The following is a 121,896-nucleotide window of genomic DNA, read 5'->3' as shown; positions in this document are numbered from 1 at the left end:
TTCGCTGGGATGTAAAACTATTTGTCGTGTTATTCCCGTACAACTTTATGATTGCGTTCTCCAAACGCGGCCAAGTGTAGAGTGTGTGGAGCCGCTCTCTAACCTAGTCTCGGCCCTCCCGTCTGCCTGTGAAGCGAGAACAAACAGAAAGTAATGGGAAACTCCCGGTGACATAATCAATTATAAACATTCCGGCTGGTGCGGCGGGATCTTCTGGGATTCCCTCGAGTTCCCCTACCTGCGCAGTTGGCGGCAGAGCGTCAGGCCATCTTGGTCCGCAGTCGGACGCATATGATAGAACATTTAGGTGGCATTAGAGAGCAGCACTTTGCCCAGCGCTTCCATCGCCGCGCCGGTTCGACGTGGTTGAGGTTGTTTCAGTTTATTTCGATGATTCGGATCTTACTTTTTAATTATGAGCGAAGCCCGGGTGAAACAGCTCACCTCAATGCCGTGAGGATTTGATAGTAATGGCGCTTCCCGTTCAACCGTTGCGTGCGATTTTTTACACGACTTCTTGCTGATAAGAGGAAAAAAGTGCTCCATCAGGCCATCAGGTGCACCCGACCTCGAATGACACCTTGCCGTTGCAATGCAGCTTCTGACACTACCCCGCACAGTCTGCCCATTGTCCTGTGACGATATGAAGGTCACTGGATCTCTCAGCCCGTCCAGACTCACATACCCACTGTTAGAGACTGTACGGCCCCAGCACACGAGCGGGGCTGTATGGTCGCGCCCGCCCCCGGCGCGGAAAGGCCTTGGTCGTCCACACGTCTGGGTAACCCGCGTCAGAGTGAGAGCGGCCCGTCGTCACTCCAGCGCGAGCACCATGGAGGCGCGGTGGTGGTCACTGGCTCTCGCCGCCGCTCTGGCGGCTCTGGCCCGCGTGGATGCCGCCAACCCGGTGCTGGCGATTCCCGAGGACTGCCCGCTGCCCGAGACCACCCGGAATAACATCCTGCGGTACAAGACCAAGGTGGACAAAATACTGCAGGTAAGCGTCGCAACTCAGGGCAAGTGGTGAAGGTGTGGTGCAATGGAGCGTTGTGGGAAGCTAAATCGACTTGCTGTTGCCGCGCTGTCGCATCACAAAGTGCAGGACTTTTTCAGAATGGTCCATGAACTTTGTGCTTCTTTTATGACCGCTTTATTTCACAGGATGTTGAAAGCTCTGAAGATGTGTTGGTGGGCATTATTTTTATTTTCTAATCTACGCGTACCCATATATGGAGTACTGCGTCGTTATCTGGAGAACGCATACCAACTAAATATTTAAAACGTTCCCCCCTTTTGGCGGCTTTTATATGTTTATATGCTATGGCTGGCTTTAACGGTAACCCATATCATATCATATCATATCAACATAGGGTGAATAGGTCAAAAACGCCCCCCTTAAGCGCGAAACCTTCTGACACTCAACCCAACACAGATTACTTAAACCTTTGGGCACCATCATGTAGCTCATTCTTTTTACTACCTTTTGAGACCAAGAAAAGACACCTGCGTGTGGTATTTAACCCCCCAAAAAGGTTTTCGCATACCCTTGCAAAAGGGCGTTTTGCCCCATACCCTGGGTAATACGCCCACACCCATGTGCAAAGCGCCCCCACCCCATCTATCAACAGAAAATGATGAACATGGCAGAACTTGACGTCGTTCTGACGTCATTTGTGGTCAACCTATCATAGCCTTTGGAATAAAATTTTGTTTCAATGTGTAAAATGGATGCCCGGAGGAGTCCTGAAAGTTTGGTGACGATATCTGCAGTCGTTTAGGATATATCAGCAAAAAAGGACAGGGAGAGGCCTTTTCGGCCCCGACCTACAGGGCGCTACCCTGCACTCTCACCACCGTGCAAAACGCCCCCCTTTCAGAAAACTGGGGGCGTCTTGCCCCATGCATCGAGTAGGCGTCTTGCCCCATCCACTCCATTTCCGGTCAACAAAATATTGACAAAAAACGCGCCACTAACGCCGCAGCATAATATAATCAACAGAATGACAATAAAACGCAGTTTTGAGTGATGTGCACAATAGCAAGGTTTGTGATATAGAGAGGGCATCAAAATATTAGGAATCTTCTGCAAAAACAACAAAAACAACATCCAAAACCAACATCAGCACCTACCCACGCTGCTCCTCAAGACTCAGAACCGGAAATAGAGACCTACGTAAACAAGCAGCTGACTGTTCTGAAAGACAGGATAAAACACCTATCCGTCGATAAGAAATACGATTTTTTTAGGGGAGGCGTTTAACCCAGGGGTGCGTTTTCCCCACAGTTACCCTACGTGTGTTTAGGTAAACCTTTTTTAATAATTATCTGCTTAGGATGATTATAATCCTGTAGACATTGGACATTAGAATATAAACCTAATGTCAAAATAAAAGAAACCTTAGATATAGAGTAGCTGCATTTAAAGCAATCGTAATTAGGTCAAACGTAATTAAATCATAATACCGGTATGGCATTCATGCTCAATGTTTAAATTATAAAACGTTTTCTATGACGAACATCCACAATTAACTAACTATATAGAGCCGTTTAAGTAACTTTCCCGCATCATCAAGACCCTCGGCTACCTATGAATGCTGAATAAACACATTTGAACCCTAAATGCACATGAATGATATATGAGAAAAGTTCAGTGGAAGGGCTCCACTAATAGCAGGCGGAAAATATAAAGCTCTGTTGCACCGCGATATGATGAAAAAGTCGTAGCGGTACGGAACAACATAACAGAAACAACTATTTAGTGGAAAACGTTGCAAGTCTCCGTTGTCCTCTTCATGTTCAAAAATACGATTTACTTATTGAGTTTGATTTCTCGATTTTGTTTTCATTCCTAATTGCCAATTCTGGTCAATGGTTGTTCCAAGAAACGCAGCTCACAACGGCTTTCATGACAGAATAATTCAGACGTGATGGTTACTGTCTCTGCTAAGTATAGCGGTTTAGTAAGTCGGGGTCACCTTGCACACGACCCTTTCAGCTTTCGACTATTGAGGTAGGTATCTAGTTATTTCACTTCACTCCTGCCTGTACTTCTCCTCCCCGCTCGAATAGTGGCATTGTCGTGCGAGGCATTTGGTCATGAATGTGATATTGCGCCTTCTGCACAGCGATCTCATCTCATCTCATATATTGTTTAACACATTCATTCGAAATAAACAATCAGTGTCACCTCGATTGGCGCAAAAGTGCCGGAGCACTTAAATCGGGGCGCCTCTCGAGTCCGCAAAATCACACTGGGTGCCGCCCACAGCCTCGCAGCCGCTGCCCGCCACCGCGCAGACCGCTCTCAATAGATGTAAAGGCGCCGCCGGCGCCGAGGGCAGCGCTCTGTGGCGACCGGTGTCAAAGGACTGGGCGTTGCATGGTAGACTTCGTCAAAGCACCGTTCCAAACCGCCTGCCAGCTAACCAAATCACTACCAGCGGGGCAAACTCCATGACAGCGCAAATTACGACTGGCGCAGTTTTCCACCCATTTGGTTGCGTTTTACGCCAAAACAGTTTCATAAAGGAATTGCGGGTGCAATCATAATTCATAATATTTTATTTGCTGTGATTTAAATAGTGAATGAAGTAAAACACAGTCCAAGACGAACGAAATCACACAACCGGCGCATAAAAACTACGCCCTCCGCTCCTATTAAAACCACCCATTTCTAGATGGTTCTTAGGGTGTATAAGAATACACCTGGATTTAAAACATGCTGCCAAGGTTTGTGAAGTCGGCAGCCGTTTTAATAACCGAATGCCGTGTTCGCTAATCCAACAAGCACTGCGAATAGGGCCGCTGAATCATATTCCATCAGCGCCCTTCCTCGGCTCATGTGCTGGAGCGGCTAAGCAGATGCGTCGACCGCGGTCTCTCGGCACTGACCTTGAGCGGACAGCATGCCCTGACGCGGCGGCCCGGCCCTGTATTGTCCTCCGGGTTCAGTGAGTGGGCGGACGGGGGTCGTGGGGAGCCGGCGGACCGGCCATGAGTGCGCGGAATCAGAGAGGACGAGACTGCTGATTCATACCTGAGCTGCAGTTCAACTCAGTGAAGGATGGTGCCTAATGCTGCCTGCGCTGCCTAATACAGCAGCGCAAAATAACCAATATTTAAAATTAGTGCGGCACGGAATGATGGGCTTCCCGCTTTATGCTTCAGAAGTGGTCAGATAATGCGTTTTTAGATTGAAACTTCTGACGGACATTTTACAACGTACCCATGCTGTCTCAGGTACGCACGGGTGCATTTATTGAGTCCGTTCAAACAAATCATAAAACTAAACATAAAGGTACATGACATACCTCTTTATATCCTACCGACGAATACGTTTATAGACAATGTGCAGTTCGCCGACGTACGGCCCTCCAGGTATTAAGTGGTTGGTTTCCAACATCACAATAATCGATCTGCATTGATGAATACGTCTAATGGCTGTTGAAAACCATTGCCGAAGTGTGTGCACAAACCCTCTACTCACTTCTATTGAGTCATTTTACAGGATCTCTGTGATCTGTCATTCAAAGTTATTACACCAAAAGCACATAGGCTAACCAACCACAATTGCTGGAGGGCCGTACACATGCCAACAGCCTGTCCTGTCCTGTCTCAGTTGATACAACACAGGCGATCACGTGATAAATCGCCCAGGTGACAGGCAGCGCTTCAACACTACCACGCTGACACAGCATTGAGAGATCACGTGATCCCGGCAGTGTGACACGATCCAGAGCAGCGGTGACGTCAGCTGATGGACATTTTCCGGTAATAAATCGGCGGTTTAAACCGACCAAAGCCGGGGATTTTGGGGTTTACGAAATAGCCTATTTCCCATGCAAAACAGTCGTTTGTGGTATCTAACCGTTCAAACGGTAATGGGTTACATTCGATAGTAAATTGTTCAGATGTTGACTGATGCCTTGCTTTGTTATTCATTGGCCGTTTATTTTTCTCACAGTCAATGACAATCCAAAAACAGTGTAATAAGACCAGACGTTTCGACAACAAAGTGCCTTCGTCAGTGGAAAAACAAGATATCTTGTTTTTCCACTGACGAAGGCACTTTGTTGTCGAAACGTCTGGTCTTATTACACTGTTTTTGGATTGTCATTGACTGTGAGAAAAACGAAATGTCTGACTCTTCTAATTGGCCGTTTACATTTTGCTAACCGTGTTGGTTGGCATTGACCAGAATAGCATCGCACTGGGCAGCACTTTGCAGCTTGCAGTGCATCATATACGACGCAACCGAAGGCTTGTGCTCAACAGCTTAAACACTATTCGTTAAGACTGTTTTTCTATTGAAAAACAAACCTGGGTTCTCCCACAATTTTGCAAAAGTTGCCTGAGATAAACGAAGTCCCATCTGTTATGCCGCCCACACACCCCACGGCCATGGATTACGAGAAGTCTTGCGGAGCAGATTCGATGTTCTCATCTGGCTTCCTGATATCGTCAATCGTCATGGGATTTCCCGACTCGACCAGCTTATGAAATTGACGAGCGAATGCCGACAGTTTAAACGTGACAAACATCCACAGAGGGATACCAAAAAAGTGCCCGTCTTTTTGTACGCCTCACCCTCAAAAGCTTCCATCCATCCCCCCCCAGCCTCCTCCCTAACCCACACCCCTTCCCCTCTCCTCCATCGCCAACACCACCATTCTTCGTTAGACGCGTGACTATCGGACCCCCGGTACTCCACGAACGTTGTCCGTTATACAATGGGGTTATTTGGAAGCCAGTATCTTTGGTAAGTGTGATCGTAATCGCCCAATATGGTAGCCAGTAGGTAAGTGCTGCACCGTTTCAGCTCGTATTCGGACTTGGGTTCGTTTTTTCCGACTACTCCATTTATGCGATGTGCAAATGTCCCACAAGTGTAGCGTGTGGACCGCAAATTGGGCATTTGTGTGTCTCTTAGCGAGGACGAACGCTCTACTTAAATACCGGGGAGCCTGAAGACAGGCTTTGTTCATAGCGCTTGGGGTTTTGTTCCTAGTATGAGGCATTTGTCACTGTCCTTTTCCCATGCCTTGTATTGATTGTTACATGGGTTGAATAAAAATAACCATTCTATTATAACCGCAGGAATTCGCCGCGGCCCTTCACACCGGCACAACGCACTCACATGACATGCTTCCACATAAGTACCTCCGTGTGCCGGATTCAGTCGGGAGTGAAAATCACCGCGCACACAATGGCTGTGAATCGTGACCGGAATATGGCCGTGCCCGGCCCTTTATGTATCTGCTGGCGCGCGGTGCTAACTGGTGTGTGCATGCCTCAGCGGCCCCCGTTTTCCGGCCTGTCCGCAAGCGCCGTTTCTGGGTGCAAGGGGCCCACCGTTTGAGACCGAAGCTAGAAGCTCATGATGACTTTCAACTTACTACTGATTAATTCATGGGATCGCGAAGGCTAGCTGAGGAGCTAAACGTCTTCCGCCAAACCAGTTCCACGCCTGTAAGCGGCTCTTTGACATTTCAACTGATATGAAGCGTCAGCGGCTGACCCTTCGACTCTTTAAATTGCTCGAGCGACTCTTTGGGGCGATAAACAGTCAGTATTTCGCTGGGAATTGCAGTGAGACATGTCAAAGTCGAAACTTTCGAGATCGTTTCGCAACATCATTCGATTCAGCGCTTGTTACTCTCGCTGAATTGAGTGACGGACCACCATGGTATCGTTCTGACTTGGATACGTGCAGTATGAGCCTTTCTGTCATGTGTGCCCAATAGCCAAGTTTACCAGCCTCCAATGCCTCTTGCCTTCCAGGCTGCGCTAGAGCAGAAGCAGTACCACCACGCCGCCTACGATGGCCTGGAGGACTTTGTGGAGCGCTTCGGAGCCAGGCCGTCCGGCTCTGACGAACTGGAGGACTCCATCGACTTCATGAAGAAAAAGGCGGAGGACGACGGCTTCAGGGTAAGAGAGGGTTTTATAATTACCTATTGCTGCTGACATGAGGAAATAGAGGCAACAAACAATTGGCATGGGGATATGAGGATATGAGTTGGCTTTTATTTTCCAAGGCCATAGAACTACGCACTCATCCTTGAACATCACGTCCACAACTGTTTAACTGCTTATGCATCAGACAGCAGGTGGGTAATGTACATGACGCCTGTCGTTAAGCGCTGTTAAACACTGTGCGGTCAGCCGAATGTAGAGAGTGGCTTTTCAGCCGACATAAAGTGCTGTTTCATTCAATTGCAGTATATGTAACGATTCTGAAGCACGTTCTTTACTTGATGAAACGAGGAAGTAGACGTTTGCCGATTTGTAAAGCTGGTGCTGTCATCTGTTGCGTGAGGTGGATACAGGTTTCACTTGATGCTGAATCATCGTCCGGGGCAGCGGTTGTATGTAGTGAAACCAGCGTTACCTCTTCCCTTCCGTGCAGAAGAATGCATGAATAGGTATAGTGGCAGACCTCAAAGGCTTCAACTGTTTGAATGTCTGGATAGAAAGCCATAAGACATAAACAAGTCATGGTCTGTCACTGTCTCTTTGGTAATAAGCCATCTTTTGTCGACAGGTGCACACGGAGGAAGTGATGGTGCCACGCTGGGTCCGCGGGGAGGAGACGCTCATGATGCTTAGTCCTCGGCAGAAGAGCATGTCTATCCTGGGTCTGGGCACCACCATCGGCACCCAGCAGTACCCGGGCGGCGTGCTCAGAGCCGAGGCCGTCGTCTGCGACAGCTTTGAGGAGATGGAGAAACTCGGAGAGGCGAAGGTAGATATACTTCCCGGTCCACCAACACCTTGCTGTGACAGCTGAGTACATGTTGCAAAAGCTCTCGAATGAGATAAGAAAAACATCAAAGAGTTTATTCTCCAAATTCATCCGCTCTTGATGGACAGACACCGTAGTATCACACATCCATCCGCGTTCACTGTTTTCGGGCATTTCAGATCAAGGGCAAGATCATGGTGTTCAACGCGCCGTTCGGAGACCCGGTGGACGAGCCGATGAAGCGGTACGGCGCGTCGTACAAGTACCGTACCTCGGGGGCGGACCGGGCCGCCCAGTACGGCGCCGTGGCCGTGCTGGTCCGCTCCCGCACAGACTACAGTCTGTACACGCCGCACGGCGGATCCCAGTACTACGGCAACAGCACGCAGATCCCCGCGGCGGCCATCACAGCCGAGGACGCGCGCATCATCGCCAGACATTATAAGAAAGGTAAACTGCTGCGTTATGGGGTCGGACGAGAGTGGTTTTTTTCTCGGTGGAAGGTATAAGTATGGTGGTAGCTAGCTCTGAGGGTAGGCCTTACGCTTCAGACTTTAGGAAGTCTGAACGGAGTAAATAAATACATTTGCCAGCCTTTTTCTGATATGAAAAGGGACAATAGGTAGGTATACTGCCGCTCATCTGTGTCCATGTGCGTGCTTTTTTAGTGATAAGAAGTACTGACGACGTGCTGTCAAGACAAGAACGTCAGTTTTCGGGTCCCTTTTTCAATGGGTCTCTCTGTGCGTTTCAGGAAAGACAGTAAAGCTCATGCTGAAGATGTCTGCAGCCAACCTCCCGATGCGGAAATCTCGTAACGTCATCATCGACTACGGTCCTTCGGATTCCACCGAGCTGGTAATGCTGAGCGCGCACATCGACAGCTGGGACGTCGGCGAGGGTGCCATGGACAACGGCGGAGGCGTCTTCGTCAACTACCATGCCGTGAAGTTGCTAAAGGAGCTTGGACTGATGCCGCGTCGCACGATCCGGGTAGTGTTTTGGACTGCTGAAGAGGAGGGCTACTTTGGCGGCAAGGAGTACGTCAAGATGCATGAATTCGACATCAGCAAGATGCAGATTGCCATCGAGAACGACCTGGGCACCTTCCGTCCGGTTGGCCTTCGTGCGAAGGGTTCTGACGAGGCGGCCTGCTTCGTGAAGCACACCGCCTCCTTGCTGGGCGCTATCAACGCCACAGGCGCCTCGGACAGCCCGTCACTGTCGGAGACCCACCTTCTGCACGACAAGGGCGTGCCGGCGGCGGCCATCGACGTGGACCAGAGCCGCTACTTCTGGTACCACCACACAGAGGCCGACACCATGGACGCGCTCGACCCGCACGAGCTGGACCTCTGCGTGGCCACCATGGCTGCGTCGGCGTTCGTCTTCGCCGATGTGCCAGACCGCGTGCCAAGGTAGACCGCTCTGTAAGTGTTCGCTTGTTTCTCTAGGTGATGGCCTGCTGCGCTGTGGAAAACGGAGTCGGCTTGGGTTTGTTCAGCATACCCCTCCTAAGTCGGGTTCACGCGGTATTGGTATTGGTATCTTTTATTTCCAGAGGCATTTGCTAGCATGATTCATAAAGTTCGATATCCCGATACCCGAGAGGAATTGGGCTGTCGATCGCATGTATAGTTGAACTAACTGCAAGTATTACCTAATCAAATTGTGATAAATAATTACTCTGCCTACATATCTAGCTCACATACTGGTTTGTTTCTTAGCATCGTTCTTACTAACTTCCTAGCTCACTTTGTGATGCCTAAAAGTGCTTACTAATCCGATTTTCTGCAATCTGCATCCCAATGACTTATTATTTGTTTTTTTTTTTGCGGACAGGTTTACGTGTTCTTTTTTTGCACTTCATGAGGAAGTTTAACATTATTAACGCCGTGATCTTGTCGACCATAAACAGATCCAACACGTCAACAATATTTAGCTTTTTTGTCGCTTATCATTATGAATTCGATCAAACTTAATTTGCTAGTTAAAACGGTTTTTTGCTCCTAATGTAGGTTTACGAAGTGATTTGCGTAAAGCTCTCTGCAGAGCCATGATCTGGGATTCATTCAACGTAATCTGCCTTGAAACATCAGATGTAAAGATCCATAACATACATATGTGTATGCCCAATGTGTATGTCATACACATTGGGTATCCCATATACCATACCCACCACACAATTCAGTGATAAAACATTTCTGTTTCCAGTCAGGTGCCCGCGGAGCCGCTGATGGAGCTAAACACAGTCGTTCCGGTCGAACAGTAAGTTCTCACTGAACCGCAGACCAATTTGTATCTTGCTATTGCATCATGCATTCGCGCACGATGACGGAATAGGTGCTATAGGTCCAGGCGACCTGTATCTTTGATGCGGTGAATACCCTTACCCTCGCCACAGCTCGGGCCGAGTGCACCCCTCCTCCCACCTAGCGCCACCCCCACTCGAGTTGTGGCGAGGGTGAGGGTACTCACCGCATCCGCACTTCAGGTCGCCTGGGCCCTTATGTATCTTGAGACCAATATTACCTATTTACTAAAAATGGCTGGGAACCAGAAGACTGGTGTAAGAAGAATACAAAGAACATGTACGAATCCTTGGGCGTATGCAAGGGCGTATGTATCTTTTCAATATAAAAATTAAACAAAAACGAGATATTTGCTCCTTATCCACATTTTCGCCACTTATCTTGTGGCGTTGCGCTAATTTTGTTCATCGGTCCAACTGGTCTTCGATGTCCCAGCTCGTCGAAGAGAATGCGCATACATAGGTATCGCAAACTAAACATTCATATTGCTCGTTAGTCTACTTACTTGATGTTTCAGTCTAAACATTTGGGTCGGACGATCTGTATTAACACCTAAAAATACATTTCGCTTGCTCTGAGGGTTCGCGTTTATTTTTGTGATATTTAGGTCAGTATATAACATTTCCATCCAAAGTCGGTCAATTCAGCCGGATGGGTGTCTGACAGAGCGCGTGTGTTCCAGGAATTCGCGTGCTCTGCGGGGCTCGTCGTCGTCTCTGCAGGTCTCTCTGTGGCTGCTGATGTCGCTCGCTGCTCTGGTGACCCCGTTCGCCGGTGGAGCTCCAGAGGCGTAGGGCGTGCGTCCGAGACCGACCGGGTGCTGTCTGTACCTACAGAGTGCCAGTCACGCTGAGTGAGTGTATCCGGGTGCCGCAGACAGCGCCCACAGCGTGGAAGCCCTCTCCGCCGTCGTTTTTTTTTTTAGGAGTGATGTTTTACCCGGTGACTGGACGGCTTCCGTCCCTCACATATGACACGTCTGGTGGTTGTCATAGCAGGAGAGAGGGAGCGGTTAGTTTTGGAACTGATCAAAGAGACAGAACGTCAGACTTAATGAATCTCTAGACCGCCCACTCGTGCTCATGTTTACTTCGACGCTGCCAGGGCATGGCGAGTATTAGACGCGAACCTTATACACGATGCCATACGACGTGGTAGTTACCTACATGTACTCTTCTGTTTACCCCCACATGCTAGTTAAACGCTAGTTTACAGTTTGGTACGATGGAAGCTTTTTCGTTATTTAGTTTTAGAAGAACGGCACACTGGCTACCCGGCTGGTTGGTTTTCCGAACGGAAAGTGTGCAGTTGCATTTTATTTTACACACATGCCATGTCATACGAATGTATACTTAAACTGTGGAAAATCTGCAATACAAATGCAACATCATGGTGCCACATTGTGACCTATTGTTCAACAGTGACTAGCATCCTTAGCAGCACGTCGGCAGTATTCCAAGCGTGAAGTGATGGATCGTTGCATGCCGTATTTAAAAAGCGACCACAGTTACTGAGGTATGAGGACGAGCGACGTGGAATTGAGAAATAAGCTTACTCACCTCTCAACGTTACGCGTCAAACGAAATGCCTTCTTATAAGAGCATGTGGGCCCGCCTACAGGCCATATGAGACAAAGCTACAAAGCCTACTCATAAGCATCGGACAAGTTAAAACGGACCCGAGCGTCAGCTAGCGCTTATCAGCGGATTCGGTCCCCATTTATAGATTGATGTATTAGATAGCAGATGACGAACATTTTGAACGGCTCACCGACACAGTATATAGCTCCAGGCGTTTATCACTATATCTAGTGCTATCATCAGATCTACTGCTAATATGTCTAGTGCTAAATTAGACTCGCATTCACCTGGTCTTTGACGTCACATTTTGAGCTGGATTTGCCAGTAAAAGGGTAGGGTAAAATTCAAAGTACGTATATGAAATGTTTATACTGTAGTGATGTTTGTAATGGATTGTTTTAATTTATAAAGGTATAACATGCACAGAACATGCACCTTAGGTCACGTGACCTAAGGTCAACTTTTGACCTTTCGACCTTTCGAGGTCACCATACATATGTTTCGATGCGGATCGACGAGAGGATCAGGATGGTGATATTAGTTTGTTCCAAGCTGGGATACCTTGAAAGTTATTCGAGAAAAACTTCATATATATGCAGTGCCGCAATTTTGACTTCCTTTTTGCTCCTGTGACGTCATCTTTAACCTGACCTGAAAATGACCTCAGTAAAAATTATAGACCTTATCCGTGTGTACCCTGCACCGTTTACCGCTATCTTGCTTCATTCTCGAGATCGTGTCGCTCCCGCTCGTAATAATGGACAGGTCATAAAAATGACCTGACCTGAGGTCAACGCAGGGCGATAGCCACTTTTCATTTTCGCATATGAATGACAATTGATAAGGCTTTAATCGTCATCAGACAAAATTGCAACTTTCAGTGGGGAAAATATCAAGGTCACTCTTCGAAAAATAGGTCAAAAGGTCACGTGATCAAAATTTTCAAAAATTGAAAATCCGAGATAGCCAAAATGTTTGCTGGTTGATTGTGAGTTGAACCATGTAAAGTTTTTATCTTAGAAAACCAATACCTAGTTTTTGAATTATAGGCCGCCGAACATAGGGCTGCAGCGTGACCTCCAGGAATTGCCCGAGTCTATATCTCGGAAACCGTTGTTCGAAGAAAAAAATCCTTGCCACAGCTGGCTTCCCCGCCCATCACAACCCATAAGACCAATTTTAAGCAAAAAATAAAATATGAGGGTGCAGGGCACTTGTCGATTTGTCGTGGAACTTAGTGGAAATTAGTGGATTGGTACTGGATAGTAACCTGTTCCCTTGTCCAGCTCCGGCTTCAGAAGTTACGTTCAACACAAAAGCAAATGATAGCGAAACACACGGTTGTGCGAGGAAACTAAATTAAATTGTGTACTCGTATTAGGCCGTTATTTTTTACCACGTTCAGCCAGATGCTACCTACGCCGGACTCTCCGTCGTTTAGTCCAAGCAATTTAAACAGAATGTGCCGTGAGTTTATTAAACAGGTCGGTCACAGCTCGTGGGTGACATTGCGGCAACAACCCCTTCAAAACCAGTTGGAGGTGTAGGCGATGAGTCGGACTCCGAAAAAAAAAAACATTTTCAGTGCTCATACATATACGTTTATTTACACGACGCACATGCATAGTCTCATACTTATTCACATGCGACAAAAATGCATGAGACAATGTGCTCATACGGTAAGCTTCATGTTATCCGAAATGCCTCATATTATCGATTCACACGGTAAGCTTTGCAATAAATGTCTCATGATACTGCTAATGCGTGGTTCTTGGTCCACCTTTACATGTGTATATTAGCATGGTATTATGGTAAATACGAAGCTCAGTATTGTCGTGGCGATGGACACTCGGAAAGTAATTCAGTCGTTCCATCGGGTGCTGGTCGATACGGGAGGTAGGAACCATTGGTGCAATCCTGTACATAAGCGTCGTGCGTGACGCATATAAGTTACAACCATACGCTGCCGCGAGTGATTTGCCAACATGTCACACTACACCTGCTGCGGCCTTGCGTCTAACAGCGGCTAGAGGAGCGAGTTTGATAGCAGTAAAACCAGCTTTATACGCCACGCCACAAGCCATCGCGCAACACAATAATGCTGATGCACAAACAAAATAAAGATGACAAATCATGCTGTTCTATGGGGATCTATGTATTCTGTAGAGGATTGAGTGCCTATGCGAATTCTCACCATCCGACCTTAGAAATCGAGTGTCGGGCTGCACAGAAGATGTGCCATACCTTCCCCAAATTACTGTAGGCTCAGCTTTAGAAAATGTGGCATTTACGCAATTCACTCGGGATCTAGGGGCGGTAGAAACTGTCACTTATCGGTGCTCTGAAAGAATAATTTGGAGGCAGGTCCCGAGGGGACTGCGGGTGGTCCCGCATTGTTCACTTCTGATCGGTTGAAGCCACTGTTTGACCGGTTTGAATAAACATGCCAGACAAATATATTTACATTTCTGACATGACAAATACCAGATGATTAAATATTACACACATTAACAACAGTTATGCATCTGAAAAAGGCAGCTGCAAGTTTGAAAGGACTTGGCCAATTTTCATTACTGATCCAAATTGAACATTTAAGAGAAGTACATATATTATATAGCCTACACGGCGCATAATTTGGGGCGACACTCTCGACTCCCTGATAAAACCTCTAGATATCTGGTGTTCATGCTAGCATTTGTTTTTTCATTATTTTTCGTTAAAGGAATTTCAAAGTGGATGTCATGTACCATGTTATCAAGAATACCGGTGTCACGCAATGCTGCAACCGCAATATATCTACCGTAGAAACGTATAAACACAGTTCACGATTCATCGCTATACTTGGCCTATGTCGCAAGGAATGCCTGACACACACACATATACATCCCCAGGTATGCATAATAGATAACAGTCGACCTACTGTTATCTGTGGAATCGTCATTACAGCTGTCACCCTGCGTCGTAGCTTCTTTTATCTACAGAAGCTACACCGTTACTAAATAATGCATTAAATAGCATTCCAAATCCCCGCCAATCGTCGTGACGGTCCACTAATATCGCGGTGGTTGGTAGCGGTCGAAGCTGGGAACGCCAGTTTCAAGCTACCTGTAAAAGTAAGACAGCGCACTCGCCGCATGACCCGGCCCGACCGGACTGTTGGAATGTGGGCCCGATTCAGGCAGGCGTTGTCGATACGACCTCGTCCACGCCCTTCTGGCTGGCGGTAACGGCCGACGCGGTGGTGGGTGCCTCCTGGCCGCAGCCGAGCCGGCGTCCCAGCGCCTGCCGGTACGCCGGATGGCTGATGGCGTACGCGAACGGGTCCAGGCAGGCGGCCGTCTTGCACGTGCACGCCGGAATCATGGAGACGAGCGGCGTGACGTAGGCCTTGCCGCCGAACGCCCCCAGGAAGGCCACGGCCGCATACGGCGTCCAGGCGAACAGGTAGAGCGCTGTCAGCATGACGCCCACCTTGGCGACGCGCAGTTCCTGACGCATGTCGCCGTCATCGCCGGCGCGCAGCGACTTGACGTTCATCTGCGCCGACTGGGCGCGCATGGTGCTCTCGTGCGCCGAAACGTGCTTAAAGATGCGGATATAGAAGATGGCGATGGACAGCACGGGCAGCACGTACATAGTGAGGAAGATGCCGGCGATGTAGGCGCGCGTGTCCCAAGCGTCAGACAGGTAGTCGATGCCGCACGACGTGAGGAAGCCCTCGGGGGTGAACCGGCTGAACAACTCCAGCAGAGGCAGCACCACCCACGGAGAGATGTACACCCACATGAGCGCGATCAGACAGAGCGCCCGGCGCGACGTCATGCGAAAGTCGACACCCATCGGGTCCGAGATCTTCTTGTAACGGTCGTAAGCGATGAGGGCGTTAGCGCACGACGAACCGGCGCCGGATATGGCACCGATAGTGGCAAACACGGCGCAGCCCACCCAGCCCAGCGCCGGGCCCTGGTGGAAGCTGTTATAGATCATGATGGGTGTCTTCAGCATCATCAGGAAGTCCATGGAGGCCAGGTTGATGATGAACAGGTTGGAAGGCGTGCGAAGTTCCTTGGTCGTGAGGAAGATCCAGAGCACGCTGCCGTTGCCGAGGACGGAGACAATGTGGAAGAGGATGTAGAGCATGCCGAGTACGTAGTGGGCCACCGGGTCTGGCGCGCGGAATGACAGCCAATGCTCGTTGACGTGCGTCAGGTAGTCGTCCGGCGTGTTCCATCCCAGCATCCGGACCTCCGAGCTGTGGCCAACGGGACTGGTCAGTCTCACCCCGTCCGGTCTGGGCCCGACTGGACATCGGACGGACAGGAATCAGAATAGGGCAGAAGGAACAATCCACGTTAACAAAAAGCATAGCTTACATATAGGGTGAACTCGGTGAAAATGCCTTTAACGCGTAATTTCATTAGGCCGTTGTTGTGCCTCCTCACAACGTAAAAAGGTGCTTGTCCCGATTACGGACACGATAATTGATAGAGTAAGATCATAACATGCCACGCAGCTTGGACTGAAGGGGAAAAGGGGCAGAGGTGGATAGTCACGTTTCACTTTCCAACTAGGTATGTGTTGTTTCGAGTTACCCATGTGCATAATTGGAAGCAAATGCCTAAAAACTGACGTAGCCCTTACTAGCATCGAGGTGTGAGGCTGTTTTATCTCAGTTCTGAAAGGATTTATCGTATACAAAAGTACTTTTAGGCGTGGCTGCGAATTCGGAGTAGGAATTGCTCGCAGTCGACAGTTCTAGCCGAAGTCGGAGTCAGCATTGCGAGAAAAGAAGGAACCGGCTGCAGCGCCAGACTTTATACTTTTAGCGTTGCATGCCATTTATAAAGCATAATTGCAATGTAAGACCTTGGAAAGTGGTACATGCAAGGGATTGTTTCAGGCAAGATGAAAAGATCTCCCACATGAACTTTATATCTAGCAGCTGGAGCCGCAGCTGGAGTCGGAATGGATTTCCGAAATCGGGAGTCTTTGTCAGAGTCGGAATCACCGAAAATGCATCGACTTTACAGCCCTGCTATTAGTTATACGGGGAATCTACTATTATAAATCTTAAAAAGTCCGCCGCCGCCCACGCCCACGCCGCCGTCGGGGTTACTCCCAAAAACGCTTATTGCGGCTCCGTCGATTGACGCAGGATGGTGAAATTTTTACCACTCATGGGTCACGTAAATGAACAGGTCGTATTAAATTTTGGGCACGATGCGGCCGGGGGTGCGCCCGTGGCGCGTGCTCATGTGCGCCATAGGGTTAGCATTAGAATCGGCAAAAACAGGCTATTGCTCGGGAACGGTAAGGGCTACGGGGGTGAAATTTTCGCTGTAAGTCGATCGCGTGCACTCATTTGTCATATTAAATTCTTGAGGGGGTGGGTTCAGCGGTGTGCACGTGATGGGGCCGCGACCGGCGCCGAGCAGAGGGCACGTGCTTTAGGCTCAGTTGTTCGCTTAAAAACTGACTGGAAATAATCAGAGCCGGAAGGTCATTGACCTTTGACAACGAATACCGGCGCCGGGCACCCCTCGCCAAGGGGATTCGCCAGTAAATACGATAAATTTGTGTTTGCAATATCTCAGCCGTTTCTGGGCCGATTTAGCTGAAACTTGGATTGTCGGTGGCAGTGTAGGGTAGGGTAGGGTAAGGTAAAGTAGGGTAGGGTAGGGTAGGGTAGGGTAGTGTAAAGGTAGGGTAGTGTAAAGGTAGGGTAGGGTAGGGTAGGGTAGTGTAGGAGTAGGGTAGGGTAGGGTAGGGTAGGGTAAGTGTAGGGTAGGGTAGGGTAGGGTAGGGTAGGGGATTGTAGGGTAGGGTAGGGTAAGATAGGGTAGGGTAGGGGATTATAGGCTAGCGTAGGGTAGGGTAGGGTAGGGTAGGGTAGGGGTAGGGTAGGGTAGGGTAGTGTAGGGGTAGGGTAGGGTAGTGTAGGGGTAGGGTAGGGTAGGGTAGGGTAGGGTAGGGGATTGTAGGGTAGTGTAGGGTAGGGTAGGGTAGGGTAGGGTAGGGGATTGTAGGGTAGGGGTAGGGTAGGGTAGGGTAGGGTAGGGTAGTGTAAGGGTAGGGTAGGGTAGGGTAGGGTAGGGTAGGGTAGGGTAGTGTAAGGGTAGGGTAGGGTAGGGTAGGGTAGGGTAGGGTAGTGTAAAGGTAGGGTAGGGTAGGGAAGGGTACGGTAGGGTAGTGTAGGAGTAGGGTAGGGTAGGGTAGGGTAGGGTAGTGTAGGGGTAGGGTAGGGTAGGGTAGGGTAGGGGTAGGGTAAGGTAGGGTAGGGTAGGGTAGGGTAGGGTAGGGTACTACCATACAAAACACTTGAACACCCCGCACCTATCACCAACCCCTACAGTTTAATTAAAAACAGCTATCCAAATCTATCCAAATAATACATCTTAAAATACAAGTCAATCACCCAAACTAATGCACCCGTAACATAATATAAATCAAAACATACAGTTATCGCGTAAACCTGTACCTCTAGTCTATATTATAAATCCTAAAAAGTACCCCGCCGCCGTGTGCGACGTAGTCACTTTGTAGCGCTTATTGCGGCGGCGTCCGTTGACCTACGGCCGTGAAATTTTACAGCGATGTGGGCCACCTTTACACGTAGGTCGTATTAAATTTTGGACATGATGCGGCCGGGGGTGCGCCCGCGGCGCGTGCTCGCGTGCCCATAGGGTTAACATAAGAATTGGGAAAAACACGTTATTGCTCGGGAACGGTAAGGGCTACGGGGGTGAAATTTTCACTGCAAGTCGGACGCGTGCACTCATTTGTCGTATTAAATTTTCGAGGGGGTTGGTTCAGCGGTGTGCACGTGGTGGGGCCGCGACCAGCGCCGAGCAGAGTGCACGTGCTTTGGGCTCAGTTGTTCGCTTAAAAAACTGAGTGGGCCGGCAGGTCATTGACCTTTGACAACGAAGGCCGACACAAGGCACCGCTGGCCAAGAGGATTCACCAGTAAATACAATTAATTTATTTTTGCAACATCTCAGCCGTTTCTGGGCCGATTTAGCTGAAACTTGGACTGTCGCTGGTAGTGTAGGGTAGGGTAGGGTAGGGTAGGGTAGGGTAGGGGATTGTAGGGTAGGGTTGGGTAGGGGATTGTAGGGTAGGGTAGGGTAGTGTAGGGTAGGGTAGAGTTAAGTAGGGTACAGTTAGGTAGGGTAGGGTAGGGTAGGGTAGGGTAGGGTAGGGTAAGGGTAGGGTAGGGTAGTGTAAGGGTAGGGTAGGGTAGGGTAGGGTAGGGTAGGGTAGTGTAAGGGTAGGGTAGGGTAGGAGTAGGGTAGGGTAGGGTAGGGTAGGAGTAGGGATAGGGTAGGGTAGGGTAGGGTAGGGTAGGGTAGGGTAGTGTAAGGGTAGGGTAGGGTAGGGTAGGGTAGGGTAGGGTAGTGTAAGGGTAGGGTAGGGTAGGGTAGTGTAGGGTAGGGTAGGGTAGGGTAGTGTAGGAGTAGGGTAGGGTAAGGGTAGGGTAGGGTAGGGTAGGGTGGGGTAGGGTAGGGTAGGAGTAGGGTAGGGTAGGGTAGGGTAGGTAGGGTAGGGTAGGGTAGTGGTAAGGTAGGGTAGGGTAGGGTAGTGTAGGGGTAGGGTAGGGTAGTGTAGGGGTAGGGTAGGGTAGGGTATGGTAGGGTAGGGTATGGTAGGGTATGGTAGGGTAGGGTAGTGTAGGGGTAGGGTAGGGTAGGGTAGGGTAGGGTAGGGTTGCGTTCAGTAACATCCTAACTTACAAAGGGCTCGAACAACTCGCATGCATCACCATCATACTTTACAGTTCAATTAAAAGCAGTTACCCAGTTCTACAAAAATCATACCAATAAAAATGCAAGTTTCTACACCCAAACTAATGCATCCGTTAATCATACATATCAAAACATACAGTTATCGCGTAAACCTGTACCTCTAGTATAAGATAAATTACAAATTTGTTCTTATGCTTTAATCGGTCTTAAACCTTCGCCCCAGTGCAGTGGGGGGGGGGGGGCATATGTTACCACCCTGTCGTGTTTTTTTGCGTGTGAATAAAAAACAGCGGCGTGTAGCGCCGCGCCGCCTGGGGTAGCTTTTTGTGCCTCAATTTTGGACAATATGTGAAATTTTTGACACCAGGTCATGTCAGGTCAGGTCACCAGGTCAAGTTATTGACCAAGCCTAAAAATGTTTGCAATCATGTCCAGCCTGCAGTGCTTGTCAGAGAGGTTTTAAACTTGATGGGTTGCATGATGTTATGGATGGGCGCCTATAATTTGTATGTCTCGGATTTTTTATATCCGTGACCTAAGGTCAGGTCAGCGGCGTGACCTTTCCCAAGTCAATGGAGAAAAACGAAAATGCCTCTAGATCCGTGTGTATGCATAGGAATAGTCCAAATATTTCAGAATCACAATAATTTGGACCACCCGTGATGAACATGGTGTCTTTTTTGCCGATAGCCTCTAGAAAGGTCACCCGAGGTCATTTGAGGCTACAAACAGATTTTTGCCAATAACTCTCGATTGAAAAGAGATAAAACGCTGGGGATGGCCTCATTGTGTTTGTCCTGCCGAGACGCATCGACTGATATGCAACATGACCTTTTCCGGTCAGGTCATGTCCTTAACCTGAGGTCAACTTTTCAAGTTGACCTTTCAAGGTCAAATCATAGTTCATTCAACGCGTCTTGGCGAGAGGAACACGATTCTAGCAATAGAAATGTCGTGGCTTTTTTAGTCGAAAGTTATTGTCGAAAAACACTTTTCGTAAAAACAGCTATTTTTCGAGCTTTTGCCCTCTGGAGGCTAAGCCGTTGACCTGAGGTCATTTTTGATAATGACCTTATCAAAAGAAGAGTTTAAAAGCTATCGATTGCTTTTCCATGCGCTTTTCTAGCTATCATAGCATTTGAGAGAACGGCATCTTTCTGAAAAATATAATGACAATTCGCAAATTTTGACCTTTGATGACCTCTGGTGACCCCAATATTGCTCTAAGATGAAAAATGACTGAAATACTTTCAAACGTACGCATTGAGAGCTATCGACTGCTTTTTACCGCGTCTTTCTAGACCTCTTAGTTTCTGAGTTAGAGGTGGGTGGTAACATATGCCCCCCCCCCCCCCACGAGGGCAAAGTTGAGACCGTCACTTGGGGCGCGGGTTAAATCCACTGACCGGTATATAATTAAAAGGCGGTAAAAGGAACATCGGCGGTAGCTATTCATATTGCATAAGCTTGCATTGTAGCTAACAACAATCGGTAGGCATACCTACTTAATTTGGTTAGATTTATGGTGGTGACGACATACGAACCAGCTTGATGTCGGAAATTTCATATAAGAATTAACTAGATGTCATTCAGAGAAGACGTTGCCAAGTTTGATTAACTCGGGCACATACATATTTATCTATGCTCACTGAAAGGCTTCTCTAGATGTGACTCAGGGATAAACCACTAATATCGCCACGCCATGTGCGGATCGCCCATGATCGTAAATACATACATACATACATACTAGTACATACATACAAATCAGTAACGAAATGCACGGATAAAGACATGTTCAGCCGAGAGGAAGATATCCACATACCTATTCAGATACCTATGTCCATCTATGTCCTATATATATACCCATTTATAATGTATTTCTATTTATACCTATATATAAGATATTCACATAATTCACATACCTGAGAGGAAGATGGGTGGGCAGCGTGCTCTCGTTGAGGCCGTCCATTGTCGGGCGGGAGGTCTAGCCGAGCGTTTCCGAGCAGAGCACAGGTGCGACTCATTGTGTGTGCTGCGAGTCTCTTACTTAAGTTCTTCCCGGCCGCTGTGGGTATAGGGCTTCATGCTTTGGTACGGCTTCGTGCTTGTCCACAGTGATACGCCGAAAGCCAATGCCGATTTAATGGAATCGGATTATTCCCACGATAAGTAGATACGAAGGAGCATAACAAGCTTAACGCGTTAAAATAAGACAAATTCTATGGAATGGTCTTAGGTTTGAGTTCAACACACACAGAAGAGGGAATCCGTCACACCTTAAACCGCGCGGGCCCGGGGGACAATGTTTACCCCCCCCCCCCCCGACAAATATTTGCGATAGCTCCTGAGCGCTTTGCGGAAGAGGCACCAAACTTTCAGTACCCTTTCCCCCATCAATTTCACATCTCCTGGAATAAAAAGTTTGGACCCAGCCCCATTGATGACGTCACAGGGCCGATTTTTCTAGACCCTTGCACGACAAATTTCGACGTCACAGACGTGAACTTCAAACAGCTGCCAAAAATCTTAGTCTTAGAGTCTTAGAGCTAGAGACAATTTTTTAGCACGGTTGTGCAGCATATGAGTTGGGTAAAAATATAAATGGTGATCTGAGGTCAGAGATCAGGTCAGCGACTCCGAGCTGGAATTTTACTTTTTCGACAATAACTTCAACAAAAATGGCCGTAGAGCTAAGGCAGTGGTACCAACTTATTCAATGAAATAGCCTTTAGCAAACACACTCTTGCCCGACCTTGACCTTTGGGCAGCCTTTTATCGTAACATAAACCACAAATAGGTGCATGATATCCTTCAGAATATTTCAAAACATTTTGGAAATTAGTGTACAAGATATACGAAAAAGTGCAAAGTTTGAGGTCAATTTTGAGCATGATCTTGACCTTGACCTGGGGGTTTGTGCACATCTCCATTTTCCTCAGATTCTCTTCTGTGAGTTCCAACCCGTTTTAACCTGTTTCATGCATTCTGCCGTCCTCTGGAGCACTTAGTTTAAGGTCACTACACATGTGCCGTTTTTTGCCTTTGACCTTGACCTCTGACCTTGAAATTTGACCTAAGGTCAAAAATTTTAGATGCTTTGGAACCGACTCATAGAGACCTTTCGTTTCGTACCATTTTTGTTTCCGTGGCTCCTATATTTACGGAGTTAGACAGGGGGTAAATATTGTCCCCCCGGGCTGAGGTGGTTGGGATTCCCCCGGGCCCGGCCGGGTTAACACTTTAAGTGGCGGATACTGGATACCCCTATTAGTGCCAGAGCGGGGGGCCGAGGGGGGGATCGTAATCGGCTCTCACCAGGGATCTCGAGATCTATCGAAGCGGCTTCTAAAATTCGATCGCCAATCAAAAACTCTCTTCTTAAACTACCAACTAAAAAAATCGCATGTGCCACTCATAGGTATGTACTTACATACGATCGATTACGAGTTGATCGGTAGGAACTCTTTATCCACCAGTCGGGTACGTAAGTAGGTACATACATACATACGCACTGACAGCAGCCGCCTGGTATACTGGTAGACTGTGCCGCTCGACTTCAGTGCTACGCGGAAGCCTATCCACGCTGCTACATAGACACCAGCCCGGGTCGCCAGATGTTTTTCATCCCCGGTTCCATGATCGCTTTCATTCCGAGAAAAGTTGGCAGGTTTTGGGTGCTGGTGAATTCGGATCATGACGAATCCCATGAAGAAGCTTGGCCGTCGGCCGACAACCCGCACCGGAGACAAACGCGAAACAGACAAACGCGACAAGCGTCAACAAACAAACGAGACAAACGCAAAACAAACGCTAGCACAAAGAGCATCAATCGCCGTGGCCATGAATAACGCTGTTTCTGCATGGCTAGGCCAGCAGCGGCCAGCAGACCGGGACCGTCGCCGCCGCCGTGTGCGGCGTTTTCCAGCGTCTAGCGTGTAGAGGGGGGGGGGTCGGTTGGACCCCCTCCGAGATAGTGCTTCGCAGAAAAAACGAGTGTGTTGCCCGTGAGGGGAGGAAGCCGATGATACCCAATTTTAAGGACCTAGGTCATTGGTTCACCTTCCAGATCAGGTCAATGACCCAAAAGCCGGGAAAATTGTGACCTGCTAAAGCTTCGTAAAGTGCAGCTGTATTTGTTTTTCGGGTTGCTGATCACTATTTCTTGTTAGTCGTGAATCGTGATCACTTCATGCATTTAGGCCACGTCGGGTCAAGTCAGGTCAGATCAATCAGTAGGCGTCCTGCCGCCTATCCATAGTAGGTGTCAGCTTCCAATGCGGCGGCGTAACATGTTACAAAGGCACTAAAACTAACTACTTTGTAAATGTTCAAATGGTTGCTAAATTCGAAATCAGCCCAAACAAACATCATAGAAACATGTAAAACTCGAAGAAGTGAGCTGAGGGATGAGGTCATGAAAGGTCAATGACCTGACCTGACCTTCAGGTGACCTTGACACCCACCGTAATGCATAGGACGAACATCATTCACATGTTTAGACGTTTCCAATCACAAAAAGACTGGAAACGCGCGGATAATGTGAGCTGACACGCTGAATCGCGATTCCGGGCAAAAATGGTCTCGAGAAATAGGTCACAGGTCAACGATCGTTCAGGGTAAGGGTCATGCAATTTTTAGGGTAGGTGTAAAATTGATTAACTCGAGAGTACTAAAAGTTTCGTCGCGATCGTCCGGTTTTGCCCGAGTTATTCGCGAAAAACCAAGGGGGGTCCAATCGACCCCCCTTACACATGTGAGGGGCATTGTGTAGTAATTAAGGGGCCAAGCAAGCTTGCTTCGCTACTCGGTTCAAGCGCAACGAGATGTACTTATTAGAGTTTGTGTATGCATGCTGTTCTACACCTTGTACCTACATATAGTCTAGTCTATATGTTGCGGGCCAAGTGCGAAGGCAAGTCCATTCGCGAATGGCCTAGTCCAAGTGCGATAACGCACTTGGACTAGGCCGTTTGCGAATGAACTAGTCCATGTGCGTTATTGCAGTTGGCCTAGGCCGTTTGCGAATGGACGGGCGTTTATGCTCCAAGTCCAAGTGCGAAGTCAGGCCAAGTGCGAAATATCCAGCAAAGTGACGTCAACTTGGCAAGTCAGCTTAACTTTTTAACTTAACTTAACTTAGTCAAATTTTTAACTTGACCTTTCCAGGTCATATTATACACCATTCGATGCGCCTTGACGAGCTAAGAACGATAGCGTTTGAATCGATCCTATATCTTCTCTGGATCAATCACTGATCGGATCAGTGAAATAAAGGATTAGTGCGATTACAGCCTGCTTTCCGTAATTTCCGATACTTTTTTATTCTCAGCCGATAAAACGGAGGCATTCGAACCCTAATCCACTTAAAAACATGGGTTCCGTGAGTACGGGTCGGAATTACAACCCTAATCCTCCCGTAATCCGCTATGTCTCAAAGTGCACATGGAAACCGGGTCAGTGTCACCCTTACTACATCCTGAAAGTTTCATATCGTTTGCTCAACAGCTGTAGCTTTGGTGCAAGTGCAAACTTTTTCGGAGGTGACGTCACTTAACCTGGCCTGGTGACCTGACCTTAGGTCAGCTGGAGTCAGCATTTTCACACAATGTGCGCAGAATATGGGAGAAAAGGTATAAAAAAAATTGGCTTTGCTGCGCGCCGCCGTTTTCTCGTGATCTGTGAAAACCACAGGGGGGTTGAAAGCAACCCCCCTGCAGTGCGCGTATTGTTAAATGCAATGCAACACAACAGTTTTTCGAACACTTACCGCACCGCACTCACCACACACAAGCCGCACCGTCCCGGTACACCACACCAGAGCAGAATGAATCGAGCGCCACAAACTCGATCAAGGTCAGGTCGGGTCATCAGCGGGGAGCCCAGAGCACGGTACTAATGGTCTCCGCACACCACGCGACTCTCCGCTGTTCGAAGGTCACGGGGATATTTGACCTCCCCAGATCCAGATCGGTGGCCGAAGCCTGGCCAGCGGCAACACGTTGCTATAATTTCCGCGTTGTGCAGGGTTCAGCGGAAAGTCGCATCCCGAATGGACCAGGTGTGTGTAGACCTTAACCCAGAGTTGCGCCAGCTCGCAGATCTGCTCCGGAGAACAAACTTAACATATAGACGCAGTGGAGTCGCCACGGATTTTCGACTAGGGGATCTGGTCGGACGGTCAGTCAAAGTAATCCCCACCAAATACTGAAAACTTCTCGGATTTAGACAATTTTATTTTGAGAATGCACCAAAATCGTTTTTAAATATTTTATTTTATTCTTGATCGATTTTCGTGGCCAAAAGTGTGTGTGTGGGGGGGAGGGGGGGGGGGGGCGTCGGACCGGCATATTTTCAAGAATGTGTGTGTGTGGGGGGGGGGGGGTCCGGACCCCTCCGACCCCCCCCCCCCCCATCCGTCGGTGACGCCCCTGCATCGACCAGCGGTCCCCCATTCATTCGGAATCGTACCCCAATCCGAGGATCCATGCTTCCGGCGGCTAAGTGCAACGCACAAACCCGTCCGTTCGCAAACAACCTACTATGCATTTCAGACCCCATGAGACCCTGTTTTTCGGCGATAATTTCTTCAATTTTTGTCCAATTTGCTTCAAATTTTCACAATGCACATTTCAGCTCAAGCGCCAATTTTCGTCAATATGGTCTCTTCACAAAATATCAAATTTTAGGGTACTTGTCGTTGCCTCGTAATGTTAAAATCGGCTCCGTAAATCCGTCAGTGGAGTAGAGGCTATCCGTGCGTAGGCTGACGTCACAGGCACGTGACCATTAAGCTCCGCCCTCCCGGCGGACGGGACGGTGACCTTGGCCGGTCAGTCGGCTGCGTGGAGCGGGTGGGGCAGTAGCTGTCGCACCGGGGCGGCTCGCATGGAACGTAGCTGCCGTGCAGTTGTCGTTGCAGCCGTAACTTCATCAAATGAGTTAAATAGGGCGCATAAGTAACGCACTAGCTGAAGCCCTTGACTTTATATTTATCATAAATGTACGTACACCCTGTTCAGTCACAAAAAATATATATATTTCTTCACAAGATTCGGGGCTTGTGAAAAAAGGCATGTAAAAGACGCTGTTGAATGTTGATTTCGAATGATTGCGTAAAATTATGTATCGCGTCAGACTACGTCCAAATTGCAAAATAGAATCATCATTAATAGGATGCAATTTATGTGTTTGATATTGAAATTTGATTAAAAATGTATGCCGGCGTTGATCGATTTATACCATCCCGGTGCAACACAAGCAGGGCTGCGGAGTCGATGGATTTTCGGCGACTCCGACTCCGACTCCGACTCCGGCTTTCAAAAACCAGCTCCGACTCCGACTCCGACTCCGGGCAGAATTGTCGACTCCGACCGACTCCAACTCCCGACTCCGACTCCGCAGACCTAGCAGGGCTGCGGAGTCGACAGATTTTCGGTGACTCCGACTCCGACTCCGGCTCGGGTTTCTAAAATCGACTCCGACTCCGACTCCGACTCCGGTCACAACTGTCGACTCCGACCGACTCCGACTCCGACTCCGACTCCGACTTCGCAGCCCTGAACACAAGCATTGAACACCTTCAGGACCAGGGTTGGCATTTTTGCCGGCAAAAACTAGTTTTTGCCATTTGCCGGTTTAAACCGGTTTTAACCGGCATAAAGTGGCAAAAACTGGCAAAAACTAAAACAGTCAAAACGCTATGCCTCTACATGCGTTTGAGCAGGACACGTTTAAAGTAGGATTCAGTCAATACAATATGCTTTCAAACAGAAGTGGTATCTTGACCATTTTAGTGTTAAATAGTTCCGTGAGTCCTCTATAATTAACCAATAAGGCGCCTTTTTGGTGAGACAAATGAGAAAGTGCGCCGGCGGGCGGCGAGTATTGAAGAAGTGGGAAAGGGCATCTGCCACTGACTTGTGCACCGGACCCTACGAACCGGTTCCTAACAGTGTCAGTGCCAAATTTGTGCTTAGTCGACGTAGCCGTTCTCCCAATCTGGAAGCGTCACCCCGCACGTGCGCACGTGCAAAATGGACCCCGACCGACTATGCACGACACCCTACTAATCAGTCCCTAACGGTGTCCCAATTTGAGCGCAATCGACCCAGCCATTCTCGAGGTCTGGTCGGAAACGACTCCTGCATATGCTCATGTGCAGAAGCACACCAACAGCGATGCATGAAAGTGCACTTCCCGGTGGACATCTATTGACTACCGACAGACATTTTAAGCAGCGGTAAACTAGCGAGACAATGCTTACTGGGTCCCAATGACAGACATGACTTTGTACATTTCAACCGATTGCTTTTTAGGCAAACAACGCAGTTTTGGCTACTTGAGTTTTTGCCAGTTTCTGCCAGTTTTTGCCACCATGGTTTCTGCCAGCCGGTTTAAACCGGTTAAAACCACTGGCAACAACCAGTTTTTGCCACCCTCTGCCAACCCTGTTCAGGACTAATCCATTTTATCATAGACTTAGGTTGAGGAGGTCGCCGAACTAATTTTACCTCCAGATCTTGTGTGTTGAAATGCAAACATGAAAAGTAAAAGCATAGAGATAGTTACATCACCATTGAGGACATACTTACTGTTACATAAGTTTTACAAAAAGATACGTGTTTCTTGATGATCGTTCTCGTGTAGTGCCCAACGTCCACCTTTTTTGTGCACGTCTAAACAATATAACACACACATAATACCGCGATAAAGGCCATTTCTACTAGAGATGCCACTTTTGAGCCCGCGAACCCGCTTTCTGCGGGTTTTCAAAACCCGCAGGGTTTTTGGCGGGTTCGAGAAGCAAAACTTGTCGTGTGGCGGGTATTTGGCGGTCAGACTTAAGAACCTTTAATTTTTTTTAGATGCAAAACACAATGCCAAGTGCATTTGCTCAGGTTAACAATACAATATTGATCCAAACAACTTTTAAAACAGAACCAAATATAAAAATATATCATGGCAGCACATTTCAAATGCAAAACTGAAAACAACCAGCAATAGCATCCACAGTCTAGCAATGACCAAACCAGGGTACAAGCAACAAACTACAAAGCATAAATAAATGCTGATGAAAGCATTCCATAAAACATAAAAGAACCTGAAAGCAAACTTATAGGAAGCTGAACTGAAGTCCATGTGCAGTGTGCACTAGATATACATTATGGAAGAACCCAGACTTAAATGAGATGTTGAAAATCAGAGCAAATACCACATGTTACTTTATTTGCGTCTGGTCGGCATAAAAAAGACCTATCAGCTAAACAAAATTTGATGCAAATTTATTGATTACCTATCCTACTCTATGTTCTGTCCCACCCTATATTACGAAAATAGCACACCAATTACCCTTACTGTTACAAAAAATCAAAATATTGACTGGCATGCGGCCCAAACACAGCGCAATACAATACTGGCGCACTTCCGACATTATGACAAGGGCCCTGATCGGCGGCCGGCTAGTACTCTTGCCCGCGCTCACATACGTGCACGTTACCCCGGCAACGGGCTATTGACCAATGAGAAGCGAGAAAAGTGTTACGTCACTGCGATTTTTCATATACCTGTGCCCCCCGGACGTGACGTAGTGTGCTCGCGCGCGTGCAGGGTCTCTGCGATCGAAAAAGAGCGCTAGCAGCGCGCCACTCAACGCCGCAATTGTCAAAAGCGGCGTGTTAGTATGCTTTATTATGAATGATGTGTGTAAAAGTGAATTTTTATGTTGTTTATTTGGAGGAAATGGTTGGAATAAATTAAGTCATTTTTATTTCTGTTGGTTGGAGTTTTTATTCAAAAGATTTCGCTCTATACCTACCATTGATATTTACTGAAAATACCTTCGCTTGAATAAATTGCAGATATTTGGCAACTGAAGTGTTAGGTAAGCCTAAATGATATGTAAAAAGGTAAGAGACACCCTGATTATCATTTGAGAAACGAAAATATATGAATTTTCCTTATAATACTCGCTCAATATGCTACTCCGCGGTTTATGCCCCGAGGGTGTCCGAGGGTTCCCGTTAGTTTGTCGTTGGCGCTCGGCTCGCGCGCGAGCCGACGTCACCGCCTGTGACGTCGGCTCGCGAAATACGTCATACCCTGCACACAAAATAGCCGGCTGCCGAACAGCGCTCCGGATTGGTATTCGACTGCGTCAATTTTGGTCTCTGAGGCGAAGGAAAGCTGTCATTGATGACGCAATAATAATTTTACAATCAATTTTTCTGTCTTGGTTTTTGAATGCCTCAAAACAGCAGTTATACATGTTACAAAACCACGTAGCTGGTCGCATTTATTTCTTTTGTCTTTTTACGTCCTTATTATTTGTATGCCGAGAGAGGACCAGGCGGAGAGCATTACCAAGACCATCTATAAAATTATTACATTTAATTTAGTATTTGCTGTCTCTTTATTTCTTAACCGTTGATTAATCTCTGAATTGTAAAACTTCAGCTGTTGTGTAAAATAATTTTATCAGAATGGCACATGAATATGCATTGTACAACGGTGTTTTCGCAACAAGTTCGCACTAACTACGGCTGCAATAATTTAGTCGCTGTAACATTCCGTGCAATCAGCTGTTGGTGACGCTTTTGACGCATGTTTTCAGAAATGCGTAGTTCATTGGTGGTTAGTTGGTTTTTGCTCGGATTTTGCATGATTTGTTTTATGTGTAGATCGACCGGATGCTCATTATTCACCGTGTCACTATTTATTTTTAACTGGAAATCGCATATCTTTTTATATCAACATTCATTTTGATAGCAATATCATTCCAGAAGCCTAACATTGAGAGGGAGCCAGAGTGAAATTTTGATCCTCAGCCAATGCTGAAGGGTAAGGTGAGAGAAATATTTTACTGAACTCTTTTCAGAAAGGAATTTCAAATGTATTGATGCATTATTCATTTTCCACTACAGTGTGCACTTCCTGAGGACTTAGCATAGCAATTTCAAGTCCTTACTATTTGATTGGCTGTCTTTTTCTGCACAGCAATGAAGCAGGTAAGGTTAATATAGCTCTAGCATTGACCCAGCTGTATTTTTTTTCTTGCAAAAGCAGGTTTTTGAACTTGCGGGTTTTTGGCGGGTTCGGCTCAGCCAAAATCAGCTTGCGGGTAGTTGTGGTTGGGCAAGGGGTAGCTGTATAGGGCGGGGCGGGTAATGAAATTGCAAATTTGTGGCATCTCTAATTTCTACCATACGACACATTACGCTTCTGTCCCACCCGGCGCCTCCCACCGCTTCACGAATCACGAATACGGTCGTCTCGCTGGAGCGATGCCCCAGGCAATCGGCCGTGCCCGAGGCTCTTCATCCTACTTTGTTGCTTTCTGCGCCTTCCTCAGAAACATTTATTGACGCTGCCTTGCCAAATATATCAATATTTTTGGGTCATGCAGAGGCTTACGCATGATCTTATAGGTAATCGGGTAGTGACCTGACCCAACCTGACGATGAGATAGGTGCAACTCCGGCTTAAATAAATGTTCAGAGTTCAAGAGTCCATCTATTTTTCCTTCTACGGCCGATTCCGTTCCAATAGATCCTACCTTGATTCTGATCATTCTGAATATTCTGAGCTGGTTCAACGTTTAAATACCAAAAAAAGGAGAAGAGGACACCAAATGCCCTCGAACGGATAATTTCTTGGCTTTCGTCCCGAAACAACTTTCCCAGCTTCACTTGTCTCCATTATGTGGTCCCGCTGCGACCTCTCCGCAGTGCTGACACCGACTGAAGCGGCATAGACCCATCGCGGTCACGGCCAGTGGGCGGAGTCAAGTTGAGCACGGCGTAACGTGATTGGCCAGCGCTCCTATCCAATCCGGTGCGGTAGCGAGCGAGCCTCTATCCGGGTGCAAAAACTGATTAACATTACGAGCCAACGACAAGTGCTCTAAATTTTGATATTTTGTTAAGAGACCATATTGACAAAAATTGGCGCTTGAGCTGAAATACTGTCTGCCAAAATTTCATGCTAATTGGACAAAAATTGAAGAAATTATCGCCGAAAAACAGGGTCTCATAGGGTCTGAAATGCATAGTAGGCCATTCGCAAATGGCCGGCCATTCGCAAACGGACTAGTCCGTTTGCAAACGGACCGCCATTCGCAAACGGCCTAGTCCATTCGCGAATGGACTAGTCCGTTCGCAAACGGACTAGCCTTCGCACTTGGCCCGTAACATATATATGGTCTATAAGTAAGCTAGTATAAGTGACCGCGGCCATGTCAATCCAGTGACATTTCCCGCGGGCTTCAACGGCTGCCCCACACAACAGCAGTCAGCAAAAACTGTTTTGCTTTCTGGAAGAACTCATCGATTCACCGAAGCAGAACGCTTGCATAACGGCAGTTACATAAAAAACAATCCCTTGATTTTCCAGCTCCGACGGTGTCAGTGCACGGCTTCTTAACCTCTTGTTCTCTTTGGGCGGGGCACCGACACGGCTTCCTCCACAGCATCTCCAAAAACCGCCACTAGGACGATCCGGAACCGTCACTGGGGCGACCCGGAACCGCCGCTGGAACCATTACAGGGAACCACAACTGGAATCGCTAGGACGAATCGGAACCGCCGCTGCAACCATCACCACTGGGACTAGGACGGGCCAGGACCACTGCAAGGACCGCCCTTTGCGACCCGTAGACATCGTTCCTGCGGACTCAAACATGTGTTTGTCTATGTGACCACCAACGGAAAGCCTAGACGTCGCTGTTTTATTTTTTTTGTAGGTAACATAAAACATAACGTAATAGGCAGGTAGCAGACATGCGCATGTATATCCTAGAAATGGATCTCAAAGCAAATGATAAGTTAGGATCCATGATCCTAATAGATCCCATGTAAAACATTTCGTGGATCTATGATCTCATAGAATCTGAAGAATAATCAAGTACAGTGATCAATGATCCGAGTGGATCCTACCATACACTGGCGGATCCTCCAGGCTTGCGTTTTTTTTTTTGGGGGGGGGGCAACTCATGCAGGAGCCAAACCTAGGGTACCCCAAATCCTGTTTTCTCATCGGATTTAGGCCACTTATTTTTCGTCACAGCCCTGACACTATGATTTTTTTTAACTAAAAAGAAAAATATATAAAGGGTAGCCCACCCGACCCATGCCTTTATATTACTTTGTAAACACTTACCATTGCTTTTGTCGACCAGTCAACCCGCTTCGAGTCAGTGCTTGGGTCCCTTTGCGGGCCGGGAGGTGGTAAAACACTCCCTGTCTAACTCGGCTCTTGGGCCACGCACTGATTGAACTATGTTTCATTATCGTTTGGGGAGGGGGCAAACGGGCCACTTTAGGCCTCTGGGAAGGGGGCATGGCCCTAAATGTCCCCTCCCTGGATCCGCCAGTGTAAGAGACCATTGGAGCTACAGTTGGTACCTCAGACGTCAGGGTACGCCCTGCAGATGTATAGGACACGCGTGGAGACCTCTTATGCTATAGTGGACTGAAAGGACCCAAAGGAGCCCGTCTAGGGCTCCCGGAGATAGGCGTGGGCCCTCAGGAGCCCGCCAGAGCCCCCAAATGAGGGATAAGTGAGGGATAGCTCAGTTGGTATCCCTGAGCTATCCCTCACTTGTCCCGTACCTCAGTTGGTAGAGCATCGGACTCCCGGTAGTGAGAGCCCGGGTTCGAGACGCTCCGGCACTCGATATTTGAGACTCCTACGGGGATGGCCTGCGGTTGGTGGGAGCAGCCGCAGCCAGTTGAAGTCAGTTGAGTGGGACAGGCCGTGTCCGGCATTGAAGGGCACGTTAAACTTTGGCATCTAAATTCTCCCGTTACCCGGAATTGCGCGATCGGACGGTAGGGGTCGGGGTCTACGCAACAAGCTCTGCTTAGCGTGGGCTGCGGCTCTGTCAATCCGTCCATTCAAACATTCCAGCCAAATTTATTTAAAAAAAAAGATACCAAGTGCTTGCAATTGCATATTGCATAAGCCATAACGCCTTTACAAATCAATATATTATGTATCAGTGGCAGATCCAAGGGGGGCCACATGGGTCATGACCCCCCTTGGTGCCCGGGGGCACCACAGGCCTGTCAGGGGCACCACCGGCCTAGCAGGGATACCACCAGCCCGCCAGGGGCACCACAGGCCTAGCAAGGGCACCACGGGCCTGTGAGGGGCCCCACAGGCTTGTCAGGGGCACCCCAGGTCTGTCAGAGACACCAGAGACCTGCAAAGGGCACCACCGGCCTCGCAGGGGCACCATGGGCCTGTCAGGGGCACCAGAGGCCTAGCAGGGGTACCACAGGCCTTACAGGGGCACCACCGGCCTTGCAGGGGCACCTTGGGCCTGTCAGGGGCACCATAGTCCTGTCAGGGCCCAGGGGCACCAGCGGCCTAGCAGGGGCACCACAGGCCTGCCAGGGGCACCACCGGTCTAGCAGGGGCACCACCGGCCTCGCAGGGGCACCATGGGCCTGTCAGGGGCCCCACCGGCCTCGCAGGGGCACCACCGGCCTCGCAGGCATCACGGCATCACGCAGGGGCACCTTGGGCCTGTCGGGGGCATCACGGGCCTGTTGGGGGCACTTTAGGCTTGTCAGGGGCACCACAGTCCTGTCAGGTCCCAGGGGCATCAGCAACCTAGCAGGGGCATCCTAGGCCCGCCAGAGGCACCACAGGCCTGCCAGGGTCCAGGGGCACCACAGGCCTAGCAAGGGCACCACGGACCTGTCAGGGGCACCTCAGGCTCCCGTGCCCCCCCCCCTGGATCTCCCGTGCCCCCCCCCCCCCGACACATCATACAACGCATTACCTACTTACCACTCTTATCTTTACAGCCCATAGCTAATGCATGTATTTGCGGTGGGCGGGCGCGCGGGCGGACGGCCACAGCGGGGGTTCGTTGGTGCATCCCTCTGCTGTTCCTAAATGAAGCGCCCTAGCGCCTCGCGACAAAAACCAGCGGATTGCTCTTGACAAGATCTCGCGAGAAAGCATATTACTTTTGACTTAAAGGGACCCTCCCACCTTAACATTAGATTTGAGTTGAGATAGCCAAAATGGGGTCCCTGGCTCACAATTACCGGTTTCGGCACTCACAACATCGAAAAATGCCTTGAATCGGAAATATTGAATTTCAAAATTGCAGCATTTTGATTCAGAGGGGCTAATGCATAGGAATACCCCTCTGAATGTGTGACGTCAGCGCAGATATCTAACGATTTTTAAATGTTTGACTAAAACGTTTTGTAGCACGCGGTGGTATATGCTGCTTTGCGCGCAACAAATGCCGCACTTTCAAATAAAGTCGCTGGGAACAGCGGTGATCCCAAAAAGTAAACAAAAGTAAAAGTCCAATATCTTGAAAACCGGTGAATATTTTTCGATGAAATTTGGTAGATATTTGTTTTTGCTCTTTCTGAACCGAGCGACATCACTTTCATGCCAATTCATTAACTTTTTTGCTGGGGGGGGTGTTTGAACACCCCCTTGTAACTCGGCTTCTGGGCCACGTAGCGATACGCGGAAGGCGGCGTTCGAAAGAGCGTCAAAAATAATGACGAAATCACTTCGGTCAATTTTTTGGTCAGGTCAAAGGTCAGGTCACCAGAGGTCATTGAAGGCAAAATTTCGCCGATTTCCAGGTCGAATGTCGAAAATTTCCAAGAAGCCAGCGCATAACTCGGGAACCAATAGAGCTACAGCGCCGCGGAAAAGCGCATTCGATAGCCCTATTAACGCCCTTTCTAAGTAATTCTCTCAGATTTGACCTAACGTCAACGGTTCTGCCTGCAGGGGGCAAAAACTGCAAAAATAGCCGATTTTTTTCGGAAACAGTTTTTCTGCAATAACTTTTGACCCAAGCCCTGTACGAGCTTACCTTTACCGGCATCATGTTCCTCTCGTCAAGACGCATCGAATGAACTATAACTTGACTTTTAAAGGTCAACTTGAAAATTTGACCTCAGGTCAAGGTCATGACCTGACCGGAAAGGGTCATGTTGCATATCAGTCGATCCGTATCGTCGAGCTGAACACATCTAAGGCGTTTTCATCGCTCTAGCATGCCTCTATCAAAAGTTATTTGCGAAAAACTGATAGATACCATTCGTGACCTAAGATGACCTCAGGGCATAAACAAGGGTCACGGTCACCATTTTCATGTTCAGTGTGTCTAAACCACTTGTAATTCGGTGTTTGGGAGTGTTTATAATGTCATTCGTCCAAAAGAGGCGCATTTCAATTTTCTCCCATTGACTTATAATGGGGGCATTCCACGTCAAGTGGGACAAAAAATGATCATTTTGAACCTAACCTCCTCCGATTTTTGCGAAACTTTGTGAAACTACTCATCTATATGTGATAAGAATGGAGACATATAGTGCGGAGTGGTGGGCAGTGCGCGGTAGGCGTAGCGCGCTTTTGACCGCCGAGGCTTGCCAGCCTTCGAGGCGAGCAATATCTCCAGAGCTTAAAAAACAGACCTCACATCCATAAATTAGAACAGGAGCGACAATCATCCGCCATAGAAATGCCTTATCAACAGCGGAGAGGTGCTGATTAAACATGCCGGCCGGCGTTAGGCCAAAGAACGCACCCCTGCTGCGCTGAATTCGGGCAGTCACCTGATCGGCACCGTGTAGCTGGGAGCGCAGCTCAACACCCAAGTGTGTGGTTTCCTGTCGGTGCTTCAGGATCTGTCCACATTGCTGCCACTGAGGCGTCCGAGAGAGGAACTCGGCACCGAATATAAAGCTGTGACTCTTGGTCAAGCTTTGGTTCACATGTACAAAATCTATCCTCCACAACACTGAGAAGGAGGAGACGATATGAAGCATTGATTGAAGATCGCGTGCGCTACTAGACATAATCAGAATATCATCAGCATATGCAACTGCTGGGATGTGGTGGCCATACAGCGTGGCGCCCAAGCGACAGTCATCGAGCTGTTGGATGAGCGGGTATAAAAACATATTGGTGAGGCACGGCGATAAAAGCGCACCCTGTCTCACTCCTCGGCGCACACAGAAGGCGTCTGACAGCTTCCCACCAAAACGTACTCGGGCTGACAGGTGAGAGTACTGTTCCCGCCCCAGCGGCTAACCGCTTTGTTTTTGACTGGCATTTGTCTTTCAGGTGTCGCATATGTGTGCCTTGCCTCTGATAGCTGACTACTGTGCTTGGTAGCCACATTGACTGCACGCACGACCACTCACAATCCCGGACGAAGTGAGTCTCACTTATATCTCTTCGATAGGCACTACTGGCACTGGTTAGACAGCGCGATACTGTGTGATTGGATTATTTAATCAGCCAGTCTGGTATATTTAAACGAGCGGTGCTTAGAGTTTGAGTTCAGTTTCTTAGTAACCAACATGATCTGTTCGCTCGTTCATGTGCTACCCCCTACTGCGGCGATTGGTTATGTGCCGGATGTATTACACCTTTCGTCCGTTGTCCCCACAGTTATAACGGTCATCACGGTCTGCGACTACTGTGGGCCCACCGACTACAAGCCCTGAACACAATAAATCTTGTAGAACTCTGCCCTGGTAGTTTTTTTTTCTTGTTGGCCGGATCAGTTATAATTCTTCCACCTGTTGTGAGGTGGTGGTGTTGCCCATCAGTAGAGTGGTGACACAGTAGATTGATGTTCACGGCCAGTAGAGATGATCCTCACATTTGATCCTAACCTGAGGGCTGTCTAGCCTGACATCGTGTCACTCATTCTTCATTATCTGGAGACCTATTTGTAGTTGGAAAGGCAGTTGTCTACTAACGATTCAGGTGCAGTGGAGTGCAGACCTCAGCTAACTCCCAGTCCCCCTGAACTATACGATTATGGACGGGGAAGAGAACCAGGAACAGACATCTGCAAGTAGACGACAGGTGCGCCTGACTGAGGCAGGAAGAGAACACCAGAAGGAGATGAAGACGAAGGTGTTCAAGAGGCAGCTCAAGGAGCTGAAAAGGCACACTGAGAAGATGGTGGAGGACGATGGCACTATCGTCCCAGACTTGGGAAAACCAGAACTGAAGGAGTGGACCCATTGCTATGTGAATCTTCTTCAGACTCTGTCAGACCTGAGAATCCTGCTGCCATCAGACGAGGTCGCCCTCCTTCAGAGAGACATTGAACAGTTTCAAGCACTCAACTTGCAGATGCAAGAAGCCCTGGAGAAACTGAGGAGCACAGAAGCCCGAGCTCCGTCGGTGACCGGTCGCAGTGGGAACTCTCGGACATCGACATCGGTCGCTTCTGTTCGAGCCTCCTTGAAGATCCTGCAAATGCAAGACGAACATCAGAAAGCAGCCCTGCGAGCGAGACAAGCGGCTGTGCTGAGAAGACGAGAAATCTAACAAGAGAAACAGGCCATCAAGTGGAAAGAGGAGGATCTTGAACTGGAAGTGGAGCTCAGCACTGTGGAAGAGCAGAGTAAGGCACTGCACAAATTTGAGATGGAGTTGGAAGACGGAAAGACCTACAGACTACCTGCGGAGAATGACGTGACAGCTCCAGCGGAGTCAATCCAAGTAGGACCTGTTCGAAGTGCAGGTGCTCCCGTGACAACCAGCGAAGTTCGCGGCGATATATCTTCCTCTCAGCGCGCCAACGTTTCGCTCAGCGTGGCAGATGCCGGAGCAGCGCCTCTGTCATCTGCGCAGGGCGGCAGCGCTCACATCAGCGTAGCTGACGGGCCTGAATCGACTACACTTCATCATGGGCTGAACCCTGGCGCACGTATCTTCAGGCCCAGCGCGATGATAGAGCCAGAGGAGCAGCTAAATGTAGAACGTAGCTCCGGGACGCTAGCTGCGGGACCCACTAACTTATCAGATCTGTTCGCAGAGCAGCGAAGAGGCCAGCTTCCAGCGCTGGAACCGGAGGTCTTCCAGGGAAGCGTCGAGAGGTTTCATCCCTGGGTGAAGGCCTTCGAGAGCTTCATCGAGAGCAGAACGTCATCGGCGACAGAACGACTGCACTACCTCTCCAGGTACACCGGAGGAGAAGCGAGAACAGTGATTGAAGGATTTCTTCTCCTTAGGTCAGCAGACGCGTACAATCAAGCGAAGAAGAAGCTGTACGACCGCTACGGAAATGACTTCATCGTCTCACGCACGTACCGCAAGAAGCTGAAGGAGTGGCCACCGGTGCGCGCTGGTGATGGGAGCGGTCTAAGACGATTGGCGGACTACCTGGATAGCTGCCTCGCGGTCTCACATCACGTATCGGGTCTCGAATCTCTTAACGACTGCAACCAGAACAACGAGATCCTGCGGAAACTGCCTAAACACATCGTGGACAAGTGGAGACGTGTCGTCGACAAGAGACTGTTCGAGCCTGACGCGGGGACTCAACCGGGCTACCCGCCGTTCGAAGAGTTTGTGAGTTTCCTGAACAGGGAGGCTAGGATCGCCTGTGGACCGGTCGACGGCACACCAGATGTATTTTCGACTTCGGGTCGAGACACACCAGCCAGAGGTCGTGTCAGCCGCAAGGAAAGCGCTCACACCTTCATTTCTTTGGCAGCATCAGATGAACCTGCTGACGCCCCGAAGCACCGAACTCCACCGTCAGCGAAGCCACGGCCTCCTTGGCCATGCAAGATCTGTGGACAGCAGCACTCTATCGAGACATGCAAGGACTTCAAGGCCATGACATCAGAAGAGAGGCACGAGGCGGTCAAGCGACATGGACTCTGTAGAGGCTGTCTCCGCCACGGTCACATTTGGAAGGAATGCCGAAGCAGGAGAAGATGTGAGAAGTGTGGTTACTCTCACCCAACGCTGTTGCACAGCGACTCAAGAGAGAAGTACACGGCGTCGACTCCGGTGAAGAGGCCAGCAGGCTCAAGCGACGGCACTCCGGAAACTCGTGCAACCACATTCAAGGTGGCGGTTGAGGGCGATTGTCAGAAATCAGCCTGTCTTCACACCATGATTGTTCCCGTCATTCTTCGAAGCGAGGACGACCCTAATCGACAGGCAATCGTCTACGCAGTTCTTGACCCGCAGTCAGATGCGTGTTTCATGACCGAAACAACGCTGCAGAAAGTTGGAGGCAGAGGAGAGAAGATTGCGCTTCAACTCAGCACCATGGCTGGAAAGGCAACGATGGACAGCCTCAGAGTGACGGGACTTTCGGTCCAAGGGCTCACGACCACCGACCGCATTAACCTTCCAGCCACCTACACACGGGTCGAGATACCAGCGGAGAGACACCTCATCCCTCGAACAACCACGCTGCAAAAGTGGAAGCATCTCGAGCATCTGATGGAAGATCTTCCTCCTCACCTACCGGACGCAGACATCGGACTACTTATCGGTATGAACTGCCCCCGCGCAGTGAAGCCGAGAGAGATTGTTCCAGGAAGCGGCGAAGACCCATGGGCAATCAGAACAGAACTGGGATGGAGCGTTGTGGGATTCGTTGAGGGATCCACATCTGCTCCAACATGCCACTGCGTACAGGCGGCAGAGTCGAAGACGTGTCACTTCGTACTCAAAACTCAGGCACGAGAAGTAAGTCCACTGGAAGTCGCACGCATGTTCGAGGCCGACTTTCGTGACGAACACACGGAGAAGAAGGTATCACAAGAAGACCGACGATTCTTGAGGATAATGGAGGAGAACTTCCATCAGAGAGCCGACAAACACTTCGAAGGACCACTTCCTCTGAAGGACCAGAATGTGAAGTTCCCAGACAACAAGAAGCTGGCATTGAAGCGGCTTTTCTGCCTGAAAAGAAGACTCGCTAACGACAAGAAGTTCAGCGATGACTACAACAAGTTCATGGCCGACTCGTTCAACAAGGGATATGCGGAGCGGGTGCCAGAAGACGAACTGGGAAACGACGATGGAAGGGTCTGGTTCGTCCCTCACCACGGTGTCTACCACGCAAAGAAAGGGAAAATCAGAGTCGTCTACGACTGCAGCGCTGAATACCAAGGATTCTCGCTGAATAACAGCCTTCTCCAAGGACCAGACTTCATCAACAATCTGCTGGGCGTAATCATCCGCTTCAGAAAAGATGAAGTGGCGATCAGCTGCGACATCCAGGAGATGTTTAATCAGGTGCTCGTGACTGAGCAGCACAGGGATCTGCTCAGATTCCTGTGGTGGGAAAACGGCGACTTATCCGGAGAGCCCGTCCAGTATCGGATGAAGACTCATCTCTTCGGCGCGGTCTCCTCCCCCGCATGCGCGATGTACGCCCTGAACGCTACGGCAGACACGTACGAGCAGAAGTACGGGAAAGAAGCGGCAGATTTTGTCAGACACAACTTCTACGTGGACGATGGGCTCATCAGCGTTCCGGATGCCGACACTGCTGCGCGTCTAGCCATGGACACGATCCACCTGTGCGCAGATGGAGGATTCAAACTCAACAAGTTTGTTTCCAACGACCCCTCTGTCGTCGCTAGCCTTCCCCCTGACAGTGTCTCTAGGGGAATGACATCAGTAGACGTCAGTCTGCACCACCCTACTTACGAGCAAGCACTCGGACTGAAGTGGAACACCGAAACAGACACACTGCACATCAACGTGGACCTTGCAGACAAGCCCATTACAAGACGGGGCATTCTGTCGACGGTGAGTTCACTGTACGATCCAGTCGGTCTGATATCTCCGGTAATCCTGAAAGGCAAGCAGTTCGTGAAGCTCCTCTGCTGTGACGGCTATGACTGGGACGAACCTGTGGCAGAAGACGTCGCCGTGCGCTGGCTGCAGTGGAGGGAAAGTATATGCTTGCTTTCCGACATCTCTGTCCCCAGACGCTACGTCTCCAACAAGGGCAAGATCAAGATTTACGAGTTGCATCACTTCTCCGATGCAAGTACATCTGGCTACGGTCAGGTTACCTACCTGCGAACCATCGATGAGCTTGGACACATCTGTTCGGGTCTCGTGATCAGCAAGGCGAAGGTGACGCCCAAGCGGGCAGTCACGATCCCGCGGCTCGAGCTGACCGCGGCGGTCCTCTCCGTGAAGGTCGCGAGCTTCTTGGACAAGAAGCTCAACATCCGGAACCTGCGCCACTTCTTCTGGACCGACAGCATGGTCGTGCTCGGTTATATCGGCAATGAGAGCAGAAGGTTTCAAGTTTTCGTTGCTAACCGAGTTCAACAGATACGGGAACACACTGTCCCGGACCAATGGAGATTCGTGAAATCTGAGGACAATCCAGCAGATCTGGCCTCCCGTGGCCTCGATGCAAGTGAGCTCAAGAACTGTGACCTCTGGTGGCACGGACCCAAGTTCTTGATGGATTCGGCAGAGCTCTCAGCAGAACCATGGTTCGTCGAGGTACAAGAAGACGATCCAGAGGTGAAGAAAACAAGAGTGTTGGTCACCAGCAGCCGACAAGACGACGCCAAGTTTGATCTGTCAAGCCGACTTGTTCCCTTTTCAAGCTGGTTCCGCGCCAAGAAGGCAGTAGCGATCTGCCTACGATACAGACGACGACTCCTGAACCGAATCAGGCAAAAGCGGACCTGCAGCACAACCACTGAAGGTATGGAGGAGAGCAAATCGCTGACAGACATGCCCATTGACACAGATGAGCTGAACGACGCAGAAGTAACCATTCTGAAGAACGTTCAGGAAGATGAATTCGAAGAGGAGTTGGTGAACCTGGCAACTCAAGAGGATCCGACGACAGATCGGAAACAAGTCAAGAAGCGGAGCAGCGTGCGCCGTCTGGACCCGTTTCTTGCCAGAGATGGACTCTTGCGAGTAGGCGGACGGCTGAGGAGAAGCGATCTGCCCCTGGAGACGGCACACCCTGTGATACTGCCAAAGGATCACCACGTCAGCCGCCTCATCATCGCGCACTTCCATGAAAAGACCAAGCACTCAGGCCGAACGATGACGCTGAGCGAGATTCGGCTGTCCGGATTTTGGATTCTTCACGGAAGAACGGCGGTATCTCGGTACATACAGAAGTGCGTCAAATGCATCAAGCTCAGAGGAACACCGTGCGGCCAGAAGATGGCAGACCTGCCGGAGGAGAGAGTGGGACAGATGGAACCGTTCACCTATTCCGGATGTGACTGTTTCGGACCCTTCATCATCAAAGAGCGTCGCAGCGAGCTGAAGAGATGGGGCATCGTGTTTACGTGCATGAGCTCGAGAGCCGTTCACCTCGAGACTCTGAACTCGCTGACTGCAGACGCTTTCATCAACGCCTACCGACGTTTTGTTAGTCGGAGGGGACCAGTCAGAAAGCTCTTCTGCGACAACGCCACGAATTTCATCGGTGGCGAGGGATACCTCATGGCAGCACTCAACGAGATGGACCGAGATCAGGTCAGGAGGACCATCCTGAAGGACAACTGCGACATCGTGGAATTCGACCACATCACCCCACGGGCTAGTCACATGGGCGGCGCCTGGGAGCGCCAGATACGGTCTGTTCGCGCCGCTCTCAACAGCCTGTTCCAAGATGTGGGACTCCAGATCGACGACGAACTTCTTCGAACGGTCATGACTGAAGCCGAAGCCGTAGTTAACAGCCGCCCCCTGTCCTATGCATGCATGACTGACTCAGATGTAGTAGAGCCTATCACCCCTAGTCAACTACTCACCTTGAAACAGAAGGTAGTTCTCCCTCTGCCGGGGAACTTCGACCGCCCGGACCTGTACGTCAGACAACGCTGGAGGAGGGTCCAGTATCTCTCCAACCAGTTCTGGCTCCGCTGGAGGCGGGAGTTTCTGCCAACTCTCCAAGAGCGTCGCAAGTGGAACCGGACGGAGCTGAATCTCGAGCCAGGCGACGTCGTGATCATCGTCGACGCTGACGCCCCGCGATGCAGCTGGCCTCTGGGCCGCGTGGTTTCCACGTACCCGAGCAGTGATGGACTGGTACGAAGTGTCCGAGTGCGTATCGGCCGTGCTGAATATGACAGACCGATACACAAAGTCATCCGCATGCTGAAGTCGTAGGATGATTCCCAGTCGAGGAGCCTTGTTTATTTTCCTTGCGTTCGTGTGCGCTGCGCAAGTTCCGGTGACAAAGTGTCATCGACACTATTGTGATAATGTGTCACAGTGACGCCGTGATCGATTTGTGACAGCGTGTTGTTGCTGCGAAATGTGAATCACGCGTGCCATTGTATAACAGACTGCGTTTTGTATATAGCAGACAACGTCTCTGCTATTCACGTTCTGTGTGGAAAAGTGATGGAAAATTAGGTGTAAGTACCGTAATTTTGGGGAGCCATGTTCCCGCCCCAGCGGCTAACCGCTTTGTTTTTGACTGGCATTTGTCTTTCAGGTGTCGCATATGTGTGCCTTGCCTCTGATAGCTGACTACTGTGCTTGGTAGCCACATTGACTGCACGCACGACCACTCACAATCCCGGACGAAGTGAGTCTCACTTATATCTCTTCGATAGGCACTACTGGCACTGGTTAGACAGCGCGATACTGTGTGATTGGATTATTTAATCAGCCAGTCTGGTATATTTAAACGAGCGGTGCTTAGAGTTTGAGTTCAGTTTCTTAGTAACCAACATGATCTGTTCGCTCGTTCATGTGCTACCCCCTACTGCGGCGATTGGTTATGTGCCGGATGTATTACACCTTTCGTCCGTTGTCCCCACAGTTATAACGGTCATCACGGTCTGCGACTACTGTGGGCCCACCGACTACAAGCCCTGAACACAATAAATCTTGTAGAACTCTGCCCTGGTAGTTTTTTTTTTCTTGTTGGCCGGATCAAGTACCAATAGGCCAGAAGCGCCCAGCTCCGGCGTGGGAGGTGCTCACTCGCTCGGAAGAGGACGCCATCATGCCACAAACGATCAAAACATTTCCTAGCATCGAGGTTAGCTGCAAACAGCGGGAGTTTATAGCATAGGTAATGTTGCGCGGTCTCGTGTACAAGCATAGACGCTTCGCTGGTGCCCCTATGCCCTAAGAACCCAAACTGAAGTTCAGAGGCCTCAAATGACGTGTCGATCTCTTCCTGAAGGATCAGTTCCAGAAGTTTGGAGATAGTCGACACGAGAGAGATGGGGCGGTAGCTATCGGCAGAGTCGGGTTCCAGTCCGGTCTTCTTCATGATAGGCACCACTGTGCTGCATGTGAAACTGACAGGGACACGCATTTCAGCGAGGCAGGCAGAGAGTAGAGAGGCGATAGCCTCGTGCAGTGGTCCTGAAGAGCCGTAGACTCAAGATGCTCAGCGGTGACGCCGTCCGGTCCTGGTGATGCGTTGCGGTTGATTTGCGGGATCAAGCGAGCTACATCTCCTGCAGTGACGCGCTTAGCGGGGCCAGGATCTTCTTTCGCCTGGGACAGCAGGGCTTCTACTCGGGTGCGCACATCATCTTGGGCTGCAGAGAGGGTGTCCTCGTCCGTATGAATGGGGCGGAAGTGGGCCTCGAGGCTGTCCGCCGTGAGCGAGGAGCGCAAGCCGCCCGAGCCACGTCGAGCCTGCTCTACACGGCGCCAGAACGAATTGATGTCCTTCTTCTGACGCAGCGATGACAGGAGATTTGCGCTGTTATCAACCTGGGCACGTGCTGCATCGACCCGGGCCTGCCTGTATGAACGACGCGCAACTTTGAAGCAGTTGTGCAGGACCGTATTCCGTGGTCGACCGGCGTGAGTCCAAATGCGATACCACAGGCGCGCCCGGTCCCGTGCTGCCGACACTGAAGGGCTCCACCAGGACTTTGGCGGTCTTCGGGGCCGGGAGCAGCCGGCCTCAGCTGCAGCTTGATGGATGGCTGACGTCAGGAGGCAGTCTATCTGATCGGCGCTGAGGTTTGGCTGGACCACTGTCTCCAGCTGCGTGGAGAGCAGTTCACAGTACCTTTGATTCCTGTCGGAATTGTTCCAATCCAGTACCGTGCGGTGAGAACTGGAGTGGTCTCGCGGCGCTGGTCTTTCCCTCTCTTCGCCGTTTATTTGGAGCAGAAGAGTACATGTTATAGGCAGATGGTGGCTGAGGTTGTCATAAGAAGGCGGGATGATAGAACATGACAGAAGCTGTTCATCTGCAAGTTTGCCAGGCACGATGATGTGGTCGATGTGGGACGTGTGACCGCCGCGTTCATACGTGAAATTCACTGGCTGAGAGAAGCGGAACCCAGCGACTGTAAGGCTTCTTTCATCCAGAAGTCGCTGGAATGCTTGGCTGAAGGGGGTGAATCCGCGCAGCTTTGCCCACTGGCGAGGACGGGTTGCCGGCGGGAGACACGGGAGAGGACAGTTGAAGTTTCCGACTAGCATGAGCGGCGCGGAAAACCTATGCGTGTCTATGAGGGCTTCAAGACTAGCGCACAGGTCCATATAAAGTTCTAGTTGATCCGGAGTCCCAGTGAAGTAGGGCATGTAGCAGCCAACTATGGTGAGACGCGGTGCTCCGCCACACATCATCTGCACTGCTAAAAGTCTATCGTTCTCACACTGTAGTTGGGAGAATGAGAATCGGCTGTCTCGGCGGCATATCATGGCCGTCCCTCCATGCCGGCGCCCCTCGCCAGCCCCGGGTGGCAGCTCCATTGCAAATGTCTGAAAAATGTCAACGTCACCCACGCCAAAGCTCCCAAGAACGCCACTCGGTAAAGTTTCTTCTGCACTACACATCCAAGTTTCAGATAGGAACAGCACGTTTAGACTCGTGAAGAGATCAGCAATGTAGGCGGCGGCACTCATGAATCCCTCGCAGTTGTAGCCCCCAATACGTAGCTGGCATTGTCCGCAGGAGGTTGGAGTCGCTCGTCCAGTCGCCTCAGAGCCGGCAGCCGAGGCAGCATCGGTTGCCGTAGCTGCAGAACGATGGGGGAGCTGAAGCTGCGCCGACTGACGGGACGGTTGGGCGCTGCTCTGGTTCCGGCTGACGCGGTAGGCTCGGCCACGTCTCAGAACGAAAGCGTGCCTGATCGCAATCTCCTTGCGACGGCTCGTTCCTTAGGTGCTGGGACTGCGGTGGTTGACGAAGAGCAGCAGGCTGCCGCTGCTGCGGAGCCGCCATTGGAGGCGGTTGCTGGCAGAACTGGGGCGGGGGTGCACCGATGGGAGTGGGAGGGGCCCACCAGGCCGGTGTTCTCTCCGGATACTGGGGCCGGAGCTGTTCGTGGATCGGCTGCTCCCAGTGGCCCGCAGGTCTGGTCAACTGCTGCGGCAGCTGTGGGTACATATGCTGAGAACCCTGTTGTGGCCAATGCCACTGCTGTTCCGGCAGCCAGGGAGGTCTTGATTGCGGGACGCCCGCAACTGTCGATGTATTCTGACGCGGCTGCCATGGCTGTTGGTGTGGCGGCTGGCGTCCCTGTAAAATTTACGAAATTTTATATTAAATCAAATTATAAAATTTGATGAAATGACCAGGGTAAAAGTTTTATTACTGGCGGTCAATTCAAAACGGCGCAAACATTTAAACAGTGAAGATAGTGAAGCACGATTCAAAGTGTAGTACACCTTTCGTACTTTGAGCGGCGATAACGGGATAACGGTGTGGAGCTTCGAGGATCGGTCTTCAGTTCCCGGACCAGAAAGGTGGGGCCTATGCAATGTCAAATTTCATCAAAATGGTGATACTGTCCCTTTAAAAAAAAGAGTTTGAATTGTAGGCGGGGAACCTTATCGTGTGCCAATTTCATGGTCCTAGATCAATATATGCAAGATCAAATGAGGTTAAACGTGATCAAATTTGCTATAGTGACTATTTTGCGTTTATACGCCCATAGCTCTAAGAGATACTGGCCGATTTTCCTATTTCTTCCTTTATACGACATTTGTAGTGTTATGAGAATCTCTAGTTAATCTTACCATAAATTTGGCAGTTAGTGGCTTGCTAAGAGTAAGATGTCGCCGGCAGAGGCGGGGATCGGCCGACGCGGGAAACGTCATAGTCACATATTGTGTTTGCACCCTAATAATTTAATTTTACGTACCTTCCTTCCGGTTTGGGTGCTCACAACATCGAGAACTGCCTTAAATCGGAAATATTTTATTTAATTTATTTCAAAGCCTGCAGCACTCGAATTCAGAGGTATTTGAATGCCCCATCTGACTTTGTGACATCAGCGCAGAGCTAGCGATTTTGACTCTTATACTAAAAACCTTGGTAAAGCGTGTTTCCTTTTTCCAACCAAAGAAAGGCACTACCCAGATATGCTTCTTTCTAACCAAACCAAAACAAAACAAACCTTTCTTATTGCCCCCCCCCCTTGCTGGCGGCTGCGATCACCATTGAGCGCATTTAGGTATTGAGTGATATTGAATTATCTGTCAGTGCTGGTTATATTGGAAAGCCCATCAATTATTTTTATATCTTCATCAAAAATGACTATTTTCTTTGTAAAATATCACTGGAGATCACCCTAAAACATTTTCGAAAAACGTAGCAAAGTCATACCGCTAGGTAGTCACCCCCGTTTACGGTATACCGAAGTTTCGTGCAACTTTGGCCACCAATGGCAACTTTAGCCAACTCCTGGAAAAATATTTGATTTGCTGTAGCTTTTTACACTTACCTAGAGCCAGAAATTCATTTTGCTGCCACACTATGTCGTCCACTTTAACTTCGCCTCAGTGGGGGGCAGGGGGGGGGGGGTATATGTTACCATCCGGCCGCGTTTTTGCGTGCGAGTAAAAATCCGCGACGCGTAGCGCCACGCCGCTTTGAGTAGGTATCTTTCTGTACCTACATCAATTTTGGACAATGTGTGAATTTTTTGACCACAGGTCATGTCAGGTCAGGTCACCAGGTCAAGTTAATTGACCAAGCCTAAAAAAGTTTGCAGTCATATCCAGCCTGCAGCGTTTGTAAGAGAGGTTTCAAACTCGGTGGATTGCATGATGTTATTATGGGCACCTATAATTTGTATATCTCGGATTTTTTATATCCGTGACCTAAGGCCAGGACAGTGGCGTGACCTTTCCATTATAGTCAATAGAGAAAAATGAAAATGCCTCTAGATCCGTGTGTACGCATAGGAATAGTCCAAATATTTCAGAATCACAATGATTTGGACCACCTGTGCCGACCAAGGTGTCTTTTTTGCTAATAGCCTCTAGAAAGATCATCCGAGGTCATTTAAGGCTACAAACAGATTTTTGCCAATAACTCTCGATTGGAAAGAGATAGAACGCTGGGGATGGCTTCATTGTGTTTGTCTTGTCGAGACGCATCGAATGATATGCAGCATGACCTATTTGGGTCTCCACATAACCTTGCCCTGAGGTCAAAATTTGACCTTGACCTTTCCAGGGAGTAACACGATAGTGCCATTGCCAATTCTTCATCTTTGCTGGTTCAAAAGTTATTCGTGAAAAAAGTTTTATCAAAAAGCAGCTGTTTTCACAATAGGTACTTGAACTATGGAGGCTTAGCCCACGCCCCGCTGGGGGGACAGAATCTGCCCCCTCCCGTTTTTCGCCAATAACTTCTAAACGCGTTACGCCAGCAACGTCAAACTTTCAGTACCTTATTGTACATCAATTTGACACGTTCCCCGAAAGTTTGAGCGAAATCCGTCGCAAATTTTTTGAGAAAATGACGTTTTAGTGACGTCATGTTCGCAATTTTCGCCTCAAGAACGGCAAAATTTCAAACGCCGCTAACAACTTCATTTTTAAAGGAATCAAGACGTAACAAAAAGGTTATACGCGATTCTTCTTTGTCTATCAAATGGGTATCTCGGTTTTTGAAAATTTTGGATTTTAGCCCAATTTTTTTTTCTTCAAAAAACTGACTTTTTGGGGAAAATAATTATTAAATCCAAAATTTTGAGAGTATCGAAAAAAACCGGAATATCTGTCAGAGAACTGGTCTATGTGCACCTACATACCAATTTTTAGAAGAATCGATTCAAAAATGTGGGAGTTATTCAAAATTGTATGACGTCACGACACAAAAAAATTCGAAAAATGATTTTTTTTGGAAGTTCTAGACCTCGTACGGAAACAAGAATAGCACCATTCGAATCGCCGTGAAAAACTGCATCAGATAAACACCTTTTAGGCCTTAAAGGGACCCTCCCACCTTCAAAAAAGTTAATGAATTGGCATGAAAGTGATGTCCCTTGGTTCAGAAAGAGCGAAAACGAATATCTACCAAATTTCACCGAAAAATATTCACTGGTTTTCAAGATATTAGGCTTTTACTTTTGTTTACTTTTTGGGATCTCCCCTGTTACTAGCGACTTTATTTGGAAGCAATAATTTGGCAGCCTTAAAGTGCGGCAGACGTTGCGCGCAAAGCAGCGTATACCACCACGTGTTAACGATGGTTTTAGTCTAAGATTTAAAAATCGTTAGATCTCCGCTGACGTCACAAATTCTAAGGGGGCATTCCAATGCATTAGCCCCTTAGAATCCGAAAACTGCAAGTTTGAAATTCCATATCTTCGAATTAAAGCATTTTTCGATGTTGTGAGTGCCCAAACCGGTATTTGCAGGCCATGGCCACCAATTTGGCTATCTCAACTCAAAACTAATGTTAAGGTGGGAGTGTCCCTTTAACAGCCAACTTCAAAATTTGACCTCACTTGACCTGACTTTGACCTGACCTCGACCTGAAATTCATCCAGATGTGGTCCATATCACTTATTGAGTGTGCCTATTGAATTCTATGAATAAAATGACTCATAAAACATGTGTCGCACATGCCCTTCTCTATATTTCGTTTTTGGTGACCTGACCTGACCTTGACCTTGACCTTTGCATGATATTGTATGCAACGAATATTGTCTTGGTAGCTTAAAAACACGTTTTGGGCAATCAGTCTCAGTCCATTCTTCGGCAACTACGGTGCAAGGCCGATACTGTAGAAACTTGCATTTTGTACCCTTGACCTGACCTTGACCTGACCTCTGACCTACTTAAGCAAAAAATGGGCTCATAAGATCCGCCTTGTTGAGAGCTTTCGATTGCCGTCCTCCCCGTCTTTCTATGACCATCGGTTCGGAAGTTAGACGGGGGGCAGAATCTGCCCCCCCCCCCTCCCCCCAGCAGGGCGCGTATGGCTGAATAGCCCAGCGGGGCGCGGGTTAACCGTTGACCTGAGGTCAATTTTGATGATGGCCCTATCAAAAGAAGAGCTCATAAGCTATCGATTGTCTTTCCATGCGTTTTTCTAGCTAGCATAGTTTCTGAGATAACTGCATGTTTTCTGAAAAAAAATAACATTTTGCCAGTTTTGACCTTTGATGACCTCCGGTGAGCCCAATATTGCTCTAAGATGAAAAATGACCGAAATACTTTCAAACGTAGGCATTGAGAGCTATCGACTGTTTTTACCGCGTCTTTCTAGCCCTCTTAGTTTTTGAGTTAGAGGTGGGTGGTACCACATGCCCCCCCCCCCCCCCACACACACACACTAGGGCGAAGTTGGCTGAGACCGCCACTGGGGCACGGGTTAAAATCTTTCTCTGATTTGATTTCCCATTGGGTACAACATGCAAAACGTAAGAAGTTTCGGATACGCGTATATAGGTAACAATATCGTTGATGCCATGAAGTTAACGCCTTTGACGAGTGTGATGGGCTGATGGCCTACTGAATGTGTCCGTACACTATGTATAGTTACTTTTCGGATTATTCTCTGGGATAATAATATCTAACTCACAAGTCCTCCAGAAGCTCTAAATGAAGGCTTAGAGGAAAACACTAAACAGATGCCAGATTCGTGATCAGCGGGTACAGATCCATCATGGGCGACCTTTCATGTGTCAATGTCAACCAAAGGTCATTCGAGGTCACATGAGGTCAACAAAAAACTTGACCTTTTCCAAATAAAATACATATCATTCGACGCGGCTTGACAAGACGAATGCGATCGTATCACTGCCGAAGCTCTAGGACCATTTTTATCGAAGTTATTTGCGAAAAACTAAAACCACATCTCGGGGTCGTTGACCTGACCTCTGACCTCAGGTCACCAAAACATTTTTCCTTTTTTTAGGTCAAACGCTACACAACCGTGCTCGTTATTTGTCTTTATCTCTAAAACTCTATTTTTAGCAGCTATTTGAAGTTTGCGTCTGTGACGCCGAAGTTTGCCGTGCAGGGGTCTAGAAAAATAGACCATGTGACGTCATCAAGGGGGCTATGCCCAAATTTTTTACTTCAGAAAATGTCAAATTGATTTGAGAAAAGGTACTGAAAGTTTCGCTTTCCTATCCCTAAGCGTTCGGGAGCTATCGCAAATATTCGCCAGGGGGGGGGGGCGAAAAACGCCCCCCGGGCCCGCGAGCGTTAACGGCATTCGAAAGAACGTCCAAGATAAGGGCGAAAATATGACATTTGATTTATAGGCTACGTCAAAGGTCAGGTCACCAAAGGTCATTAAATGAAATATGTTGCCTTTATATATATTTTTTTTTCAAACAACGGCGCACAACTCGGGAACCAATTATATAGAGCTATACAGCGCCGCGGAAAAGATTAGATAGCCCTTTTAACCCTTTCGGTGACCCTTCGACGGTGCAACTGGTCAACTTCCACTCACCTTTGAACAAAATGTGGTCAAGTTGATACACCTCAGTCGTGCAGAGCAGACGCCACGGACCCTGCGTGCGAATATTTATAATTCCGCTCCTTTTTGATAGCGCAGGGCGCTTAGCCGTCAGGCTCAATTGTCCGACGCTCCGAGTTCCAACTTCCTTGACCTCGGAAGTACTGAGCCACCATATCCTCGTGGGCCATGGCGTGCCCTCCCCTCGGCCTCATCAAAACATTACCGGCACTGACACGGTCCCACTCAAGATGTCCCGCCGCGGACCTACCCCCAGGCGCCACCGGGGTGGGTTTGACGTCACAAAAGGAGCCCCGGCGGATTGGAGGGGACGCTAACTGACCGCCGGCCGGGGGCGGCGCTGAAGGGTGCGGGCAGGGGCCGGCCGAGTCCTGGAATGTACTAGATTTGCCAGACACGTGTTGCCAGCGGACAACCACGGCGACCACTTGGTATGCCATTGGTCGTCTTTATGAGGGTCGCCGATCGGCCGTCCGAACGATGGTCGAACGACGCAGTATATACTAAATAGCTACGGGGAGTTGGAATATGTCTGTAGCTACCAGGAAATTTTTCCACTGGGATGCCGCCGCGTACGGGAGGTAACGAACTCGAGAACTGCGAGTCGATGTGATGGGGAGGGACAGAGAATGGTTTGCTTGGGCAGAGGCGATTGGGCTGCGTGGGCAGAGGCGGATGGATTGTGCGCTTCTAACCGCACTAAGCGGAAGGAGTTTATCAGTTCAGGCGCTGCGCGTGGTCGCCATAAGGTCGTCTTCTCGGTTGTCGTCGACAACGACAAAACGATACAATTTTTCACCCCTGGCCCTGCTGTATATTTGGCGCAGTTGAGACATACATTTTCCATTTATTTTCCTATGGTAAATCGGAGTGATTGGTCGTGTTTTCAGTGTCTCTTTATTTTGCGCTGGTATTGCGTGGCTAAGAAGTTTTATAAAGAATGACATATACTAAAATGTTCCTTTAATAATGGAGCTTCAATATCTGTGAGTTTTATTGGCAAGCGAAAACTGATTTCGCTGTTATTTTATCTGGAAATTACTCATTTTTTAGGTCAATATTCAAAATATTTTACGGTTACAAGTTGGCACTTCTCTTGATTTTTGCACTCAAATCGCGTGCGATTCAAATGTATTGGAACGTCTTGCAAAGAAGCTTGGTGATTAATTAACTGTGTTGTTTTGGCACTGTTTGCAAAGCATGGATAATGAAACTGTGCCAAAGACTTAGCTACATAGCAATATCTCAAGTAATACGCAGGAGGGACAGAATTCAGAGTCCGATCGAGAAGAATCGGTGCAAATGCTACGAGGACCAGGCAGCTCTGATACGATAGCTAGTCGTCTCACTCCATTAGACCAGCTGATTCCTGACAGCACCGACTCGGATGCAAAGATGAAGCTCATCTTCCAAGCCAGAAACCAGTTCTTTGATGGAAGATGTGATGCTGCCTCTGTCTCTGCTTTGTTGGCCACTTTGGACGGGGCGGAGCTCCGCTCCTTGCGTGAGCGGTTATTCGCCTGTCATCCAGAAATAGTTCCTTCGTTTGCTGGCCGTTCCCTGATTAGGTGCAATACGGGGAGCTGTAATCAGGGAAGTAACTTTCCATATGAAAGGGGTGCAGGTGCACCGCCGTCCCCCATCCACTAGAAGTGCACCCCCATAGGCTAAGCGGCGCCCCACACGCCGCCCCACACGATTAGCTCTAGAGCAGATGGCGAGGGTGATTTCTCGGCTACATTCCATCTCGGCGTCGTGATGCTTGTGGGCTTGGAAAGCGTCCAGTCGTATGTAGGGTAGTATAGGGGTAGGGTTGAGTTCAATAAGGTCCTTACATTTGAAAGGTTTGAACAACCCGCAATCAGCACAACATACCACAAGTTAAATAAAAAACTACCAAACTCCGCCCAACTAATATTAATAAACATTACAGCCAAACTAATGGCCTAAATAAAAATATGTCTCAAATCCTAACAGTTATCGCGGGTGATGGCGCCATGAGTTGCTATTATCCAAAACAGATGCAAATAAACATGTTTGTATGTCCTATGTATGTTTGTTTTAAAAACGTTGCAGCGGCGCTGGGAACTGCAGTCTTAGATCTGGGTATGTTTGGCATCTGCAACTCTTCATATACACATTAACCCTATTTCGGACGGGGAGGCCTTTCAGGATTTTCTTGTACAATTGTCAAACGCCCCGAGACATTCAGCTCATATTTGGTGACTTTTCCTAAATGCTCATTGCGCACATCTCAGAAAAAAAAATGCCGGATCAGGTCAGGTCAGGTAACCAGAGCGGGTTTGTTGACCCCACCTCAGAAAAGTTTGCAATCACGTCAGAGCTTGAGTTTTTCACGAAGTTATTTCCTCTTATCAAGTCTTCAAAACAGTACCTGCAGTATGTGTCGTTTGTATATCTCAGAATTTTTCATCTGTGACCTGAGGTTAGGTCAGAGTCGTGACCTTTACATTGCAAGCCTATGGAAAAATAATGAAATGCGACCTGCACCTCGAGTAAACGAGTCAAAATCACCCAATTCTTTAAGAATTATGACAAATTATCTTATCTGTAATGATCCAGGTGTCATTTACTGACAGGGACACCGGAGAGGGTTATCTGAGGGCGAGATCATGTGAGGTGATATCTACCATACATCAATGCTCACAATACTTACAATATTGACAATGCTTACAATACTGTTACAATACTTACGATGATACCAGCAAGCACTCTGCCGTTACAGTTCTAACTTCTGTTTCGAAAACCGACGTTACACACATTCGCTGCCAGCATAACATGTATTGTTTGACAATAACAAAATACAATTGACATCTGAACCCCAAACGGACCGCCATCCACCCAAATTTTATAACCCTGACCGGTCAGGGGGCGAATGGAGGTCATCTCCTGGGCATTACACTCAGCCCTTGCACAAAATATCTCACCTCACAGTGATCATTACAACAATATCTCCGACTTGATAGTGGATTTCAAAGTACTTGCATCAGCTCTTCCTGCTATTGCAGACGATCATCTCCTCAGGGTAATGTTGTTCGGGACATGAACGAAGATCGTTTTCGGAGTTTCATAAGTGCTACTGCAACAGCCTGGCACAAAACAGGACTTGTACGTTTTTCTCTGCACTTTGCCCTTCAGTATATCACAAAAGAATTGTTTAGAATCCATCTTACGCTTCTTTCAAAGTCTCCCTTGCCACCGTAGGGCGTAGATAGATTGCTGTTGCTGGTAAGTTAAGGCACGGTAGATAGAAATTACCTCGGTTCTCAACGCCTTAAGTTATTTTTATGAAAAAGAACACAAAAATTATTAATAAGATTAGAGAAATGTTAAAATTTTATGTGTAAATTAGGCCAAATGCGTATTGGAAAGGCTTTTGCCCTTCAGCATCTTCCGATTCATCATGTTTTTCATTTGAAAATTCGAGGTTCACAAAATGTTTACCACGCGCTCAATGTTAAATGGGAACAGTACACGGCAGACGCATCAATTTTTGACACTGAACCTTTCATCCGTGAATGCTTTAGCATAATTTAAAGCTAAAAACAGCGCGAATGGCAGAGTGAAACAAACAACCTCTTTCGCACATAGAAATAACATGTAATCGGTGGTGCGCCAGATGCGCCATTATTTGTCAACCGCAGAAGGTGACATCTGACGTAACAGCATCAAGAGCGTCTTTTTCAAGAACGTTAAAAAACATGTTTTCTATCTGTCTTCCCCCATTTCTCTCAGCATAATGACTTTATGAGGAAATTGTATGCACCAGAAATTCTGCGAAAATAGTTTAATCATTTCTAGACATTCTTAAAAAATCGAGTTCCCAACCCCATTGTTTCTTTTTTATTTTGTCCAGTGACCAAGGGTGAGCAACATCATCCGAAATATATGGACTTGTGAGTTAGATATTATTATCCCAGATAATAATCCGAAAAGTAACTATACATAGCTAATTTCCTGGGAAAAAATGACTTTAAAACAACATATGTGTCCGTACACGTTTAGTGACTGCGGCGCGCTCCTATATAGTAGGGCTAGTAACCGCAATCATCGCCTTATTTCGTTACTCTTAAAGAACACCATCACCAAGTGGCGGCGATGGTTTCAGTAGCGCCGGAACACCTTCAATTATAAAGGGGGGGGGGGGCACTGTCGACTTTTGGTCCTATTCTTTCCATGCAACACCCATAGGGCTAATGTTAAAATGTCAAAATCAAGGGGGCACGGTGTCCCGGTGCCTTCCCCCCCGTTCCACCGCCTATGGATGGTTTGCTTCTTTTAGTGAACAATATTTGTAGTTTTCCATAAGATGGTGTTACACGCTGACAAGTATTTGGCCAGTTGACGGTATCTAGGGAGTCGGATCTAGCCCCGGCATTGGTTGGCAGCTACGGGCATTGGGGCGTGGCTCCGCCCACAACGCTAGCCTACTGACACCCCCAACCACTACCGTCCAGTAATGCGTGCATAGTCCTCCGACGACAGGGCCTGGGGAGACCAGTTCGGCGCTCGCATCAGCCATGTCTTCAGCGGTTCGTGGAAATATTCCGGTCCTGCTTCTCCTCATGCTGGGGATGGCTTTCGCGAGCATTGAGACCAGGTACGGTAGCGGCGCGCGTCGGTCAGGTCTCAAGCTGTTGATAGAACCTCTGGAGGAGCATCAGGCGGCCTCTGTCACACAGTGTCTGGTGCTGTGCGGCGCACTGGCTGGCTGTGTGGCGCTCAACTCAGGCACCATCTCCGATGAGATCAACTGCCAGCTGCTCGGTCAGCGCGCCTGCGATGGCCTGCCGCTGGTCGCTGACGCCGCCGTCAACTACTACGACGTGTACGACGAGCGTCGGAACCTGACCGCCGAGACCCAAACGCCGTTCTGGGACGACCCCGGCTGTGTGCATGACGGATACTGTGCGGCAGAGTGCGCAGCGGAGGCGGCCGGCGAGTTCTGCGCTGCGGACGCGCACTGCAGCGTCCATCTGAAGCCTACAGGCGTTTACCGGTGCTTGAACAGCACCTGCCAGCAATCCGAGTCGGCAGAGTTCTGGGAGGTGCGACCTGGACTGATGCTGCCCCGCTGGCAGCTCTGGAGGATAGACTCGTTCGCGTGGACCTGGAAAAAGCTGAAGCCGGGTACTTGCTCTTTAGATGTCACAGTAAAGATCGGTAGCAATGCAACGGTCAACATCGTACCCTCATGGAGTGATGACCCTGAAGCCACTGGGACACGGCTGCTCTTTAAGTTTACCAGCGAAAGCACGAATCTCACCTACCAGGACAGTAATGGAAACGGACACCAGCTTTCGATGGGAGTCGACACGATCGGTATGGTGAACAGCGACAGCTACAGCCCTCTGAAGATCTCCTGGTGCGGTGGGAACATGGCCATCGGTCCCGCCAGCAACCCTACGCTGGTCACAGGCTCCGCGATCCTTACCCAGCCGCTCAACTTCGTCGCAGTGCACAGCGGGAAGAATGCTGCTGACTCGTGGATGAAGGTGGACTCTGGTGTTGCCGATTCGTGGCTGTTCGAGGAGACTGGCGTCGACACCGATGTCGCCATGCCCATACCCAATCACAGCTATGTATACCGCCGGATCAACGCCACCAATAACGTCACCGTCAAGTACGACTGCAAAGCGCGGTCAGACTGTGTGGTCAGACTGCGCGGCGACCCTCGCCAGGTATTAAATATCGTCAGCGGCGCACGAGATAACACCGGATTTTTGCTCAAATACCGTGCGGTGACTTCTGAAGACATAGAATTCGTGAACACCGGCCCAGTTACCAGCGAAACGGAGTTCAACACGTTCACTGTGCACTACAACAGTGGCTCCGTCACCGTGCACCGCAACGATGCCCCAAGTCCGATCTACACTGCCACGACTCCGTACTCGATGCCGGAAATTACGTTGATCGGCCTCGGCGGCTGCTGCGGCAACAAGACCATCCGCGCCGCCCGCTACGACCCGGCCTGGAGGACCGACACTTGGCTGACCGAGGGACGCGGCTACAGCAACGGTGACGAGCCACCGCCGGAGCCTTAGGTAGCAAGGCTGCTGGATACATTCAAAGTAATTAGGTAAAAGGAGACATTCAAAATCTTAGCCCGCGCTGGGCCGGGGGGGGGGGGGTGTTTGAACACCCCCCCCCCCTCCCCCTGCGGTTTTTCGCAGATATATCAAAAACGTGGCGGCGCGGAGCGCAGTTTTTCGCTAATAACTTCTGATAGAGGCGCGCTAGAGCGCTGAAAACACCTTAGACGTGTTCGGCTCGACGTTGCAGATCGACTGATATGCAACATGACCTTTTCCGGGCAGGTCATGAGATTAACCTGAGGTCAAATTTTCAAGTTGACCTTTCAAGGTCAAATTATAGTTCTTTTCAACGGGTCTCCACGAGAGGAACACGATGCTGGCAAAAATAGGTAATGCCATGGCTCTTTTGAGTCAAAAGTTCCTGCCGAAAAAACGCTTTTCGTAAAAACGGCTATTTTTGGAGTTTTTGCCCTCTGGAGGCTAAACCGTTGACCTGAGGTCAAATCTGAGAACACTGCTCAGAAAGGTCTGTAAAAGGGCTATCGAATACGCTTTTCCGCGGCGCTGTAGCTCTATCGGTTCCCGAGATAGTCGTCGGCAGTTTCCAAAATTTTGAAATAGTCAACATTGTTGTATTATGGTCCAACCCCCGCACGGCTGCTGGCCGCGCCTGCGCGCGCCCCTGCCGCCGCCACCGCTGGCCGCCCCGGCTCTGTGCCTGTGAGCGCCTCTGCCGCCGCCAGCTGACTGTGCGCGCCGAGCGGCAGAGCTGGCGCGGGCGACTAGGCGCGGCGCTCGCCATACTTGTTATCTTTTTGGACACTCTTTCGGCCTGAACGTATCGCAGTATAATAAATCGCGTTTCTCATTGATTGTGTGCTCTTTCACTCAAACGAACCAAAACATAACATGGCGCGGACGGTTTTGTAATTACGTGACTGAGCAGCTTACAGCGCGATGAAGAAAATTTTGATTCAGGAACTGACGGCGCTGCTGGAGAGGCAGGCGGAGAGAGCCGCCGAGGCCGACAAGCGCCTGGAGCGTTTGGAGAGGCTGCTGTACAGAGAGCCCTCCGCGGGGACCGGGACGGGCACGACGGCCGGAGTGTCAGAGTCGGGGGCTGAGCGAGGCGCTGAGGGATCCGTTGGACCAGCTGCCGCCGCCCGCCGGACTGTCTGCCTGCCGGCGTCGGCGACCCCGGCCCCGCACCTGAAGTCGGCCTCGACGTGCAAAGCCCGTGTCGAGTGCAGTGTGCGCGACAGTGAGACAGGAGCGGTGAGCAGGCTGGAGGACTCTGAGCCGACGCTCAGACACGCCGTGACAGTGGGGGAAAGGTGGAGTGCCCATGTCACGTGCCAAGACCTCTGCGGCACCAAGGGACATTTCGTGGCCCACCTGTCGCCCTACAAGAGGGACCACAGTCGGCCGAGTGTCGCCCATGCCGCCGCCGCCACCAATCGTCAGTTTCTTGAGCGCTGCCCTACCTGTGGCCGTCGCCAGCACGCCGGCGGAGACACGTGTCGCGCCGCTGGCGCCATCTGTCGTGCGTGTGGCGAACCAGGACATTTTGAGGTGGTGTGCCACCAGAGGGCCAGCACCACAGCGGTGGCGCCATCTGCAGTGACGAGAGTACGAGACTCTCCGGGGGTGGCGCTAGTAGCGGTAGCCGCCGGCACCGCCGTGTCACCGCCGCCGGCGGACACGGGCCAAGCCGGGCACACTGCGCTGCAGCCCACGGAGCTGAGTGACGCTGCTGACGCCTACGGAGCCTCGCCGCCGCCGGCGGGAGGTATCCCAACTTGGAGCACGGACCGAGGGTACGGAGCCTCGCCGCCGCCGGCGGGAGGCCCATCGGCAGCCACCGGCGCCGCCGTGTCGTTGCCGCCGGCAGACACGGGCCGAGGAGCCGGCCGTACCGCGGCGCAGCCCACCGAGCCGGCTGGCGCGCGCGGAACCTGCCCGCCGCCGGCGGGAGGCTGGCCAGCACAGACCATGGAGGCAGCCCCCGGCGTGTCACCGCCGCAGGCGGACACGGACCGAGCTGGATGTACCGCGGCGCAGCCTACAGAGCCGGCTGACGCCCACGGAGCTTCGCCGTCGCCGACGGGAAGCCTTCCAACGCGGACCAGCCATGGAAACGAAGCCGCTGGTGACGCCGTGTTGCCGCCGCCGGCGGACACGGGCCAACCCGGGGCCACTGCGGTGCAGCCTGCAGGCCCGGATGCAGCGGCTGTAGCTTACGGAGCCTCGCCGCCGCCGGCGGGAGGCCTACAAACGCTGAGCACGGGCCGAGGTGGAGCTGCCGGCCCCGCCGTGTCACCGCCGCCGGCGGACACTGGCCAGATTGGGTGCACTGCAGCGCAGTCTACCAGGCCGGCTGCCGCCTACGGAGCCTCGCCGCCGCCGGCGGGAGGCCTACCCACGCGGACCAGGGACGGAGGTACAGCCGCCGGCTACGCCGTGTCGCCGCTGCCGGGGGACACCAGCCAAGCCGACTGTTGTGCGGCACAGCCCACCGAGCTGAGTGAGACTACTGACGTCTACGGAGCCTCGCCGCCGCCGGCGGGAGGCATGCCAACTCGAAGCACGGATGGAGGCCCAGCCGCCAGCACCGCCGAGTCGCCGCCGCCGGCGGGCACCGGCCAAGCCGGCTGTAGTCATGCGGCGCAGCCTACCGAGCTAACTGACGCCTACGGAGCCTCGCCGCCGCTGGCGGGAGACCTGCCAGTACGGAGTGGGGACGGAGACCCGTCCGAACAAATGGTAGCGGCTCACGCCGCCGCGCTCCTCCGTACGCCGCAGGGATGCGTGCCCGCCGGTGGCAAGTCCGACCGGCGCGGTGACACGAACCTCGGTGACACCACCCTCCACTCGGTCGAGGTGGTGGATGACCTGCTCGGCCCGACCGTCGATGACGAGGTGTGGGAGGACGCTGAGGACCCGCTTCACGCAGCTGCCGTCGCAGCTATGCTCGCTGAGCGGGATACGGAGTGCGACGCGCGTCTGCCGCCGCTCGTGGACCCGAGTCTAAGGGTGACCAGAGCCGCCGGTGACCGCGACCCGTGGCCGCCACCGACACCGGAGCGACGCCTGCCGCGGACCTCCCCGTGCGACGGGGGGCGCGTCCGCTGCAAGAAGCGCCCGAGACGCCGCGGAAGAGAGCGCAGGCGCCGCCGTCTGCACCGCGCTGCGGTGGCCTTGTGCGCCCGGACCCCGGAGGGCCTGCTGTGGCGCCTTGGGGTGAAGACGATGTGATCGTCTTGGGGGGGAGGTGTTGTATTATGGTCCAACCCCCGCACGGCTGCTGGCCGCGCCTGCGCGCGCCCCTGCCGCCGCCACCGCTGGCCGCCCCGGCTCTGTGCCTGTGAGCGCCTCTGCCGCCGCCAGCTGACTGTGCGCGCCGAGCGGCAGAGCTGGCGCGGGCGACTAGGCGCGGCGCTCGCCATACTTGTTATGTTTTGGTTCGTTTGAGTGAAAGAGCACACAATCAATGAGAAACGCGATTTATTATACTGCGATACGTTCAGGCCGAAAGAGTGTCCAAAAAGATAACAAGTATGGCGAGCGCCGCGCCTAGTCGCCCGCGCCAGCTCTGCCGCTCGGCGCGCACAGTCAGCTGGCGGCGGCAGAGGCGCTCACAGGCACAGAGCCGGGGCGGCCAGCGGTGGCGGCGGCAGGGGCGCGCGCAGGCGCGGCCAGCAGCCGTGCGGGGGTTGGACCATAATACAACACCTCCCCCCCAAGACGATCACATCGTCTTCACCCCAAGGCGCCACAGCAGGCCCTCCGGGGTCCGGGCGCACAAGGCCACCGCAGCGCGGTGCAGACGGCGGCGCCTGCGCTCTCTTCCGCGGCGTCTCGGGCGCTTCTTGCAGCGGACGCGCCCCCCGTCGCACGGGGAGGTCCGCGGCAGGCGTCGCTCCGGTGTCGGTGGCGGCCACGGGTCGCGGTCACCGGCGGCTCTGGTCACCCTTAGACTCGGGTCCACGAGCGGCGGCAGACGCGCGTCGCACTCCGTATCCCGCTCAGCGAGCATAGCTGCGACGGCAGCTGCGTGAAGCGGGTCCTCAGCGTCCTCCCACACCTCGCCGCCGCCGGCGGGCACCGGCCCGACCGTCGATGACGAGGTGTGGGAGGACGCTGAGGACCCGCTTCACGCAGCTGCCGTCGCAGCTATGCTCGCTGAGCGGGATACGGAGTGCGACGCGCGTCTGCCGCCGCTCGTGGACCCGAGTCTAAGGGTGACCAGAGCCGCCGGTGACCGCGACCCGTGGCCGCCACCGACACCGGAGCGACGCCTGCCGCGGACCTCCCCGTGCGACGGGGGGCGCGTCCGCTGCAAGAAGCGCCCGAGACGCCGCGGAAGAGAGCGCAGGCGCCGCCGTCTGCACCGCGCTGCGGTGGCCTTGTGCGCCCGGACCCCGGAGGGCCTGCTGTGGCGCCTTGGGGTGAAGACGATGTGATCGTCTTGGGGGGGAGGTGTTGTATTATGGTCCAACCCCCGCACGGCTGCTGGCCGCGCCTGCGCGCGCCCCTGCCGCCGCCACCGCTGGCCGCCCCGGCTCTGTGCCTGTGAGCGCCTCTGCCGCCGCCAGCTGACTGTGCGCGCCGAGCGGCAGAGCTGGCGCGGGCGACTAGGCGCGGCGCTCGCCATACTTGTTATCTTTTTGGACACTCTTTCGGCCTGAACGTATCGCAGTATAATAAATCGCGTTTCTCATTGATTGTGTGCTCTTTCACTCAAACGAACCAAAACATAACAAACATTTTACCTTTGGTGACCTCTGGTGACCTGATCTTTGACCTGACCCAAAAAATGACAGAAGTGTTTTGGTCCTTGTTATGGACGTTCTTTCGATTGCCGCATACCGCGTGTCGCTACGTGGCCCAGGAGCCGTGTTAGAAGGGGGGGGGGGTGTTCAGACACCCCCGGCCCGGAGCGGAATCTCAGATCACCGGCCCGGCACGGGTTAAAAGGCTCATGGGTGGAGATTTTACAGGGAAGTTAGTGGGGCAAATAGTCGTCAAGCCTACAATTCCAATTGCTAGGTTAAATAAAGTGCAACACTGAATCAATTATTTTTATTACAGAGATAAACGTCCATTTCAAAAGAGATTTCTAAGTTCCTCAATGCGAAAAAGATTGGTTTGCTAAGAAACAAAGCCATACAAATCAGCTTAAGTTGGTGGAGCAAAACGTTTATTGGTGGGGCAAAATGGCAAGTCGGTAGGGCAGCCGCTCCATCAATTGAGAAGGAAACTCCGCCCCTGAAAAGGCTTCGACAAGGTGAACTACAGAAGTGAGTGCTCGTGTCGTTCAGTCACGGGCAAAGGTTCAGGATCAATTGGGATCGAAAAAAGCCTTCGCGGCACGAGTGACTGAGACAGGGAACAAGCTGTCTGAGAACACAATTGAAGCAAAAAATCGATGTTTTAAGCTCGGATGGGGAGGGAATGGAAAGATCACTCTGAGAAGGTAACCCGCGCATGACCCCCTCCCGTTTTTCGGCAATATCTTCTAAACCATTTCACGGATCAACACGAAACTTGCAGTACTCTCAGCTGCACCAATTTGACACATTTTGTTGAAATTTCAACTTTCTAGCTACCAAAGTTTGGCCAGAAATGACGCGGAAATGACGTCAGAGTGACGTCATGTCGGCCGATTTTGATACAAATTATTGAATTACGGCAAACGCTCTCAAGAGCTTAGTTTTAAAGCTAGATCCAATTTCTTTGTATCAGTGGGGCTACAAATATACGTAACTGTCAAACTGCTATCTCGAATTTTCAAAATTTTGAGAATTTTGAAAATATACCTATTTTCACAATTACAAAAATATATTTTTTGGATTAAAAAATATATATATATAAACCGGAATATATGTAATAGAACTCACACTGATGAACTTCTCTATCAAATTTTACCTCGACATCTTCAAAAATAGCCAGGTTATTTGCCATGGGCGCCGCCACCGGGGGGGACGGGGGGACGCGTCCCCCCACTCTCGGATTGGAAGGGGGACGTCCCCTCAAACACTCATTGTTATCCTTCTAGAAACTTGAATGTTCAAACTTCAAAATCATTCGAATTTCTTTCGCTTTTGTCAAGTCAAAAATGTTAAGTAGGTATCGCAAAAATACCGGTAGGCGGTAGCATGGGCGTCAAAAGCGGGGGGAGGGGGACGAGTTCTTCCATAGTTGAGGAATCTGGAGGGGTCCTCTCCAAATAAAACATCCACGAATGTTAAAAAAGACCTTCCTTCTATTTGTAACGGTCATTCGCAATGGAGTAACGAAAACAGAAATAGACAATAGACATTCTTCAAATGGATGCTGATGCTGGTCACTTCGACCATACACAAATAAAACCTCAAGAATATAAATGTTTTTGTATTTGATCAGCTTAGGAAATCCGGACCTATCAGAGACTGGTAAGCAAGGGTGGCGCGACAGGAGAGGGGGCGGAGGGATTTCCTCTCCCACTTCATGGAACCGAGGGCTTATCGCCTCCAGTTTTGCTTAATGCTTTCTGTCTAATGTTTCTTATTAACCCTCGCCCTGGCAGGGCATTTCTCCTAACGCGACCTGGCACGGGAGGTCGATGCGCCTCGCCCCCCGGGCGTTTCAAAAATCAGCGTCTGCGCTTCGCAACAAAGACCAGTCGATTGCTCTCAACGAGTACTAGTGATTGATGGTATATTTCTTGACCCTAAGGTTAATAGTTGACCCAGTAATGGCAGGTCAAAGGTGAAATTTCGAAAAGGTATAGTTTTCCAAATTACTTAGCGAATATTGGCGAATTTATGAAAGATAGCGACATGAAACTTTCACGACCGTGTTCCTCAACGAATTGGCAGCAAAATGGTGTATAGTTTACTGCATTTCAGTCATTACTGGCGTGACGTATTGTGTTCTCCGGGAACACCGGAGGTCACACCCGCCACCGGCGAGGACGGTCGCGAATATCGAGAGCTTGACCTGGGTTGACCTAGGAAAGGTTGAGGAACAGTTTTGAAGGCGTTTATGTAACAATTGAACCACAGATTCGGATGCAGGAGCTCAAGAAACCCCGAACATGCGAGGTCAACAGCTCATTGATCTTGGTTGACCTTAAAAAGGTCAATATACAAAGTAAAGATTCATGTCCGGTCAAAGTCTGACATAAATCACACGGAATAGTTTCGTTCTTGTCGAAGAGATCCCGTCCAGTTATGGTGTACCTATGTACGATTTTGTCAAAAACGGTCGGTCGGATCATGTGACTATTATGACGTCACAGCTCGGTGACCTGGCATGACCCGAGAATATTTTATTTACCAAAAGTTGCGCAAAAGATGCCCCATAGGCTATGGAAAATTTCAGCACGATCCGGTTCGGCGCACATCGCAAAAAAAGCCTCAGGGAGGGGGGTTGCATCGACCCCCTTGCCAGGTCGAGGGTTAGGTAGTGCTTTTTTCAAAGGCATAATAGGAAACTCCATGACACCAAAAGTTCCTATACACTGACAAACAACTACACCTGAATATGACAGCGACAGCCGTCATGACGAGCACCGGTGCAGCAGAGAATTTGTGGCATAGATCTTAGTCGCGTACCTAGGCGATAAGCGTTTGACAAGTACATGGACAAAAAGATGAAACGGAGCCTAATCTGAGAGGGCCCAGGAGTTTTAAATACACAGTGTGCACAATGGGTTATATCCCATGGACTTATGGAGTATGGGCCTACATCCATTGGTCTGACCCCTGCCACATCGGGCAAGAAAATCTCTAGCTCTTATCCGACCTGTCATCGCGGAACTGCCGACTTTTGATATCGTCATCGACGTGTGTCGTATAACACGACTGGCCGAAAACGGGCTTAATATATTTCGACTAACGAGCCAAGAGCATGACTTTAACCCAGTCCGACCTCGGAGTCAAAATACGAACAATTTCGAAGACTCCAAATCCGATTCTGGCCAGAACTCTCAACTCCGTCTGACTCTGGCCCCGACCCTACAGTTCAGCAGTCACAATACACTAAGTTTTCAGCTTCTAAAAAATAAGCTTTTAGCTATATACCTACCTACGGTTGACTTGACGGGACCGCAAGACTTTGAGGGGCGACTTGACTACTTGACTTGGTGACCTGACCTTAGGTTTTCTGGTATCAAGCTTGGTACACGGGCTAAGGGCTACAAAATTTGTATTTTGGAGCAGTTTTGCCAAATGTTATTTGCCAATTTTCGGGGCGCTTCGCGTCGCCGATTCATACACAAGTCAAAAAGAGCGATTGCAATGCAGTTCAAAACCCCATGTTAAAAGTTGCATATTTCCTTAAACATTAAATGCATCGTCCCGAAAAGGCACGGTAAGAATGCCTTCTTTTGGGTTTTCAGTCGGTCAGTCCGTCCCCCCCAGTCAAAAATCCGTGGCGGCGCCCCTGTTATTTGCATTATCGTCAAAATTTTACAATTACATACTTTTCAAAACCAATTTTCAGTACGTTTTGACATTGTACAGCAATATAAATGGCGCCATCGTGTTCCTGATCTCAAACTGCATCCGATAGGCAGCTTTTTGCTAAAAAAAATCATTTTCTAAATTTGACCTTTTCTGACCTGAAATTGACCTGACCTACGGTAAATTCAGCTGAAAATAACCTCAAATGACACAGACGACATTATTTTCGAAATCAACGTGAAAATGGACCATAAAACATGCGTCACGTGACCGATATATGTAACATGATATACAATTTTCGTGACCTAGGATGACCTGACCTTGACCTGAGAAATTTGAAGTAAGAGTTCGGTACCCTCAGGGTATCTGAGGCATATATCGAGGAGTGCTTAAACCAAAAATGAGCCTGATCGGACTTGTCAGCCGGCGGCCAGAGCCTAAATTGTAACAAGCAAAAATGCCGATAATTATCCCTCGCCGGCCGAGGGGGGGGGGCGGGTGCCGCCCCCCCCATAGGGTTTTTTCGCGATAGCTCCGAACACGCTGGCGATAGAGAGCTGAAACTTGGCATACCTGACCTTTGATCCAAGCCGCATCTTTTGACACCAACCGCATTTTTGGGTCAGGTCAGGTCACTGACCTATGACGTCATAAGTGAACCTCTGCACGGTCTTCAGATGTCGCAACTTCGCAACGCCCTCACTGCCAGAGGAGATGTCACAGGGAAATGAAACTTGCAGGATCTAGTATCCATTATGAGTCCCACAACTTGTATATCTCGGATTTTTCCTAAAGGTCATATGAGGTCAGGTCATTTTCGTGACCTCACCATTATAAGTCAATGGGGAAAAATGAAAACTGCTATTCTGGCGCCGGGAACGATCTCCAACTATCTCAAGCACACAGAATCGTGATTTGATGCACTCCTTGCAAGGTTAGATGCGTCACTTTTGCAATGTTGACCTTGCGTGACGTCATTTATGACGTCATCAAGGTCAAATTAGTTTTTCGTCAATAACTCTTGATCAAATTGAGCTAGCGAGTCGGGGAAGGCACCAATGGACTCAGGAAGGCCTGCCGAATCGAATGATATGCGACATGACCTCTTTCGACCAACTTCGTGACCTGGGGGTGCTGACCTGACCTTGACCTGAGGTGAACACCCCAAGTTGACCTGACCCGGACAAAAAGTATATCATTCGACGCGCCTGAGCGAGGCGAACACGATGCTGCCAAAATCGGCGCTCTGCGGCCGTTTTTTGCGAAGTTATTCACCAAAAACTGAACCGTACCTTGGGGCACTTGACCTGACCTCAGAGGTCACCGGTTGACCTAGGACCTTAAAATCGGGTACCAATCTCTGCTTCTCGTAACGGCGCACACGCTCGTTTTTTCTGCGACGCGCTAGCTCCACCAGGGGCGAAACGGCGAGGGGGGGGTCGTACCCGCCCCCCCCCCTCGGCCGGCGCGTATGTAGAAAACCAATAGGTCCGGCGAGGGTTATTACTTTGACCTGACCTGTGACGTCATCGGTGACCTCGAGGTCAATGAAAGTAGGTTTCGGTCGACAGTTTTTCCAGGGCTATCAGACGCCGTTTGAATTTTGACGATCGGCCCAGTAGTTTCGGCGATAGGAGGGGGGGGGGGGGGGCTCTGGAGAGCCTCCCCCTCAGTCACTCGCGTTATGGAAAATACCCCAGTTATGCGTGGGTTAAACGATGTAAGATCTTTCAGAATCATCAAGGTCATTCTTCGATTAGGGCGATGCTGAGGGCGCGAAGGTAAAAATATGACGAAACTTTTATCAATTTTGATATTTTTCTCACAAATCGGCGCATAACTCGGAGAAGACTATAGAGCTATAACTTGGCAATAACGCTGCACCGAAAAGCGCATTCGATAGGCCTTTCGGCCGATCTTACCGGTGCCGAGTTTCTCTCATTGAGAGGGTCGAATGAACTATAAATTAACATGAAAGTCAATTTCAAAATTTGACCTCAGGTCAAAATCATGACCTCACCGGAAAAAGGTCATGTAGCACATCAGGCAATCTGTATAGTTGAGCTGAACACTTTCAAGATGTTTCCATCGCTCTAGCATGTCTGTATCTTAAGTTATTGTTTAAAAAAAAATACCCCATACCTTTCAAGACCGCACCTGAGCTAACCTCTGGGTATAACTCTTGGATGCAATTTTCCGATTCAGTGCGTCATGTTTACCTACCAGTTTACCAATATACGAAGGTTCTAGGTAAACACTTATGGGTTCTATATAGGCATTTCATGGGAGATTGATCACCGACTGCCGCAGGGCCTTCTCTAAGGAATTTCAACTTGGAGAGGGAGGGCCAGAAGCTCCAGGAGTCAAACCTAGGGTACCCCCAAATCCTGTTTTCTCATGGGATTTAGGCAACGTAATTTTCGTCTGCAGTCCTGATACCATGATTTTTTTGAAAACCTAAAAAATAGAAAACTGGTGGGCGACCCGACCCCGCTGGCGGATCCAGGAGGAGGGTCATTTGGGGCAAATACGCCCGCAGCGCCCGAAATCGACGAAATTTTGCGGTTTCTCAAGAATTAAACGAAAACTTAACCTTTATTAGAAAGTTTTTTTTAACTACACAGCAGTGCGTAAGGAATCCAAATCCGATGAGTTTATGGAAGTTGGAGGTTTTTTTTTTGGGGGGGGGGGGGTATGCTGTGCACACCTCGCAGCGTCGCCGTTCTTTATCCGCCAGTGCCTGACCCATGCTTTTAGATTAGTTTGTAGCTTCTCGCACTGCCATACCAGACGGTTAAAAAAAAAAAAAAACTTCGAAAATACAAACCTCCGATTTCACTCAGTTGGTGTTCGATTATAGGTTCAAAGCCTGGCCTCTATTCGCTCGTCTTAGGCGGATCTGAAATGTTCTCAGTAGACCAAAAGAGCCCAACCCAACGGTGCAAGAAAACTAAAATAAGTCTTAATGAAGGTGGGTGATCGTAAAGAAATTGTGGATTGTTTGTTTGGTTAGCTTTCAGTGGAAGTTCATCATTTTTCTATATGATTGGTTTAACTGCGTGTCCCCCCCCCCCCAGTGACGCGATTTCAGCTCCACTGGGGGGGGGGGGGCATGGCATCACTGCAGGGGCCGCGGCCCCCCAGTTAACATGTTGAAGAGGCCCTGCCGACTGGTGCTTAATAACGCAATCCAGTCACCACTTGCCTACGCGATAGAGTAGTGGCACGTACTTCTTGGTAAAAATTGCAACTGTTTTGCCATCGTTCCAAATGGCAAGCTTTTTACTTACTGCTTACGTAACAGCAGTACAGAAAGACAATTACCGCTGACACCAGTTGTCTGGCGGGTTATATAACACAGATTCACTAAAAGTTTCATGGCTCCCCGTTCTCAGTATCGCTGGTGAGGTGCTGGGGTTATTGCAGCTCTGGCACTCGTTATCGACCGTGATAACGCCAAGGACAGTGCCAGCAAAACGGGAGCGCGGCTTTTCTCGATGCATTGCCCACGCATTGTCGCTTGCCGCCCACTCCGCTGGGTCGAGATCAGGATAACTGCAGACCTGGATAGCCGGGCCACAATCGGTCAATCCACTCTGCTGACGCCAATTGTAGAGTGTAGGTACGACCTGCCTTATAGCGCAAGCTCAGTCAAGCTTTTGGCAACTTTTGTGAATTATCAGACATGATTGTATACCTTTATTCGAGCGAATGACAACAATTATGCAATCCTAAAATACCAGACGTTTCGGCCGTAGGGTGCCAATGTCCGTGGATATATGAATATGAATGAATATAAAGTTACATATGATAATCATGATGTTTATCATGATTATCATATGCATAATAATGCTCTGATTATCATATGTAGCTTTACATTCATTCATATTCATGCATCCACTGACGAAGGCGCCCTGTGGCCGAAACGTCTAGCATTTTATGATTGTATAATTTCTGTCATTCGCTCGAATATATAATATTGTAGCAACTTGTTGAGTGCCGTGATCAGTTGATTCACATGCCGTCAGTGTCAATACATTTCTGCACACACTAGTCCAATTGCTTTAATATGTTATTGAGTTTAAAGGGACATGTTGGGGAGAGTGCCCAATCTGCGCCCGGTCCATGGGCGGCGCCACCGGGGGGGACGGGGGGGACAGGTCCCCCGCTATCGAAAGTTAGGGGGGTACAGTACCCCCCTATCGGCGAGGTCCGTTCAATAGTTGATAATAATGCATTGTAGAGTTATCCGTCGCATTTAATGCATCGTTGGTTAATCAAGACAGGTTCTGAATAAAGATTGCTGTTGGGATGTATCGCAGGGGGTCCTGGCCATCTGCAAAAGGTGTGGAGCTGTGATGCCTGTAGTCATAAGGTGATCGGCAGGGCCTCGGGGATCGTGCCCCCCCTTTTTGGGGCGCCAGACAGGGTTTATTACCTCCCCCACCCCACTGCCAGACCACATTGCCGACAAAACCAAGTTTACTGAAATTCCATAGATTTCCGTTACTATATGGATATTTTCCATTCCTAATTAGTCAAATTCAAGCATGGCAGCTCTACCACAGGAACCATTTGAAATATATGCCATTTAACCCAGCACTTGTGGGCAGAAGTGTTCGGATAGATCACAGGCAGGACCAAAAAAGCACGCCGTAGCCCAAGATCTTATAATTGGGTAGCATCGGCACCCTCTCGTCAAGGGGTTCGATAGCACACGTTTTTTTTTTCTGCAAAACTAAGTTCGGTCGGCGGCCGAACGGCTGGGGGTCTAATCAAGCCCCCTTCCCTCCCCTTCTTACGTCAGCGGCTGTGAAAATGCCATTACCAGCTGTTGAAACATGGCAGTTGCTTTTGCATGAGTGCACGAAAGGGTTTTAGGTACGTGATACGTGAAAGGTTCTACATGAAATTGAGATACACCAGCTTATCAAATTGTGCTCACTGTGGTGCGCTCGGTTTTACCTTGACTAGTCTTTGAATTCTGGGGTGAAACAGACCAGTCAAGAAACCTGTTCCATAAGGAGAGCCACTGATGCTAAAGAGATGAGGGATGAGGTTTCAAGAGACCTTCATTACCTCCCAAAGGGGTGCCACGCCATTTGCCAATCCCTGCTGTAGTTGTTACGATTGGAGGGTGAATATGAGAACGATGCAGGTCGTGACAGCTCGATCATGACGAACACAATGGTGCCGACATCACAGCTCTATGTACCGCAATTTTTGACGAAGTTAATCAACAAGGACCGGAATCCTACCCTGGGGCACTTCACCTGCAGAGGTCGCCGGACCTGAGACCCTTTCACTCAATTTTTTCAACGGTGCATGCGGCATGCGCTCGTTTTTCCCTTGAAGCTCTTGGTAAGTAAAATCCATCAGAAAGTGTGATCAAATAACGGCTGGTGACCTTCCATGACCTAGCATGACCTTTTGAGTGACCACCGATGACATGACCACTGACGGCTAGCCATTAGCTGCACCCTGCCCGTTGCATATGGATCAGGTGGTGATGTCATGATTCTGAAATTATATTGCAGTTTTGGCGCACTTGTCAGAGCAGAAAACATTCCCACTTTTCCTCCATGACTATATGATGATGAAGCCATGAAGCTGACCAGACGCAAGATCGAAAATTTGAAAGTACGAAACGTAAGTAGTTGGCACTGCTACTCATACCTAAGCAATTCGCAGCTTGTAGGAAACCAGCTTTGAGTTGGCAAGACTGCAAATTTTGATTTAGAGGCAAGGATGCTTGAAAAGGTTATCAATCTTATAGTTGTCCTATGATAAGTTTGGAAACGGGATGCACCATTCGATGTGTTTTGGGCTTTGCCAAGTTTCGCGGCGTTACGTGCCTCGTTTTTTTTTTTTTGCATACACGATCAGTATCTACTTTTGGGATTCTCAGTCAGGCAAGCCCCCGTCCCCGTCCCCCCCTATCGAAAACCCGTGGCGCCGCCCCTGGCCCGGTCTCCTAATTGCGCCCTCGTCATTTCCTGTGAACCCATACATAGGTTGGTTGTTGTTTAGAAAACAATTTAGGTATTAATAACAATAATCAAAACAATATTTTTCGACCTATAGCTACCAGCGATAAGGTTGTAAGCCGCATACTTGAGTGGTTTTGTAAAATGGATTGTTTTCTTATCCTGAGCCTGCTTACTTATGAACCGTTACTGCTGTTCGTGAGGAAGGGTGATTAAAAAGTGATTTTAGTAGTATTATGGTATATCAGTTGGTGACATACCAGGGAAATAAGCTAAAATTAGAGCGCTCTATTTATTGCTCCTGCCCCATGTTGAAGAGATACCCCTAAAAGCGTGATCTTTTATCGGCCCTTACGCAGCAAGGCAGTAATTCTCAGACCGGTGGATGGTATCAATAGAAAGAGAATGCATCAAAGATTAACATGAATTAATAAAAATAACATTAAAATGTTAATTAAGCGTGGAAATTAGTCCCAAACATAAGCTAATTATTGCTCCTACCTCGGCGACGGCGCTCCCCGCAGTCAGCGGAGAAGCTAAAATAAAAGCCACCATCCTCCTCCGTAAGTCAATTTTAGAGCGGCCGAGTGGGCCGATGCGGGGCCACCAAACTGAGGTGAGACGCGGCTAGCAATTGCAAACCGCCATAGAAATCAATACGTACAATATGGGATGATTACTCTGAAGCTGGAGTGAAGGCATGAGTAGATTGCAAGAAACGAAATGCATAGATTGGTTGAATTATGTACAATAGGCACAGCTCAGATGAAGCCATTTCTATGATGTTGACATATGACATAACCCTTCCTCTCCTCACCTATGACCTAAGTGCATTGGCAGTTACCGGCATAGTTTTTGAGCACGAGTGTAATTCGCCATCGGGCCGCAATGCATGTTGCTAGGCTGCTGCAATTACAACGAACATACGAATACTGCCTTCATTTGTAGACGTTTGTTTTTTTAGGCGGTCTTTGACGTGCAAGGGGGCATACCTGTCGACAACATGAGTTTCTCCGAATTTCAAAAACTCCCAGAATTTCAATTCCTTATGCACTGTTGTAGGTACAGCTATGTTCACAAGTTTTCGTTTCCTCCTGTTCTAGAAAGGATGATATTTGTCGATTTCGTGCGTCGCTGATAGGAGGGTGCGTTTAATAATTAGGCCCAACGCTTTCTGCATCCGCGAGTACCTTCAAAAGGGAACAACAGTTTCCATTTATTACACTATGGGACATGTGACAAAATGACAACTGGAACACGCATGAAACGGAGCTCATATCCCTAAAAATGTCTACAATCACTTCTTTTCTGACACTATTAGCAAATACCATCTCAAGTTGGGTGGTTGACAGACAGTCAATGGAGATCTGGGGAGACTGAGTGATGCCAATTCACCACTTAACTGATAATGAGGGCCGAGGGAAGAGAAACATGCAACATGCACAACTGACAACTTGACAAGTGACAAAACACTACCACTATTGCGCAGTGCACAACAAATTACAGCAGCTAGCCCAAAAAATGCTTTTGGTGGCTAATTGCAAAACGAGTCACTAATAAATGTCTTAGTTGCAGCTGAACACTGCACAATAATCACACTGTTCACACATTGAGTGAGATGCCACAGGTGGTTTGAATCACACTTTGATTCAACTGCAAATCTGAAGTGTTGTCATGAGGTTCATGCCTCCATGATCACAGCACTTTGGTTGTGGTTGGCATAACACTTGTAGTCTGCAGAGTTCCACATGAACTGCAGACACCTCATCTGGTGGTCTTCATGTTGCTCAACTTCTTCAGGAGGCAAATGTCGACCACCCAGCGGAAGCATGGTCCTGCAGAAAAGAAAGGTAATGCATAAGGTACAAACATTATCTGCTGAAACAGCCCCTTCAATTGGCTGTTATTAAACTTTTAACATAACATAACAACATGTATTCCATGTATATTACATTTGTTGAAGTAAAATACTGCTGGCTATTTCAAAACCAGAAAATGTAATTATATTGTGGCATAATTCACATGCTCAGCTATCAGTATCAAATAATAATTAATTTAATATTTGGCATATTCTATATAACACATTCATGGAATATTCTACTTCACGTCACAAGGACTCACAATCTTTCTGTTGGGTGTTTGATTGACGCATTAACTAAGTTTGTCTTAGGTTTTCTTATTGCAAAAAAAATCATATTGCATTATTGTATCAAAATACTGCCAGCAATAACAAAACAAGAACATGAAATGTCAATGAGCAATCCGCCTTTCCTAAAAAGGGATTACTTTGAAAGGAATTTTAGTTTCTTTTCAGGAAAAGGAGAAATGATTATCAGGTAATTATCAGAAAACCACTCAACCAGCAAGTGGCTGGGTGGTTTCACAGCAAACATCAAGCCAAAACATATACTTACATTTATCTAACAATTGAGCCATTTGACTACTACAAGGATATGTGAGCAAAATAAGAATCCAATTATCCTATGTTGACTTCCTTGCAAAGTTTATGCCTTATTTTATGAAAACGTGTCACTAGAATATGATACTTATCATCGAATATTATTTAATTTACGATTTATTTCGATCGGAATGCACATGGAGTCCCGCGCCATTTTCGTCGACGATGAATATGATCGTGTTTCATGAAGAGATAAGGGGTTTCAATGGTCTTTCAAAGCAATAATTTGATGCAAAAATTTGTAGGAAATAATATAAAGCTGGTTCAAATGGCCATCAACCATTTAAAACACCGAAAATACTCACAACTCCGTCCCGACGACCACGCAGCGCCGCGCACGCCACACTACTGGCACAATGCCAAAACTGCTGTCACAGCGGAAATGTTTTTTTTCTCGATTGCAATTGTGGAATTATTTATTAAACAGAAGATGATCTTTCCGAAAAACCGACTGATTTCATACACAGATGCATGGAAAATAAAAAAATCCCGGTAAGTTTATTTGTATTGTTTTGTCGATTTTGACATGCTCCTAGTTTGCAGCCATATTTCGATATGTTCTACAGGGAGTTCAGAATTATTTCAGGACCAATCTTTTCCTCATTCATTTTCCCGTCGATCATGAAATTTTTAGAGCGGAACAATTAGTTTCCAGGCGGTCCGAGCGGTTTTCGTGAGAAGGGTGCAAAAATCGGCGTCATTTTTAGAGCCTCGACACCAGCTCAACACAGGACCCTATGGGAGACGGTGAAGTAGCGGGAGCAATAAATAGAGCGCTCTTATTTTAGCTTATTTCCCTGGTGTGTCACCGACTGATATGTGCCGGGTATGGAGAGACAAAAAAACAAGACATACATGCCTATTGTGCAGCATTATCAATATTTTGCTGCCATATGACACATTCCACAATGACAAAATGACAAAATGCGCCATGGCATGGGCGCATTTAGGGTTATGTCAAGACATCGAGGCTTTCAATGTTATCGTATTATACTGTTATAAAAAGTGGTCTTTCAATAACTGGTGTTAGAAGCCGGAGTTTGACCCCAGAAGGGCTGAAGGGCCCGTACTGCAACCAATAAGGACATTCAGGGGAACATTATCGCCCTTGCCAGTAAAAGGGCTAACTTTGCATGGTTCTTTAATGCATTATTTCACGTGGAGTTATCAGGGCATGCTGAGCCTAAATGCGCCTTTGCAGGGGTTAGGGAAACCGTAATTTGTATTTTGTTCCAATAAAATGTACTTAAATTACAAGAGTGGAGGTAGATTTAACCCGGCCGGGCCCGGGGGGTAATCCCAACCACCGCAGCCCGTGGAGGGGCGTTTTTCGCCCCCCCCCCTGTCTTACTTCGTAAATAAGGGAGCTACGGAAACAAAAGCGATACCAAACGAAAGGTCCTTACGATACGATTCCAAAGCACTTAAGGTCAGGTCACCAGAGGTCACCAAAGGTAAAATGTTGACTTTCAACATTTTGGAAACTGCCAACGCCTATCTCGGGAACCAATAGAGCTACAGCGCCGCGGAAAAGTGCATTCGATAGCCCTTTTACAGGCATTTCTGAGTGATGTTCTCAGATTTGACCTCAGGTCAACGGTTTAGCCTCCAGAGGGCAAAAACTAAAAAATAGCCGTTTTTACGAAAAACGATTTTTCGGCAAGAACTTTTGACTCAAAAGAGCCATGACATTAATTTTGCCAGCATCGTGTTCCTCTTGTCGATACGCGTCGAATGAACTATAATTTGACCTTAAAAGGTCAACTTGAAAATTTGACCTCAGGTCAAGGTCATGACCTGACCGGAAAAGGTCGTGTTGCATATCAGTCGATCCGCAACGTCGAGCCAAACACATCTAAGGCGTTTTCAGCGCTCTAGCACGCCTCTATCAGAAGTTATTAGCGAAAAACTGTTAGATTCTGTTCGTGACCTGAGATGACCTCGGGGACATAACGAGGGGTCACAGTTGCCATTTTCCGGTTGAGTGTATCAATTTTACCTACATCTCGATGTTTGAGAGTGTCTAGAATGGCGTTCGTGCAAAACAGACGCTTTTAAATTTTCTCCCATTGACTTATAATGGAGAGGCCGCAAAATTAACCTGACCTTAGGTCACCGATATCAAAATTCCGAGATAAACGTTTTATAGATAATGTTGCTTTAATCAATCGCTGAAATTTTCAAGGCAATCAATCAATCGGTGTAGCTATGACGAGCATTCTTATTTTTTCTGAGGTGAGGTCACTTGGCGTGACCTGGTGACCTGACCTAAGGCGACCTGGGTCTGAAAGTTTCACAACATGTGCGGAAAAGATGCACGAACAGGTGTGCAAAAAACGGCGGCGCCCCCCCCCCCCCGGCCCGGCACGGGTAAGGTGGGGCCCTCAGAAGCCAGTGTAGGCAGCGGGCGCTAAGAGTCCAGGCCCAGGGTGAGCCGGGAGCTCTCAGATAACAGTGTGAAGTGTGAACCTTCGGGGACCGGGGTCTGTGTCGAATCCCTAATGACCCTACATATTAACCCGCGCCCTGCTGGGGGTCCTGGATTTCCACGCCCTGCTGGGGGGGGGGGGTGTTTGAACACCCCCCCCCTTGTAACTCGGCTCCTGGGCCACGTAGCGATACGCGGAAGGCGGCGTTCGAAAGAGCGTCAAAAATAATGACGAAATCACTTCGGTCAATTTTTTGGTCAGGTCAAAGGTCAGGTCACCAGAGGTCGTTGAAGGCAAAATTTCGCCGATTTCCAGGTCGAATGTCGAAAATTTCCAAGAAGCCAACGCATAACTCGGGAACCAATAGAGCTACAGCGCCGCGGAAAAGTGCATTCGATAGCCCTATTAACGCCCTTTCTGAGTAATTCTCTCAGATTTGACCTAACGTCAACGGTTTTGCCTGCAGGGGGCAAAAACTGCAAAAATAGCCGATTTTTTCGAAAACAGTTTTTCTGCAATAACTTTTGACCCAAGCCTTGTACGAGCTTACTTTTACCGGCATCGTGTTTCTCTCGTCAAGACGCATCGAATGAACTATAACTTGACCTTGAAAGGTCAACTTGAAAATTTGACCTCAGGTCAAGGTCATGACCTGACCGGAAAGGGTCATGTTGCATATCAGTCGATCCGTATCGTCGAGCTGAACACATCTAAGGCGTTTTCATCGCTCTAGCATGCCTCTATCAAAAGTTATTTGCGAAAAACTGTTAGATACCATTCGTGACCTAAGATGACCTCAGGGCATAAACAAGGGTCACGGACACCATTTTCAATGTTCAGTGTGTCTAAACCACTTGTAATTCGGTGTTTGGGAGTGTTTATAATGTCTTTCATCCAAAAGAGGCGCATTTCAATTTTCTCCCATTGACTTATAATGGGGAGGTCGCAAAATTGACCTGACCTTAGGTCATCGATATCAAAATTCTGAGATATACATTTTGTACATGCTATTGCTCTTAGCAATCGCTGAAAGTTTCAAAGCGATCGGTCACTCGGTGTAGCTATGACAGACATTGAAAGTTTTTATGAGGTGAGGTCACTTCAAGTGACCTGGTGACCTGACCTTGAATGACCTTGGTCTGAAATTTTCACAACATGTGTAGAATTGATGTATGATAAGGTGTACCAAAAACGGCGGCGCTCCGCGCCGCCGTTTTTGAGATATTCGCGAAAAACCACAAGGGGGGGTGTTCAAACACCCCCCCAGCAGGGCGCGGGTTAACATAAGAAACATGTGCTGAGACCCTCAGAGTCACACGTGAGTCGTAACCCCTCAGATTCCGGCTTGGGCTCAGCAAAATCTGTCGCCTCAAAAGCTCGGCTGAGCTATCAGAGGCCAGTTAAACCTCGCATGTGTGCGGCGTTTGCCAGCCTCTAACGTGTAGGGGGTCGGTTGGACCCCCCTTGCCGTTTGGCCAATGGCCCCTTCGAGCTAGAGCTTCGCGGAAAAAAACGAGCGTGTTGCCCGTCACGAGACGAAGCCGATGATACCCAATTTTAAGGTCCTAGGTCATTGGTTGACCTTCCAGGTCAGGTAAATGACCCAAAAGTCGGGAAAATCGGGACCTGTTAGAAAGCCGTAGTGTGAATGCTGCCGATGTGGTGCACTCAAAAGCCGGAATTGCCATTGGATCCAAGGCTATATAAACCAGGTAGAACGCTCCGGGAAAAAAGTTGGAAACAATAAATTAGTTGCGGCATTCCCTGATGACGCGAATGTGGGTCAGCGGCCGGCGGCCGGCCGCCGGTAACACTGTATGAGGAGGGATGCGCGGAACTTTTGCTTGTTGGTGATTGCGCTAGGCAGTTAAATGGTAATGTTAGGATATGTTTCGAAAGTAAATTGAACGATGCTTCGAACGCCGTCAATGAATTTGCGATAGGACGACTATTTGTTTAGTTAGAGCCGGTGAACTTTTACCTTCCGACCGCGCGCGGAGGCGATATGGTGCCACACTGGCGGTTTTTACGATAGCTCAAAATTCTTTTGAGATAAAGAGATGAAATTTGACATGTCCTATCTTTTGATCAAGCTGGATCTTATGGTACAAGTCGCATATTTAAGGTAGGTCAGGTTGTTGACCTATGTTGTCGCTCGTGAGCCTCTGCACAGTCCAAAAACAACGCAATTTCTGAACACTCAGTGCCAAGAAATCCTTCACAGAAAGATGACACTTGCAGAAAGAAGAGTTGTCGGTTTCTTACCGTTCGTATGTGTCGTGTTTTCACAAGAGTTTAGTAAGGTCAGGTCCGTCACGTGACCTCCCCTCATAACTCAATAGGTTTACTATCATAGAAGCGTTTATAAATCGCCGGAAATCTTAGCCAATCCCACTGGACACTGGATCCATACCCACATGGGGCCCTCCTGACTGGCCACTCCCTCTGAAATCCACAATAACATTGGGCTGCGGCCACAGTTATGTATTAATGCTTTTCACTAACAGAAATACAACTTCAACCAGCACAGTGCACGCCACCACAACAGTCCGACCCACGTCCCTGATATCGACTAGCTCCCGGCCGGATGCACATGCGCGGAGCCAATCAGTCCGAATGTGACCTGCAGCTTACAATTGCTGTGTCGCATGGCGCATGGCACAGGACGATTCCTAGCAGCTGTCGGCTGGAGTGGAGAAACAGCACGTTGCGACACACCGCGCCGGCGACAGAGCTCAGCAGGGCTGGTTGAAGGCTGGAGCCGGAGGTAAGGGCGGACACAGGCACAGACATTGCAGGACACAGGACTGCGGAGTCGGAGTCGGAGTCGGAGTCGGAGTCGACAGTTGTGACCGGAGTCGGAGTCGGAGTCGGAGTCGATTTTAGAAACCCGAGCCGGAGTCGGAGTCGGAGTCACCGAAAATCTGTCGACTCCGCAGCCATGCTAGGTCTGCGGAGTCGGAGCCGGGAGTTGGAGTCGGTCGGAGTCGACAATTCTGCCCGGAGTCGGAGTCGGAGTCGCCGAAAATCCATCGACTCCGCAGTCCTGGCGGACAAATAACAGGATGTCAGTTAGGGATATAATTCAAGACGAATGATTCAAGACGGACTGAAATAATACACATTTTGCTCACTTGGATACCAACTTCAAACTTGACGTTTATGTATAGCACCATGGAAACAATGGGCACACAGGAAAGAAACAAAAGATGAGGGTTTTTTAACTCAAGGAAGTAAAACAGCCTGAAGTGCAGACAAGCACATACTTTTGATAATAGCTATCAGCTGTCCTACTCCTCGAATTCTCCCTTCATCAACTACTGGACACATTTGAAGCATCATATATAGCACCAATGCCCATAACCAAAGCTTGCAAGTAGTTTTAACTTCTATGAAGCCAAGGGAAATGTGCCTACATCATGCATGTAAACTCAAAATTACACATGCATGACAAAGGAAGCTTATGTAAAGAGAATAGTTGACAAAAGCATCTCATGGTTAAAATTATTCAAAACTGCACACAGGGCAAACATAAAAAGCAGCAAGTGTACTGTTCTGTGCTAAGAAATAATCCGAAACAAAATACAATCTTTTCATGTTTGAACTGGTTGTTCTTCTATGCCCCTTCATCCATATCTTGATTACAGATGGGCTGTTACTGTAGGCTGATGAAGTGACACTTGATTGCCTTTGTGCGAGTTTCAGTTGCAGCCTCTTTGGTACTGCACTGGAAAGCGGATTGAATTGAATGCCTCTGAAAGATAGGAATACAGGCAGGGTTAGCTGTAGTAGTGTCAATGATAATAGACATGACATTTTTGTCCTTTGACATACATTTGTTGAAGTACAAAAAGATACAAAATAAATTGGTTTGTTTCAAGACACGCACGCACACTGCACAAAGCCGCACAGACATTACACAGGCATATGAAATTGGTACACATAAAATTTGATGATTAAAAAGGTCAAAACTTGCAATAATAATTGAAGTAAAAGTTACAATCACAATCATTTGATTTAAAATGACTTGACATAAGTCACAAGACGCAACGCTCCTATTCTTTTATGCTTTCATTATCCTCCACATATCAACCAGCTTGATACCAGGCTGTGCAATAGTGTGTACATGACCCCATGTTGCCATTTTATTAGAGCAAGTGGGGTTACAACAACAATGCTAATGTCAAACCCACATCTGCAACCTGTACTGCAGTTTCAATCACCTTACAAGCACACCTTGTGGCAGTTTGATAGGCAGAATGGTCATTACTGCTTTCCCCTCATATTCAACACATATTCCCTTTATACAAATACAGTTTAGACCTGGTTATGGCAAGCACTTTCGAGAAAAGATATGATTAAAGTCCAAGACAAAGGTCGAGAGAAACAACACCAACATAAAACACCGACTATGTAGCACTAATACTGTCAAATTCATAAAAATATATACATGAGTCGATCAGAAATTCACTGCAGATTTCGAAAATGGTGTCAAATGCCACTCAAATACCCCCATTCGCATGTACGAAGCAATAAAACACTGACCTTCAATTCCGCGTGCCATTCTCCATAGGCCACTGTGTATTAAATAACGCGTTCACTGATAGCAAAAAATGAGACCCACATATGACGCGTTTGCTACCAGCCAATCAGCGCTCGAGTTACCGAGCGCTGATTGGTGGAGAGGGCCGTCGTCAGCAGCTAATTACACGTTGTTTTCCTTGAACATGTGCGTGAGCGCTGATGCTGCTCACGGCGTGTTGCCATTTTTCGTAATGCTGAAGGCACGGGAGCGAACCCCCCTGATTGGATCGGTGCGAGCGACTTTAGCGAGTGTCATTTGAGCGAACGTCATTTGAGCGAACCATTTTCAGCGAATGGCAATTCAGCGATTATCAAGTTCATCGATTATCAAATACATATAGCTACTATCAATTTTAGCGAAAGCTATGTTTCAGCGACATCTATTTCGTCGACTACAATTTGAGCGACTGTCAGTTCAGCGAAACATTTCATCGTCCTGTAACGGTGAATTTTTTTTTCTTTTACGAGCGTATGCGTACGAATGTTTCCGGAATTTCTCATGGTTATCCGGAACTGGATGGCGGATGTCGCGCGTTCAAAGGTCAGACATTGAGCTCCAAATTTAATGCTACATTTGTCAAAAATTCCAACGGTTCAATTTCACTCCCCCCCCCCCTACCCCACCCTGCTCTTTGTCAATAATGGTGACCAAACGTTTGTTCAGAGATCAATATTGCTTGTTTTTTTTTCTCGCGAAATTGCCCCGCTTGAATTTGGATCAGTTCACCATGTTGTAAAATTTTTTCTTGCCCCAAGCACCGTACGAATTTCCAGATATTTGGATGAGGTCCCTGAAACATAGACTGGATTCCCCTGCGCCATCTCTCTAGTTTATTATTGGTCCTTGGCATTCCTTCCGTCGCCCTATCTCTCACGTTCCACATTTTCAATTCAAATTTTGCCCGCCTCCTTCCCCTCCCATGCACCCCTTGTTGATCGTCCGATGTACATACATACCTATGTGTCTTCAAAATTCAAATGGTGCGTAAAAAGGTGCAATAATTTCCGAAAAGTAGCAACCCAGTAAACATGACGACGTCGGCCCGACGTCGGGCCGAGGCTCGGCCCGACGTCGGCCCAACGTCGGTTCAACCTCGGCCCGACATCGGCTGGACGTCGGATATGCCCGCATGTTCCGACGTCCAGCCGAAGTCCAGCCGACGTCGAGCCGACGTCGGGCCGAGATCGTTTGCCGAGGTTGACGAGATCGTTTGTCGTTGGACCGACGGGGCCGACGTCGGCATGTTTATTGGGACAACGCGCCAAAAATATCAACCGGCGGCGGGATTCGAGCCCCCCAGTCGCCGACGTCGGCATGTTTACTGGGACAACACGCCAAAAGCATCAGCTGGCGATGGGATTCGAACCACGTGTCATTCGAACGCGACGTTAATGCGCTAACCACTACACCACGCAGCCAGCTAACGAATTTGGTTTGTTTTGTTGTGTTATGCCCTTTCGGTCTGACAAGACCATTTCAGAGCCGGAAGGATCATAGGATGGAGACATTGGTCTTCTTGGCGAGCACCCTGGGTCCAGTTCATATAGAGTCCCTGGTCCCATTGCTGTTACGTGACACTTATTGGAAAGGGCGACCCCACAATGGATTCATATAGTCACTCTTACACACCTGCACCAACGTTTCCCAAAGTGTCCCTTTGATAAGTGGCACTTTGGCAAAGTGACACTTGCCGACTGGCCTTTCTGTATGAACTGGGCCCGGCCCTGGTGAGTTGCCAGGGCTGAGCCTGACCAAAGGATAGGCCGAGCAGCCCCCAAGCACTCACCGCACCCGGCTACGGGCGAGCTCGGCTTACGGGCAATCCCAAATGGGATAAAGTTTCCCGTCCAGTCCGGATCAGCTGGGGTTGCGGCGTGGAGGAAGATTTGAGTTTCCTGAGGATATTTTGAATACAGAAGCTCTTTATGAAACATGAAACATGTATTTTATATTATTTTAACGGTCAAAACAGCGGCCGATGTCGGTCCGACGTCGCCCCGACGTCGGCCCGACGTCGGCTGGACCTCAGCAATTGATCTCGGTCCGACGTCGGCCCGACGTCGGCTGGACCTCGGCTGGACGTCGGAACATGCGGGCATATCCGACATCCAGCCGACGTCGTGCCGAGGTTGGACCGACGTCGGGCCGACGTTGGCATGCCGATGCCGAGTTGCCGACGTCACCCCGACGTCGGCCGACGTCGGGCCGACGTCGGCATGTTTACTGGGAAATGATTGACTTTCGTCGCGTTCGGTCATTCGCTGTAACTGCATCGCTCAATTGGTCTCCCACTGACCACCACATATTCGCTCAATCTGGTTTCGCTGATTCTGGTCCTCGCTAAAGTTGATAATCGCTGTGATTGAATTCGCCGACCTGACAATCGCTGAAAAAGCCAATCGCTTAAATCGATACTCGCTGAAAATGTTTCGCTCAAATGTCGTTCGCTGAAATGACGTTCGCTCAGGTGTCGTAGAACCCCCTTGGACGCCGTAAGGACCCAGTGACCCGACTGACCCCTTAGAGATTGGCCTGAGCTCTGACCGAAATAAGTATTTTACCGTTAAGTTCGCGGAAAGGGGCAAAAGGCACCTCATATGCTTCTTGTACAATAACGAAACAAGCTTTTCGACGCAATCTCAGTGAGCGTTCCTTAAAATTTGTTGCGCATATTCCGTCAATGAAAAATTGCCGGATCATGTCAGATCAGGCTGCCAGAGCTAATCCAGCAGTTGCTGGGATATTTCGCCACCCGCCGTTTGCTGAGGGGGGGGGGGGGAGTTAAACGCCTCCAGCCGATTACACGAGAACCAATAAGCGCGACGAAACGCACGAGGTGGCAAACGAAAGAACGCGACGAGACGCTTCAGATGAGTACTTTAAATTTGAATTTTGAGGTCACAGGTCGGGTCAAGATCAGGTCAAACACCTGCAATCGGGCTTTCAGTAGCAAGGACTTCACAACCTCGCAATGGGCGTCTCTTGTCATAAACTCTGTCAAAACAGTGCACAAGCCTTCATATAAGGCCTACAAGAGTGTCAGATCCATATAGGGGTCAGTCAAGCATAGGTCAGGGTCAAGGTCAGGTCAACCTGGTAGGCACATTTCCCCGAAAATCAAAACTGATATTCGCAGCCTGTGACACATGTTTTATGGGTAGGTAATTATATGTCCGTCAAGACAGCCCATATTCAGCCCAGATTCAGCCCGGATTCAGCCCAGATTCGGGACACCTCCGATCAAGCTGAAACTCGCACACAATGTAGGCCATGACATGCCCAATCCACAGTCCAAGTCATTCGGTGGCACTCCCAGCCGTTTGACCTACAGAGGTCAGCAAAGGTCACGTGGCCCAAATTTGCACAGCAGATTGTGGCCCACCCAGTAGAGCTAGAGCGCTAAAAATGGCACCAATCGACTCGCCAGCATCTAATCTTACTTTCCCAACACTCATTTGACCTCTCAAGGTCATGCGATGACCTAAGGTCATTTGTGGGATATGTCGAAAATACACTTTCACAGCAGTTTTCGAGTAGATGGATTGACCGAATTCCAAATCAAAGCACATCATCGGGTAGCCCATAGGCCGTAGTAACTTTCCTTAAAAACCGCTTTTCAATATGTGACCCCGTTTGACCTCGGCAGGTCAAAATGTGCAAATAAACGACACTCAATACGTCGCAGCCCGGATTCAGCCCAGATTCGGGACACCTCCGATCAAGCTGAAACTCGCACACCATGTAGGCCATGACATGCCCAATCCACAGTCCAAGTCATTCGGTGGCACTTCCAGCCGTTTGACCTACAGAGGTCAGCAAAGGTCACGTGGCCCAAATTTGCACAGCAGATTGTGGCCCACCCAGAAGAGATAGAGCGCTAAAAATGGCACTAATCGACTCGCCAGCATCTAATCTTACTTTCCCAACACTCATTTGACTTCTCAAGGTCATGCCATGACCTAAGGTCATTTGTGGGCTATGTCGAAAATACACTTGCACAGCAGTTTTCGAGTAGATGGATTGACCGAATTCCAAATCAAAGCACATCATCGGGTAGCCCATAGGCCGTAAAAACTTTCCTTAAAAACCGCTTTTCGATATGTGACCCCGTTTGACCTCGGCAGGTCAAAATGTGCAAATAAACGACACTCAATACGTCGCAGCCCGGATTCAGCCCAGATTCGGGACACCTCCGATCAAGCTGAAACTCGCACACCATGTAGGCCAAGACATGCCCAATCCACAGTCCAAGTCATTCGGTGGCACTTCCAGCCGTTTGACCTACAGAGGTCAGCAAAGGTCACGTGGCCCAAATTTGCACAGCAGATTGTGGCCCACCCAGTAGAGATAGAGCGCTAAAAATGGCACTAATCGACTCGCCAGCATCTAATCTTACTTTCCCAACACTCATTTGACTTCTCAAGGTCATGCCATGACCTAAGGTCATTTGTGGGCTATGTCGAAAATACACTTGCACAGCAGTTTTCGAGTAGATGGATTGACCGAATTCCAAATCAAAGCACATCATCGGGTAGCCCATAGGCCGTAAAAACTTTCCTTAAAAATCGCTTTTCGATATGTGACCCCGTTTGACCTCGGCAGGTCAAAATGTGCAAATAAACGACACTCAATACGTCGCAGCCCGGATTCAGCCCAGATTCGGGACACCTCCGATCAAGCTGAAACTCGCACACAATGTAGGCCATGTCATGCCCAATCCACAGTCCAAGTCATTCGGTGGCACTCCCAGCCGTTTGACCTACAGAGGTCAGCAAAAGTCACGTGGCCCAAATCTGCACAGCAGATTGTGGCCCACCCAGTAGAGCTAGAGCGCTAAAAATGGCACCAATCGACTCGCCAGCATCTAATCTTACTTGCTACCCGATGATGTGCTTTGATTTGGAATTCGGTCAATCCATCTACTCGAAAACTGCTGTGCAAGTCTATTTTCGACATAGCCCACAAATGACCTTAGGTCATCGCATGACCTTGAGAGGTCAAATGAGTGTTGGGAAAGTAAGATTAGATGCTGGCGAGTCGATTGGTGCCATTTTTAGCGCCCTAGCTCTACTGGGTGGGCCACAATCTGCTGTGCAAATTTGGGCCACGTGACCTTTGCTGACCTCTGTAGGTCAAACGGCTGGGAGTGCCACCGAATGACTTGGACTGTGGATTGGGCATGTCATGGCCTACATTGTGTGCGAGTTTCAGCTTGATCGGAGGTGTCCCGAATCTGGGCTGAATCCGGGCTGCGACGTATTGAGTGTCGTTTATTTGCACATTTTGACCTGCCGAGGTCAAACGGGGTCACATATCGAAAAGCGGTTTCCAAGGAAAGTTACTACGGCCTATAAGCTACCCGATGATGTGCTTTGATTTGGAATTCGGTCAATCCATCTACTCGAAAACTGCTGTGCAAGTGTATTTTCGACATAGCCCACAAATGACCTTAGGTCATCACATGACCTTGAAACGTCAAATGAGTCTTGGGAAAGTAAGATTAGATACTGGCGAGTCGATTGGTGCCATTTTTAGCGCCCTAGCTCTACTGGGTGGGCCACAATCTGCTGTGCAAATTTGGGCCACGTGACCTTTGCTGACCTCTGTAGGTCAAACGGCTGGGAGTGCCACCGAATGACTTGAACTGTGGATTTGGCATGTCATGGCCTACATTGTGTGCGAGTTTCAGCTTGATCTGAGGTGTCCCGAATCTGGGCTGAATCCGGGCTGCGACGTATTGAGTGTCGTTTATTTGCACATTTTGACCTGCCGAGGTCAAACGGGGTCACATATCGAAAAGCGGTTTTTAAGGAAAGTTACTACGGCCTATGGGCTACCCGATGATGTGCATTGATTTGGAATTCGGTCAATCCGTCTACTCGAAAACTGCTGTGCAAGTGTATTTTCGACATAGCCCACAAATGACCTTAGGTCATCACATGACCTTGAGAGGTCAAATGAGTGTTGGGAAAGTAAGATTAGATGCTGGCGAGTCGATTGGTGCCATTTTTAGCGCTCTAGCTCTACTGGGTGGGCCACAATCTGCTGTGCAAATTTGGGCCACGTGACCTTTGCTGACCTCTGTAGGTCAAACGGCTGGGCGTGCCACCGAATGACTTGGACTGTGGATTGGTCATGTCATGGCCTACATTGTGTGCGAGTTTCAGCTTGATCGGAGGTGTCCCGAATCTGGGCTGAATCCGGGCTGCGAGTGTCGTTTATTTGCACATTTTGACCTGCCGAGGTCAAACGGGGTCACATATCGAAAAGCGGTTTTTAAGGAAAGTTACTACGGCCTATGGGCTACCCGATGATGTGCATTGATTTGGAATTCGGTCAATCCATCTACTCGAAAACTGCTGTGCAAGTGTATTTTCGACATAGCCCACAAATGACCTTAGGTCATTGCATGACCTTGAGAGGTCAAATGAGTATTGGGAAAGTAAGATTAGATGCTGGCGAGTCGATTGGTGCCATTTTTAGCGCTCTAGCTCTACTGGGTGGGCCACAATCTGCTGTGCAAATTTGGGCCACGTGACCTTTGCTGACCTCTGTAGGTCAAACGGCTGGGAGTGCCACCGAATGACTTGGACTGTGGATTGGGCATGTCCTAAACTACATTGTGTGCGAGTTTCAGCTTGATCGGAGGTGTCCCGAATCTGGGCTGAATCCGGGCTGCGACGTATTGAGTGTCGTTTATTTGCACATTTTGACCTGCCGAGGTCAAACGGGGTCACATATCGAAAAGCGGTTTTTAAGGAAAGTTACTACGGCCTATGGGCTACCCGATGATGTGCATTGATTTGGAATTCGGTCAATCCATCTACTCGAAAACTGCTGTGCAAGTGTATTTTCGACATAGCCCACAAATGACCTTAGGTCATCACATGACCTTGAGAGGTCAAATGAGTGTTGGGAAAGTAAGATTAGATGCTGGCGAGTCGATTGGTGCCATTTTTAGCGCTCTAGCTCTACTGGGTGGGCCACAATCTGCTGTGCAAATTTGGGCCACGTGACCTTTGCTGACCTCTGTAGGTCAAACGGCTGGGAGTGCCACCGAATGACTTGGACTGTGGATTGGGCATGTCATGGCCCACATTGTGTGCGAGTTTCAGCTTGATCGGAGGTGTCCCGAATCTGGGCTGAATCCGGGCTGCGAGTGTCGTTTATTTGCACATTTTGACCTGCCGAGGTAAAACGGGGTCACATATCGAAAAGCGGTTTTTAAGGAAAGTTACTACGGCCTATGGGCTACCCGATGATGTGCATTGATTTGGAATTCGGTCAATCCATCTACTCGAAAACTGCTGTGCAAGTGTATTTTCGACATAGCCCACAAATGACCTTAGGTCATTGCATGACCTTGAGAGGTCAAACGAGTATTGGGAAAGTAAGATTAGATGCTGGCGAGTCGATTGGTGCCATTTTTAGCGCTCTAGCTCTACTGGGTGGGCCACAATCTGCTGTGCAAATTTGGGCCACGTGACCTTTGCTGACCTCTGTAGGTCAAACGGCTGGGAGTGCCACCGAATGACTTAGACTGTGGATTGGGCATGTCCTAAACTACATTGTGTGCGAGTTTCAGGTGTCCCGAATCTGGGCTGAATCCGGGCTGCGACGTATTGAGTGTCGTTTATTTGCACATTTTGACCTGCCGAGGTCAAACGGGGTCACATATCGAAAAGCGGTTTTTAAAGAAAGTTACTACGGCCTATGGGCTACCCGATGATGTGCATTGATTTGGAATTCGGTCAATCCATCTACTCGAAAACTGCTGTGCAAGTGTATTTTCGACATAGCCCACAAATGACCTTAGGTCATTGCATGACCTTGAGAGGTCAAATGAGTATTGGGAAAGTAAGATTAGATGCTGGCGAGTCGATTGGTGCCATTTTTAGCGCTCTAGCTCTACTGGGTGGGCCACAATCTGCTGTGCAAATTTGGGCCACGTGACCTTTGCTGACCTCTGTAGGTCAAACGGCTGGGAGTGCCACCGAATGACTTGGACTGTGGATTGGGCATGTCCTAAACTACATTGTGTGCGAGTTTCAGCTTGATCGGAGGTGTCCCGAATCTGGGCTGAATCCGGGCTGCGACGTATTGAGTGTCGTTTATTTGCACATTTTGGCCTGCCGAGGTCAAACGGGGTCACATATCGAAAAGCGGTTTTTAAGGAAAGTTGCTACGGCCTATGGGCTACCCGATGATGTGCTTTGATTTGGAATTCGGTCATTCCATCTACTCGAAAACTGCTGTGCAAGTGTATTTTCGACATAGCCCACAAATGACCTTAGGTCAGCGCATGACCATGAGAGGTCAAATGAGTGTTGGGAAAGTAAGATTAGATGCTGACGAGTCGATTGGTGCCATTTTTAGCGCTCTAGCTCTTCTGGGTGGGCCACAATCTGCTGTGCAAATTTGGGCCACGTGACCTTTGCTGACCTCTGTAGGTCAAACGGCTGGGAGTGCCACCGAATGACTTGGACTGTGGATTGGGCATGTCATGGCCTACATTGTGTGCGAGTTTCAGCTTGATCGGAGGTGTCTCGAATCTGGGCTGAATCCGGGCTGCGACGTATTGAGTGTCGTTTATTTGCACATTTTGACCTGCCGAGGTCAAACGGGGTCACATATCGAAAAGCGGTTTTTAAGGAAAGTTACTACGGCCTATGAGCTACCCGATGATGTTCTTTGATTTGGAATTCGGTCAATCCATCTACTCGAAAACTGCTGTGCAAATGTATTTTCGACATAGCCCACAAATGACCTTAGGTCATCGCATGACCTTGAGAGGTCAAATGAGTGTTGGGAAAGTAAGATTAGATACTGTCGAGTCGATTGGTGCCATTTTTAGCGCCCTAGCTCTACTGGGTGGGCCACAATCTGCTGTGCAAATTTGGGCCACGTGACCTTTGCTGACCTCTGTAGGTCAAACGGCTGGGAGTGCCACCGAATGACTTGGACTGTGGATTGGGCATGTAATGGCCTACATTGTGTGCGAGTTTCAGGTGTCCCGAATCTGGGCTGAATCCGGGCTGCGACGTATTGAGTGTCGTTTATTTGCACATTTTGACCTGCCGAGGTCAAACGGGGTCACATATCGAAAAGCGGTTTTTAAGGAAAGTTACTACGGCCTATGGGCTACCCGATGATGTGCATTTATTTGGAATTCGGTCAATCCATCTACTCGAAAACTGCTGTGCAAGTGTATTTTCGACATAGCCCACAAATGACCTTAGGTCATTGCATGACCTTGAGAGGTCAAGTGAGTATTGGGAAAGTAAGATTAGATGCTGGCGAGTCGATTGGTGCCATTTTTAGCGCTCTAGCTCTACTGGGTGGGCCACAATCTGCTGTGCAAATTTGGGCCACGTGACCTTTGCTGACCTCTGTAGGTCAAACGGCTGGGAGTGCCACCGAATGACTTGGCCTGTGGATTGGGCGTGTCATGGCCTACATTGTGTGCGAGTTTCAGCTTGATCGGAGGTGTCCCGAATCTGGGCTGAATCCGGGCTGAATCTGGGCTGAATATGGGCTGTCTTGATCAACATGGTAATTATGGGCGTAGAACACGAAGGTGACATTCATTTTATCATATGTGTACGTGTTTGGTTCAAAAAGTTAAATTTAAGAAATGCATGTATCATGTAGTGAAGTATATAGTCTTCCTGTGCGTGCGTGTGCGTGTGCGTGTGTGTGAATGTTGTTGTTTGACTGGTCTCTGTTCCTGCATGCATACCTATACCCGACTCAGACTCTGGGCAGTAATCGCCACGCCATGTGTGGATCACCCATGATCGTAAATACATACATACATAGGGGAAAGTGGGGTAAGACGGTCAGGGCAGGTAAGACGGACACCCCTTCTGCAGACCAAAACAATAGCGCTACGGACGAGAAAAATTAGGACCAGAATTGCCTTTCCAACTACACACCACCATTGAAGTCCATGGTGAATTTGTGTTCAGTCGATAATCTTTTATTTTGATTTCTTTAAAACACTCATTTCATTGAAAACATCCATAATGTATATTGTGCAAGCATTTGTGTGCAGCACTGTAGAGTTAAAAACTCGCAATCACTTGTGGTACACTCATATGCAACCAGTGTCCAATTACTGCGGATTTGCTTTGTCTGCATCAAATTGTCCACAAAGAAAAATCGTGCACTGCAAATCGTGCTGAACTTCTGACATTGAGTTTGGGGTAAGACGGGCAACTATGAATCCAATGGGTCTGTAATGGTGAAAATATTTTTGTTGCTGTAGGAAAAAAAGAAGCATTGCTAATAAGAATACCTACGTTCGATTCCGATACTCACAGGCATGTTAGCAATATTCCTTCGGCACAGTTTATTCTCGAATAATGAATGTGAAAAACGGTTCTACATGGCTTCTGAACTAGGGCCTATATACCAGCATACGCCTTCTGCACGAATCTCGTATACATACTGCCATTTCCGAAGCACTTGAGACCAAAGAGCGACTGTATCAATGCGGCTAATCTCAGGCATTTGTTGCGAGCTATGCTGGTCGGTGAAAGAAGCTGCAGCCGTCTTGCCCTACCCATGTGACCGTCTTACCCCATGGGGTGGGGTAAGACGGGTTTTTGCAAGGTTTTGCCAAAATAGCTGCAGTTTATTTGTTGAATCAGGTTTAACCCGCGCGGGGCTGGGGGGGTAAATTTTACCCCCCCTCGCGAATTTTTGCGATATCTCAAAAACGGCGGCGCGCAGCGCCGCCAAACTTTCAGTACCTTTTCTTACATCAATTTGACACGTTCCCTGAAAATTTGAGCGAAATCCGTCGGAAAATTTTTGAGAAATTGACGTTTTAGTGACGTCATGTTCGCCATTTTCGCCTCAAAAACGGCAAAAGTTCAAAAGCCGCTAACATCTTCATTTTTAAAGGAATCAAGACGTAACAAAAAAGGTTATACGTAATTTTACTTTGTCTATCAAATGGCTATCTCGGTTTTTTGAAAATTTTGGATTTTGGCCTAAATGTTTTCAAAAAACTGATTTTTTGGGGAAAATCATTATAAAATCCAAAATTTTGAGTCTATCAAAAAAACCGGAATATATGTCAGAGAAGTGATCTATGTGCACCTACATACCAAATTTTAGAAGAATCGGCTCAAAAATGTGGGAGTTATTCAAAATTTTATGACGTCAGGACACACAAATTTTTTGAAAAATGACTTTTTTGGAAGTTCTAGACCTTGTACGGGAACAAAAATAGCACCATTCGATTCGCCGTGAAAAACTGCATCAGATAGACACCTTTTTAGGCCTTAACCCTATTCCTGGCGGGCTCCGCCGGGACAAGAAACTGGCGGGGGGGGGGGGCGATTCGGCCCCCCCCCCCCTGAGATCTCGAGAACGAAGCAAGATAGCGACAAGCGGTAAACGGCATCGGATACGCACGGCCAAGATCTACAATTTTTACTAAGGTCATTTTCAGGTCAGGTCAAAGATGACGTCACAGGGGTCGAAAAAGTCAAAATGGCGGCGCTAGATATGGAGAGTTTTTCTCGAATAACTTTCGAATTAGTCAAGCTAGGAACAAACTAAGGGCATCATCGTGATCCTCTCGTCAATCCGCATCGAATGATATATATGTTGACCTCGAAAGGTCAAGGTCAAAGGTTGACCTCAGGTCACGTGACCTCGAGGTCATCATGTATATCATTCGATGCGTCTTGACGAGCTGAACACAATGAGACCATCCACGCGTCTGTATCTTGTTCCTGTACGGAGTTATTGGCCAAAAACCTTTGGTGACCTTTGATGACGTCACATGACCTCACAGCTGCCCAACAGCAAAACAGACCTCAAGGTAGTGAAGGTTGATCGTATATGAAGTCATGTATGGTATATGGGGCCATTCCGACCCGTTTTAGTGGTAAAAACAGGGAGTTGATTTTTCCCCCATTGACTTATAATGGGGAGGTCGCGAAATTGACCTGACCTTAGGTCACCGATATCAAAATTCCGAGATATACAAATTGCACATACTGGTACCCTAACTAAACCCTGAAGAGAAGAAATTGATCGGTCAAAAACTCTAGCTCTGGCGTGATTGCAAACTTTTCTGAGGTAGGGTCACCAAACCGCCTCTGGTGACCTGACCTGAGGTCAGATCAACTCAAAATTTTCAGACATGTTGCGTAGAAGCCTTTTAGGAAAAGTCAGAAAATTTGAGCTTCCTAGCTCAACGCGTTTGGGAGAAATAACCAAAAAACCTCAGGGGGGGGGGCTCCTGAGGCCCCCCCCCCCCCGCCAGGAATAGGGTTAACAACCAACTTCAAAATTTGACCTCTTTTGACCTGACCTTGACCTGACCTCGACCTGAAATTCATCCAGAGGTGGTCCATATCACTTATTGAGTGTGCCTATTGAATTCTATGAGTAGAATGACCCATAAAACATGTGTCGCACATGCCCTTTTCTATATTTTGTTTTTTGGTGACCTGACCTGACCTGACCTGACCTTGACCTTGACCTCTGAATGATGTTGTATGCAACGAATATTGTCTTGGTAGCCTAAGAACACGTTTTGGGCGATCAGTCTCAGTCCATGACTCCATTCTTCGGCAACTACGGTGCAAGGCCGATACTGTAGAAAGTTGCAATTTGTACCCTTGACCTGACCTTGACCTTGACCTCAAACTTTAAATTAAGTACATGTTTTTAGTAGTTCGTGATGAGAGCTTTCGATTGGCGTTTGAATTTTCCAAATCGGACCATTAGTTCGGGAGATAACAGGGGGGGGGGTAAAATTTACCCCCCCCCCCCCAGCCCCGCGCGTTCGGCTGGAGACCCCAGCCCCGCGCGGGTTAAGTCTCATCTTCTGGCAAATGGAAGTAAAATGTCTAAAAAGGGTTTTCACTCAGTTTCCCGTTTCTATGACGTTTCCCCAGTAAACATGCCGACGTCGGCCCGACGTCGGCCGACGTCGGGGTGACGTCGGCAACTCGGCATCGGCATGCCGACGTCGGCCCGACGTCGGTCCAACCTCGGCACAACGTCGGCTGGATGTCGGATATGCCCGCATGTACCGATGTCCAGCCGAGGTCCAGCCGACGTCGGGCCGACGTCGGACCGAGATCAATTGCTGAGGTCCAGCCGACGTCGGGCCGACGTCGGACCGACATCGGCCGCTGTTTTGACCGTTAAAATAAGGCGGGTGTGAGGCCACTAGAGTCGGTCCCTAATAGGCCCGTAAGGGCCCTTAGAGGCCAGCAAAGGCCCTCAGAAGTCAGCGTAGGGGCTTTATGGAGATCTCAGTGTGGCTACTTAGGGACTCATAAAATGCCCTTACGAGCCCTGTTCGGCCCTTCTGAGTCGAAATATAACCAGAAATATGACCAGTAAACCATCAGCGGCCATTTGCCGCCACAGGGCCCCTCGGGCCCGTATGTGGGCCCTTCTAGGCCGGTTTGGGGCCTCAGAGGCACCGGTGAGGGCCCTCACAGTCGCCCTTATGGGGCCCTCAGAGATATTGGTGTGGGACCATCTGAGACAGGTGTGGGGCCTCTAGAGCTGGTCCCTAATAGGCCAGTAAGGGACTTCAGGCCCGCAATGGCCCTGAGGCCGGTAGAGACCGTCGAGGGTCCCTCAGAGGCCGCCAAGGTGCCCCCAGAAGCCGGCGTGGGCTCTTATGGAGATATTAGTGTGGCTACTTACGGGCCCGTGAGGTGCTCTTACGAGCCCTGTGGGGCCCGTCTGAGTCGAAATATGGTCAGTGTGGAGTCTAGCGGCCAACTAGCGCCACAGGGCCCCTCGGGCCCGTGTGGGGGACCTTCGAGACCGTTGTGGGCCCTTAGAGGCGCTGGTGAGGGCCCTCACAGTCGCTGTTATGGGGCACTCAGAGACATTGGTGCGGGGCTATTACAGGTGGGCCCATAGAGCTGGCCCCTCATGGACCGGTAAGGACTCCCAGAGGCCGGCAAGCGGCCCTCATGCCGGTAAGGGGTACTAATAGGCCGATAAGGGCCCTCAGAGGCCGCCAAGGGGCTCTCAAAGGCCGGCAAGGGGCCCGATGGGGATCCTCGTTTGGCTACTAAGGGGCCCATGAGGTGCTCTTGTAAGCTCTGTGGGGCCCTTCTGGGTCTAAATTTGGCCGGTATGGACACTCAACGGCCAGTTGGCGCCGCAGGGCTCCTCGGGCCCGAGGGGCCTCCTTGACCCGATGGGGGGGGGGGGGCGCACGTGCCCCCGTGCCCCCTGGCTACGCCACTGCCTACCTTGCCTATATGGGAGAACCGCCCGTGGGATTACCCCCGGGCACGGCCGGGTTAAGCTCCGGATTTAAAATCGCTAGATCTGCGCTGACGTCACAAAGTCAGAGGGGGATTCAAATGTATTACTTATCAGCCCCTCTAAATCCAAGTGCTGCAACTTTGAAGTTCAATATTTTCTATTTCAGGCATTTCTTGATGTTAAGAGTGCCGAAAGTCGAAACCGGTGATTGTGGGTTCAGGGCCAGGGACCCCAATTCGGCTATCTCACCTCAAATCCAATGTTAACCCTCGCACGACCAGGCCATTTCTCATAACACGAACGACCAGGGGGGGGGGGGGGGGGTTGTTACCCCCCCCCTGGCGTTTCGAAACGGAAGGTCGTAGAGCTTAGCGGAAAAAACCAACGGATTGCTCTCAACGAGATCTCGCGATTGGTGGTATATTTTTTGGTCCTAGGTCAACATTTGACCTACTTTTGACCGGTCAAAGGTCAAATTTTCGGAAAAATAGACTTGTTTCAACTTTCCGCGGCGATTGCGGCAAAACGGTGGGAGATATCGACTTGAAACCTTCACTATCGTATTCCTTGATCAATTCCCTATCGTTTGGTATGTATTTCGTTTCCCTAGCTCTAAAAATGGCGCGTTGGGAGCGCCGGAAGTCGGCAAGGTCACAGTCGGCGGCAGAAATTCGAAAAATCAAAATTTAAATTTTTGAAATCTGATTGTATTTTTGGATTTGGAAGGTCCATTTGCTCCTTATAGAAGCTAATATTGCTGCATATTCCCATTGAGGTGACAAGAATTAGCAAAATAGTGGTTCGGGCGCTTTTCAAAAATAGTACCGGACGCTGTTCCTCTTATGACGTCATAACTCCGTGACCTGACCTGACCCGGTCAATTTTCTTGCACCACACGATAGCCAATGCTTGCCCCAACATGCATGGGAAGTTTCATCATGATCCATCAAACAATGTGGGTATCACCGGCAGAAAACCTAGGGATTCGGCGCACACGTTTGGTAACTGTCGGCCGGAGGCTGTACCTCTTATGACGTCATAACTCCGTGACCTGACATGACCCGATCAATTTTTTTCGGCAAAAGATGCGCAAAGGTTGCCCCAGAGGGTATTGAAAATTTCAGCCCGCTACGACAAGCCGTTTAGCGTGCACTTCGAAAAAACCTCAGGGGGGGGGGGTTGATACAACCCCCCCTAGGCGTTCTAGGGTTAAGGTGGGATGGGCATTTTAACAAATTTCGCAAACGCTTAGACATAGGTACATAGAACATCCGAGGGTGTAGCTATGTAGTACCATGTTGCACACACATTCCAAAACACTTACCAAAATTTTGTAAAAAAAAGAAAAATAACAAAAGCAAGTAATTCATGGTAATCCATAAGCATCTAAACATTTATTTTGTTACAAACAGCGAGCGCACATTATTGAAGTGTTACATTGGCGGAGTGAGCGACCAACGGTGAACTTTCGGCCTTGAATAACTGCCTAAAAACAAAGCCGGAAAACGCTATAAGGACCGTCGTGCTTATCCGCTCGATCCGGCTGTATGTATACCATGAATCTTGTCATTGAACTGGGCCTCCAGCTTCTCCAGCTCTGCTTCCATTTCGGCGATTTTCACCCGCGCCAGGTCGGCATCGGGTGGCAGTTCTCCGAACTGCTTCAGTTTCAGCTGCAGCTGCTCCAGAGAGCCGCGCTTCTGCGTCAGAAACTCGAAACGCCGCAAAATCATGTCGTGCGTCAGCTCCTCAGAGAATCCTCGCTGGGCGAGAATGCCCTCTTGCTTTCTCACGAGACTCTTGTACTCCTGCATCTTTCCGGAAAGGAAGCGCGATTTGGCCAGTTTCTGTTGAATGACAGCCTCGTCGGCGCCCTGCTGCGCGGCCGCCTCGGTGAGCTGCCGCTCCAGCGCCGCCTCCTGCACCAGCAGCTGCTTCACGTCGGCCTGCTGCCCGCGCAGCCCGGCCTGTTCGCGCTCCAGTCGCGCGGCCAGCGCCTGCTGCTCCCGTTCGAGGCGGGCGTGCTCCAGCAGCAAACCGGCCGGACTCGGTCGGTCCAGGCCGAGCAGCTGCGCCGAGTGCGCCAGCGCCGAGAGCACACGCTGGGAGTCGGACGCCAGGTGGACACGCTCCACGCCCAGACGGCGCTGCGCCGCCTCCAGTCGGCGCTGCTCGGCGGCGTACGCGGCGCGCGTGACGCGCAGGTGCTCCGTTAGCCGGCGTGCGTGCTCGTCATTGGCGTCGACAGTTGCTTGCAACTGCTGCAACAGCGACAGCGTGCGCCGGTCCACTTCGTAGGCAGGCACGTCCGCTGTGCCAAGCGTGTCCACCAGCCACTGGTTTATCTTGACGATCTCCTTGTTCATTGCGTCAGCGTCACGTTACCATGCGACTTGAGCTCCTGTTTCACTGAAGAACGCACCTCTGGCAGCTTTCCCAAGAAGAACACCTGGCTGTTGGGCTGCTGAATGTATACCCGCTGGCCAACACACAGAACAAGTATCAGCAGGCTGACGTTATACACATACAACTTACAAGCATAGGCGGCGGAACAGGGAGGGCATCGGGGCACTGTGCCCCCCTTTGATTTTGGCAGTTTAACATTAGCTCTATGGGCGTTGCGTGGAAAGAATGGGACCAAAAGCCGGCAGTGCCCCTCCCCCCCTTGATTGAAGGTGTTCCGCCGCTACTGCAAACAAGCTTTTATTACAAGCTGTTTTTAGGTATTTGTACAGGCAAAATAAGTTCATTAAATATCAATCATAGACCTCTGTACTGTATCGCTATAACGACGTCTATCTATCAAATGTATTCATGTAAATATAACAAATACTAAAAAATACTTACAGATCCCCTCTTTAAGCTTCCTAGTTCAGCATCCAGTATCTGCAGCTCCCTTAGCTGGAAAGCAAAAAATTGCAGTAATTACGAGCGAGCGAGCGCAGCGAGCGAAGCGAAGTCTTTTCAATATAAGGGGAAAATCTCAGTATGAGCGGCCCGGCCCGGCCCGGCCTGTAACGCTTTTGAGAGGCTTATATCTCAGCAACCGCTGGACCGATTGGCCTGCGGTCTTTTTTGCTGGGTAGCCACATCCCTTCTACCCCGTAATTGACTACTTTTGATACATCCTAGTGACCGTCGTGGCACGTGCCACGTGAAAAGCCAAGGGTGTTCAAGCTGTTTTGCAAAAGTACTGATTTTGAGAGGCTCATATCTCAGCAGCCGCTTGGGCGATTGTCTCGCGGTAATTTTTGTAGGGTAGCTGCATCGCCATCCCTTCTACCAAAGGTCGGATACTTTTGATCTATGTGAGTGACCCCCACTGCACGTGCAAAATACAAAAAGAAGAGGTGCCAAATTTGTTCCCATTTCAATTACTCGGTAACTACTGGGGCGATTTCGCTGAAACTTGGCATACCAATACAGGTAGGCACCCACCAGGCAATGCATTCCTATGTGTTGCGGTCGGGGTGCTACCGCACGTGCGCACGTGCAGGGGGCGCTTCCAGATCTCGGGAACGGCTGGGCTGATTGCGCTCAAATTTGGTACACGGTTGGGGACCGGTTAGTAGGGTGCCGTGCGAAAGTCAGTTTGGACCCTGTTTGCACGTGCGCAAGTGCAGAATGCTGTTTCCAGATCTCAGGGACGGCTGGGCTGATTGCGTTCAAATTTGGCACACTGCTAGCGACCGGTTAAAAGGGTGCTTTGCACAAGCCCGTTGGAAGTACCCTCTCGCCCTTCCGCACATGCAGGGCTCACTATCTCGCTCGCTCGTTCTTCGCCCAAAACGCGTTTTACTGGTTTATCATTCACCATTACAGCAGCAAAAATGTTGGGGGTAATTGCTTTATATGATATCTTAGGTGAAGGGGCATTCAAGTAACATAAAATACGTACCTTATTGGTATCCTTGCCGTCTGCAATGTTACTGCTATCAGCCTGTCCTGAGGCAGGAGAAACTGCCTTCTTCATGGGTCAATACTATTTTTACCCAGCCTGTGAACAAAGTAACATCATTTACATGTTAAGAAACATTAGCTGCCTTGAAATGTGGCAAAGAGTTTTATCATACTTAACCCTATTCCTGGCGGGCTCCGCCGGGACAAGAAACTGGCGGGGGGGGGCCGATTCGGCCCCCCCCTGAGATCTCGAGAACGAAGCAAGATAGCGACAAGCGGTAAACGGCATCGGATACGCACGGCCAAGATCTACAATTTTTACTAAGGTCATTTTCAGGTCAGGTCAAAGATGACGTCACAGGAGTCGAAAAAGTCAAAATGGCGGCACTAGATATGGAGAGAGTTTTTCTCGAATAACTTTCGAATTAGTCAAGATAGGAACAAACTAAGGGCATCATCGTGATCCTCTCGTCAATCCGCATCGAATGATATATATGTTGACCTCGAAAGGTCAAGGTCAAAGGTTGACCTCAGGTCACGTGACCTCGAGGTCATCATGTATATCATTCGATGCGTCTTGACGAGCTGAACACAATGAGACCATCCACGCGTCTGTATCTTGTTCCTGTACGGAGTTATTGGCCAAAAACCTTTGGTGACCTTTGATGACGTCACATGACCTCACAGCTGCCCAACAGCAAAACAGACCTCAAGGTAGTGAAGGTTGATCGTATATGAAGTCATGTATGGTATATGGGGCCATTCCGACCCGTTTTAGTGGTAAAAACAGGGAGTTGATTTTTCCCCCATTGACTTATAATGGGGAGGTCGCGAAATTGACCTGACCTTAGGTCACCGATATCAAAATTCCGAGATATACAAATTGCACATACTGGTACCCTAACTAAACCCTGAAGAGAAGAAATTGATCGGTCAAAAACTCTAGCTCTGGCGTGATTGCAAACTTTTCTGAGGTAGCGTCACCAAACCGCCTCTGGTGACCTGACCTGAGGTCAGATCAACTCAAAATTTTCAGACATGTTGCGTAGAAGCCATTTAGGAAAAGTCAGAAAATTTGAGCTTCCTAGCTCAACGCGTTTGGGAGATATAACCAAAAAACCTCAGGGGGGGGGGCTCCTGAGGCCCCCCCCCCCCGCCAGGAATAGGGTTAAGGCAACCATCCCACCTTTGGCATCGGATTTGAGCTGAGATAGCCAAACTGGGGTCCCCAGCTCACAATCACCCAAATGAATGGAAATGAATTATGAAATGGTTGAAATAAAAGACAATTTAAAGGGACCCTCCCACCTTCAAAAAGTTAATGAATTGGCATGAAAGTGATGTCGCTCGGTTCAGAAAGAGCAAAAACGAATATCTACCAAATTTCATCGAAAAATATTCACCGGTTTTCAAGATATTAGACTTTTACTTTTGTTTACTTTTTGGGATCTCCGCTGTTCCTAGCGACTTTATTTGAAAGTGCGGCATTTGTTGCGCGCAAAGCAGCATATACCACCGCGTGCTACAAAACGTTTTAGTCAAACATTTAACGGACGTTCGAAAGCCTGATGACGTCATCAGATTCCCGTAATGGTTAAGAGATAGGGACCACGCTGGTCCCACCCTGCAAGTAAAGGGAAGAAATTTCTTGAACACCATAAAGCTGCGGGGGTTGCGACCAGGATAAATGGTGGTTTCTGAGCCTGGCCGCAAACTTGGCTATCTCAACTCAAAACTAATGTTAAGGTGGGAGGGTCCCTTTAATAGGGATCACATTGGTTTAGAAAGTTCCTTTCCTTCCAAATTCAAAAATCAAACGTCAGCATCATAAGAAGCTTTAAGGTGGCCGCTTTGCCCCACTCTTCCCAAGACTCTTCCTACTTTTCTTCTTGTTTTGCAAGTAGTTTTAATAGAAGAGTTACATTGTTTTTCCTCACAGACAATTGAAAATTTACAATACGACAAATGTAAATAAAATCAGACGTTTCGATCAATCAACAAAGCGCCTTCGTCAGTGGAAAATAAAAGACCGGTGTTAAGTCTAAATTTGTCTAAATGTCTGAATTAATGTACTTTGTCATTGTATTGTCTTTGTTTGTGAGAAATAACTTCTAATGCCTCTTTGTCTTGCTTGATATTGATTAGGGCACAGTATCTATCACTATGTTGATATGGTTTATGTACCTGCCCTTTTAAGTGTTAACCATTACCATGGATCCCAGATAGATAGATAGATAGATAGATAGATAGATAGATTTGTATTTCAGACTAACAGTCCATTGCTATGAGTTGATGATGGATGTACCAGATGGATGATGGATGAACAACAAACATCGATTAAGGCACACTCCCAGTCGATGCACATTCAATGTAGCACAGCATGACAATAGAGCTTACTGAGCCAAAAGCGTCTCAGTTTTGATCTGAAACGGAGATCCCCTGAATTGATTGCTTCAATGATGCTATTGGGGCTTTGTTCAAGTCTTCTCAGAAACTTATAAATAAGTTTCCTGAACACGCTTTCACAATTCAGCACTCTAAAATATGCACATGTCATACTCGTACTCTCAAATTTCGATAACCCGATAAGTCGTTTAAGAAGGTTGTGATAGCTCACAATGAGTCGATTCATAGTTGCCTTCCTATAGTTCCACCACAGGTGTGCACAGTACATCGATGAACAGTAAGTCTCAAATAGTTTCAGTTTGACATCTACAGTACACATGTGAAACATCCTTATGATCATATTCCCTCTGACAAATAAACCTTTGTTCTGATTGGCAATATCTAGATCATCAGTCATGTCTTCCTCTATGATATGCCCAAGATATTTAACTTTATCAACACATACTAACGGCATGGGTCCTAACATAAAATCAGGTATTTTATTTTTGACATTCCTCATCCCCTTCGATCTACATGACATTGCAACACTTTTTGAACTATTATACACAACATCATTTGCCATACCAAATTCATGGCACACATTCAACAGTTTTTGCATCCCTGCACTTGATGGAGAGATAAGCACCACATCATCAGCATACATCAGGTGATTGACCAATTTCCGACCTATAAGACAACCTATGCCCATTTCATTTAATCTGCTAGACAACTCATCTATAAACACGTTGAAAAGGGGAGGTGACAAGATACCTCCCTGCCGGACACCATTGGACACTTTAAACTTTTCTGAAAAAGTGGATCCCCATTTAATGACCATTTCTTGCTCTTGGTACCAGAACGCAAGCAATCTTAGGTACACATAAGGAACACCTCTCTCTGAAAGCCTCTGAAAGAGAATTTTATGATTAACACGGTCAAACGCCTTGCTTGCATCAAGAAAACACAGATGGACAATGCTATTCATTGACTTATACTTTTCAACTATCTCTTTCAAAGTGTAAATGCATTGGTCTGTACCAAGGTTCTTTTTAAAGCCAAACTGGTTGTCCTGTGTCAACAAATAATTCTGAAGTCGTTTTTGCAGTACTACCTCGAAAAGCTTACTCACCATATTAGGGGTTGCCACAGGTCTATAATTATTCATTTCCGTGATTGAAGCAGCTTTGTTCTTTACTATTGGAACAATGCTCACCGTCATCAAAGACCTTGGGAGGAAACCATGAAGAAGGAAAGCATTGAAACACAAGCATAGTAATGTCACAAGCCTATGTGAAGCATGTAGGAGATGCTCAGGAGATATTTGATCGGGACCACCTGCCTTACCCTTTTTCAGCTCGAACAAAGCATGCCTGACCTCCTCAACAGTAACAGGTACTATTTCATTATCCTCTTCTGTATTCCATACGTTATCTTTGTCTGTCATGCTATCTGGCACGGAGTTAAGCAGATCCTTAAAATGTGTTTGCCATAAAGAAGCAATGTTAGCTTCACCAGATACGTCATTAATTGTATTTGGTCTCGGAATCTTTGCTCCTTTGACATTGCTTACTTCCTTCCAAAAACTCTTAACATCCTTATCAACAAATTTTGAAGCCAAAGACTCTTGTCGTAATTCGTTTTCATACCTTTTGATGAAGCGTATCGCTCTTTTACATTCAAGCTTAGCTTGAATGTGTGCCTGATAGATGGGACCATCCCGAGGCATTCCAGATGCTTTCCATAGCAGAAATGTTTCCCTAGAATGATCATACTTGTCTTTTACAAATCTATTCCAACCAGGCTTACCTTGAGGGTGTGAATGTTTCCTGTCTCTCTGCATCATCTCATGGCTAGCTATTCGCAGGCAATCAATTATTTGCTCATATGTCTCATTTATATCATTCATGTGCTCCTTTAACTTGCAATTCCCTTCAGCACATGTCAAACCTGGAAGCATCGGTACATCTTTTAAGTACTCATCTGTTAATTCATTGAACTTTAGCAAGGCACTGGTGCTGAAGTTGTCCCAATTGACAACTGCATGAAAATGTTCATCATCAGTGACCTCCGGGAGTTGATCCACTGAAAGAGTGAGGCACAAAGGCATGTGGTCATCTTGGGATATGCCATAATCTATATGCATCTCTGTTATTACTCTATGCAGGTCCACACTTGAGACTGCATGATCCAACCAGGATTTTGAACCCCAGCTATCACTTACAAAAGAAAAGCTATCTGGTGGCAGCATGGTAAAGCTTGAAATGTTCAGAGTGTGATCTTTGCAAAACTCAAGCATATGTTTTGCAAACATATTCTGTCCTTGCAACCCTAGATTAGCATTCCAATCACCTATAATCAAAAAGGAGCTAATGGCTAAAGAGTGGCGTACCCAGGACAATAATGGCTAAAGAGTGCTAACAATGTTAACTAATGGTTGAAAATTCACACTCGAAGGTGTTGAGAATGTGATGTGGATTTCCAATGAATTTCAAAAGATAACCAATATAATTCGGAACCGTATGCAATGCGCAGGATATGAATCGTTTCCTTCTCCACAGTTACTTTTAAAAAGAATGCATTTGTTTTTACCCCAGGGGTAGCCAGTAACAGTTGGTAGCATTAGGCCAAATGGGCGCTCAAAAACTACTACCCCATAGGGTTTCCATGTTAAATCGACCTTTTTCAAGCGAGCCTCACACGTAAGCTAAAAGATAAAAAGCCAATATTATTGTGGGGAAAGGTAGCCTCAAGCTTCCTCTGCAACCTTTTTATCTAGCGTTTTTCGATGCGGAGGCCATAACAGGTCCAAAAAGCATTGGGCGCTGCCCGAGGTACCAAAAGGCAAAAGCCCCTCCAAGAGAGCACAAGCTCCTGCGCATGCGCACATTGCCTCAACCCTGTACTGGCGTACATCAGTGATACTGCTCACGGACTCGGTCAGCCAATCAGCGTCCCCGATTACATTAATAGATGTCGCTAGCATCACGAAAATCCTGCTTGCGAACACATTTTAAGAATGAAACAGCTGCGCCATTTCCGCCTTCCATTGATTCCTTCCATCTTAGTATCAACTATACGCTTTTCAACTAACTTGAGACTAAGTTTTAAACTATGGTCAGTATGTTATTTCTGGTACATATAATTTAAAAATAACTGCTTTATGAATTTGGCTTTACTCCGCAGAATAGAATACTCTATTTTTTCCATATTCAAAAAATATATCACCTACCATGTAACTCATCCAGCTAAAATGGGCGCTTTCCGCGTCGTTGGTGTACCCGTTGTTCCAACGTTGTTCTATATACCCTGGTTTTTACTGCTCATTTTTCTCGCTTACGTTATCATTATACAAAAGAAGCTTTAAAGTTAACACATATGTCTTTACAGTTTTTAAATGATTTCGATTTCCAGTATTTTAACGACTTTTAATGCTTCTTGTACCGTCTACAAGTACTTTATTATTTATGTTGACCATTGTTGATTGTTGATTGTTGATTGTTGACTTGTTGACCATTTGTTGACATTACCAAGGCTATAGAACTCCCATTACTCTTTTACTATTGATATAAGTAAAGTGATCTTGCTTTGTTCAACAAGGTACCATACTCTTGGTACCAGACTGAGCATACATAGGCTTACATAGCATATTTGACGAGGTCAGAGCCCAGAGGGCTGTTCACGGGCCCTGTGTGCGGTCGGACCGCACACAGCCTCCAACTTGGCCTACAAGCTCCGCCCACTGCGTCCCTACGCCAGCATTCCGTCACCGCACACAGCGATCGCTGTGGCCGGTCGGGACTGGCCACAGCGGACCGTCCACCGCACGCAGCCGTGACGTCAGAGCCGCCTACCCATCCCCTACCCCCACGCCTGCTGGACGTACCGCACACACCGCACGCAGCAGTGTGCGGTGCCCGTGAACACCCCTCAGGTGAGGTTTGGTGAGGTTGCAGCTCTCGTTAGGGCCTGTTCCAGCACCTCCAGAAACCTCCAGAAACCTCCAGAAAGCTCTAGAATCCTCCAGAGAGCGTTCCAGCGCCTCCAGAAAGCTCCAGAAAGCTCTCGCCAAAGCTCCAGAAACCTCCAGTAGCCTCCAGAGTTGGGAGGTCCAAATTTCTCTGGAGGCTCTGGTCTACAATTATGGCGCACATGTGACAATCACGAATGTAAGCAAAAAACTTTTGACTGATGATTTTACAATTTGAATGTAAAGAAAATTACCTTGCTATAATTTTGTTAATCTTTTTTACTAAAATTGAAAACAAATTTTGCGTTTCAAGAGAGAACAATCGTCATTCTTTTGGTATCTAATGGCGCTAATCTCCAGAAATCTCCAGTATGCGTTCCAGCGCCTCCAGTGAAACCTCTGGTAGAGCCTCCAGTCAAGAATTTCTACTGGAGGCGCTGGAACAGGCCCTTTGGCAACAAGTTTGGATAAAACTATTCATTAAAGGGACACTCCCACCTTAACATTAGTTTTGAGTTGAGATAGCCAAATTGGTGGCCATGGCCTGCAAATACCGGTTTGGGCACTCACAACATCGACAAATGCTTTAATTCGGAGATATGGAATTTCAAACTTGCAGTTTTCGGATTCTAAGGGGCTAGTGCATTGGTATGCCCCCTTAGAATTTGTGACGTCAGCGGAGATCTAACGATTTTTAAATCTTTTACTAAAACGTTTGGTAGCACGCGGTGGTATATGCTGCTTTGCGCGCAACAAATGCCGCACTTTCAAATAAAGTCGCTAGGAACAGCGGAGATCCCAAAGAGTAAACAAAAGTAAAAGTCTAATATCTTGAAAACCGGTGAATATTTTTCGATGAAATTTGGTAGATATTCGTTTTCGCTCTTTCTGAACCGAGCGACATCACTTTCGTGCCAATTCATTAACTTTTTTGAAGGTGGGAGGGTCCCTTTAAGTCCGAGTGACTGTTTAAAGATAAAGTTTTCATATTCTTACATTATTTGACATCCTGAATCCAAAAATGATACTTATATGTCCTGGAAATAAAAGGAAAACATAATCAAACCTGACCTAACCTTACCTACCTATTTACCTACAAACCTACAACCTACAAACCATACAACCTAAAACCTACAAACCTACCAACCTAAAACCTAAAACCTACAACCTAACCTAACCTAAAACCTACAAACCTACAACCTAACCTAACCTAAAACCTAAATTTTTTGCTGTTACATATTTGTATCAACAGCGTCACAATTGTCCACTCGGACCTAATATATACTAATACCAAAGTTTGTTGCAGTGGTCTTCAAATATTTAGAGGGGATCATTTTGTAAATTGTTAAGCACCATTGGCATCTTTTGCAACATCACGGACGGAGATATAAGCTTGCAACAAACCCTATGTAAACGCGTCTATCGGCAGACAAGCGATAGGCACGAGGATACTACTACCAACAGAGCTGTCGCTTCTCACCACAAAACTTAAAGAAGACATACCTACTGAGTGAAATGAGATCTATCCATTGTGCAGGAAAGTACAGAAACTCTTGAACACTTTCTAGAGTGTGTGGAACTGTGGAAAGAATGTGAGGACTGAGGTCTGAGGACGGACAGAGGAGGTGGGATGTGAGGTTGAATATGACTCTACCTTGACCTGTGCAAGATTCTTACAGACTGAGACAGATACCTGTGACCTGTGAAGCTGACTATCCGCGGACTAAATGCTAACTCAGAAGGTACGGTCACATTTCCCATCTGTCCCTGAAATGATTTTAATTTCGGTAAATCATTGACTTATGGGCAATGCTGCAAAGGGCGGCAGCAGGGTCTACAAGACTCAAAAGCTCAGTGTCCCAAAATCATATTTTGGCTTGGGTCATGGGTGTCAGAAGGGGATATTCCTCACTGCACAGAGGGCTGAGAGTCAAAATTGTAAGTCAAAATGGCATGCAAAAGAATGGAAAACATGGATTATCAATTTAAATATGAATGCTCTAGGATGTGGGACATTGGTTTATAAGATAGGTAATTGAAGGAAATATGGAGGTTGTTAAAAGTTAGCCAGAAAGTACACACAACTGTTTTTATGGGTGAAATTGGGAATGAAAAAAATGTTATGGAAAATTGGAGGTAGGAGTGGAAAATTAGTTTCATTTGGATGGCATTTCCCAACCAAGCTGGCAATTTTTGAGACACTGCAAAAGCTAGGGTGACAAATCCACACCACTCACACTAGCCTGCCTGCACCAAACTAGACCTAGGACTTTTGCGAGAGAAATAGGAAGTCTGCACTTTTGATGAGACAAAACTAATATAATGGTAAAAGTTTGGTTAAAGTGAGGAGTCCGAGTGAAGGTAAAAAGCATGTTAAACTGACCTAGCCTTTTACCTCCTAGCCCACAACCTACCAGAGGTGGTCGCAGACTTGGCTTGGAGGGGGGGGGGTAACTTGGCTGAGGGGCCCCTGCGCTGACCCAGGGGTGCTAGCTTAAAAGGGCCCACAGGCGTAGTGCATGGGTGCAGAAATCTAGCCATGGCCAGTGAAGCGGGGGGTGGGGGGCAAGACAGGGAGCGGCACAACACTTATGGGCCATTGATAGCGCTTCGGCGATACCTATCGCCTAGAGGCTGCAATGGGGCCCTTAGGGATAGGACACTCCCTATTCCCCTATACTAGCGCCGGCGACCAAGCGGCCGCCCGGGTGGCGGAGCGCCGAAACATCGGTGGCGAGTGCACCGGCGGCCGCCGCACCAGCGTGCGTGCTGAAAACGCGGTAATGGAGAGCAAAATTAGCGAGCTTTGGCTCGTATGACATGATTTCAGACACTTCAAAGTTCAAACATATTTTTAGTCCTTTCTAATAATTATGATGGCTCCATTTAGTCACTATCACATACGGAACTATTAGACACCATCCGCCCATAGCACGCAATGCTAAATGGCGCCTACGCCCTCGCTGTCGTGCTTGGTCGGAAAATCGGCGGAGTGTCACATCCAGGAATACCTAATCCATGGTTCAGTTGAGCATCTAGTAATGATAAGTCAACAGCAAACTGAGAGCAGCAGATTTTACACAGCATACACAATTATGATGTGCATATATTTACTTTCACTTTGTTAACACATAAACATAAAAGGCAAAATGTATTTTTGCACCAGTGTGGTGTGTCAGGCATGTATGTGTATAACATCAATCATACATATAAATAAATGTGTGGTTCTTTACAGAGAGACGACTAATACAGAAGCAGCCAATTCCTTCATTTTACTCAAAGTTAGCGCCGGCCTGTCCATCTAATCCGAAGCTGCGTAAAACCAGAGTTCTTCCCCAAATTGTACTGTCTTCTTCTCGGCCAAGTGTGAGGGCCTCTTTTGCCGCTGACAATGGCAGCCGAGATTAAGCCAGCCGTGGGCGGGCAGCGCACCACCGGTGATCGCAAGCTGACGCTGCTGGCTAAGGTCGAGGGCTTCGGCGACGACGTCCACGACGCCGTCTTCATTGACGGCGAGGACGGCATCATCACAGCGTCAGACGACAAGTAGGTCACCCGGCGGATGCTGGGGAAGTGGGGAAGTGTTGGGGCTGTGCTGGTCAGTATATATGTTAAGGGTATGTGATATTGTTTGATATGGTTCTGGGTATGGATGCTATCTCATTTGTTCAATTCGGACTAAATATCCGTTGTTGATTTTGCATGATGCATAGTCGGAACTCTCAGTAATAGTAATCTAGCATTTATCATGCATGCAAGCATAAAAACAAACCACTGTACAGCTTCATATCTTACCTGCAAATGCAGATATCAGAATGGATGCTGACAACTTCAGCCATCTGGTTGCCCTTAAACCCAAATATGTACAAGTACATATGCCAGGTGTGCTTGCAGTTCATTTCTTTTCGCGTCTTGTACTCACCATATTGTGGTTCTAAGTTTTACCTGTCACGTATCCAGTGTTCTCACATTTCTGGTGTTTCCAATGTATCGTTTTCCATTTTCGACGAGTGACATGCCGCGGCCCGTCCTGTCCTGCTGCTGTTCCCACAGGTCTGTACGGGTGTGGCTGCGGCGCGACACGGGACAGTTCTGGCCGAGCGTGTGCCACTATATGCCGTCACCGACCACGTGCCTTTTCTACCACGCCTCCTCCCACCGGCTGTTTGTCGGCCTGGACAACGGCACCGTTTGTGTGAGTGGGTCCACTGTCGGACGACTCGTGTGCTGTAGGGTGAAGGCGGGCTCAGAGCGATGGATTTCTTTGGTGGCTGCAACCATTTGGAGGGGAACGTGTGGTCGTTTTCACGATGGTGGAAACTAACATTGTTTGGTGTGTAGAGCTGCTGTACTGTTATTATCGTTACCGTGTCTGCCAAATGTGTTAAGTAAGGAACAGCTTGTGGTGTGATACGTTTTGCCATTTTTTCTTAGCTCTACACTGTTCCAGCTTCAACATCCATGTCGTTTGCCGCCTGTCAACGTAGTTGAATGGATGTAAACCTCACTGTACCTACCGGCTATTTCTACATCTCGCATGCATTTCACGCGTCCCCATGAAAACCATTCAGAGCTCCCCACTGACCTGCTCTGACCCTCTGCACCCGGTGCGCCCGTAGGAGTTTCACCTGGCCACCGACTACAACCGTCTGTCCCCGGTGCGGGACTACCTGGCGCACCAGGCGCGTGTCACCGCCTGTCTGCTCTGCCCGACCAGCCAGTGGACGCTGAGCGTCAGCCGAGACAAGACGTTCCAGTACCACTGCACCGAGACGGGCCGCCGGCTCGGGGGACACCAGACAGACGCCTGGTGCACGGCCATGCAGTACGACATGACGTCCAAGCACGTGTTTGTCGGCGACTACTCGGGCCTCATCACTATGCTGAAGCTGGACGAGTCGGGCCCGACCCTGATCACCAAGCTGAACGGACACACGGGCAGTATCGGGTTAGTGACCAGCGGATGGGTACAGTCAGGTAGAGGAAGGAAGGCAGGGAGGTTAAGGTGTTGGGAATGGGGGGGATGAGGGTGTTCATACATGCCACAAGCCATATTTGCCACCGTACATGCCACTACAGATTTTGTAGGTTGTGGGTTTAAGGTTGTAGGTTGGTAGGTGCAGTAGCGATGGAACACCTTCAATTAAGGGGGGCACCGCCGACTTTTGGTCCCATTCTTTCCATGCAACGCCCATAGGGCTAATGTTAAAATGCCAAAAATCAAGGGGGAGGGGGCACGGTGCCCCGGTGCCCTCCCCGTTCCGTCGCCTATGGGTAGGTGGTTTTATATTTACTGTGAAAAGACAGTTGTGACGCTCTTGAGACGTGGTACTGCGTGACATATTTGATATACGTACACCCTCCACCCACGTAGTACGTACACCCTCGGAAATAGGGACTCAGGACTGTTTTTTGATGTCATGCTGTTAAAACGCGTGACCAATTACTATCAACCACGGCGTTGGAAGGGGTAAGGGGGGTGAATACTAGTGACACACTTAAAGATTATCAAAGGTTTGTCGTGCCCCTAATTTTCTTGTCCTCTTGCCCCCTCCTTCCCTGTCTGTCATCTCCGGCCGTCCGCTGACTCTCTCTCTCCCCTCCTGCCTGCAGCGCTCTCTCTTGGGACGCAGTCCGCCAGTGGCTCTTCTCGGGCAGCTACGACCAGAACATCATCGTCTGGGACATTGGCGGTCGCCAGGGTACCGCCTACGAGCTGCAGGGCCACACGGCCAAGATTCTGTCTCTGTGCTACCACGCCGGCTCCCGACAGCTGCTCTCGGCTTCAGAGGACGGCTCGGTGGTGGTGTGGAATATGGCGGCCAGCAGGCGAGAGGTGGGCTCCAGAGGGGAGGAGGTGGGCTGCGGAGGGGAGGAGGTGGGCTCCAGAGGGGAGGAGGTGGGCTCCAGACTCCAGAGGGGAGGAGGTGGGCTCCAGAGGGGAGGAGGTGGGCTCCAGACTCCAGAGGGGAGGAGGTGGGCTCCAGAGGGGAGGAGGTGGGCTCCAGAGGGGAGGAGGTGGGCTCCAGAGGGGAGGAGGTGGGCTCCAGAGGGGAGGAGGTGGGCTCCAGAGGGGAGGGGAAGGGAGGTGGGCTACAGGGAGAAGAGGGGAGAGGTGGGGTTCAAAGGAGAGGGGAGGGAGGGGCTCCAGAGGAGAGGAAGGTAGGTTAAGGTGCCAGAGGATATGGGAGAGCTGGGTGTCGGTTTGAAAGGAGAGGCAGTGTCGGGTTTTAGAGGAGAAGGGTTGACAGCGCCACAGGACTGGTGTGGGATGCTACCTTCAGGAAGCTGGCGGCACACAGTGTGGGTCGTGTTATGTGGTGCCAGCGGATTGTGTGGCTAGTCTGGGGCGACATGTGTATGTGCTAAATACGGTCTCTGTTTGCCAGACCCCGAGCTGGAACGAGTCGGACGTCTGCCAGCTGTGCAGTAAGCCCTTTTTCTGGAACCTGCGGGCCATGTACGACAACAAGCAGCTGGGCCTCAATAGGCAGCACCACTGCAGGTCAGTAAGGTGGCAGCAGGTACTACAGGCCAGCTGGTTCTCAGCAAATAGTACAGGTTTGCTGGACCTCAACTGGCTCACGCTCATTGGTATTGTTCTCCTATTGCTGCACGTCTTGTAAAAGCCTCTGCATTATGATTGTTAGAACGGTCATATCTCTTGTTATTTATAGAACCTCCCCCCCCCCCCCGGCACCACCACACACACTAATTGGTATTCGTTGCTGCCTCTACAGTTTCTCTTCTCCTGCTTACCTTCCATACATATACCCATACCGACTGACGAATCTCATGCCCACCTCATAAATGACCCACCCACCGTCTGTGTTTTCCCCGTCAGGAACTGCGGCCGTGCCGTGTGTGACTCGTGCAGCTCTCGGCGCTGCACGATCCCGCCGCTGGGCTTCGAGCTGCCGGTGCGCCTGTGCGAGCCGTGCTTCACCACAGAGTCGGCGGCCGGCCACACACCTCTGGCCTCCATCCACGAGGCCAAACACCGCCTGGTGACGGCGGCCATTGATGGTGCTCGGCTGCGCTACCTGACGGTCGGTCAGGACCGGCTGGTGAAGGTGTGGGAACTGGCGGCGGCCTCCAGCTAGGAGAGCCGCTAGGGGGAGGAGAGGGAGGCGCCGCGGTCAGGGAGGGAGAGGGGAGGCCCGTAGGGAAGGGAGGAGGGCGTCGAGAGAGGGGAGGTTGACCCTACAAGAGAGTTGCGACGGTGAGAAGCGGTGCCACGGGAAGATGATAAAAGCACCTTGGCGAAAGACATGCTACGGCTGAGTTAAGAGTAGGACCGCGCTGGGGGTTTCCTCAAAGGGAGCTGGGATTAACTGGTGGGATCTGATCCTGATCTGATGGATCCTGAGAGAGGGGAGTCGCACATGCTTTGGACTGGGCTGCGCGTTGAGTGGTGATGTGACGCTCTTTGTATAAGAAGGGAGGATGAAAAGGTTGATAGTGGTGAGGCAGGTCGACGGTAAAGGGGTTTTGTCTTCAGGACAGGTGATCTGATGGGCAGTTTTTTCTTCTTCTGCAGGGTGTACTTGTAGGCTTTCCGGTGGTATTCTGCTTTACGGATGGCTATCATACGATGGGGATAATCTATCGGGCATTGTAATTTTATAGACTGATGAAGGAAAGCTAGCACTGCGGTGCTTGCCTAGCATACTTATGTTACTCTTTGTACCATTGCTGCCCACTCCGAGTCTGTGCACCGTTTCATGCGTTTGTTAGTCTGGTTCAATCCTCTGCTACCATTTCTAGCCCAGAAACTCACAGTGTGATCTTAGACTCGCAGAGTGTCAGCTTGTGAAGGCTTTGTCCGCTTTTTGTCGATGCTGTTGTCTGTTTGTGATCGTCTAGGTAGCGTAGGACAACAGCGGCGCGGCGGTGAGTTCCATGATAGTTAGTTTGTGATTTAGTCATCCCTACCATTTGTGCGAGGAACGTCACGGTTTGGCGTTAAACGAGTGACACAGGCGGTCGGCAGCTGCGACCGAGACTGGGACAGCATGCTTTGATTCACCCTCTCTGAGATTGTTTACCGGTAGTGCTAGTGAAGCGTTCGTAGCCAGCTTCTGTCGGGCGCGCTATTTTGTAATCGGCTGTATTTATTGCGTTTGTATCTCGTACGTGCACGTGCGTGTGTGATCTCGTGTACCCACGGTGTATCTGGTGTACTAATAGCCGCGCTGTGCGGAGTTGACTTGCGGTCAAACCGTTTGGCGCTGGGAGAGCTCCTTGGGAAACTCCCGGGAGGCGCCCTGTGCGGGACCGGGCGCCCAGAGTTTTCGTGATGCCGGTGCTGCCATGGCCACTGACGCTCCCTATCGTTTTGCGTAGAGTGGCGCGCGCGTTGTCTCGCAGCTCGCATACGTTGACCAGAACCCCAGGATGCGGCCACTCCACGGCAGCAGGGACTCGACAGTAGAGCCGCCTGGTGGCCGATCGGAGAAACTGGTGTCTGACGATACTGAGCACATATCGAGAAAACGCAAACACTGGCTGGTGCGGGAGGTCGCGCGGGACTGAGGGCACCCCGCCCCGACCTGTTCGTTCTGACCGTTGACCCGGCCCAGCGTGACCCCGGCAGGGGAGACGCGCCCGACCGCGTACGTCCAGCCGGACGCCATGTATTCTGTCTGTGATTGGCACAAGTTTTTGGAACGATCGTGCGTTGGCCGGAACGACTTCCCGTTCATTTGTGGTGTTAAGCTCGCATGCCACTATCCGGATGGTGCATGGTAACCAAATATGTTACATGTTATGCTCGTCTAATATTTAAATATATGCAATGGTACAGTTATATATTTTCGTATCTTCTGCGACGGGAAGCTCGGTGCGTTCGGTCTCGCTTTGCTCCAATAGAATATTGTATGAATCTGAGACATGCCCGGCAATCTCGCTTAAACTATATGGCATTTGTGGCAAAACACTCGTTCTTTGTAACTCCAGTGCGTATAATAACACTCTATGTAGACCCAACCCGATATCGTCGAACCCAGCCCCCACCCAATAACCGCCTTCAATTGCCAATAACTGGTATTGCGTCAACACAACATGGCATGCCCATTGTCCCCCGTCTCCGGCCCTCCTGGCCGCCGGTAATATTCCACTGATCGGACGGCATATGGCCTGGAACAGGGAGACCAGCGTACCCCGTCCGTTCGCTCACCCTCGTCTGACACAAACTGGCCTGGCTTCATACGTATCTAAGCTTGGTTAAAGTTGGATGATTATGAGTTTGTGGATAAGGCGTAAAGTGATTGGCACGCCTAATGCCATAACCAATAAGTAGGTATACGAGTTTTCGTATACAGCAAATCTACGTATTGGCGTCGCCATTCCCCAACAGGCCAACAGCAGTGTCCCGAGCCAATTAACCCTATAAATCATTATTACGATTTAAGAGTACAATCAGTAACCTGATCGTCTCCCATCGCTATTACCTTCCACCATAGGGAAGCCCAGAAATGTCACCGTCCGACCGGACACTCGCGGGAAATATTACAGAGCCCAGCGGTAGCTATTCTCTGCCCCAGTGACGTCAGCGCCGCACTATAGAAAAGGATGGGTCAGCGAACAAATGGTGGGACGACCAATAATACCTGACAGATTCGGCGAGCGTGGGCGAAGCGCTGATTCCGCGAAATGAGCTAAATAAAGAACTATCCTAGAATATCTCCACAAAGGTGAACAGACCAGCATATTTATAACAGCATGTTCGCCGGGCGTATGAATATGAGGCTGCTGCCTCGTATGTCTGCCTATCAGTGACTGGGTACACATTCGTAACCGCTATGTAGACGATAGACATGTTGGTTATTATTGAACCATGTTGCGATAGCAGGCCACTGATCAACCAACAATCTTGACGGTATCTGTTTATTTATAATCCTTGCACGACTTGCACTTATCTAGGTTACAGGTATGCGGACGAGCCCTCAGCCCCAGTACATGTATCAGTATCGCCGTGCAATAGAAGAATATCCAAAGGAACAGAACGAACGTGAGAAATTCAAAAGGCAAACGCTTATATCAAGGTATTCCTCGTCTACGATACGCTGAAATATATGCCGCGCAGGTAAATGGGACAATGAGTAACAACAACTCATGTATTTGAATAGTTCCAGCTTGTTCAGAATTTAGAATTTCAACCAGCAGAAAACGTCTATTATAAGTATGTTTGTTTATACATGTGCTGTTGTTACTCACTGTTGATCATAAATGTCATCGTCTACATATATACCATGGGATGGGCTAGTGCGCCAAGTCCTAGCACAAGGTATACATTACAATGGCGTTCTTAATGAGAAAATTGCCACGGGACGCCTGGAAAATCTCCGAATAATACCTAACACCGACATGGGCACGCTCTACAGACAACAAAACGGAACTTCTCGAAACTACCCCACCAATCGGGGATACCTCACTGTATGACCGCCATTCTGTGGCCTTCTGCTGACGGCTCACAATCTACCGGGTATCTACCATTTCTACCATCCTCTACCGTCCCGAGAAGTCTCTGTATTGACCGGTTGCTAAGCACGCGTCCCTCCCGACCCCTGGATACACAAACGCTGACGCAACGTGACAGACAGGCGCGCTAACCGCTGAAAGCACTCTCTGCTGTCGGCGCATGCGCAGGACGTTCAGCACTGCCACTCCGCCGTCGCCGACAGAATAATGATATTCATAAGACACTCTCAAGCCGGAAACTAATCGAATACTTTAAGACGGGGAGAAGTTAGAGGACCCCATTAGAAAATAGCCACACTTACTTCCGACACGCGAGACGGCATGAGACCTGCACATGGATGACATGCTGATCAGCGACCATCTAGATCTCAGCCAGAAAACCTCGATTCACACACGCATTGACAACCATTCGCCACAACGCAACCGCGCACTGCCGCCCTCTCAACTGCTCCTCACATCTTCTGCTGATCATGACATCCCTCCCACTCCTTTCAGATACCCACCCACCCCAGAGCGGCGACGCGGCGCTCCTACTCACAATGTTTCAAATGTTCCAACCGACAGCACACCGCATGAACCACGCGACGGCATCCGCCCCTCCCACCACTGACACATGCACCACCACAGTCGCATCAAGACGATCCCAGACGCGTCTGTAGTGTCACCACCAGATGGAGACCAAACCGATTGAAGAGGTGTGCTGAAGAAGGCCTAGACCCACCGATGTCTTGACATAGCACAAGTCACCATGGAGTAATCTGATCGCACTGATGGTCGCAACAGGACATGGTCGTTTTAGCCCTCCAGATAGACTTCACACCTGGAGGTGATGGGACAGGCGGCGCGTCGTCCACGAGTCCGTCTTCTGGTGCTCTTTAGACGCTCTGGTATCCCCTCTGGCGGGCGCGCCGGCGTCCCACGATGTAGGCGATCAGAATGATGACCACGAGCGAGGCCAGAGCCACGCCGACGGCGATGGGCACGACGTCAGAGGTGGCCCGGTGGTCGGCAGAGCACACCAGTGCTGCCGGACGGACGGGGAGGCGTGTCAGCGCGGTGTGTGTGTGGGGGAGGGAGGGGGTGGGGCGTGTAAGGGGGTCACGCATACAACGAGATGAACGGGAAGGAGGTGCAGTCAAAATGTAGCTCGCCACACGTGACTATGGCGAAATGGCAAACATCATCGACGTGACAGCGGTCCAACAAGACACGAGATGTGATAAAGGTGGTCTCCAAACATAACACAGATACTGCAACCAGAAACGACACACAAAAAGACACGACACGTGACCTCCGGAAAGAGCGGTTACAGAGCATTGGGCAAGGATGGACTGTGAACAGGGTCAAAGACATACGCGGCATTTCCGTATCTGCGTCTGTAGAGGAAACACATCCAGTTTCGTCGGGCAAACATCCCGAAGTAAGCTAAATAGCGATTCACGAGAACATCCCAATTTCGTTAAAAAGTTGAGACACGTGGAACGTGAAAAAGCTGCATAACGCGCCGAGCCGTAGAAGAGGCACAATGCTGTTATAAGAAATCCCCACGCCACGCGGGACATCTAATATGACCTGGCGAGTTTCGTGAACTTTAAACATAACGCCGGCGGACTGCGGAGTCGTGTTAGGTCCCATCGATTTCAGTTTCAACGAACTTCGTCGAGCCGCTGCTGAGTCAGTCGCAGCACGGACACCGCCCTTAGCCCTACCACCATATCGGGGCAATAGTGCTAAACGTGTGAATAACGGGGCGACACGGAGGAAATAATGAGCAGGGTCACCAACACCCACTAGTGGGCTTGGTGTGGCAATGCCACAAATCTTACTTCAGCAGCGCTATCCATAACTTATGAGACGTACTGGTGATCAAGTCAGACATTGCATATGCTGGATATGGTTATAAAACGAGTATTTCTGGGTGGCTGTCTCCAATTGTGGCCACTAAACCTAGACGCCGATTCCCAGATGAGGCAGTCCTTGGATGTATGTACTTTCCATTATTAATCCGTGTCAGGAGACTAGAGACTCGTCAGGTTTGTCATTGGACCATCTACCAATGGCTCAATGACTCAACTGATCAGCAAGTGAGGCGGTCCGGCGCTACAGCTCTGAACAAAACACGTTCGCTGTGGCGACCTATTTACTGCCGGCGGAAGACCTGCGGGGGAAGAACAAGGGCAGAGCGGGGCGACTTTCACCGTGCGTTATGCGGGCCTCTGTGCGCTGTGGGCGGCCTGCCGGGTCAAAACTCTAGCCTGAGCACCTCTCATTTGCTGCTGACTATCACAAAACTGGAGTGGCAGTACGGTACGGTTCACTCAAACAAGCCGCATTCACTCAAACAAGCCGCAACCGTATGCACAATCACGCCTAAGCAGCTGGCGGAGCGGTGGCGTTGAGGCCGTTCTGACTAACACCTGGCCAATAGAATCCCGTCACGGACAGCATTAGCCTTCGCAGACTGCTTTGGTGGGGTGCGGGGTGGCCGGGCTTCCCTGCAAACCCCCCAGAGGCGGGCAATCAGGGCCACCGGCGCCGGGAAAGGTCAAGGTCACGGTCGGACCGTCAATACAAGCGGCGTGGTTCGCGGCTGGGAACGCTGCGATAGAATGGTGGCGCCGGTAGTTATGTGGTACAGAGGAAATACAGCCGAATAAAATTTGTCCGCACTCAGTCCTTGAATGCAGTAGGAATAACAATAAGGCTTCGCATATTCATGTCTCTTTCGCACAAGTGAACAGTCGTCGTTTCTATCAAAGCTTCAATATGCCAGCGATGCGCGCCCAGGCTCTCAACCCCGCATTCCCCAGCCTAACCACACGGTAAACCACTGTTGCAGTCACTGTCTCGACCTTTCACAAGTCTCAGCAGCCGTGCCGGTGCAGCGGGACCGCTCTCCCTCGCCAGCCTCCCCCAACAACCCCCGGTCCCCAGTGGGGAGAGGGATCAGCTGGGAGCCCTGCCACACCACCCGGCCACACAGGACCGGTTCAAGACCGACCTCCATGGCCCAGTGTGGTCTGAGAATGGTCGATAGCTACCGCTACCATACCCAACACAGCTGTCCATCGAGCTGTGTGGCTGTCACGGACTCACCAGGAGTGGGGAGTGGCTAGGGGAGGGAGGGAGTCAGGGAGGGAGGGAGGGAGTCAGGGAGGAAGGGAGCGATCATCCGTCTGCCCAACCACGTGACCCAGGAGTGAGCGTCCCTGGGTTGACCAGTGACCAGTTCCATACTATAAACATTCTGAATCGCCGAGCGGCGCGTGGCGGCTGCAGTCCGAACCGACCCCAGGCTCGATCTGGCCCATCTGGTATGACGCGTTTGGTGCAAGGCAGCGCTGGCACACTCATATACACAGACAGTTCGCATTTCAGGAAACAGTGATGACTGGTGATTTCAATAGATTAGGCACGCGACCGTTCAGACCCCTGGAAATACTGCTAAAATTTCGACTGAAGGCGTATAAAAATGACAAAATCGAGATGCTGAAAGATTGCAGTGCCGTAGCCAGTCCGCAGCAGTCGGCATTTGTACGCAGCAACAGAATACTGCGCCAGCACCACTCCAACATTCTGAGTCACCGCGGACGACCACTTCAATCAGCCTCGGGGCCACAGCGTCCGCAGCGACGCCAGCCCGGCCCGGCCTGAGCGCCTCTCCCGGCCCGGTGAGCTCCTCTCGCGGCTCACAGGCCGGAGAAACACCATTGGGCCACCGGGAGCCGTGTCGCAACGGCGGGCGGTGAGCGGGCCGGCCCCGCTGCCGCTCGTCGCCGACAGAACCGGCCGGGCCGCGCCGCAGTCGGGTCGATATACACCGTATGTACGGGCGATTACAACAGCTGTTGGGTCCCAGTGCATAGACACGACTGGAAAATTAATAAACGAGAATAACTTCCGTTCAAAGTGATACCATATCTCGTTTATCATGGCGTAAAAAAAACATCGCATCGATCCGGCTTTATGAAATAGGGTTTAGAAGGCCGACTGTAGAATGTAGATTCTGTAATTTATGCTTTATCAAACTATGTTTGAAAAGTGAATCTAATAAAACCAAACACATCTCGATTCCGTCATATATGTGATCAAGGCTAACATCGGGCCAGTAACCTCCACTCACCGGCACCGCACAATGCACATGCCGCCATTGGCCTGATGGTGCCAGTTACAGCGGTGCTGGCAGAGTGCCAGGCCGTGTGGGGCGCGGGGAAGAGGGAGGGGGGGGGGACCCACGCCGGCAACTGCAGCTAACCACCCCTCACGGCCCGGAGCGGCGCGTGGCAGGGGAGCCAGATGAGCCGGCTCTGTGCTTCTGATGCTTTATTTCAACAGACGGGTACGATATTTGAAGCCGTCGTGAAATAAGAGGATTTGTGAAATAAACCATACGGGACTGAAACGTCTGGAAACAATGATAAAGATCGATAAGGTCTCCGAGGGATCGGCCCAGATCGGCATCTGTGTAGCCTTATCCAGACGTGTTCTTGCGATAATTCAATTTATATTACAAGATAACAAATCAACCAATGGATGTTAGAAAGCTGAATACCAGTTGTAAAATCATTCCATTTCTAATCCCTCTAAAGTACGTCCAGCTAACACAGTGAAGGGTAGGACAGATGGTATTACATGGTAAAATTTTCGGTGTAAGCAAAAAGCCTGCCACTGCCATTGGCTCAAAATATTTGATTCCTATACTTCAAAAAGATACTGCATTGACGACCTTGAGCGATCAAAATGTCGTTTTCCGCAACGATATCTTATCAGGGGGAATATGTATGCGACGACTTCAACCGCATATGCTCGAAAAAACAACTGACTTTTGACCTCATACAAAACTCCCAAATAAAAAGACCTAACACAAACCTCACACAAATACAAACAAACAAGTCACACAAACACACCTCACAAAAACACACACCTCACACAAACAAAATCCTCACAAACACAAACTTAACACACACATAAAACCTTACAAACACGTTCACATAAACGTCATTTGATCTCACCGTTCACAGAAACCTCCATTCGACTTCACAGCTCACGCAAACTTCCAGTTGGCAAAGTTTCAACCGTCCACTTCCCCGAGG

General features: G+C 49.1%; 7 protein-coding genes and 1 long non-coding RNA gene across 32 annotated transcripts in view; 5 read left to right on the top strand and 3 right to left on the bottom strand.

Annotated features, from left to right (window-relative positions):
• Window positions 1-273: 273 nt before the first annotated feature.
• On the top strand, window positions 274-11,454 carry LOC122384284 (carboxypeptidase Q-like). Of its 3 annotated transcripts, none has more exons than XR_006257010.1 (7): window positions 274-997; window positions 6,781-6,930; window positions 7,544-7,744; window positions 7,924-8,194; window positions 8,499-9,174; window positions 9,959-10,012; window positions 10,739-11,454. XR_006257010.1 is itself a non-coding variant. In XM_043371544.1 (7 exons), the coding sequence occupies exons 1-7, from the start codon at window positions 593-595 to the stop codon at window positions 10,848-10,850; spliced, it is 1,857 nt and encodes a 618-aa protein (XP_043227479.1). In that variant the 5' UTR covers window positions 534-592; the 3' UTR covers window positions 10,851-11,454. The 3 variants fall into 3 exon arrangements, 1 of the variants encoding a protein (XP_043227479.1); XM_043371544.1 differs by having other exon boundaries at window positions 534-997; window positions 8,499-9,162; XR_006257009.1 differs by having other exon boundaries at window positions 660-997; window positions 9,963-10,012.
• A 1,661-nt stretch (window positions 11,455-13,115) lies between these two features.
• LOC122384283 (opsin, ultraviolet-sensitive-like) lies at window positions 13,116-27,997 on the bottom strand. The gene is made up of 3 exons (XM_043371543.1): window positions 27,973-27,997; window positions 21,304-21,446; window positions 13,116-15,888 (listed from the first exon to the last, which is right to left on the bottom strand). The coding sequence occupies exons 2-3, from the start codon at window positions 21,348-21,350 to the stop codon at window positions 14,811-14,813; spliced, it is 1,125 nt and encodes a 374-aa protein (XP_043227478.1). The 5' UTR covers window positions 21,351-21,446; window positions 27,973-27,997; the 3' UTR covers window positions 13,116-14,810.
• Window positions 27,998-36,464: 8,467 nt separating this feature from the next.
• LOC122384282 lies at window positions 36,465-36,898 on the top strand. The gene is made up of 2 exons (XR_006257008.1): window positions 36,465-36,580; window positions 36,818-36,898. It is a non-coding gene; the product is annotated as an uncharacterized LOC122384282 (long non-coding RNA).
• Window positions 36,899-39,898: 3,000 nt separating this feature from the next.
• On the top strand, window positions 39,899-43,964 carry LOC122384292. Its single transcript, XM_043371569.1, has 4 exons — window positions 39,899-40,743; window positions 41,128-42,762; window positions 43,003-43,216; window positions 43,959-43,964. Exons 1-4 carry the CDS (start codon window positions 39,899-39,901, stop codon window positions 43,962-43,964), a joined length of 2,700 nt encoding a protein of 899 aa, XP_043227504.1.
• A 14,894-nt stretch (window positions 43,965-58,858) lies between these two features.
• On the top strand, window positions 58,859-61,156 carry LOC122384291 (skin secretory protein xP2-like). Its single transcript, XM_043371567.1, has 3 exons — window positions 58,859-59,224; window positions 59,402-59,690; window positions 60,261-61,156. Exons 1-3 carry the CDS (start codon window positions 58,859-58,861, stop codon window positions 61,154-61,156), a joined length of 1,551 nt encoding a protein of 516 aa, XP_043227502.1.
• A 36,292-nt stretch (window positions 61,157-97,448) lies between these two features.
• Window positions 97,449-105,139, bottom strand: LOC122384281 (HAUS augmin-like complex subunit 1). 15 transcript variants are annotated; one of them, XM_043371534.1, is made up of 5 exons: window positions 104,774-104,855; window positions 104,161-104,436; window positions 99,968-100,066; window positions 98,917-98,970; window positions 97,449-98,548 (listed from the first exon to the last, which is right to left on the bottom strand). In XM_043371534.1, exon 5 carries the CDS (start codon window positions 98,433-98,435, stop codon window positions 97,596-97,598), a length of 840 nt encoding a protein of 279 aa, XP_043227469.1. In that variant the 5' UTR covers window positions 98,436-98,548; window positions 98,917-98,970; window positions 99,968-100,066; window positions 104,161-104,436; window positions 104,774-104,855; the 3' UTR covers window positions 97,449-97,595. The 15 variants fall into 15 exon arrangements, with proteins under 15 accessions (XP_043227469.1, XP_043227471.1, XP_043227463.1 ...); XM_043371536.1 differs by having other exon boundaries at window positions 104,161-104,301; window positions 104,803-104,846; XM_043371528.1 differs by having other exon boundaries at window positions 104,801-104,844.
• Window positions 105,140-105,662: 523 nt separating this feature from the next.
• LOC122384280 (WD repeat and FYVE domain-containing protein 2-like) lies at window positions 105,663-115,130 on the top strand. Of its 9 annotated transcripts, none has more exons than XM_043371525.1 (7): window positions 105,663-105,719; window positions 109,557-109,867; window positions 110,375-110,516; window positions 110,941-111,269; window positions 111,935-112,157; window positions 112,711-112,826; window positions 113,166-115,130. In XM_043371525.1, exons 2-7 carry the CDS (start codon window positions 109,713-109,715, stop codon window positions 113,422-113,424), a joined length of 1,224 nt encoding a protein of 407 aa, XP_043227460.1. In that variant the 5' UTR covers window positions 105,663-105,719; window positions 109,557-109,712; the 3' UTR covers window positions 113,425-115,130. The 9 variants fall into 9 exon arrangements, with proteins under 9 accessions (XP_043227460.1, XP_043227457.1, XP_043227454.1 ...); XM_043371522.1 differs by having other exon boundaries at window positions 105,686-105,804; XM_043371519.1 differs by lacking the exon at window positions 105,663-105,719 and adding an exon at window positions 106,064-106,285.
• Window positions 115,131-116,195: 1,065 nt separating this feature from the next.
• Window positions 116,196-121,896, bottom strand: part of LOC122384272 (lysosome-associated membrane glycoprotein 1-like) — a 14,931-nt gene continuing 9,230 nt past the window's right edge. The window contains exon 5 of the mRNA XM_043371494.1: window positions 116,196-117,827. Within this exon, the coding sequence (XP_043227429.1) occupies window positions 117,679-117,827 (149 nt within the window). The 3' untranslated portion in view covers window positions 116,196-117,678. The remainder of the gene's footprint in view (window positions 117,828-121,896) is intronic.

The sequence above is a fragment of the Amphibalanus amphitrite genome, unplaced genomic scaffold (genome assembly GCF_019059575.1).
Source record: "Amphibalanus amphitrite isolate SeventyFive unplaced genomic scaffold, NRLGWU_Aamphi_draft 000185F_arrow, whole genome shotgun sequence".
Lineage (NCBI taxonomy): Eukaryota > Metazoa > Arthropoda > Thecostraca > Balanomorpha > Balanidae > Amphibalanus > Amphibalanus amphitrite.
The sequence above is the reverse complement of the archived record's forward strand: the minus strand, read 5'-3'. Positions and strand labels throughout refer to the sequence as shown.

Coding starts and splice junctions, on each gene's coding strand:
- LOC122384284 (XM_043371544.1), top strand. CDS start 593: ATGCAGCTTCTGACACTACCCCGCACAGTCTGCCCATTGTCCTGTGAC. Junction 6,931..7,543: donor CGGAGGACGACGGCTTCAGG/GTAAGAGAGGGT, acceptor TTTTGTCGACAG/GTGCACACGGAGGAAGTGAT. Junction 7,745..7,923: donor AGAAACTCGGAGAGGCGAAG/GTAGATATACTT, acceptor CGGGCATTTCAG/ATCAAGGGCAAGATCATGGT.
- LOC122384283 (XM_043371543.1), bottom strand. CDS start 21,350: ATGGACGGCCTCAACGAGAGCACGCTGCCCACCCATCTTCCTCTCAG. Junction 15,889..21,303: donor CCCACCCATCTTCCTCTCAG/GTATGTGAATTA, acceptor CGTTGGCCACAG/CTCGGAGGTCCGGATGCTGG.
- LOC122384292 (XM_043371569.1), top strand. CDS start 39,899: ATGTTCGAGGCCGACTTTCGTGACGAACACACGGAGAAGAAGGTATCA. Junction 40,744..41,127: donor GGAGGATTCAAACTCAACAA/GTTTGTTTCCAA, acceptor CTCTGTCCCCAG/ACGCTACGTCTCCAACAAGG. Junction 42,763..43,002: donor GCCTGGGAGCGCCAGATACG/GTCTGTTCGCGC, acceptor CCTGTACGTCAG/ACAACGCTGGAGGAGGGTCC.
- LOC122384291 (XM_043371567.1), top strand. CDS start 58,859: ATGAAGAAAATTTTGATTCAGGAACTGACGGCGCTGCTGGAGAGGCAG. Junction 59,225..59,401: donor CGCTCAGACACGCCGTGACA/GTGGGGGAAAGG, acceptor GGCCGTCGCCAG/CACGCCGGCGGAGACACGTG. Junction 59,691..60,260: donor CTCGCCGCCGCCGGCGGGAG/GTATCCCAACTT, acceptor GGTGCACTGCAG/CGCAGTCTACCAGGCCGGCT.
- LOC122384281 (XM_043371540.1), bottom strand. CDS start 98,435: ATGAACAAGGAGATCGTCAAGATAAACCAGTGGCTGGTGGACACGCTT.
- LOC122384280 (XM_043371525.1), top strand. CDS start 109,713: ATGGCAGCCGAGATTAAGCCAGCCGTGGGCGGGCAGCGCACCACCGGT. Junction 110,517..110,940: donor TGGACAACGGCACCGTTTGT/GTGAGTGGGTCC, acceptor GTGCGCCCGTAG/GAGTTTCACCTGGCCACCGA. Junction 111,270..111,934: donor GGACACACGGGCAGTATCGG/GTTAGTGACCAG, acceptor TCCTGCCTGCAG/CGCTCTCTCTTGGGACGCAG.